We start from the raw sequence: 144,179 nt of genomic DNA, 5'->3' as shown, positions 1-144,179 counted from the left end.
AGGGATGGAAAACATGTGCTCCCCCCACCATATATTGCTAGGCCAGCTGGGCTTATGAGAGTTTTGAGTTCTATGCCCTATCGAAGGCCCCAAATTCCCCATTTTTGTTGTAGTATTCCGTTCCTAAATTACCAGCCAAATATTCCTGTATTCTGATGAAAGGTTTCAGAATTCAGACACTTAAACTCAACCCCAAACATATTTTTCCTTGGCAATGTCTCATTGATTGCTTCAGTAGCAGTGGATACCATTTCCCCCCTCAGTCAAGAGTGCTCAGGAACACAGACCAATTGCCCCAATCCTAAGCGTACTTTCATAAAACTAAGTTCTACAAAACCCAGAAAATGATGATGAAAGATCCCCCACCAATGCAAGATGACCAAAGCCAATAGTGTCAGGTATAAAATAGTTTATTTAAAATGAAAATGTATGTAAATTGTATGCATAGTTATCATAATAACAATAATATAAAAACAACCACCCCACACAAAGGTGGGTACAAGATGCTACAAGCTTCACATATCCATACCTAAAGAACAGGTACGTAGATTGGAATGGCTGTGTAGTTAAAACTGCTGCATGGCAGCAAAATAAAACTGTCTTGGTTTTAGGTATAGAGTCCATTTGCATCTCGCATACAAGTCACAGTTCTCTTGCCTTCTGGAAACTACACTGTCAAGAAGGAATGGGGCAAGGAATGTCCTGTGCATTTCATGTCACCATGTTCTTGCAGGCGCTGGGCGCGCTCTTATGATGCATGCTGCCGGTTCACCAAATTTCTCACTGCTAGCACCTGCTTGCTTTTTACCAGTGTTACACCCTCCTGTTTCTGAGGCACAACCTCCTCTTTTGTCAGGGGGGTGGCAGGTCTCTCCTCTTCCTTCTCCCTCTCCTCTTCCTCCTGCCTCTCCTCAGAGGCGAAAGGGCTGCAGACTGTCTCCACCAGGCCAATGACCACACCAAAGAACGTCAGCACGCTGCCCAGCATGTACAGCTTGACCATCTTCCCGTTGGGTTTCTGGCTGAGCATCTCTTTGGCAAAGGGAATCAGCTCCTGCATCGTCTCCATCGTTAGCTAAGGGAGTAGACACAGCGAGTCACAGAGACCTGCAGAGCAAAACGGAAAAGAGAAAGGACATCAGTTGCAGTTCAAAGGATGCCTCCCCCTCGCCAAAAAAATCCCACAAGCTGATCTGACTTTGAAGAAACCGACAGCATTTACAGAAGTGCAACTTACAATGGCCACATTATCTCTGCAATTGTAATTGCAATGCAGTTCAGATTATCTACCTGTCTCACTGCAGGACGCATGCACCAGGCTTACCAATGCAAAAAGCATGGGGGCTCGGAGAATCCCGCCCCCCAAGCAGCCCCACGCTGGCAAACCTTTAATTCGAGGAATTCAAATCGCGCTCTGCACAACCTCATCCCAAACTGGATCTAGGTGAACTGAGCCGCCAGCTATCGACCTATCTCAGCGCCTGTCGTTTAAAATCCTGGTTTTGCTTTCAGAAAACAGAAATCCGCCGTACTCACCAGAACCACAGAGCTGTCAATCTTTGCCTCGAGAGATCTCTTGTTTAAGCAACAGCGGTGCTTTTTCTCTCTGCTCTTTAGATCCGACCAGGCACTCGGCGCTGCTCAGCTGTTGCCTTTGCAAGCGCGCAGCCCGGGCCTTTATATTCCCCACGCTGGGCGAAGCCCCGCCCCTGGCCCCAGTCAGCTTGCAAGAGGTCGCCCAGGCAGGCGGAGGGCCAAGGGGGCTGTCCATGCGCCGAGCACGCCGCGAGCACACGGAGGGCTTAGGGGGCCGGACCCTCCCGGGACGCGCGAGCTGGCAAGGCGCAGGGTCGGGGTGGGCGCCAGCTGCCAGTGACCCGGGCAAGGAGACGGGAAGGGGGAGGCCCGTCTCCTGCGCCAGGAGAGAGGGGTGTAGTTGTGTGTCACGTAGCAAGCGGCGGGCCCTCAGACGGGATCTTTTCATTTATTTTTGCAAAGGTCGGGGGTGTGTGTGTTAGCCCATTTTGCGCAGCCAGGGAATAAGCAGGCGGAGACGTGCGCGGGTGCCAGTGTTAGGATGACCTTCACTCCCCCCACTCTAATAAAACAGTCTTGCGCTAAAGGGCATGAAGGCTTTGCAAGGAGGCTTAACCGGTGACTTGGCTTATATGCCTCTTCGTTTGCTTTGTTTCGTTCAGTTGAGTGATTGGGGTTATTAACCGGCCCCCAAGCGCAATGGTTTAAGAGCAGGTAACACACGCTGCGTCCAACAGCAACCAAGTGCCCCCCGGTTGTTGCTGGGCTGCACCTCCCATCAGCCCCAGTCAACGCACTGGGATAGTGGCTCCTCTAATGACTCCGGGGTAGCTTTGTGGATAGGCAAAGCTTTGAACCCTGGTTTTCCTGAGCCAAACTGAGTCTGCCGACTCTGCCATACCTTAGATACCCAGGTTCTATATACAGTGGTACCTCTGGTTGCATACTTAATTCGTTCCGGAGGTCCGTTCTTAACCTGAAACTGTTCTTAACCTGAAGCACTACTTTAGCTAATGGGGCCTCCTGGTGCTGCCACGCCGCTGCCGGCGCGCTATTTGTGTTCTCATCCTAAAGCAAAGTTCTTAACCCGAGGTACTATTTCTGCATTAGCGGAGTCTGTAACCTGAAGCGTATGTAACCTGAAGTGTATGTAACCCGTGGTACCACTGTATCATAGAATTGTAGAGTTTTAAGGCACCTATATATGGGTGGGTGTGTTTCTCTTGTACCCCACCTTTCACTCAAGGAGTTCCACTGCCCCCACTTTTTATCTTCACGTCAACCCCGTGAGATATGTTAGGCTGAGAGAGAGCAACTGGCTCAACTTCACCCAGTGAGCTTCATGGCTGAGCGGGGATTTGAACCTGTGTCTTCCTATGCCCCATCTGCACTATACAGTTATACCTTGGGTTACAGCCGCTTCAGGTTGTGTTTTTTCGGGTTGCAGACTGCCGAAACCCGGAAGTACTGGAACGGTCGCGGATGCGTAGAAGTGCTAAATCGCGCTTTGTGCATGCGCAGAAGTGCCGAATCGCAACCTGTGCGTGCACAGACGCAGGTTGGGAACATTGCGGGTTGGGAACGTGCATCCTGCACGGATCACGTTCACAACCCGAGTGTCCACTGCACATTTAAAGCAGTAGTATACCACTTTAAACAGTCATGGCTCCCACCCTGCAAGAATCTTGGGAACTGGAGTTTGTTAAGGATGCTGAGAGTGGTTAGGAGACCCCTATTTTCCTCACAGAGTTACAACACTTGAGTCGTTTCACAACCAGTCCCTGTACTCTGGGAACTGTAGGTCTCTGTGGGGAATAGGGGTCTCTTAACCACTCTCAGCACCCTTAATAAGCCACAGTTCCCAGGATTCTTGGGAGAGCGGTATAACATTGTCTTCTTTGTGTGGTGCAGATGGGACCAAAACTTGTCACACTAACCACTACGCCACATTGGTTGTATGTAGGTTCTTGATGTTAAGGCCCTTCAGAGTGGGGACCAGCCACCTCTGAGCAGATCCTTCCAGCCCCTTCCTCCAGTGCTTGACTCATATATATATATTTTTAAGGGGAAAGGCAAGCAACCCATGTTAGCATCGTTTCTGTTCTTGCCAGCTTTGAGAATGGTTTGGAGAAATTGCTCTTCTGGTACACAGGGCATGGTTTTCGGCCTTTTGGGATCTGTGTTCTATTTCTGTCCCTAAAGCCGCTGGGCACTCTTGCGTAAGCCTTTATGCCTCCCTCTCACCTCTCACCCACTAGCTGTGTTGTCTATTTGGATAATAAGGGGTTGCGAATGCATGCAGTCTGTTGCAAAAGTGTCTCTCATTGCAGCAGAGACCTTGTTGCTTTAGCCAGATAAGGAAGGGTTGAAAAAAGTGAATCAGGGAAGGGTAGAGCTTGGTTTAGGCTTTCCAAATGAAAGTGTGGAGGACGGCCGATATCATGGTTGTGCCCACAGCACCCAACTTCCATGCACTATATGCCTGAAAGGGTCGTCACATCAGCTGGCATGACCACATTTCATGTTTTTAGAAATATGCTGAGGTACACCAACTGGTGCCAGGTGCAACACAATATCTCTTTTTTGGTGTGTGGAGTTGTAGAATCAGGTGCAAAATAGTGTTTAGGTGATAAAACCATTTATTTATTGTACCCCATGAGCTATACACCGACATTTTCTGTATTTACAGGTACAAATCTACATCTGAGCTAATACAAATCAAGGTTTGAGCAGCAAAACGTCACCCACCTTTTGCATTTGTTAAAATGTTGGGAGTTAGAAACCCTTGCTGATCCACTGCAAGTCATCTAGCAATGTACCTACAGATCCCAATTTACCTTCTGCCCATTGTGGATGTCCAGTGTTCTCAAAGAGTTTAGACAGAATAGTGATTCACAAATGATTCCAGAAGTTGTTAACAGTTTGCAGTTTCACTTCTAAACTGAGATTAGGGGACTCAGGCTACAGTTTATGATCTGAGAATCCTACTTCTTCACCCCACATGTGTGGCAGCAGTTGGCTGGGCTTCCTCAGTGGTGGAAAAAAATCACTATTCTCATGTTCAGAAGCCATGTTTTATTATTCCACATATTCTAGGGATGAGCTCTGGCACTGAAAGCAAATTTTCCAGTGCCAAGGCATGGTGAGTTCTAATTCTGTTCAAGATAAACCTTGGGTGTTGTAGGACTGGTGGTTATGGTCTTTCCATACTGGAAAGTGATTAAAGGAAGGATCACTTCCATGTCAAGCAATTAAACCCATTTCCCCCCTGGGAATTGTAGCTATGTGAGGCAGTTAACTGCAGTTCTCAGAATTCTTTGGGAGATCCACATGCTTCAGATATGCTTTAAATGTACAGTGTGGATGTGCCCCATGATCCTATTGTACCACTTCCTGTTCCATCATTTTGTGTGGCCATAAGACCCACTGAGGAGCAAGTGTGAACACTCAGTGTATAAGAGGGAAAGATTTTGTATAGTGGCTGAAACACTTTAAGAAATCCAACATATTATTACAAGTCCAGACACCTTTTTTAGCCAATCCGTAGAATTGGGTTGCCTAACCATATTTCCATTTTATTGGTTTTTGCCAATATATATAATTGTAGAGTTGGAAGGGACCGCAAGGCTCATCTAGCGGCCTCGGTCCAGTATACCTGAAGGAGCGTCTCCACCCCCATCATTCTGCCCGGACGCTGAGGTCCAGCGCTGAGGGCCTTCTGGCGGTTCTCTCATTGCGAGAAGTAAGGTTACAGGGAACCAGGCAGAGGGCCTTCTCGGTAGTGGCGCCCGCCCTGTGGAACGCCCTTCTAGCAGATGTCAAAGCGATAAACAACTACCTGACATTCAGGAGACATCTTAAGGCAGCCCTGTTCAGGGAAGTTTTTAACATGTGATATTTTATTGTATTTTTGGTTTTTATGGAAGCCGCCCAGAGTGGCTGGGGAGGCCCAGCCAGATGGGCGGGGTATAAATAATAAATTATTATTATTACTAGTGCAACCCCTGGCAATGCAGAAATCGTTTGCCCAATGTGAGGCTCAGACCCACGACCCTGAGATTAAGAGACCCATGCAGCTGTGAAGTTTCAAACAATATTACTCTGCCTGATGTCCTCTCTTTCTTGCATCTCCTTTTCTTCATGTTTTAGAGAGATCTGACTGAAGTGTTTAGTTATTCCTTTTCTCCAGAAGCATTCTAAATTTTTTTGCTCCCAAGCAGATTGAGTTTGATCAGTTGGAGATGTAGAGGGAGATGTGTTTTAAATCCGAATACAGACATAGGTACAGACCCACATTTATAACATATCCCCTCCCGGCAAAACTACTATATCTGAAAAAGAGCACAGCAGTGAAACTATTAACAGGGATTTAAACTAAAATAATGCTACATGCGACTATTTCCTTTCCCCTTTCTACAAAACTTTCCTTATGCAATGGGCTTTCCCTTCTCTAATAAGGAAACTATGCAGAAACCAACTGTCCCCCAGCAGCGAGTCAGAACGACCGCTCCCCACATTAAATGGGGGGCACCCTTTGCATGGTCACACACAGCCCCCTGGACCCTATGAGGCACCATTAGCACAGGCTTGGCTTCGCCTTCCCCAGGTGGGATACCTGGAGGTCTCCGCCTACCTCAGCCAGTTGCCCAATTCTGCCTGGGGAGACATTGCCAAGGTAATCATGCCAGGTAGGGGGAGGGACCACCCTGCCCACACAATAGGGGGAGGATCTTACCTGGGAATCCTCAGTTGGCTCCAGAGCTTCTCCTGCCCTACCCACCCTCAGTTAAGACTTATTTTGCAGGTTAACCTTTTATTCACAGGTATGCTATGTCAGGGTCGCTGTTGAAGGGCCGGCAAGGAATTCTCCTGAATTGGCAGGTTAGCCTTTCCCATAGCAAAACGTCACAACTTTGGCGGTATCAGGCCTTGGGTGGAATCCTTTAGTCTATCTTCCCTAAATGGGGGTGGGCATGCAGCAGTGACCCACGCCCCCCTTCTCTTTGCGGTGGCGATTCCAGGGTTCCCCATTAAAGTTGTTTTGAGGGGAGGCTTTGGCCGTACGCCTAGAGGTTGTCATTGCTCTCCCCTGCGACGGCGGCGTAACAGGTGGGCTCTCTCTGCTTGAACATATGTTCTCCAGAGCCAGCCCATTCCCCCCACAAACTGGATAACCCTGATATTCCCCAGATCCCTGGCAGGGGACTGGGAAGGATAAATGCCCAATGCCTGAGCCAAGATCTACCCACACCTGAAACATAATAAAGTTGTGGCCAATTTTAATCCCATAGCACATTGTCTTGAGTTGTTTTTCCACATGGGGCTGCTCAGGGTTTGGGGGACTCTGCCTGTCCACGCAAATGGAAGGGATGCACATTCTGTGAAGATGATAGTGAATCTCTCCCTGCCACTTTCACACTTCTTCACCTCCATCTCCAAATGAGCATTGCATCAGCAACATAAAGCAGGTTACATAAACTTTGGTAATACATTCTCTAACCTCAAGCTGCTATTAACCCATTTCACATAAATAGTAAATACGTTCTATATTTTGAAAGGCTGTGTCTCTGGAGGATGGGACAGATGCACAATCAACTCCAGTGCTGACACAAAGCATTTTCTCACAATTTTTTTTCTCTGATGTGACTGTCAGCATTTGTTTTAAGGGTCAAACTGGGCAAGATGCAGTTAGCATTGTGTGGATGGCTTTAAAAAACTAAATAGCAAGTGTAGGAGGAAGCACTGAATCCCTTTGATCACTGTCTCAGATAGCCAATCCGCTTCTAACCCAAATGCAGCAGCTAGGTAAAAAGTGAGCACACTTCCCAGCATTCAATGTGCCCTGGTCTTGTGCTTGCCCTTTGCCCTCAACTGCTTGCACTGTTTTCAGTTGTGCTTATACACCCAGACATTTTTCCTGCGGTTGAGACAAGGATCTGATTTCAAAACAATATTTCCTTGCTAGCCTCACAGGACTTAGCTGGGCACTCTGCCTCTTATCAGTTTGAGTGCCCAGCAATGTGCTTGGGATGTCTAACTTTACTAATAGGGAGAGTGTTTCTACCTTGCTATTCTTAGACAGCAAAGCATTGGGGTACCTAAGGAACAGTCATATAGAGAAAAATCCTTTCTCCTTGAACAGACCTTCTTAAAGAATTAGCATGGGCTTTGCCACATCAGATGGGTTACATCTCTAAACCACCTGTCTGACACTAATTATATTGTCCTCAAACTTTCCCTACTTAATTTCCTATCCCTGGAAGTTATCTTCTGTGCTAATGCTCACTTTTCAGTCCACAAAGAGGAAAATATACTTTAAACATGTTAATCGACAGTAACCTTTGGTGCCAAATTGGAGCCTATCCCTGGAAGTTATCTTCTGTGCTAATGCTCACTTTTCAGTCCACAAAGAGGAAAATATACTTTAAACATGTTAATCGACAGTAACCTTTGGTGCCAAATTGGAGCCCAAGATAAGAGGTTGGTTTTTTTTTTTAATCAAGCAGTCAGACCAGAAAGCTGTTTACATGCTGCAGAATGTTTCAGCTCTGTCTGGGAACCAATGTAAGCAACCTGGAATTTAAAGCATTGATTGCAGCCTGTTCTACCTTAGGAGGAGTTCTCTGTTTCACACATTATCCGGCGGCAAGGGTAGGGAACCAAAGCCAGTCCTGGCCACCAGTTGCATGCATTGGAGGAGGAAGAGGAGTGTGGGGGGAGCACCCCACCCCCGGCAGTGCGATCCTGGCAGGGTGCCATCGCGGCTGCTCCCTGACCGTGTTGGGCGCCATGCCCCCGCAGGTGGTGCACCCCGCCTCAGGACGTGCACCCCGCCCCTGCGGGCAGCACACCCTGCCCCCAGGATGCGCTCCCACTACCGCCTGCTCTCTGCCCCCCGGTGCTGGAGCATGAAGCTCCGCCACTGTTTGCATGTATCTGTGTTGCACAGCTTGTAAAACATAAGATTTTTGCATCCGTATTCCAACTTTTTGCATGCACATTTTAAATACTTGAATGTGAGAAATAGCCATTGGTTTCACACCATTTCCATCCAAAGGTCCCAGGAATGGGGAACTGATTTGGATGGTCCACCCCTAGAGATTAATGGAATCTGGTAGATGCTCTGGGGAATTTCCGGATGCTCTGGGGAATTTCCCAGGAGACAGACCAGGTGCTCCATGTTTCAGTGTAAAATGGCTCCCAAGGGTTCTCTTTGTTGCTGCAGAGCCCACATTGCTGCTTGTTCTACTGATGAGCTGCAGACAGTGACACATGCTGGAGTGCAGGTAGTGGAAAACCGACTCTGAAGGTGTCTGGACACATGTTAGGTTACATATTTTTGTTTACCAATTGACAGTGAAAGCTTCAAAGGCACTTCAATGCCTTCGCTGGGTCATACCAAAAGTGGTGGGTGGGCCCCTGGAGCATAGCGCTTTGAGCATGAAGTCTCCCAGCTCCTTAGTGCATTGGATGTTCCCGAATTGTAACTCCGGTCAAGGCGTCCAATGCAGCATCTTCTCACATTTTATGTTATTGAGCTCAGTTTATGAGGCCTGATGACTATGATGACTATGATGACTATGTTGCGATAATGTGGCCAGCTTCCTTGACGCCCATCCACCCCGGCTGGTAATAGCCAGTTGGATGGCCAGGTTGGTTCAGGCAAATGCATCTCTATGTGATGAATTTGTGTCTTCTGCAACAAGAATTCAAAAACGTTCCTGTATAACCAGGCATTTGTGGGTGAGATGTTTTCAGTGTCCCTCCCTCTTAGTTTCAATGTATCTGCGTGGGTTCCCCTTTGTGACAAACAAAATCTGCTGCCTTGCTCTGCCTTATCCTAGGGCCAGCTTTGGAGCTGGTATAACACCCTTACTCTTCAGAAGACTTATTTTAAGAAAAACAGAAACATTTGGGGATCTGTTGACGTATTTCCTACATCTTATCTAGGTTGGTCCTCAAGTGTCTCATAGAATCTGAGTGACCATTTAGGCCCATTTCTGTATATACCTGCACATGAAATCCCTTCATGTTTAGGAGGCACCTGAGTACATGAGAGTTCCTGGTCATAGAATCATAGAATTGTAGAGTTGGAAGAGGCCCTGGTTGAGTCATGATGCTTTTTTTCTCTTCCAGTCAGACCCTTATATGGATTTTTAATATGGATAGTTAATAGGAATAAGCATTAAAGAGACACTTTGCATTGGTATCAAATACTGTACCAAATTCTAACCTAGCTAGATACAGCCAACCATTTGAGCCAGAGTTCAGGACATAACCTGAACAACTTGCAGGGTTCAGAGAACCATTTCTGCCAGGCTACTGCAATAACTGGTGGCTGGGCAGGGTTCTAACCTCCTCCTGTGTGTTTGTACCAACCATAGGGGTGTGCTTATCAGAGGATAAGGAGACTGATGGTGGCCAGATGGCTGCTATTGTAATTGCCCACAATGTCCCGGAATGACACAGCACCTCTTTGGAGCATTGTAGGCAGTTGCCGTGGCAACCACATGGCACTCAAGAACTGTGGAACAGAGAGTCAGAAGAATCTTTCTTTGCATCAGCCACTAGCCATAGCAATAAAATAAAATAAAATGTACTGAAGACAGAGGTGAAAACTTAACTATACACAAAATACATTCTGGAGATTTACATCAATAATTAAATAATAGATCTTATTCTAATTGCCACGGCTAATTTTTTTTTTTTGCATTTTTTGCTGCTTCTTCTGGCATACAATATCAGGCCTGCTGGAGAATGCTTGTAATGTTCCAGTGTGTACTATCGGACCCAATGAATGGATGCAATATTATTGTTCACTCGATATCATGCGCAAAATGATGAGGTCAACCAAACAACAGATTCTTTGGAAAACTTACCAGACTGGCCTCCAGTATCTATAACTGAGGTCAATAACCTTATTTCACAGTTAAAAAATAATAAAGCACCAGGCCTAGGGGATCACATCAGAAATACGCAAAAGGGAAAAGCGCCTCAAAGCACCAAGATTCTGACATGCTTTTTTCCCATATAAAAGGTGGCAATCACATACCATCAGCACCTGAAGTGTTTAAAGCTAAACCCCCAGCACAGTTATTGTATGGGGCTCAGATTTGGACAGGCGCTCACCTTGAATCTACAGAAACTGTTTAATCTAAAGCAATTTTTTTCTGTTCCATCCTGTGTTCCAAATGCTTCATTGCACTTGGAGGTTAATTTGTTGAATTACAGATTTGATGTAGGATATTTAATTATTGGCTTCAGCTAAATTTAAACTCCACTGGTCTACTACCCTTAGTATCGCAAGAGTTATGAGTGCGCTTGGTCTAAAGTTGTCAGCTGTGGAACAGGTGGCTGAAGGCTGTGGTGTCAGCAGCACAGTGCCCTTGGCACCTGCCTGTGGATTGCCACCTGCTGTAGCTCCAGCCCTGCTTTCTGCATTAATGTGCATAGCAGAAGACTTTGTGGTTTGTTGTAGGGTGCACATAAAACCCCGGCCCGATTCCTTGGATCTCATCATTGCCTAATATGCACCAAGCATACTTACAGGAACACCACATTGCAGGGGAAGTGAGTATCAAGTTGCCTTTCAGGGGAAAGTTGCCTGCCACCACTAATATTTCTTATTGAGCAAGTCTCAGGCTTCTTTGAAACACAGCCTGACCGCTGTGGGGATAAGATGCTGAAGAATTCAAGGGAACTCATACATAGAGTTTGTAGTCAGTTATTGGAAGTGATTTCTCTACACTCAGCCTGTTGAGTAATGCCCAGTCCTAGAAGTAACTTTTGTCAAAGCACACATGTCTGTGAGGAAGTGGGAACTCCTTTTGCTACGTGCAGTTTGGATGCACAGGGTATGAATGACTCAGAATTTAGCAATAATTGGGAGGGTGGCTTTAAGTCATGAGAAAGATAAGACACTGGTCTTACGAAGTTTACCATGTGAAATCCTTAAAACTGCCCTGTTTGCACAGTGAAAACCCTTCTTTGCTCAACTATTACATATCGTATTCACAGAGTAGTAAACGTGTGTTTTTCACACATAGTGATCTAAATGCACTTACTGTACTTTTCTCTCTGAAAATGCCTTTCTCATTAACAAAACTGTTCTCTCCATATCCCTCCAGACAGCTGTAGGTGCATTTGGTCTTGGCTCTGGCCTATCCACTGCCTCATGTGGCCCTTGGGTGTCCAAGTGTAGAGTCTGCTTTCAACACCAGTGATCAGAAAGAAACATAATATGAAAGTTAATTATCCAGTGGTGGGGAGGGTAGAAACCCAAAACCTCATGCAATACACTAGTGCAAGAAGCACAATGGATTCTGAATAGGGTTGCCAGGTCAGGAGCATCCCAGACCCTTAGGATCCCCCCCCCCCGTGATGTCGCAGGGTGGGCCCTGGAGATGGAAGTTAATTGGGAGAAGGGAGAAGAAAAGGGCAGACCCCTCAGAACATCTATGTTATAATTTGTCACCAGCTGTTGCTGGGCTGAAGCTTGCAAGCTACATGCACATTCGTCTTCTTTTTCTGCTTCAATACTTTATTATGACGTTAAAACAATCCAGTAAGAAATATGAAATAAAATAAAGAAAAAGAGAGAGGAAAGTACAAACCCTTGACCATAAAAAATCAAGGTTCACAGCCAGTACATCATAAAACAAGGTACATTCTCAAGAGACTGCACATTGAATTACATGTTACAACATAAACCAATCTGATACAGGAAGAGTACAAAGGGATTTCTGCCCAAGTAATTTGGGACTGAAGTGTTCAGTCATGAACACTCAGGTTGACAGACTGTGCTTTAGTAATGAACTGGACCCCCATCATCAAACTGCCGTGAAGCCCCCCTGAAGGACTGATGCATTACCCAGTTATTCCTATTTATCAAGGTTTAAGGGCTGCACCAATTTGGGTCAATTGCTCCCTAGATACTGTCTCACCAATTGGCATTTGCAAGATTACACCAGCATGCAGGAAAAGACTTGAAGAATAAGCGAGTTCCTCAGGCTTTGTTAACAGCTTGTAGAGCATGGAATCAGCTAGGAACCTCTCATGAATATTATTAGGTTTTTCTTTTCTTTTCTTGTAGAGCTAAAAAAAGTTGGAAGGCAAGGAAGCAATGGGGAGCGAGGCGTCACCAATGTGGCCCCCATGGGCACCCATGTGTCTGCAGATGCCTCCACAGGGTCCCCTATGAAAGAAGAGTTATTGAAAGAAGAGTTCTGTTGTATCCAATAGAATAGGTGGCAGTGTGGGCTTGGTGGTGGTACATGTGGGAGTGCCCACCATGGTTTTTTTGATAAATCTTGGTAGTGTTATTCAGATCTGTTGCTTTCTCATTCATTACTTCCAGTGATGATACCTTTATTCTCTTCCAGTAGACTTCCTCAATTGCAGTCCTGGTTGAGGGGCTGTAAATTGTTAAAGAAGGGCATCTGACAAAGGTCATTTCAAACATAGGTTGAACACAGGGCTGAATGAAGCTGAGATGACATATTAAACGTATTTATTTGGGAGCAAGTTCCATTGAATTCAGTGGGCCTTACATAGCATCACACTGTCATCATGCTGTTAAGTAGGGCAGGTGATTCTCAAGTGGGGGGTGACACACAAGAGGGACAGAAATGTGCTTGTTGAAACATTAAACAACCATGATAATGTATCCAGTGATTTATGCCTGTTGGAAAGGAGATCCCATTGATTTCCCCTTCTCTAGAAGTGGCTTACCTGGTGAGGTGGAGCATGCAGTGCATGCTTCCTGGCAGGTGAGTTGCTGCTGCTTACTGGGAATGACCAGGCAGTGGGTATGTTGCCGTGGCACAGGTGCACCAGTGGAAGTGCCAGATTGACTCCACTGGTGCACCAGTGCATCCTCTCTCTGCCCATCTTTTTCCCGGTAATTGACAGCCACACACCTGCCAGAAGCTAGTGTTGCGGCTCTGCCTCATTAGGCAAGCCACTTCTGCCTCTCTCTTAGCCTATGATATCAGAGCAAAGACTAATAAGGAAGCATTTGGATTCTTGATGCAGCCCACACTGTGGCTGATAGGTGTAGAGAATCTTCATTATTGCCCAGAAAGCCCAGTCCCATTTCTGGGTGTTTGCCTACTAGAGAAAAGGGTGAATGGAGTACTAAGAGATTTTGATTGTGTTGTAAGGCCCGATCATTCTTCTGATATATTGTATAGCTGTTCTTCTGTGTAAAAGACTTGTGAGCAGGACTCAAACAAGGTAGCGAGGTAAAAAGGAGGACAGAGGTCATGTACCATTTTTGTAGTTGAAGGGGCAATTGATTCACTCAAGTGCAAATCAAGAGCTCAAGGATAGCCAATTGAATGCAAAAAGCAATTGCAAAAGAAGTCTGAAAAATCCTGGGATAAAGGGGCAGAAGAAGTGAAATAACCACACGTTGGTGAGTGTGTGATGATCATGACTCATGAGCAGCAAGAAGCAGTGATACTGCAAAACAGCCACCCAACTAAACAAAAAACCCTAATGTGGATCAGGCACTGCTGAAATTCCCTCTCTTGCACAACTTTGTAAGGTACGTGACCTCTGTTCTCCTTTTCCCTGGGATGCTCAAAATCCAACTGAGTGTATCCCAAGCTTGGAAAACACAGCAGTAAATGTTCAATAAAACTGGAGTCCATTCTTGTCGCATTCACTCTTAGTTTTCAATCAGTCATAGTCGACTCTCTCATTAACTTTTGTAGCAAAGTCCTTCCCAACTTTACTATCTGCACTTCCATTTTATTGAATTGCCATTGTAGCTCTCTGAAAAGAAGAGCTACAATTTTTTGTTTGTTTTTTAGGGTGTTCTACCCAACTATTTGTGCTGAGGAGAACAGAAGTAGTGGAGGGAGAACCATAACCATTGCCACTAGTAGCCATCAGTAGCCCTCTCCCTCCATGAATTTGTCTAATCTTCTCTTGAAGTCATCCAAGTGGTGGTCTTCGACTGCATCCTGTGGCATCAAGTTCCATAGTTTGCGTGTGGAAAAGTGCTTTCTTTTTCTCCATTCTGAATCTCCCAATGTTCAGCTTCATTGGATTGCCTTGAATTTTAATATTATGAGAGAATCTGAGAAAATGAATGATGGTGTCATGCATATTATAAAAGGTTTCTGAGATTGAACAGCCAGTAAAAGATTGTGCCTCTGTGTTTTTCTTGAAGTCTGTTCCATTGTCTCTGGGTACATGCTTGAGTGCAGAAAGAAAAGAGAGTACAGTATATGAGTCTGAGAGGTTCAGGATCTCAGGATAATACTTGCCAGAAGAACATTGTGTTCTTCAATGCAGTGAACACCAAGTCACAAAAATAATCACCCGCACTGCTATCCTAAACATATTTGCATTGTTTGCAAACAGGCCTGTCGTAGTAAGGTCTGCTTCTGTGCTTAGTTGTTCTGGTGTGGTACAGCATTGCTGCAACCAACTAATGCCTGCCTTCATTCCCGCAGCTGGATCCTATGTAAGTTTACTTGGAAGTATTTCCCACTGAGTTCAGTGTATGTAAGATTGCTGCTTTACTTAGATAAACATCATTGTGAGGTTGCTGCAAGAAACAGTTAAGTAAATTTGGCTCACCAAGGGTGGCATATTTTCTCATCTTAAGAGCACAGATTAAGACAAGGTTCTCATCCCAGTTTTTGGCTGCAACCACAAGGGTGGTCATTGGGCTAATAATAATAATAATAATAATAATACACCACCCATCTGGTTGGGTTTCCCTAGCCGCTCTGGGTGGCTTCCAGCACATATGAAAACATAATAAACATCAAACATTCAAAACTTCCCTGGTACAGGGCTGCCTTTAGAATATGCGTACTAGCTGCAGATGCAGTCACAATGAAAAATATTATACAAGTCATCAAAACAAAATGATTCAGTGTTTGTGTTTAAAGTAGTTTATGATCAGGTTTGAGCAACTGTGGCTACAATGTTGGTGAGGTGGGCAAACTTCTTTTTGTTTGGGTGATTATATTTTTCATGTGGTCACAAGATACAGAAAACTCCCTTATACTGAGTCAGACAGTTCAGTGCATCTGGCTCAATATTTGTCCATTCAGCTAGCAGACGCTCCAGAGTTTCAGGAAGGGGTCTCCTAATCTGGAGAAGCCAGGAATTGAACCAGGTGCCTTCTGCATATCTTTCTAAAGAAGCTAGATGAAGGGTCAGCAACATACTGCCTTCCAGAAGTTGCCCCTCACAGTGGCCTCCCATCATCCCTGACCATCCCTGGAGTCCAAAGACATTTTCGCAGTGCAGATGAACAATTGGCTCACTCTTTGAGGACCACTTTTGATTTCAAACCACAGGATGAGGGAAGCAACATAACAAGCCAGTATTTTATCACTGGAAATAAACCATGGAAAAATCCACACCCTATTTAGCCTTCATATTTATCAGATGATATACTAGTCAAAACCTGGTTGTGTTGAGTACTCAGGTGGCTAAATAACACATTCAGTTTAGTGCTGGACCAGCGGTATAATGCAGGTGACTGCTGAATTTAGGGAGCTGCTCAATAGAAGGTCCTGCCTTCCCAGCTGCATCCTCTTTCTGATGTGCGCATGGGCTTGTTGTTTGGAAGAGGCTTGTCTCATTGCTGAGCACAAGTTCCCAGGACTGGGATAAATGGCACAGCTCCTTATCAGCCACCTTTGCGAACAAAGGCCCGTGGTGAGGAAAGTGTCCTTCCATAATCTTTATAGCTGCAATAGGACCTGGAGCTGCTCATGTCTGCAGACACATGAGCGGAGAGCGAGCACTTAGCTGGCTGCTGATCTGTTGTTTCATTAAGGATTTTGTGTTGTAAAGTTATATGGCCCAGCCAAGCTCCTTACTGATCTTTAGTGTTTGTAAACATTCCATAGTCTTTAGTGTAGTCCTGGTGACGTGGGGCATCCTGGTCAGGCCATCAGCCACCTTAAAGAGACATTGACAAGCATATGAGCCATGCCATGCCTTTGCTTACAGTTACAGTTACACCATGGTATTCAGTTCTCACCAGGAAGGTGTTTTTTAAGGCAGGCTCAGGGGCAGACATGGGTGGCGCTGTGGGTTAAACCACAGAGCCTAGGACTTGCCGATCAGAAGGTTGGCGGTTCGAATCCCCGCGACGGGGTGAGCTCCCGTTGCTCGGTCCCTGCTCCTGCCAACCTAGCAATTCAAAAGCACGTCAAAGTGCAAGTAGATAAATAGGTACCGCTCCGGTGGGAAGGTAAACGGCGTTTCCGTGTGCTGCTCTGGTTCGCCAGAAGCGGCTTAGCCATGCTGGCCACATGACCCGGAAGCTGTACGCTGGCTCCCTCGGCCAATAAAGCGAGATGAGCGCCACAACCCCAGAGTCGGTCACGACTGGACCTAACGGTCAGGGGTCCCTTTACCCTTTGCCTTTACAGGGGCAGAAGCCCTGTCAAGCAAGTGCAAGGTTACCTTCAGATGATTGGTTTGGGGTCCATCTATTCTAGAGGAATCCTTTCCCAGTTTGTGTCAGAGTCTGTAGTCAAATACCCAAGGCTCTGCAGGTGCTCATGCAGGAGGGAAGCTGTGGACAAAGGATTCCAATAGCAGAAGGATGGAGTGGGACAACCTAGGAGTATTGGTCAGGAATGTGGAAAGAATTGCAGTGAGCAGAAGTCCCAAAAAGCTGTTGTTTCTCTTGGCCAGATTGAAGTAGGAATTTCAGTAGGGAAAATTCCTCAAAAACAATTACCGTATTTATGGAGGCTGCAAAAGAATAGGGAACATGAAGGGCAGAATTTCCTATCTTGTCAGTGCAAGGATTTCTGTTTGTTCAGGAGGAGTTTCTCTTCTACCACTATGGATGCAACCTCCCCAAATCTGCTCCAAGAGGGATGGGGGAACCTCTAGAACAGCTTTGGGGGGATGTTCAGGGGGAGGATATCCCATTCTGCAGGCAGAAATCCTTGCGCTCTTAGTGCTACATTGGATACATCCTGAAATCAAGAATGCAGTGCTTTTTTTTGCCGAGCCTCAGAATATTTCCTTGTGGGATTTTCAAAGGGGAGAACCATGGCTCAGTGGCAGAACACACATTTTGCATGCAAAAGGTCCATTATTGGCATCTCCAAGTATAGCTGGGAGAGTCACCCATCTGAAATCCTGATGTGTCACTGCTGATCAGTGTAGACAATACTGGAGCCCTGTTCGCATCCTGAACACAACGTAAGCCACAATGGCACATCTGTGTGTGTGTGGGTCATGTTTTGCCGCTTCCGCACATGTGCATGGCGTCATTTTGAGCATCTGCGCATGCGTGAGCATCGAATCCTGGAAGTAATGCACTCTGTTACTTCCGGGTTGCCACGGAGCGCAACTCGAATGTGCACAACCCGAAGCACATTCAACCCGAGGTATGACTGTACTGAGCTGGATGGATCTCCCCAACCCCCCCATAACATTTTATTAATTTTTCAACAATAGCAAAAATACTGTAAAAGAAACAACAATAACAAATCAAAACAGTTTGACTTCCCCCTATTCCCTTTCTTGGTTTCATTGTATATCAACGTGCTGCATGCCCATTGTGAAATTTTAACCATTTGAATTACTTATTATCCATTCATAATAATCTTAAAGTAATCTTAAAACTCTGCTAATGTATTAACCTGTGTACATTGCTTCTGTATATATGCAATAAAGTCCTTCATTCTTGCTTAAATTCGTTGTTGTCTCTTCCTCTTAATTTCATTGTCAATTTTGCCATTTCAGCATATTCTGTTAATTTAACTTGCCAATCTTCTGTAGCTTGGGAACCTTTCTTTTTTCCAGTGTTGTGCTAATAATGTTCATATGGCTGTAGTTGCATACATAAACAAATTCTTTTGTGATCTTGGTAAATCCACTCCTCTAATTCATTATTTTTATAATGAATGATTTTAGAATGTTGTTTATGTTGTACTTTTGTACTGTTTTATTGTTGTTAGCCGCCCTGAGCCCGGCTTCGGCTGGGGAGGGCGGGATATAAATAAAATTTATTATTATTATTATTATTATTCTGGGTTTTTTTAACAAAGGTTATTTTAAACATCTTTTTCATTTCATTATAAATCATTCCCCAATATTTCTTAACAATTTTACAGTCTCACCACATATGAAAAATGTCCTTTCTGTTGCTTTACATTTCCAACACTTGCTTTCTTTAGTTTTGTACATTTTTGCTAATTTGACAGGAGTTAGATACCATCTGTACATCATTTTCATATAATTTTCTTTAATTGCCACAGATGCATGAATTTCATCTCATTCTTCCATAGTTTTCCCCATTCCCCCACCTGGATATTGTGTCCCACACCTTCTGCCCATTTAATCATGACTGATTTAACTGGTTCATCTTTCGTTTCCCATTCCAGCAACAGATTGTACATTTTCGATATTAGTTTCTTATCATTTTCTATTATTTCTCTCTAAAAGGTTGAAATTTCATATTGAAATCCCAACTTTTTATCATTTTTAAGTATTACGTTGAGCTGGATGGAGTAATGGTCCAACTCAGTATAAGGCAGCTTCCAGTGTCTTCAGATATGCTTGGTGCCATTTCTGTTCATCTTGTAAGATCACATTGTTGGGGGCACACATTGTGTCTAGCAGCTCTTTCAGCCAGACAGCAACACTTTCCAAATATTGCACAGTGTTATTTTTACCCTTGTCTATTTACAAGGCATAAGAGACCATTGCCACATCTCCCAGTTCCACATGGTTTCAGTATGGGCAAAGGTCAGCAGTATGTGGACTTTGGTTCCTGAAGGATAATGACTTGCTGGTTACTAGCATGGAACAGAGATTACATAACACAGGTGGCTGATGCTGCAGACAAAAAATGACTGCGTTCAGAGGAGACGGGAAAAGAAAAGGACTCTGGTTATTCTGATGGTTATTGTAGGGTTACCAGACATCCCCGGTTCCCGGGGACATTCCCTGGATTTGCAATCTGTGCCCAGACAAATTGTGTCCCAAGAAAGTCCCCAGATTTGCAAATCTGTCCCCAGGAAACGTGGCAGCGGCAGCCTCCGCAGCCCAGAGCCAGCCTGGTAGCGCAGTTGGCTGTGGATGGCTTCAGGAGCTGCTTGCTGCCACCGCCACTGCCAAGGGGGAACCAGGGACATGTGGCAGTACAGATCTCCTGCCCACTTCCCCCTTTGTTTTGACAGATTGGGGGAGGCTTGGGAGTCACTGGTGTGTGGCCATTGCCCAGGAGGGGCGCAGGGCGCGCAGTTTCTCTGCTGGGCAAGGTGCAAAGCCCTTCTTTCGCACCCTGTGAAACGTAAATGCACAGGTTTTTTTTTTAAAATTGGGCAACAGATGCCCACCTGTGACTCCCGAGTCTCCCCCGATCAGTCAAAACAAAGGGGGAGGGGGAGGATATTGGGGGAGGCTCGGGAGTCACGGGTGGGTGGCACGCTGTTGCCACTTTTTAAAAACTCTGTGCATTTATGTTTCACAGGGTGCAAATGAAGGGCTTTGCACCTTTATATAATATGCATGTGTGCTTGGGCCCAGGGTCTTTTACCTCACCATCCCTACTACTGACTCCCTGTTGCTACTCAGCTAAAAAAAAAAAAAAAAAAAAATTGTCCCTGGATTCATTGGAAAAAACCTGGTAATCATAGGTTATTGGGAGGGCGGACACTTAGTTCAGGGATTCTGTTTCAACCAGCCAGTGCATGCTGATGCCATTCTCCTGCAATTCTGAGGGTCTCTGCTTACCTGTTAGCTAGAATTTGAAATTCACCAGGTGCCAGGTTCATTTTGCACCTAGCTATCAGCCACTTGTGACCAAGTGAAGATGCCTGGGCACCAGCATGACGCCAAATGTCTTCACTATTTGGAGCTGCATACCTGGGGATCCTTGGATCCTGACTCTTTTCACACACTAGCAACACATCCTGTAGAATTCTATCTGTTATATTTTATTATCTGAACAATCAGAATGAATTTCAGGAACCCAAAGGTTGTATTGAAAAATACAATTTTCGAGCCATCTGACCCCAAAATGGCAACTAGGCCATTTGGGCAACTGTAACTCTGGTTTAAGGAGCCATTTGGCACCTAGCTTATATATCTGAGTTTTTAGCTGCATGTGGATCCTGTTAAATACCCAACCATGCTGACTGCTGCTTCCTTGCTCGCAATCAGCTCCTGCATGTCTTCTTACAGAAATTGAAGATATGGTTGCTTCGCAGCTGTTGACTTCCTTTCTCTAGAGATCTGAAAGAAGCTGAAAACTAGTGGGTGTGGGGGCACTTGCATGTATCTCAACCATCCTTTTTCTTCTGTTGCCCAGTTTTCATTTCTCTCTGAATTCTGTCATCTTGTTTCCAGTAAATGGAATGTAGTCATTGCAGTAGACATTTAAATTCAGCAATGTCAGCCTTGGCTGTCACTCTGACTGCAATATCGGTCAATAAGCCCAAACAGGAAACATTCCAGTCCTGTTTGCTTAGGGTAGGGGTTTTTTGTGTGTAAATGTATAGACAAGCTCAGAATGGTGTATCCGTCTAGTCAGATGGGACTTTAGCCGTGCAGCAATACATTGGTTGTCATGCAGAGTCCCATATTGCTAGACCATGGTCAGCTGATCTCCAGTAGGCGAGACTTGAGGTCAGTTGTCCAGTTAAGAAGTTCACATTTCCCCCCAATGCAGATAAGATGAAGTAGCAAGAGAATATTAAAAGAAAATTGGAACGCATGACAACTTGCAGAAGATCACTGCATATCCATTGTAAAAATGCGTTAAAAATTGGCCAAACCCACCCTCAAGAAAACAGCTATTTTCTGTTTTCTGTTTTTGTTTTTAATATTGATTGTGAATTGCATGGAAATTGCTGAAGGCTAAGGCACACATTTTACAAGCAAACAAACAAACAGTTCTACATTGTTGTAGCCCGGCTTCAGCTGGGGAGGGCGGGATATAAATAATATTTTTTATTATTATTATTATTATTATTATTATTATTATTATTATTACAAATGAATAAATCTCTATTGCTCAGTTCAGAAGTTTTGCTTCATGATTATCTCCACCAATAATCAAATAGTTCAGGCAGAGGAGCCAATGAAACACCTATGATTTCCTCAAGTAGAGATGCCGCCACAAGAGAAAAGGTGTGGGGTGCCCTTAGAGGTTCTCTGCCTTCTGCATAGAGAGACCTGCATAGAATTGGACTGTTAGCAGTTCAGTATATCTACAAAGAACCTGATCATACTGAAGTAGCAGTAGCAGTAGCAGTAGCAGTAGTTATTGTTATTATGATTATGATTATGATTATGAATATGATTTATTTATTTACTAAGTTGTAGAACTGTCTCTTCCCTCCTTACACAGCTTTAAGCGAATGCTGAAGATGAAGCCCCTTACCCTGGTTTTTGGCATTTAAGATGTACATTTTAAGGACCTGCCTTAGTCCTGTGATTGTAAGTTGTTTAAAACTCTTTTTAATGTTGTCTTTTTAATGTTGTGACCCACCTTGGGACCTTAAGGAGAAGGGTGGATTACTAACAACAACCACAACAACAACAACCACAACAACACTTTCCAAGATAGCATTTGCATCCCCTTATATCTTGTACTGAAGAGGCTATATAGATGTTTTGCTTCTAAATAACGATTTTAAAAATCATGTTATTATCTTAGGTACATTCGAAAGCACGTCAAGGTGTAAGTAGATAAATAGGTACCACTCTGGTGGGAAGGTAAACAGCGTTTCTGTGTGCTGCTCTGGTTCGCCAGAAGCGGCTTAGTCATGCTGGCCACATGATCTGGAAGCTGTACGCCGGCTCCCTTGGCCAATAAAGTGAGATGAGCACCACAACCCCAGAGTCGTCTGTGACTGGACCTAATGGTCAGGGGTCCCTTTACGTTTACATAAGGGATTCTCTTTTCTTTATGTTATATTAATCAACTGAAATTTTAAGCTGCACAAATACATTTTTTTAAAAAGAAACAACTCAAGCTTGCTGTGTATTATTTAACAGGCTTGTTCTGTGAATAATTGTATCAAAAGCTATGAACTTAAATAATATTGTTATGTAACTGTCTTTCTTGGTTGCTCCTTTGGGGAGGGGATTATTTCATATTCATCACCAACTGCTGGCTTTTATTACTGAAATCTGCATCCAGGGTCAGGAATATTTTTTTAAAAAACACACTACACTATTGAATTAGTCCCAGAACAATTTATTTTTGAGGAGGAGGGGAGGTTTGGCTCAATAACGCTTTCAAATTATTTCATGGGAAAGACTGTGGAGATGATGATGATGATGATGATGATTTTCTATACTACTTTATATTTTAAAGAAGAAAAAAAACTACAAGAAAACAACCCAGAATCAGTGTGAAGGAGATGAAGTGCAGAATGCACATTTAATGCAGCAAAGTTAACCCAAAAAGAAAATTGGCTATGCCTTTCAAAAGAAAACATTATTAAGGGAAGTAAAACATATAATGCACATTTAAAATAGCATAATTGGCAAGAGAATAGAAAATTATGATGTTGGCATCTGTATGTCTCAGGAGACAATGAAAGAGTGAACCTTCAGGGGCAAAGTCAAACCATTGGAGAGTTACAATGCCTGCTGTGACTGGAGAGACAGATAAGGGAGAGACATGTTTTATCACAGATGGGGCAGAAGAAGGCACTGGTTTTTGCAGAAGCATAGAGCATATCTGCTGCTGTTGCTGCCAATCCTGCCAAGAGTGGTTCATGGTGGGCAGCAGCGGTAGAAACTCAGGCTTGATGACCTGGATCTGTGCTAAGATACAGCCCAGATGGTCTCTGGCCTCTTCAGCAGCCTCAGCTTTTGTAGCTGGAGTCAGTCCCGACTCTTCCCTCCCAGGCCACGTGGGAAAAAGTCTGCAAAGCAGGGAGCAGGTCTTCCATAGCCAAGATGGTACAGAATAATGCTACATTCCAGCACAAACCTAGGATCTATCAAGACTGCTTGACACAGAGCTTTAAGTGATAATAGGAACCAAAGACAAGCCCTGCTGGACCAGGCTAAAGACCCATCTAATCTATCTTCCTTTTCTCACAGTGGCCATCCTGATGCCTGTGGGAAGCTCACAAGCAGGACTTGAGAGCCACAGCACACTCCCCCCGTGGGATTTCCATTAACGGGGGTTCAGGGCCATGCTGCCTTCCTTGTGTTGGGAAATGGCAGAAGGGAAGGAAGACAAAGTTGAGAATGAACTTTGACCTGCAGGTGAGTGTCTACTTAGTGCCACTGAACTGCAACAGATCATTTATAGCAAGTTGGCATTTTCATGTCAGCTTATCATCTTGTGAATCTCCTTAGCGTTTGATGGCTAATTCTCAAAACAGGAAGCAATAATTTAAAAGTACTGATTCATACCCAGTGTGATCAGAAACTTGATTTCTCTCAAGGTCTTTGTTCACATGCATTGGGTTATATTTGGAAAAGTGGATTGCTGCAGGGATAAATGGGTATGATTTGCTTTTCTTAGCTCCTCCAACAGAGTCCTTAAAAAAAAAAGAAGGCAAAACAGTTGCAAACACATGGATGACAATCTCATACTGCCCGGGTTCTGAGATCTTCTGGAGAGACCCTAGAGCATCCTATTAAATTGCAGCAGCTTAGCCTATGGGAGCTCAGCAAAGCCATGCCAAGTTTCTAGCCCATTTTGTGAATATGTATGAGATGGTGTTATGGGTTGATATGCAAGTCTGCTGTTTAGTTGCTGCTTCCGCCCTTCAGTTTCCTGTATGAATAGGTATTACAGGGAAGAGAGGCATTTTCTTATTTTGTACTGAGTTTTTGCAACTGGTGTTTGTAGATTAGATCTCTTTATTAAAATTCCTTTTCCACATGTACATCTGATATTCATGCACCAAGTTGAAAGAAAACAAGCTTCTCTCTCTCTCTCTCTCTCTCTCTCTCTCTCTCTCTCATTTTCTAACTGCTAATCTTTCCTGACAAGTTGAGAGCTGTTGACTGCAAGGTGGTTTGTTGAATCAAGATTCCACACTAAAAAATTTGGCGCCGCAGCATTAGTAATTGGAGTCTGAGCAAGCCCTACAAAAGCAGGCACACCCAGATTCTCTACCCACTTACCAGCATTCTTGCCACACCCAAGAGCAGGAGAAAACTCCCAACCAAGCCTTCAAATCTTGTAGCTTTAGGAGACAGTTCACCATCTTCCCTTTTTTTAAACCCTGGAGCTATAGATCTTGATTTTCATTGAAAATGGAGTTAGGTCAGGGTGACAAATCAATAAATGCTTGAGAAAGCACTCTGGTCCTGTACGTTTTGGAAATGAGAACAGAGAATGGTTCTTATGTGCTGTAAAATGTGGCTCAGATAAAATAATTCACAACAGCATCTGAGAGTAAAGCACCAGTGTTTGCTAGTTGCTGTAAATGTAGTGCTCGGGTTAGGAAATGGTCTCATATCAGGTCAGGCTCCTTGTTCATCTAGCTCAGGATTGTCAGCTCTGAGGGAAGGCAGCTCAGCTCTCCAGGCTGAGAGTCTTTTGCATGTTTAGACCCAGAGACCTCCCCCCTAAATAAATTCACACAAATTTTAGTTTTGGTTTTTGGCAGAATTTAGGCCACAACTTTATTGATTACAGAAGGTGAGTGGTTGCACAGGCTCTGGTTCGACTAGCTCCCTGCACCCTTGCAGGCAGCGCTGACCCAGGGCACCAGCATAGGTCAGCCAATGGTGAACACCTGTGTAGGCGAAAAGCTGGGAACAGACTATGTTCACCACCCAGATGCTCCCCTGGACTCAGGCATGGGCACAACCCCCTCTCGAGGGTTGACCAAACCAGTTGAGTCCCTGGATTCCTTTAATGGAATACCCTTCACATAGGGATGGCAAGAGCACTCTCCCATCCCTATCACCAGAACCAGTGCCTATCCACAACCTTACAAGTTGTGACGATTTGCTACACTGCAGGCAAAACCTAAATGGCAACAGCCAATCAGCCAAGTGGGGAAATTCCTGCTGTGCCCCTGCCCCAGCGACAGACGACACATGACGGCATAGCAAGGTCAGTCGCACAATGCCCTAAAATTAGGGAGAGGTAGGTGGGTGTTCTGAATGCATGAGCTGAAAGAGGAAGCTCTGGGTCACATGCATGGGTATATATGGGTCCCTCAATCCATTTAGACTGCACCCCATTGGCCAGATTGAACCCAACATCAAGGGACCTTCCAATCAGGTGTTGTGGCTAACCCATCCAACCCACCCACAACACAGGAGGTCTGTCTCCAGGTCTCACCACAACATGTGCCATCTTTTAGGGAGGACACGATCTGCCTCAGAGGTGGGAACATTTACTTTATTTCTTTTATTAGAACACCAAGATACACAAGCTAAAACTATATGCAAAAGACATCCACTTAGAATTAACAGGGTGCCTCTGAGCACATTCTGAGCCTAGAAATTTGTTTTCACTGCCAGACCTGAATTGAACTCACAGTCTGAATTGAACATACTACTTCTTTATATATCCCCAGAGAACTAGAGGGCTGTTTGATAAGCTATTTGAAGTTCTGTTCCTATCCATGTTCTATTCCAACTGCTCATATATGGGAGGCCCTGAACTTTTTTAGAGTAGAGATTGTGGTTGTTTGCTGGCTCTCCTCCTGTGCCCTTTTCTGTTCTGATGTGACACCCAGAAACCTAAGCAAGTACAGCTGTTTCCAGCACAAGATGGAGCAGTGGGAAAGGTTATCTTCCTATGCTTAGTTTTTGCATATCCAGCAGATGCTTAAAGGCAAAGGAGGAGCGGCAGTAAGAAGTCGTCAACCCTATTTGAAAGCAGAAAAATGAACTGAAATGCGGGGCTTTTCCAGACGCTGGCTTTTCAGAGGGTGGAGTGGGGAAAGGCCACACAGTCATCAGTAATCCCTCAGTTATCCTACCTGATGACCTAATAGGTGCAGCTGTAATGAGGAAATCAGAATATCCCAGCAATCGGACCACAGGGTGGCAGAGTGCAATGTTTTATAGGGAGAAGTCCCTGGTTTAATACCTGACACCTCACTGCATGTACAAATGCTCTAACTGGGTATAGGTACCTTCCTAGGTTCCACAAAATGTAAATGTAATTGTTACAAAACAGCTGACCAGTGGCGGAGCAAGCTGATTGGGCACCTGGGGTGGCACGTGTGCCCTGTGTCAGTGGGGGCAGGGTCAGCCACCCATGGGGTGAGCCGGGGCAGAATGCTCCAAGGGGGCCTCCAAGGAGTCTGCCTGTCTCCTCCCACTCAACAGCCTTACAGCTGAGGGGGAGGTGGTGGGCGGACCGTTTGGGGCAGCGTGGAGCCTGCAGGCGCCCAAGCCACTGTGTCACTCCCAGGAGAGACACTTGGCTTGGGCGTGCTGCAGACCCGCGGTGAGTGCCGCCCAGCATTTTGTCACCCCCCTCAGTGGTGACACCCGGGGTGGACTGCCCCCACCGCCCCCTTCCTCCGCCCCTGCAGCTGACCCCCTTTTTGCTCTAGAAAGCACAACTGCCCTCCACCCACCCAAAAATGCTTTTGGGTTATACAGTGCTATTTTTCTAGAAAAAGAGATGCCAGAACTCACCATATTTCTCCACAGGAGAAATAAATGCACGCTGGACACAATAGTACTATCTGACCAACTGAATATGCAATAAGAGGCAGAGTTTCTTTTTCAAAGAGTTGTGTGCCATTAGCCTGCGTAATTCAAATGAATAAGAAATGAAATTCAGTCTAATGAATACTGAGTAAGTCACCTAAAGAAATGCACCTTTTTTATTTTCACCATATCCATTGCTCTTTTCCTTGAATGAACTGGACATTTGAATGAGATTGCCAGAAAAAATGTGGCTATATATTTTATGAGCACTGTTCACATGAAATATTACTCCTAAATAAGTGAAATGTGACCCATCTCTCATTTTGGATCAAGAGTTACTTGACTCAGAGTAACCTTGTTGAGACCAAACTCCTGAGGACATAATTCCTTTTCATTTATTTCATTTTGGACCTTTCACTCAAAGGAAGAGCCTTGGATAGGGATGCACAAATCTGTCAGTTTTCTTTTCTTTCACTTTCTCATCTTTGCAGTCTTAGATTCAGTTTTCCACATTTCTGCCTCAGCTTGTGATTTTATTTTATTTTATTGAAAACGTCCCCCATCCTGAAAATTCACCAGCCTTTTTGTTCAAATTTCTCCCGTTTATACAAGCAGTTCCCCCTAATATAATGCATGTTATATATGGTTTTTCACTAATATGTGCAATTTATTGTACATATTCCCCTAACAGACACATTTTTGTATAATGCAGAACTGCATTTTGAGAAGTGTGACTTTAGAAGGAAAGCTCTGCATTCTGGAAAGTGTGAATTAATCCTAACTGCACCAAATTCCTCCATCTCTTGGGAGGTTTTAGAAAACCAATATTCTTTTGAAAAGATTTACTTTAGAGTTATGGATTCCCTTACTTATGGGTACAACAAAGCAAAACCAAACTGCTCTCTTCCTGCTGTTTTAAAAGTTACTGTGACATATTTTCTTGAATTTATGTCCTTTTCTTAGTGGATGAAAAAATCCATAGTTCACATCGGTGAATAAACATGTGCTCATTGTCTAGGAGGTATAATGAGTTATATTGTAAATGGGTGTGTCTGTCTGAAGAGATCATTGAATCACTCCTTGTATCATTATTACTACACCCACAACAGCTTACTTCCCCAGGTGAGGCGTGTTTAAAATCAGAGATTGAAAGCACAAGAGGCCAGGTGTGGGATTCATGTTGACCCCAGCGAGCAAGAGGAGGAAAAATCCCAGAGAAGAAGCAGGTATGTTTTACAGAGTGTGGGATTGGGAGCTGTACATTATCCCACTTGGCACAGCTTCTGTGGCACAACGGAATTCTGTATTTTAGTTGAGAAACTGCTATTGTGCTTCTAGCAGGCTGTCGATTCGTGATTGTGAGGATTTAGTTATAAAGCTTGCATTGTTTAGTCAAGTTTTGAATCAGTTATTCTAGGATGCTTGCAACATTTCCAGAAAGGTTAAGGGGGATTTTGCTATCCAGAATGAAGTAGACAAAAATAAAAATAAAATAAAATAAAGATAAATGCTGGGAACAATAGCACACGCTGCAGGTAAAAGTTGAGAAAGTAGCTTGCTTGCTGTGTCGATTGACATTTAAGAGTTATCTGTTTGCCATGTGTTTGTAGACTGATTTGTAAAAGAGAGCTTCAGAGGCAGCAAATTAGTCAGTCTCTGAAAAATAAGGTTCTCCAAAGTCCATGTGGAAATTTAGGAGGTTTTTTTGTTCCCCAGAGAGAATAGAATGAAAGAACTCAGCTGCAGTTGATTAGTGCTTCGGAGAGAGTCTTATCTTTTATGTATTCAAAGAGGTTTTATGCAAATGCAAATAGGCAAAAGGTGAACTGAGAAGAAGCTGTTATGTCCCTAAGCTAAAGAGGGCATCTTTGAAATAGGCACATTTTAGAATCAGTCTCTCACACGAGCAAGCTGGGCAGTGAATATTAGGCTATGCATAACTTTGGCCTAGTTTTGCATAGGGTGCACAGAAATGCAATGTGAGCCATATGAATTGCACTGTCAGTCTTATATTAGATGTATGTCAAAGTGCAACTGAATGCACAGTCAGCACTACAGAAAACTTTTATTACTGATCCTATTGTTCCATTTGCATCTTCAGCGTTAGGAATGAGCTGTGTCCCATAAATCATTGTTTCTGAATTTAAAGGGGGTTAATGCTGATACGTTCCCAGGCAGCTGACAGTTTTTCCATGACTGCATTTTCCCATTCACTGCCATGAAGAAGGCATTTGTGTTATATATATATGTGCTTGTCTGTCTGTCTGTCTGTCTATCAAGTGCTTTTTTCTGAAAAAATGTTTAGGGGTACTCTGATTTTCCTACTCATATTGAAATACTGCCCCTCAATGAGGCCAAACCCACAAGATGTTTAGGGATATGCCCCCCCCAAGCACTGTATCTATCTATCTCTATCTCTATCTCTCTATCTCTCTCTCTCTCTCTCTCTCTCTCTCTCTCTATCTCTATCTCTATCTCTATCTCTATCTCTCTCTATCTCTCTCTATCTCTCTCTATCTCTCTCTCTCTCTCTCTCTCTCTCTCTCTCTCTCTCTCTCTCTCTCTCTATCTCTCTCTCTATCTCTCTCTCTCTCTCTCTCTCTCTCTATCTCTCTCTCTCTCTCTCTCTCTCTCTCTCTCTCTCTCTCTCTTGCACAAAGCTGTCTCCACCACTGAAGGGACTAGATAGCGGTCTTGGCTAGAGGAGGCCTGTGTGACAATGTGCATTTTATCCCTTCCATCTGCTTCCTTCTGCATTGAGTTTGCACTTCTTTACATTGCAGAAGCAACCACAGTGAAATGGCATAATTGCAGACCAGTGGTGCAAAGCTGGTAATCAGAGATAAGTTAATGGGTTGAGGGATTGTCCTTTTCTGTGTCTTCATCTCTGCCACTGAATTTATGCTTTACATTCATTTCAGGTGAATTTTTAGTGTTGCGAAATCTCAGCATCATGTGGATATTTCTTTTCTTCCTGGGTAAGTGTTGGCATTCTAAGCATGCATCTACCGAAAAGAAAATGAAGTCTTTGAGATTTGTTTTTCGTGAACAGCACAGAGGTGAAATCAGTTGTCCAAGGTGGTTGGACATAATCTCTAACTGAAACTGGTTAAAAATTGTATGCATTCTACTAAAGACCACTCACAATAAGTACTTGGTGTTAAGATAGGGACAACCCCAACCTTGGTATGTGCCAAAATCAAAATATGCTACTGAGTAGTAGGCTGGGGCAGAAATTATAGATGTACTGCGGTAGCAGACTGTGTAGCAGGGCAGAGGCGCTTACCTGACCTCCTGGCAGGTGAGTCGCTGCTGCTTACCAGGAGGGGGACGCGGGTGGTGCTGTGGTCTAAACCACTGAGCCTCTTGGGCTTGCCGATCAGAAGGTCGGAGGTTCGATTCCCTGCAGCGAGGTGAGCTCCTGTTGCTCTGTCCCAGCTCCTGCCAACCTAGCAGTTTGAAAGCACGCCAGTGCAAGTAGATAAATAGGTACTGCTGCGGCGGGAAGGTAAACGGTGTTTCCGTGCGCTCTGGTTTCCACCACAGTGTTCTGTTGTGCCAGAAGCAGTTTAGTCATGCTGGCCACATGACCTGGGAAGCTGTCTGTGGACAAACACCAGCTCCCTCGGCCAGAAAGCTAGATGAGTGCCGCAACCCCATAGTTGCCTTTGACTTAACTGTCCAGGGGTCCTTTACCCTTTACCTTTTTTTACCAGGAGGGGGAAAGGGGCTGTGAGGTTACTGTGGTGAAAACACGCAAGAGAACACACAGTCTTAGCAGAGGGATAGCTCAGTTGGTAGAGCATGAGACTATTAATCTCAGGGCCATGGATTCAAGTGAAATATTCCTGCATTTCAGGAGTTGGACTAGATGAACCTGAGGGTCCCTTCCAATGCTACAATTCTATGAATCTATGAATGATCAGCATTTTACTTGTATCAGTTAAAAAGATCGGTGGATGTTTGACATAATAGCATAAATAGTGCTTTTGAGTATTTAAGGTTGATACATTATCTCAGTAATCCTTACAACAACCCTTTAAGGTGGTCAGTATTGAAGAGACCTGTACATATTGCAGATGAGGGGCAAATGTGCCCAGTCCTGTACATGTCTAATCAGAAGTAAGCCCTGTTTAGTCAACTGGGGCTTACTCCCAGGATGTGCGTCTGAGTGACCACCTTGATGCCATTGAGTCCACAGCAGGAAGTGAGATTTCACATAATTGCTTCTAATTTCTAGTTACCGGTAATTCACAACCATACTACACCAGCTGTTACGTTATCTCTGACGGCTTCTGGGAAACCAGCAGGTTTTACGTTGCTATGATGATTTTTTAATCTCCTTTTGTCTTTATTAACTGAAATTTGGTTCTTGTTTCATTCTAGCTTCACCACACCTCCTGGCTGCCCAGTCTACCTGCTCACACGGGGCTTGTTACCCACCTGTGCGAGACCTTCTGGTAGGAAGAATCCATCACTTGAAAGCCTCCTCTACCTGTGGACTTGTCCAACCGGAAACTTACTGCACTCCATATGGGGAAGTACGTATGGCATAAGTAGCTTTTATTCGCACAGGAAAGGTACATTGGCTGTCATTTCGTGTTCGTCACTGAACAGAAATTGCAGTATTTAAACACTAAGGGGCCTCCTCAACTTCCCAGAATATGCAATGCCTGGTTGCAGAGAAGTATCAGAATTTTAATCAGGCTTAAAGGCAAGGAGTAAAAACGTTAGATATTTCCCATAGGCTTCAGTTCTCCCCCATAACACATCTGACAGGGGCCAAGTTACATGTTGCAACAAGCAACATGTTCTGTATGTCTTTTCTGCTTTGATTGGTGCCCTTATTTGGTCAGTCCCTATGTGCCTCAGCATCAGGGGAAATTTAGGCTCCTCATGTTAACTGTATTCATATCTTTTTGTTTGTGTGTTTTGCCCTTGCTCATTGAATGTCAGAGACATTCAATTTTTACCTGTAGGAGTTTCTTGATTTAGGGCCTATGAGCACAAAGGTGATTTTTCGCAAAAATAATAATTACGTAATTTATATGCTGCACATTCCAAATAAATTTATGTTCTCAGGATACCCAACAGAGTTGTAATTTAAAAATAAATAAATAATGTGTGCAAACAGATTTAGCAAATGGAAACTAAAATGGTTCATTCAAGGAGATAGTATCAAGCAGGTCTGAGTTAAAGAATGCTTACATTAGCAGTTCTGGAAAGCCTGGGAAATTAGAAATGTTTTCCCATGGCACTTGAATGATAGCAGTGAGGTCTTTAGGTGGGCCTTCTTTGAATAGGGCATTATAATAGCACTCTCTCCGGTCGCCACAAACAAAAATTCAGATGGCAGGTGATGGTCTCATCAAGACATAGGATTTCTGCTAGGAAAAAAAATGGCAACCCTATCAGTATCTTTATTGATGCCTCGCTGCGTCAACTTCAGCAGTTAAAAGAGCTAATCCATTAAACATTGGTCAATTTACATCTATGTCTATCTATCTATCTATCTATCTATCTATCTATCTATCTATCTATCATCTATCTATCTATCTATCTATCTATCTATCTATCTATCTATCTATATCTATCTATCTATCTATCTATCACCTATCTATTTATCATCACCTATCTCTTCCCTTTTCCTAAGGTGGGTGGAGCTGGAGCTATAGGAGTCTTGGTGTCTCACTTTCTAAGCAGCCTGTTTCTGTTGGTTTCCTATTAATCTGCCACTGTGTGTGCATTCTTAAGAGTCCAACAGATCATCATGTATGGATCACACAGGGCTGGTTCACATGTGACAGCTATGCAGTGGGACATCGGAAGGCACCTTGAAATCATACAATGGCTCACAGTTAATGAGAACCCAAGCCTCTGTAAGTCTCTATATGTGCAGGGGCTACATGCATAATCTACTCCCTACCATTTTTATGGTGGGTGGGCTTCATAAAAAGGAACTAATTACATTGTTGTTTCTAGAAAAAAAGCCCCAGTTTTCATTAAATGCTAGGGTATGGTAGGGTAAAGCTTGTAAGTCTAAAGCTTGTTCCTGTGCCCCACGGCATGGATAAATTATGTACTAGGGCCCTGTGTAAACAAGGCCATGCATTTGTGGAGTCTTGCACCTTGAGAAAATCAGATGATCTCACCAAGGCTATAAAACCTTTACCTGTGTTTAGGGGCTGTCCATTGTATTCCCCTGCCACCACTGTTATTCCATGTCACCAGCTAACCCAATAATTCTCTTACCTTTTATTTTGATTAAGTGCCAAACAAGTGGACAAAATGTTATTGGTGGAAAATGAAACTGTGTTGATAGCAACTCTAGTTTTTTCTCTGAGCATGTATTGGCTCACAGGGATATATGGTTAAAAATGGATACAACAGGAAGGCAGAGTTATGAGGTGTTTCTAAGGAGGCCTGAATCAAATGTTGCGGTCATGGCCCATCTGTGGCTGAGAAGGCAAACTTGTTTTACCTTTGTGCATGAGAAGACTTTTTGTGCAGTAATACCCAGGTAGTTTACAAGGAATTTGATCACCACGGCGCAGCTGACCTGCATTTTAGCAGGTCAGTATTGCGCTCGGGGCCAGATGTAGGTTTGATGACGTCCTAAGCTACTGAAGATAATGGGGCCCTTTATATGTCCAGCTGTCCTTTGTCAACAACAAATTGTCGCTGTTTTTTGTGTTGAATACATGCTATATGGTACCCTATATATAGAAATGAGCAAACCAGTGATATTTTAGGGAGCAGGCTAGCAGGCGGAACCTATTAGTTACATCATAGGGGCCTATACAACACAAAACACTGTTGCTGTATGTAGGTTTTATTTTATTTGTTTTTTATCTTTGATTTTGGAAATGTGCATCCAGTTTTTTCCCCTTTAAATTTTTTTGGGGCCCCCAAGAGAGTGGGGCCCTACGCTATAGCTTGTTTAGTTTATATGTAAATCTGGCACTGATTGTGCTCACGTTCAGCACTAAAGATGACTCATAATAGGAACTGTCTGGATGTTACCTTCAAATTTGGTCTCCCAAACACACACACTTTTCTGTGCTCTCAGTGAAGAAAAGTACAGTGGTACCTCGGGTTACATATGCTTCAGGTTACAGATTCCGCTAACCCAGAAATAGTACCTTGGGTTAAGAACTTTGCTTCAGGATGAGAACAGAAACCATTAGCTAAAGTGGTGCTTGAGGTTAAGAACAGTTTCAGGTTAAGAACGGACCTCTGGAATGAATTAAGTACTTAACTCCAAGGTACGACTGTAGATCAATAGGAGAGAAGCCACTTTTTCCATGAAATGAAGAATTCCACCAGGTACATTTCCACTTTGCACGCAAAATGATGCCCCCTGGATTTGAGAGGACTGGGACATGGCAACCGTCTTCTGACTTGGCATGCACCAGCCACTTGCTCTGTATCAGCTCTGCAGTTTAATAGGTCAGTGCTGTGAAGACAAAGTGGCAACAGTTTCATCATCCATCTGCCCTTCCTCCTTGTTTTGGGCCCCAAGCTTCCTGGTGTACTGTTAATGAGGCTGTGTATCACGTTCCTTACTTTTGTGCCAAACGGTGGAAAAGTTTTAAAGTCCTTTTTTTTTTTGCAACCTCTGCACAGGGTATGGGAGGAGGGGCTGCATTAGCTTGCTTGCTTTCCTCACACTCTGCCCTGCTGGCCAATGTGCACTGTCTGAGTCTGGTGCCAATCAGAGAAGTGTCCCAAAGTGTGTGTTTTGTGTCCCAGAGTCTTTTGCAATCCTGGTAAGTTCTGTGCTGATGGAAACACTCCAATCCCGAGCCTCTCGTCTGCTGCCTTTGCTTTGGCTGTGATTCCCTCTAACCTTTATACTTTGTACCCCCACAGAGGCAGCCTCTCACCCAGGACTAGGCAAAGTGCAGCCTCCACTTCCACAATTGCAAATTATGCAAAAGGGGGCATTAATCCTGATCAGTGATTTGGAGGTGCTTGACCTCAGACTTGGCTTGCCAAGAGATAAATCTTGGGTCCTATTAGAATCCTACATTATTTTCCATCTCTTTCTCATTCTGGGTCAATAAAAATGTGTTGCCAAGGTTGCCACTGGCAAGGCTGCTATGCATTTAACAGCCATGGGACAGGCAGAGGTTTAACTGGTGATGTTTTTTCTAGCACACAGAGTCACGAGGAGGTGTTCTTCAGTTGAAATTCTGTCTGTTTTGCTCCTTAATTAAGGAAAAAACCCTTTTAACTGCACTTTTTAACAAAGGTTTTTAAAGCAGTTTCTAATCTTAGAGAGTAGTAAAAACCAGTCAAACATCCAGTTTAAACGGTAGCTGGCTATAACTTAAAGTGAATTTGTTTTTATTGTGTATTATGTGTTAAATTGTTGTGACTCATCCCAATGCAATAAGGAGTGGGATAAAAATCTCCCTTATTTTATCTTCACAACAATCCTGTGAGGTAGATTTTAGGCTGAGAAATACCGGCTGGCACAGGGGCATTCAGTGTGGATTGTGGCTGAACAGGGATTTGAACACAGGTCTCCTCAGTCTTCACTCAGCACTCTAACTACTTAGGGTTAGGGTTAGGGTTAAAGGGATGAGAGCCCTCCCAGAAAAAAGTGGCAGCTCTGGGGGCAGATTATCAAGCTGACTGAAATCATATAATTAACCTCCCTCTGGTACCTGCTGTAATGGTGCCTCTGTAATAGGCATGGTGCCTCTGACTGTCTTTCAAATAGTGGTGGGAGCATTAAAATATTACAGTATGATAGCATTTTGGATAGTTTCAGCGGCAGAGAGGGAAAACAGCTAAGAGGCTGGTTGAAATATTCCATTTTCAATCTTTATGTGAAGTGCCTTCCACAGTTCCAGTTTTTTATGGTGAGGCAGATAATCTTGGAGGCTTATACATGAACTCGCCAGTCTAACTTTCCTCAGCGTTTATTATATGAGAGGCCTTGGTTATTAAGACTGCTGTTTGCATTAGGTCAAGGACATCAGACTCTCTCACCATTATCTTGCCTGGCAGTGAGGGGGCTATTAATACACGATAATCACAAAGAGTGAGAAGATGCTTTTATCATCTGAGATATGGCAGGATAAGAGAACTATGTCCGTGTGTACACACACACACACACACACACACACGCACACGGTAAGCCAAGGAAAGTGTCAGGTACTGTCTGTGGGGCCTAACATACTTCAGTTACTGCCCAGGGATCGGCAAGGTTTATCTTGCCTGGGCTGGATCGGTCCTGCGGAGATCCCTATGTGTGCTGGATTGTATGTGTGTGTGTGTGCCCACGATTTCCGGCATCTGCACAGATGTGATTTCTGGCGCCGCGGAAGCGAGCCCCCATTCCGCCTTGCGCTGGTTTAGCGCAGCATGTGAGCGGGTGGCTCGGTTTGGGAGCAGCTTGTGGGCGGGTCAAATGACCTCTGTGGGCCGCTCTCAGCCCATGGACCTTAGGTTGCTGACCCCTAGTTACTGCCCTAAGCCTGCTTACTCAGAAAGCATGGAACTCAGTGGAACCTACTTCTGAGTAAACAGGCTGAGGACAAGATTATAAATCATAAAAAAGCAGGTGAGTTACGGCAAAAGAGTTACAGCAACTTTTCAAGACTGGTAGAGGGTGGTACTATACGTAGCTATTAAGCAACTATTCATACTTGTTCTTCTTCCTTGGCTTTTATCATAAGTCAGAATGGTATAGTGGTTAGATTGTTGGTCTAAGACTGGGAAGAGCTGGGTTTTGATCCCCACACAGCCATGAAGCTCAGTGGGTGACCCTAGGTCAGTCACTCTTTCTCAGCCTGACCCTTTTTGCTGGGTTATTGTGAAAAGAAAACATGAGAGGGGGGGCATGTGCACTGCCCTAAGATGCTTGAAGTAAGGGCAGAATCTAAAAAAAATGTAATGTCAGAGCTGGGTGAAAGCGACCTCAATTTCTCCAGACTCTCCAGAAGCCACAAATTTGTGGGTGTCAATTTTGCTGGATATTATCCAGAGATAACAAACATTTGAAACATTTTAAACACCCACTTTTATAACAAACAAACAAACAAACCTGTGTCTCATGAAACCTCATATAGGTTATTAATATTTCCATTTCATGACTACTGAACTGAGGCATGCAGATAGGGATATTCTGAAGGCCTTTTCAAGTTTCACTTGTTTTGTGGAAAAACATGGCTTCAACTGGCATACTCCAGATCACAGAATTGGGAGCTTCCAGTAACAGCAACAAACCTTTCCACTAGGGCATTCCTTGCTTGCATCACCTTTTTACAGGGATGTGCTGTAACCTGTACAGTTCAAATCCTTGCCGGCATTTCCTGGCCTTTCCATTTGTCATCTGTTAAGGCTGTTGGTCTTCTGCAGAAGCCCATAATCTTCATGTGTGTTTCTTTGCAGTGGTAAGGAGACAGCACTGTTCAGCCCAGCATTCACATAAGAATGGCTGGCTGGTGTGTTGTGGTTTCTCCAATCTGTTGCTTGAGCAGTCCCGTCCCCCCCCCCCAAGTTTCTTATGAAGAAGGGGGAGAAAAGGCTGAGTGAACAAGTCTCTGAGACGAGCGCTTGCACGTTTGCCAAATGAAATAGGAGTTAGGGTGATTGCTTCATCAGACTCAAGCAGCACCACTCTCTAGATTTTGATTGCAACTTGCTACTAATTCTTCAGATTCTGTCCAGTCAGGGAAAATACAGTGGTGCCTCACAAGACGAAAAGAATCCGTTCTGTGATTCTCTTCGTCTAGCAGTTTTTTCGCCTTGCGAAGCAAGCCCATTGACGGATTAGCGGATTAGCGCTATTAGCAGCTTTTAGTGGCTTATTGGCTTATCGCAGTGTTTCCCAACCGGTGTTCCGCGGCACACTACTGTGCCATGAGACATTGGCTGGTGTGCCGTGGGAGGGAGGCGGGCGAGTCTGGCGGTGAGAGGCGGCGGCGGCGAGGATCCGCGTCGAGCCGGGGGTGGCTCCGCGGTGGTGGTGCCGAGCGGCGGGGCAGCGCGTGCAAAAGGGAGGAGCGCGAGACTGCGGAGGAGGAGGAGGCCGGCATGTCCGGGCAGCAGCAGCAACAACAGCAGCAGCAGCTCCCGGCGACGGCTCCTCAAGCCCCGCCGCCGCCCCCTCCTCCGCCCGCTATCGCCGCCACCACAACAGCCGCCGCCGCCTCAGTTGCCGCCGTCCCTCAGTCCCTCGCTCTGCTGCCTCCTCCCACCCCCAAAGCTTGGAGGTTCCCCGGCAAGGGGGAGGGAAAAAACTTTCACTTTCGTGCGTCCCTCCCGGCGTGACGCTGCGCGCTGACGTCACGGGGCTGTAATGGTGGTGTGCCGCGAGATTTTTTCCCTTAAACAGGTGTGCCGTTGCCCAAAAAAGGTTGGGAAACACTGGCTTATCGGATCAGCTGATAAGCGGCTTAGCAGCTTAGAAAGGGGGGGGGGAGGAAAAACCCCCCGCAGGAACTCGCAAGACATTTTCGTCTTACGAAGCAAGCCCATAGGAGATTCGTTTTGCGAAGCACCTCCAAAAAAGAAAACTCTTTCGTCTAGCGAGTTTTCCATCTTGCGAGGCATTCGTCTTGCGGGGCACCACTGTACTAGGGTACACACCAAAAGGTGCTTTGGGCATTGGGTAGAATTTGCTGATTGGACTTACTGTGGTTGGATGTGGATGATGAGGGATTCATTGAGTGATTGATTATATATCTATGCTACTTTTCATTCAAATGAATCCCAAAGCAGCTTACGATAACATGACAGAACATAATAGAACATCCCAAATACAGCATAAATCTCATAGAACAATCAACAAATCATAGTAAAACAATCAGTCTATAAAACTATGTTAATAAAGCAACAACTAAAAAAATAAGCTAAATATGACAATTAAAGCGAAAGTCATGTTATACGATTAACAAATTGATACAGCAGTTAAAAACTGTAAAACAATATAAAAAAATAGCAACTGAAATATAAACTGAGCACTGCTTCAAAAGTCTGCTTAGCCATTAAACTCAGAGGGAGACCTTTGGCGAGTCACAAACTCAGTTTGTTTGTTCTCAGTTGTACTTGTTTCTGTACGGGGAAAATGTTATGCTACCCTAAGCTTCTTGGAAGGGTGATGGGGTATGAACGTGATAAATAAGCACAGGATTGACTTTTGAGTTGTAGTCAGAGAGATGAAAATAGGTGAAACTATTTGTGAGTGGGTGGGTGTGTCTCTTAAACATCACCAATAAAAGAGGAGAAAAGAGAAAACAGTTTTGCATAAAATTTGCCTGTGCTAATTGATATGTATAGATGTAAATTTAGAAATATTACTATAATTTAAATAGAATGAATCTCACCATAGTGGAGAGATTGTGATTGGGGATCTTTTCTGCATGTTCAGCCAGTTGCCCAGTACTGAAAGCTCAGCTGATGGTCAATTTCAATGCCCCTGCTCTCACTTCTTATGGTTCTTTATCTATACATTAAATTGGATTTGGATTGGACAGCTCTTACAAACAGAGGGCTGCCCTCTCTAAAAGAGGACACAGGGCCATCCTGAGCAGAACAGTTGTCTGAAGGAACTGAAAAACTGGTAACAACTTATGTGTATAAATGATAATATTAAGATAGGCTGGTTTTTCAAAAGACCTTCAGGCACTTAAGCTGTCCTGGTGCCCCTCCTGGCTGTGGTGGCACTGCTGTTCACCAGAACTGTGACAGAGCACATAGGTTGCCGGGGGGGGGGCACCAAGTTGGCAGCAGTGGCAGGTGCAAGTGTGCCAGAGAGTGGTCCCAGAGAGTGGCAGCACCACTGCAGCTGGAGGATGGGGCAGCGGTGATGCCTCACCTCATGCAGTGTGACTGAACCTAAGTTGATACTTTGCAGGGAATCAGGACTGCTACCTTTCTCCTTATTTAAGTCCCATCCTTTGCAGCTGTATGACTTATTTTACTTCAGATAATGCCATGCTACCTTTCAGGGCGAAGCCCTTCTGAGGTGCCTCACACACCTAGCAAAGTCTTTGGGCTAAGATATGGCTGTTTTTAAGCCTGATACCAAGCAAATTTACCTTTCAAAGTTCATACGGTGACTATATATGCATGCACTGTTACAGTACGTACTGTGTGAGTCATTCCACTCTGGCACATCGATTAGCGGTTTACATACACAAAGTGTGCACTGTTACTAATTTCCTGCTGCCCTCAAATGCTCCTGCCTCGTATATGTTTGTTTAAGGCATATGCTGTTAACTTGATTATTAGATCAGCTGGTAAATCTGACTTTTAATCAGGGGAAAGCAGCAAACTAAATGGTATAATGTTGATTTAAACAGCTTGATTTATACAGTCCATTGCTCTTGAAAGGACGGCGCTTGTGTCCTTGCACGGCATCTCTTAAAAATGTCAGCCTATAAATCGCATAACAGGGCCCTCATGGGATTGGTTCCAGGCGGAGCTGAAATCATTACGGCATGCAGAGTTAAGATCAATTCCAGCATTTTTAAAGGTACTTGAGTTAAGATTACAGGCTGTTTCCCCATTCTCTGTGCAACATATTGGGAACGGGCCAAGCTCATTCTTCTAATTTAAGTGAGGCCTTGTCAACATCACTGTGTTAGAGGCAGTATCTCTAAATAGGCATGCCAAAGCTGCAAAATAAGTTTTCCACAGGCACTGTGCATGAGTGATATGTTTCAAGGTGGGGCTGAGACGAGACTGTGTGGCTACAGGTATGTGTCAGGGAGTTTAATCTTTACGGTAGTGGAATAACCAAGAATGAATGGTGTATAGTTGGTGAACATGAGAATAGCTTGCTGGATCAGGCCAGTAGCCCATCTGGTCTAGCATCTTGTTCCCACAGGGGCCAACCAGTTGCCAATGGGGCACCTGCAAGCATGACATGAGTGCAACAGCATCCTGCCCACCTGTGATTCCCAGCTGCTCATATTCAGAGGCATGGCTCCTCTGACAGTGACAACATGGAACTAGATCTAGAACTAGAGGACAATAGGGAGCTTGTAGTCTTCCAGCTGTAGCTGGACTACATTTGTAGACCCCTACCACCCCTGGCCATTGGCTGTGCTCACTGGGGCTAAGGGGAGCTGGAGTCCCACAACACCTGGAAGGCCATAGGTTCCCCAAGGTTGGATCAGGGGGTCCCTCTGGACTGTTGTTTATTTGCAGGAGTAGTCTGCAACATGTCATTGAGAGAATGCAGCAGTGGTGGAGTGTTTAAGAGGTTCCTGTTAGAATGGTTCCTGTTCACTCACTACTTGGTTTTGCAGTTTTGGCTGACAGCAGGTGAACAAAGAAACATGGCTATACATTTTGCACAGCAATAACTGTTTCTCTCATGCTCCAGCCTAAGAACTCCAGCACCTCATGATATATTTGGCGGCGGGGGGGGGGGAGACTTCTGCCATTTGTCATGTTGAGCTTTTAGGAATGCATGCTTATCGCTGAAAGAATATTTCAAATTACTCAGCATCACTTTATAAGCACCCAGCTATATTCAGGGTTGAGCAGATATTGTAAATTCCTGGGGCTAGTATCAATTTCCTGGAAATCTTGTGTGTAATTTTCTCTCTTGCCTCTGTCCATTTCATACAGTGAGAACTGCTTTTGTTGTCACATGACATTTTTCCTACAGGGATATAATTTTCTGTTCAGCGAAAAGTATGTGTGCATGACAGTACACACGTTTTATAATAAACATGCATGCTGGGAAACTAGTTAGTACCTTGACCTTTTTTTTTTTTTAAAAAAAAAAGCAATGGTAGCTATTGGGAGGGAATTAATGGGATAATATAACATCATCTTTGACACCCTGGATGGCATTCTTGGCCAACACTCCCCTTTCTTCACAGAGATGCAAAGTATCTGAGAGCTCTATTTTTGGAGCTGTCTTGTATGATGCGACTTGATGCTATATTTTCACTGGATTTAGGCATATAAAAAGGGTATTGTGTAACCCAGCTTTAATGGATGTCCTTGCTCTGGGCTGAAATATAATTCCTCACAGTCCAGATCCTGCCAATTCTTGATAGATCTTTTCACTCTCTCTTTTTCCGAAAGTCTTAAGTAGCATCCCAGCTCCTCCCTGACACATTGAAGCCAACAGTGAACAGTTCCATTAATAGCACAAATGTAAGGCCATAGAAATCTTCAATTTGAGAAGCTGGTTATTGACAGGCTGGGATTGAGAGATAAGGCCAAATACGTGACCATGAAGTGCCCCAACCAAGCACCAAAGGTTTACACATGGGCTTTCTCATGCTAGAGGAAGCAGGATGGAAGGGTAGCTTTGCTGAGGTGTTGCAATTCCCCCTTTGGTTTAATATGCACCCACATGTTCCATTAACTGGAGAGACTATACATATATTTACTCACTAAGTCAACTTAATATTCTCTCCTTGAGGCGAATGACCTTCCTTCAGTTCCAAGGTCACTGGGATAAACAATGTGCAAGTTCATCTGAGGAAACAGGCCTCTGTGGAAGTGCACAATGTGGGTGGGGGTGAGTGTTTTTTGTAGCAGCTCAGCTATTTGCCTTGCATTATAATGCAAGTGATCTGCTACAGAGAGGCACATAATGCAAAAAGCACCCAAACAGTCACACATAAAACTGCTATAAGGAGCTTGTATGAACTTTGTACTTGGACTAAAGCTGCTTGTATTCATTCCTCCTCCTGCCTCTCTCCTCACTGCTTGACTGCATGTTTAATTAGGGTTTAATTGGGAAGAGCCCCAGTTTGGTTTGGGATTCAGCCAAATTGGGGGTACAGCCCTGCTTTTTTTCCCTGAGTATAGTTCTGCTGCTTCATGTCTGGCTTTCAGGAATTTCAGCTTTTCCTGAAATGTTCTTACCTTACTGGGTATTCCTTTGCCACATTTTTACACAGGACGTTTGTTTGTTCTTTAAAATATGCTTTCCTCTTGGCTGCCTATTTTGCAGTACCACAGCAATTGATTTGCCAGCTAGCCAGAAAAGAACAACAACAGCAACCCTGGCCTAGTCTGTCCCTCCTGGGCTTTTTGCTGGCATCTGATATATAGAAAATCAGCCCTGGAGTCTTTTCATAGCATGGAGCTAAATATTATCACAGGCTAAATTGCTACAGCTCAAATTGCTCTTAAAGGGACAGTGTAAAAACTGGTGAAACCCCACAGAGCTCTCTTTCACCCCCTGCCCAATTTGTTTACATCTCAGATGCTGGGGAGCATGGCTATATGCCCCGCAGAGCCCTCCTTTTGAAAGTTCCTCTATTTGAAGGGCTGTCCAATCCATGTCCACCTTTATAGAAAAAGAACCTGAATCCTGGTCAGACCAAAATGCTGGGGGTGAATGGGGTGGGGTGGGGGGCAAAATATGCAGCCATGCAACTTGCTCAGTGTTGAACTTGCTCTAAGACTATGTATCTTATGATGCAGTGTTATCTCAATGCAAAAGAAAAAATCAGGGGCCCAACATTCAGCTGGAAGACAAAGTAGTGAATTATGAGGGTGGAGCTGGATGAATTCCATGGATCTGTCCATGGTAATCCACTCCTTGCTGCAAGCATGATGATCTAACTGTCTTGATGGTTCTGACTCATCACCTCACAGACATTTATCTGCTCAGCTGGACATACAACCTAGAATTAAGGTACCTGCATGAACAAGAATACTTTTTCATAGTTTCCCCCCTTTTCAGAAGTGGACTCTATGCGTGGAATTTATAACCTTTGAAAACCAAGCCTTTTACATCACTTTCAGATCTTTAAAGCCTGGTTGTTGCCCCCCCCCCGCACTGCAAATTAGAGCTGTGATTTGCAACTGGGGAGGTTTGGGGCCTGGGGGAAGCCCTCCTTCTCCACGCCATTTCTGACTCCCATATCTCCCTTCCCCTGATTGCTTTCCCTTGAATTTAGGTTCAACACTCAAACCTGCCCTGAAAACATGGATCTAGAGTGGGTGTGGGGAACCTCACCCTGTGGGTGCTGCTGAACTACAACTCAACTGGGCATAAAACCTAGGGTCAAGGTACCTGCATGAGCATGAATACGTTTTCACCCTGGCCATGTTTGCTAGGGCTGATGGGTGTTGTAGGTCAGCAGCATCTGAAGGACCAAAGGTTCCTCGCTCCTAAAAGTAGGCTGGTAGGAGTGTTACTGCTAGGTCTATAAATTTGCATAGGAGAAACAAATGGCCTGGCATGAGGCTCAAGTGCACTGTGCAGTTCTTCTAATCATAGGTTAAATCTGAGATGGAGAACCTGCGGACCACAGCTCCTGTCATCCATGGCCACTGGCTGATAGGAGTTGGAGCCCAGTAACATCTAGAGGGTGCCAGGTGCCCCATCTCTGGGTTAGGCAAACACTTGGAGAGAAAATAGGCAATGTAAAGGACTGAATAGGCAATGAGTGAGATATTATAGTGCACCCTTCCCATGGAATCTCTTGGTTCCAACTGGTTACCAAAGGCAACAGAATGAAAGAAGTTGACAAATGTTCCCCATTCTTCCTTATCTCCTGGTGATAGGGAAGAGTAGAGGACATTGGTTCAGGAGATCTCCACCATTTTTCTCATGAGTAGGCCCTTGCTTCTCTGTTCCTGGCAAGGGGACTAGCCGGCAGCTTCATGTCCTCTCCTTCCTGGTCAGCTGCAAGAAAAACACAACTTTCTGTGGCCTCTGTGGTTAGGCTACTGAGCCCTCCACAGTTTGAGTTGTTTCACCTCCTTGATCCTCTTGCCCTCAATTCCTGTGTCCCATAACTTCAGTACAGTGGGAATACTGTTTCCTGAGCCTACCCTTCATATGCCTATATTCTTGATCATAGAGATTGTGCCCTGTTCATTTAGCCACAACCACACTTGACCCCGAATAAGTGGCGAGTAAGGGATTTGTGCATTTCTGTCAAATGTCAGCCTTCCCAATTGTGATGTGTCCATTATATCTGGCAGCCAAAGCGCTTGGTAGAGATCTTCCAAAGCAGGGTGACCTTCAGTTCAGCCAAAATAAAATCCATAGTTTTAGTTTCTGGGGCAGGGACCCTATCTTCCCAGAGGAACTTTGAGACACACACCTCCTCATGAAAGCTGCAGTTTCAACAATGGACAGAAAATACCCTCCAAAGCAGTGGAAAGGTTACTTGCTCAAGAAAGCAAACGTTCCATGCGTCTGCCCCCAGTGTTAATTTTAGCCTCTCCAAATATTGAAAAAGAGCACAATTTCGACACTGTGGTAGGTTGCCACATGAAATGATTATTTCAGGGTCCAAGTGTTTCAGTGTCTCGGCATGGAGGCATCCAAACTTGGTAGGCAACACATCTGGCATTAGCATGATCTTGATTTGAGGGAACGCAAGGTCCTGCTGGAATTCTAGCAAACTTTTTGCACAGTATATTGTGCTAAGCAAAAACAGGCAAGATTTTGAAGGGTTCCATCTTTCTGAGAGAGCCTGGGAGAAGGACAATCTCCCTTGGTGTTTCAGTACATACCTTATTCACGTTTCCTTGAGGGAAACTCATACAACAATGGCAGGAGCAGGGGTTTAAAACTGTAAGGAGGAACCAGTGATGGGAGCAATCTTCAGCTATTGTCCCGCTCCATTTCCTCCAGCCGGTCTGTGTTTCACCTGTGGCCAGGTGAAAGCTGCTGGCACCAGAGGACGAGATGAAGCATTGGAGGCTGTGCTGGATGGTACCTGCACATTTCTGAGCTCATTGCACATTGTGCTGGAATGCTGGAAACAGCATACAAAACCCTGGATCATCAAGACCACGTGCAAGCTAAGAGTTGCATCCCAGCATCCTCTGTGATATTATAGGACCAGAGTAAACAACATGGTGCCCTCCACACACTGTAGAGTCCAACTCCCATTAGCTATAGCCAGCATGGTCAGGGATGGTGGGATTTGTAGTGTGGCAGCATTTGGACAGTACTATGCTGGCTATCCTTGTTGTAGGGGGTGCTGGGGTATATCACCCCTAGCTAGCAAGGCCAGAGCTCAGGGATGATGGGAGTTGTAGTCCAACAACATCTGGGGACCCACAGGTTGAGAACAGCTGCTCTAGTGCATAGAATGTGGCAAAAAAATATGTTTATAGCAGATGTCCGTCTTTCCTTACAGGAAACTCCATAGTATTGCGGGACATGTCATGGGTATGGAGTTCAGAGGGAACTGGGGCAGCTTTGATAGTAAATTAAAACGGATTGGGTTAGATAAGAGTATGCTAGATGAAAGGTTCCTGTCCTAAATATGAACCTTGTAACAGGTATTGCTGAGCAATGATGAATGAGCTGAGGGTCCATTATATTGAACCTCTGCACCTGTGTAAAGGCCATAGACTTCTATAACTGCACCCTCCAGGTGTTTGCCTCTGCCTCCCCTCTAAAAAGTTCTTTTTAGAGGGGAGGCAGGGCCCACTGTGTGACCTTGGGCCAGTTTCAGTCCCTACCTCACAGGGTTGCTGTGCAGATGAAATGGGTGGAGAACTTTGAGCTCCATGGATGAAAGGTAGGATATAAAAATGTAATAATCAATAAATAGGCATCTGCTAAGTCACTAGATAGCCTGGTTGTTGTTGTTTTTTTAAAAAATTCTTTAAAGAGTCAGGACTTAACCGGATCTGTCATCTTTTAGTATTTGTTTGCCAAGTTGGGACTGAAGTCTCTCTAAGCCATCTGTGCACAAAACCATTAGGGGATATCCAGGCCCGGCCTGCTTCTTGAATTACTCACTCCAGCTGAGGGATGACATTTGCTCGGCTTGACTTTCCACCCAGTAACCTTTCACCGACTGAAGCTGCCTAACCTCTGCTTGACTCTTTTTTGGGGGAGAGGGTGTTAAAGGGTCTAGGTTCAAACTATCTTGAGATTTAGATAAAGGTTCCTTTGTTTGCCCAAATGAAACATCCCACCACAAAAGCCTGACCAACCGCTGCAAAGTTAGGTACTTGTGGCTAACCTTCTGCTGCATGGCAAATATTGTCACAGGGACATTTTTGGCGGTCTGAAGATTTCTCTGATTAAATTGAAGGTGCAAATTTAATCTTGTGTACCAAACAAAGGATATAAACTGGTGAGCCAGAATGTACTGTTCTCCTTTGTGTTTAGGGGGATCTGAAGTTGAGCAAATACTAAGTGTCCACATGTGAAACTAGGGTAAAGAATTCCATTTTCACCATAGTTGAACAGTGGGTGTTCACCCCTTGATCTGAAGCCCATTCTTTTTCTACTCTGTCACCCTTTAAACTAGGCAACTAGTAAAGTGGCTCTATAACTTCAAGGCATGTTCTGTTTTTTGTTTTAAAAAATCTGTTTCTTGACAAGCTTGACATTTCTTGACAAGCTGTCCAAATTTCAGAGTGTAGCAGTGGTTACAACCCATGTCTTTCTACCCTTTTGCTCATGCCCTTGGACCTCATTCTCCGCATCAGGGATAGGGAGCACGTGACTCCCCTGATGTTGCTGGACTACAATTCCCACATCCCTGACTATTGGCCATGCCACCTGGGGCTGATGGGAGTTGAAGTCTAACAACACCGTGAGAGTTGCAGACTCCCCATTCCGGCTTTACACTCTAGAGCAGCCTTTCTCAACCTGTGGGTCCCCAGATAATGTTGAACTACAACTCCCATCACCCCTAGCTAGCAAGGCCAGAGCTTAGGGATGATGAGAGTTGTAGTCCAACAACATCTGGGGACCCACAGATTGAGAACCGCTGCTCTAGAGTTTCCTTTATCTCTACTGTACAGTGGGCTATAGTATATTTTTGGCCAATAAGTAACAAACTTTAACCCCCAAAGCATCCCATGAAGAAGGATGTCAAATCTATCTGGCATAGCTTCAGCTCTTAGATCTACTTAGCATTGGTCTCCTGAATCTAGAGTTCCAGTAACGTAATCTCAGAGATATTGAACAACCCAAGAAGAAGGACATAGTGCCTAATTGGTATTGATTTTTATTTTATTTAAAACATTACTATACTGCCCTTTATCAGTCAGGCAAGGATGGTACGCAACAAGGCAAAACAGTTCCAGGAAACTCGGCTGGTTAAAATACAGTAAAAATACACCAAGTGCTAAGATCTATTAAACTACGCTCTGCTCTTCTTGAGGTTTGAGTGGCATCCTTACTTGGACTCTTGGGACACCTTTGTTATGTTCAGTTTTAAGCTTTTTTATATGGTTGTGTGCACTTCTCTCTCTGTGTGTATGTGGTCCTCAACCTTCTGTCTCCAAAGTTTGGTGAAATTTTGATTTTTATAATGGAAAAAAACTGAGAGAGAGACATTGTGCACACCTTTGTAAATCAAGAAAATCTTTAATAAAAATACATTAACAAAATAATGGATGTGAAAAGGAAAAGCTTCCACAGTGCAATAGCAGATTCCACGCTTTGCCTGCATGAAGTTCTAGGTTCAATCACTGACGTTCCCACATCAAAACAATATGGGGTATCAGGGCTAGGAAAAAACACTCCTGCTTTGCACCCTCGAGGGTCCTCAGCAGCAACAGGAGACACCACCATCACTAAGTTTATTAATTCAAATTCCCCACAAAAACCGAACGGCAGGTAAAAATGATAGAATACATGCAATTGGCAAAAATGACAGGGAGAGTTAGAGGATATTTGATGCAGAAGTTGAATAAAGAATGGATAGTATTTAAAGAGTACTTGAAAAATTGTTGTGATAACAAAAATCTCCAGGCAGACCTTGAGTGATTCTTGTAATATATTGGTGACAAATAATAGAACTTTTTGTAAAGAATTGAAAAAATAAAATAATAACAAGGCACTGTGGGTAAAATAAGAAAATAATAAACAGTACAATGAGAATAATTGGAAGTATATTTTATTTATTCCATCTTTTGTCTTCTTGTTTTCTCCTTTTTCTTCTTTTTTTTTTGTAAAGTATGTGTATGTAGGTTGTATGTTTTATATTATTGTGTATTGATGTGTAGGTTGATGTTGATTGTTCAATAAAGTTCTATTTAATTTTTTTTTAAAGTTTATTAATTCAAAGTGAACAGTTTCTTCCTTTCTGGATTATCCAAGGTGCACTGTATGGCCGTGCACCTGACTTCTGAATTTACTTAAATTGAAATAAAGGTTTTTATGTTTATATCCCACATATCTCATAGGAGCCCATCACACCCCATGTCTTCTATCCAGGCATTGGCCAGACACTGACCTGCTTAGCTTTAGCAAGGTGTTGGCCTCATGGAAATCCCTTTTCCTAGGCACCCTAATCTGATAGTCACCTTTTGTTCTTTTTTAGTGGCAAATGAAATGTTGCCGATGTGATTCCAGAAAGCCTCATGTATTCAACAGTCACCGGGTAGAAAATGTCCTCTCTTCTGCAGGAAGTACGCGCTGGTGGCAATCCAAGAATGGTAAGCCTCTGCCTTGCTTAGTGGGCCTTCAAGAAAACCAAACAAACAGTGTGGACGTGCTCTGAACAATGTCTTGGTTGGATAGCACAGAAGAGTAATGATAAGTTGAGTGGGGCAAGGGTTGTGTAGATTCAGCAAACAGGGCTTGGGTTTCAGTGGATTAAATGCAAAGGGGAAATGGATGACCTGACTAATGGGAAAATCCGTTTGCAATTTTGTTTTCACAACCTGCTATTCTAAAAACTGCTCTTTTCTGTCTCTTTAGATGAGAATCCTGTCTTTCTCCAACTAGATTTGGATAAAAAGTTCCAACTTGATAGCATCCTGATGGATTTCAGGGTATGTGGATAATAACTCTTACACTACAGTGGTACCTCAGGTTACATACGCTTCAGGTTACATACGCTTCAGATTACAGACTCTGCCAACCCAGAAATAGTGCCTCGGGTTAAGAACTTTGCTTCAGAATGAGAACAGAAATCGTGTGGCGGCGGCACAGCAGCAGTGGGAGGCCCCATTAGCTAAAGTGGTGCTTCAGGTTAAGAACAGTTTCAGGTTAAGAACGGACCTCTGGAATGAATTAAGTACGTAATCAGAGGTACCACTGTATTTACTGGGGGTATAAACTTGAATTCAGATGGCCTTTGGAAGCTTAGCTGAATATTATCAGGACTTCAGATACGTTACATGCACCAGTGGTTTTCAACCAGTGTGCCATGGCACTCTGGAGTGCCTTGAATGGTGGTCAGGGGTGCCGCGGGCAACACTGCCCTCATTCCTTCTTTCCTTCCCTCTCTCTTCTGATGCCCTCTTGCTTCTCTGCCTCCCAAAGGCTTGTGTAGCTGTTTGTTGCAGCAGACCTGGCTACAAGCTCTGCAGGCGAATGGTGCCTCTGGGGCTGGCCATGGGGTGCTGGTTGCCAGGAGCTGAGGCGGCATCAGAGTAAGCAAGCAAGTTGGGCAAGGGAGCCCAGCCAGCCAGTCCACCAGCCCTTGCTTTTGGGAATGGACAGACAAGTCCTATATGCCCCTGTGGGGCAGTGTGAGGAGGCACATCTCTTTCGGGCAGGGAGGGATGCAACTCAGAGACCAGGGGCGGCAGCAGAGGTGCCCAGAGGACTCCCAAGAAGAGGTTGGGGGAACACCTCACAAGGGGATGGTGTTCGAAAAAGGGTGAGAGGCTCCCAGCTCTACAGGTAAGGGGTGACATAACTGGGTTCCTGAGCCCCATACGGGCGCCACAGAAAGGATGTAGTTGACCAAGGAGCTGTGGATTCAAAATGGTTGAAAACCTCTGGCATACACTATTATTGATCTGTTGGCTTAGGCTGCATCCAATTCCGACTCATTGTTTGTTAACGTTTTCAAAAAGATACAAGGAAAGGAGGAAAAACCTACATTAAAGAAACTGCAGATTTTCAAGAAGAAAATCAATTGTTAAGTTCAGAATCAAGCACAACATTAAGCATTTTTGTTCCATGTACAATTGCACCAAGTATATTGTGATGTGTTAATTTTAATTTTATGGGGGAGGAAGCACAATAACACTGAGGGGCACTGGAAAGACCCTTATGTCAGGTCTGACTATTTGTCCATTGAGCCCATGTCATCTGTTTCTTTGGCAGAGATCTTCCCAGTCTTTTTATGTGAGTCTTTTTAACGAGAGATGTGAACTAGGGATTTCACTTGGGATGGTTTGCATGCTCTGCCTTGGAGAAATGGCCTGTTCCTTCAAAGTATATCTTCCTCTGTTTTGGCATGTCCAGTCCAGTCTGCTTTGATACCTCTTTTCCTCTGTCCCTCCAGAGTCCTCTGCCCACTGGCATGGTGATTGAGCACTCTACAGACTTTGGCAAATCCTGGAAGATTTATCAGTACTTGTCCACAGATTGTGCCACTTCGTTTCCACGGATCTCTAGAGGTCTCCCTCAGACCTGGAAGGATGTGCGTTGCCAGGACATCCAGACTCAAGCGCAGAACGGGGGGAAGGTATAGCAAATGTGATGCTTAATGGATTTCACCAGACTTAAGACTTCTAGGACCTAACTAGTTTGACAACAGCCATCCCCAGAGTGACTTTTCTGCACTGTGAAGGCACCTGCCTTCTACTCTTCCAGGTGCAGATCAACCAATGTCAGAGGGCCCAGCAAGCCCTTTTTGTGGAGAATTGGTAGCTCCTTCCAATGTAGCTGCTTTAGGGAACAGAAGGCTTCAGGTCTCTGGGGACAATTTATTAAGAGACATGCTGGAGCTCAGGAATCCACCCCCTGACTTGGAAAAACTGCCCTCTGGTGTGTGTGGGGAAGCTGTTGAGTAAATTAATGAGGTGATATTCTGTGTTAGAGATGCTTTCCCTCCAACAGCAGTTTCAATGAAAACGTTGGCGGGTGGGTGTGACAACCCACTTGCCAATCATCTGACATCATAACAACATCAGGTGATTGTCAGGTAGGTCTTCCCACGTACTTATCAAAGTTGGCCTGTAGGGCAGGGGACAGATCTGCCCGCCCTGGGGGCGGGGGAGGTTCCCCACCCCTGCTCTAAATCATGCAGGGAATCTTCCCAGACAAGGCTTCTCACTCCAGAAGTTATCACATAATTCAGCCTGGAGGAGCTGTACAACTTTGTTTAATGTGCAGTCCCACAAGTGCTTTGTTTCACTGCTGCTTTTCCATGTGAGTAATGCATGAAGAGAGCTTGTGTTATGGCTTTCTTTAAAAGGAAAAAAAAGTATTGTGGTTTAAATCTGTTTCATGGGATTTTAATTGTTGCTGCCACTTTTTGGCAAAGAGAGGGAGGGAGGGAGGGAGAAAGTATCACACAACCCTCTTTTGGTGGGTGAAGAGACTATAGTCTTCCTTGTAGCAGTAATTCAGTGCAAAATCGCCATTTTAGTGCTAATGTAAATAAGCATTTGTCTAACTGGGAAGTGCCGTTGATAGTTTTTAGAATGACAGGATAGAAAATCTCATGCTTTGACTGCCCTCTTTTTCTTCCTCCTCTGTTCTTCTAAGGTTGAGTTCAACCCCATTGGTCTTGCATCTGGGATGAGGACACCTCAAAGCCAAAAAATCATCAGTATGTACATATTATTTGTGTCTGCTGGGATGGGGTAGGGGAAGCTTTTGGGGGATTTCAGGGAGCAGAACCTGTTTAGGCACCCAAGTGGATGGTTTATAAAATCCAGTGCCTGAGCTCACTTTCCTGCTCCTCCTTCCACATCCCCTTTCCCTTGTTTGTCCTATTTTTTAGATCATCAGCCTGAGGGCAGGTCTTAGAAATGAGCTTTGTAAGCTGCTCTGGGAGCCTTTTAAGCTAAAGAGCAGGGTAAAAATTATTTAAATAAATTTGACTCCTTCATATACTAATGGGGTAAGTGATTTAAGGTTCCTGTGTCTTTTGTGCTGACCTTCATCTGACTCCAGCCCTGACAGCCTCACTCAGACTTTTGGTGTGCTCCTCAGTGCCAGCTGGCAAGTGGCGTGTGCTTTTTTAAGGTCCACCTGGCTGGGCAGGTTCCAGTGATGTTTGGTCCTGGGAGGCCCAGGCACTTGCCCAAGGATCACAGTTGCTGATGCTGGGCTCAGTTTGTTAAATGTGGTTATTGGGACCTAACAGTTACATTGTTTGGACTTCCATGTATTAAGAGGAAAACCACATCCAACGGAGTTTGCATCTCCCTTTCTCACTGGGTCCTTGTCCCAGGAGCTAAAGCCTTTAGGTCCCATCTCACTGTGTCTGTGTTTCTCTTCTTTGCTCTTTCTCTTGTCTCCAAAAGATCTGGGCCAATTCACCAACTTGAGAATCAACTTCACCCAGCTGTCGCGTCCTGTGCACCAGGGGTACCGCACGCCCAGTGCCTTCTATGCCTTGAACGAGATGCAGGTGAAAGGGAGCTGCTTCTGCCATGGACATGCAGACCGCTGTGCTGCCCTGGACGCTGCTTCTGCAGGACACAATGTTATGGTGAGGGTGAGGATGGGGAAAGGTTGCTGCAGATCTATGTATATCAGTTCTATTCTTCCCAGTTCTATTCTTAGATTCTCGCAGGCCTGCTCTGCAACCTTACCTCTCTCGACGGTTAAATTTGTCCTTATAGGTTTGTAGCGATACACCAGAAACCCTCTGTGCTTTTGGAAAGCAGATAGTGTTTCCTTGTATTATGCAGAGTGCAAGTGACCGAGATGATAAAGGTCTTGCCATCTTCTCTGCCTTAGCCACAAAAAGAAGGTATTTGGCATAGCACAAAGGCCAACCAGCTTGCTTCAAATTGCATTTCTGACTATCTTTAAAAGGTCAATGACCAGCTGCCCTTGGGCTTAGTAAGGCAGCTACTAGCTTCTTTCTAACTGGGCTTCTGGGGCTGCCCAGAGGGCTGAAAGGGAGGGCAGAACAGAGAGTGGTGTACGTGTTCTCCTTTGCACATCCTTCATTCTGTAGCTCATTTTCCCTCCTCATTGTAGACATCATAGCTCCTCATCATAGCTTTTGGAGAGGAGAATGGGCAGAAACAGAGAATGGGGATGGTGGAGAAAACCATTTTGTTCACATCTTGAGGCCAACCTATCCACCATTTCACGCTTCACACCAAATCACAGCAGAACGCAGCAACCGTTTGAAACGTGCACTTCTCTGAATGTCGCAAAGCTGTTTTCCAATCAAAAACCACCTGCAAAAAGGCACATGCGAGCAGAAAGTGTGCCTCAGACTTGGACATATTAGTGAAAATAATGTACCAAAGTGCATTATTATATTAAAGAAAATGCAAGCATGTGCATTATTAGACAAAATGAGGAGAAATGCACACAAATATGTGCTTTAATTTTTGTGTGGACTTGAAAGGAACATGCATTGTTGCAGAAATGAGGCAAACTGAACCTAAGACTGGGAAAAAGAAAGAGCAACTGAGACAGAATCACCCCTGCCTAGCAAAAAGGACTTGAGAAAGAAAATAATGCTCTGTCTCTGTGGTCCCTTCAGATGGGATATGGCTCCATTGGGGCACAGAGGAATGTGTGCAAAGGGCAGATGAGAGGGAGTTTTCTCTTACTTTTGTGCACAGGAGAGTGCAAATAATATTAGCCAAACAAAGTGACAGGCTTCTTGCAGGGGGGAGAGGGTGCCTCAGCACACCCCCACACCTCGATTTATAGGTGGTTTGCATCTAGATATAAAAGCAACATGGCTTCCTTTATTGTCTGGCCTGGAGCAGCTTGGACTGAACAGGAGTTTCCAGACAGGAACTTCAGAGTTAAGCCTGAACTGTGAGAGGCAGCACACACAAAGAAGAGGGATTACACAGTATGGTTTTTTAAAATGGCAGCCGTATTCACTCTGATAAGCTTTTCAGTCCTGGGAGTTGCAGGGATAATCAGTATGGTCTTTTCTTTTGCTTCTGATATAAAGTGCTCTGATTTGGCATGAATGCAGAATAATATGTCCCTCCCTGCAATCAGAAGAGACACAATGTGAGAATTCATAGCATACCGTAGAAGAGCAGGCTGATCTATGATACCCGCAAAGCAAAGCTTTCTTTGCATCTTCTAGGTGAATGGACAGTGTGTGTGCCAGCACAACACTGCTGGAACAAACTGCGAACAGTGTGCGGCTTTCTACAATGACCATCCATGGAGAGCTGCTGAAGATGGCAACCCCAACGAATGTCACAGTACGTATGCCTCTATCCAACTTCCTAGGGAAACAGACCACACTTTAACTGAGCAAAGCTGTCTTGGAAAGATAACTGGAGTTTATAAAATGCAGTGGAACCTTGGTTTTCAAACGTAATCCGTTCCAGAAGTCCGTTTGACTTCTGAAACATCTGAAAACCGAGGATCAAAGGGCTGTCGGCAAGTTCAACGGGGAAAATTGAGAAACACTTCTCAGAAGCCGTTCAACTTCCGAGCCGCGTTTGAAAACAGAAGCATTCACTTCCGGGTTTTCGATGTTTGGCTTCTGAAATGTTTGGCAGCTGAGACGTTCGAAAACTGAGGTTTGACTGTACATACTTTGTTCATTGTAGCCACTGGAAATATTGTGGTTTCTCCAATGCTTTTTTTTTATCGGGGGGGAGGGATGCAGGGGTGGACATACCCCTAAACATTTTGTGAATCTTTGTACTTTTGTCCATTAACTGTATTTAGTTTTCCCGATTTGAACTGTAAAATGGTGATTTTCTTGAGTCAAAATGAGAAAAAAAAAGTACTGGGTTTCTCATCAGTTATGGGATCTGCAGATTCCTAAAAGGGTGGAGGTGATCAGGGAAAGGGGAAGCTGAGGTAGGAAGTACAGGAAGGAGTGTTTAAAAGAATCTACTAGCAAACATTTTTAAAAAGGCTGAGGCAGATGAGAGGAGAGCTGTGATTTCCATTTGCAAAGAAGCTAACTGTTTCTTGTCAAACTTCCTCCATCAGTTTGGAGAAAACAGGCAAGTTTGGGGAAATTGCAGTGTGTGTATAGAACAGTGCTGCTGAATTGATGTTCCCTAAAGTCCTAAACCTTGCACTCTGGCTGTTTTGCATGTTCTGTGTGGACCCACAATGTGATATACCTTATGGATTTATACACTTGCTGTAGAACTAACTGAAGAGGGAGGCCCAAGCGCCACCCAGTGGTGAAGTTGAAAAGTATAGGCACTATTGTTTTCCTTGAACTTCGTTTCAGAAATGGCTTTGTCTCTTTTCTCCTAGGGTGCAACTGTAACGGTCATTCTAACAAATGTCATTTTGACCCAGCCGTGTACCAAGCCAGTGGGGGTGTGAGTGGGGGCGTTTGTGAAGACTGCCAGCACAATACGGCAGGGAGGAACTGTGAACATTGCAAGACCAAGTTTTTCCGTAATAAGCGTTTTGAACTTGATCACCCAGAAGCTTGTCTCCGTAAGTGGGTGCTTAAGCATTTTCTTCATGAGTTTTTGCATAATCTTTTTAAAAAGATAATATTTGAATATGTAGTCTGCCTTATTCCAATGGTAGAGAGAATTCCCCTGTAAGATTGGTGCTCAAAAGAAACATTTTCTGTATTTTAAGTTGAATCTGAAGTGTAGATACGCCTTCAGATTCTTCACGTCCTTCCTTGTGTCCCATCTTTGGAACTCACAATTCTTTTTCTGAGTCTCTATTTTGGTAACTGGAGGAGATGATGAGGCTTTCCTCTTGCTCCCCCCTGAACTAGAATCCTCAAGTTCCAAGTGCATTTTCCTATGCATTTAAAAGGGAGGAGCAGTAAAGCTGCCTTGCAGCTGACCAGAGAAAAATGAACGGGCTTGTTTTCTGAAATCTTTTGTGCCAATTTCAAGTGTGAGAGAGGAATCCTGAATGGGCAACCCTGTCTGCAAATGAAGAGTGGGAGAAAGAAATGATGAGGAACAAGGCAATGCTAAATCCCTACACAAAGCTCAGGTTTTGATGACACCTTTTTGCTTTGGCCTGTACCTTTAAAATTTGTTGATTCCATGTCTTCTCTTTTTAGCTTGTGAATGTGACCCAGACGGCACTGTTCCTAACTCCAGTTGTGACCCCCAGACGGGCCGCTGTGTCTGTAAGGACAACGTGCAAGGAGGCCGTTGTCATTTGTGCAAGCCTGGATTCACCCAGTTAACCAACTCTAACCCCCAAGGTTGCAGAGGTTAGTCAAATTTCAACCATGCCATGCTAGATGTGGGCATGGTGGAGATAGCCACCTCCTGCTGTTTATTAACAATCAAACATTTATTTCTTTGGGAGGGCCCTTTATACACTGTGATAGAGATAGATAAATATGTAGATTAAAGCTATCTAAACTAGTAGCGATCACTACATCCCATTACAATTCATTCCATACATGAAAACTGTACAGTGGGTGAAGAAATTCTTCCCTTGTGTTTGTTTGGAACCTATAGCCATTCTCATGTTTTGAGAGACAAGCATTTCTTTCTCCACTGTTCATAATTTTATAAAGCTCTCACATGACCCCTATTTAGTTACTTCAAAGGCCCCAAATAAGTCAAACACGTGTCTTCATGGGGGATCCACCCTCTTTGGTAATCCTTTCTCTGTAACTCAAGAGACCATAATATTGGTGAAGCTCTGCTTGTGCTGTTGCACTAGTATGAATGCAGCACATAAGCTGTGAGAAGATCAATTCAATGTGAGCAAAACCTGGACCATTTTCACACAGCCACCACCAGCAAGCCAGCAGTCAATCACACTGGGCAAGTTGAGTTAACTCTTTATTAGCAAAAAAAACAGGATCTGCACAGGGCTGTCAGGTCTAATGAGCATAGAAACTCATCTCTGGTAGGTCTTGCCACCTTGAAGCAGTTGCTGAAACTGCTGCCCAAGTCCCCTCCTTTCTGGGGTTTCCCCTAAGCAATCTGAGACTGCACCTGTGTGAAGCTATCTCCTGGTTCTGGGAGACCAGGGGTAGGGTGGGGGGTGGGGTGGAGATTGTTGCAGCAGGAGGGGGAGACACTCATGCCTCTTCACCAGCTGGAGTTGTCTCTCTCTCTTGGCCTCCCTGCTTTCCTGCTTTAGAGCCAGTGTGGTGTAGTGGTTAAGAGCGGTGGACTCATAATCTGGTGAACCGGGTTCGCGTCCCCGCTCCTTCACTTGCAGCTGCTGGGTGACCTTGGGCGAGTCACACTTCTTTGAAGTCTCTCAGCCCCACTCAACTCACAGAGTGTTTGTTGTGGGGGAGGAAGGGAAAGGAGAATGTTAGCCGCTTTGAGACTCCTTAGGGTAGTGATAAAGCGGGATATCAAATCCAAACTCCTCCTCCTCCTCTTCCCCTGATAAAGAACTTCTCTCTGCCACAGACTCTTCCTGCTCACTAAACCCTGTTACCTCTTCACCTTCCAACACCTCCTCCTCCCAGTCTTCTTCCTCTTCTCCCTCTAACCACTCATTGTTGTCCCACCACTAGTCCCCTGGCTCTAAGCCGCCTTCCCCTGGGGGTTCCCCAGCTGATTTCTCCCATCATTTCTCTGCATTCAACCAGTCCACAACAGCATACTATGTAAGGGCAATCTAGCCTTAAAAAAAATGTTTTTTTTAAAACAGAGCAGGTTGAAACATTCAAAACATAGCCCTAGGAAGATGGAAGAAGAGGGAAAGAGTTTTTCTTTCAATTTCACACAGATCTGAAGATCTTAACGCTTTTCCTCCAGGCAGGTCCCTTGTGGCATATGGTTTCAACTGAGGCTTGGCTTAGATAACCAATCTCACGTCTCTAGATCCACCTTCATTTATCCGTCGCAATCTCTTGGGCAGACCTTGCCTTGCTTTAGATTAAAATGAAATGTAGCCTCTGCAAGTGGCTATACTGATGGGTTTCAGCTGCCTCCCAGCAGGTGGCAGTAGCTGCTTTGCTAAGCTTGATCTTGGAGAACAGCCGCAGAACATGACAGCAATAGCTGGACAGAATCACCTTGGGGAAGGACCATAGCCTAGTGGCACAGCAAATGCCTTCCATGCAGAAGGTTCCAGGTTCAGTCCCCGGCATCTCCAGCTGGGAATGTTCTCTTCATGGAACCTTGGAGAGCTACTGCCAGTCAGTGTGTGAGGTGGACTAGTTTGCTGGCTCAATAGAAGGCAGTTTTGTACGTTCCTGCCATTATTCATTAGAAGCCTGACCTCCTGTGGTCAGCTGAGGGGGGGGAAGGGTCTGTGCTGAGGAAACAAATCTAAATTCATGGAACAATATCGGCTTGGATATGACTAGTATCTGGAGTGGTAATGGGCACTGTCTGTCATAGCCTCAGTTCAAAACTGTAATTGATTAGTGATGTTGCTAAAGAGTGCATCTCCTTAATTTGAAATGCAGACCTTGGTGTCTCATGATGCTCAGCTCCAGTCTGAGATGCATGCTTTGATAATTGCAATGTCTGTGGTGACATCAAGCATGAAGAGCAACCAGCCTTCATTCTTAATTTGATGCTAGATAGATTTAGTAAATTTCTATACCGCCCTTCATTTAAGGCTCACAGGGGGGTTTACAATATAATAGCCCAAAAAGGGATAACAAATGAAAACAATACCCCATCCGTCACACAGTTTTAAAAGCCATAGATTGTTTAATTAGCCAAAGGCCTGGGAGAAGAGGAATGTTTTCCCCTGGTGCCTAAAGATGTGTAAACTAAAGATGTGTAATGAAGGCACCAGGTGAGTCTCCCTGGGGAGAGCGTTCCTCAAGTGGGGAGCCAGCACCCGCCCACTGCTGCATCTGCAGATGTAAAGGAGAAGTAGAGCTGTGTGTTGACAGCATATTGCTGACAATGTACTCCAAAGCCCTGGGTGACCCCACCCAGCAGTTTCATGTAGAGGTTAAACAGCATGGGGGATAAAATTGAACCACGAGGAACCCCACATTGGAGGCTTCATAGTGTTGAAGAGCACTCCCTGAGCACCACTCTCTGGAAATGTCCATGCAAGTAGGATTGGAACCACCGCAAGTGGTGCTGCCCTCAACTCAGACATCTGCCCCAGATACAGTGGTCAATGGTATTGAAAGCCCGTGAGACATCAAGGACACATTGATGAGAGGTTGAGGACATGAGGATACATTTCCCCTGTCTCTCCCCCAACAGAGGTGGTCACGAAGGGTGGCCAAAGCAGTTTCTGTGCTAAAACCAGCCCTAAACATTGACTGAAATGGTCTAGAAAATCAGTTTCCTCCAACAGCACCAGGATCTGGTCTGCAGCCAGATGGGTGGGGATCACCGATACTTCCAGGGAGATCCTTTCCTTCTTCCAGATCAATGTGTTGCAGGAAGTCTATAGCAGGGCTGGGGACTGGAGGCGAATCTGCCCCCAACACCCCTCCCTATCTGGCCCTCTGGACGTTCCCCTTGCTTGGCTGGATGGAAGACAGAGAGGGGTATATAGAAAATAGCCTACTGTAGAAAGGTCACATTTGCATTCATTGGCCCACCTTCTTTTGTCCCTGGCTCCACCTGCGATTGGCATGACTTTCAAAACCTGGAGCCAGCACTGAAGATTTTAGAACAAGACTTTGCTACTGGCGGACTGAAGGGTTTCATCAGCTTTGATTTTATTTATTTATTTCTATATCACCCTGTACCCACAGCTTCACAGGAGACCTGATACCTCCTGCCCACACCCCAGGAGCATCCCCCAGTAGTTCCGACACAAATGCTGGCTCCTTTGTTTTCCAGATTGCGCCTGCAGCGTTTTAGGCAGCCGCCGCAACGTGCCATGCGACGACGAGACGGGCCGCTGTTCTTGCCTCCCCAATGTGGTGGGAGACAAGTGTGATGAATGCGCCACCAATCACTGGAAAATTGCAAGTGGGCAGGGCTGCCAGGCTTGCAACTGTGACCCTCAGCATTCACGCAGCCCTCAATGTAACCAGGTACTGCCCACGAAGCAGCAGTGCAGGAGCTTACAGCTCTAGAGGTGGGCGGGAAGAGGGAAATTCTGGGCCATTGCACTTTGTAGCACCACGATCAGGGCATTGTCTTCTTAGTCTTGCAGAGAGAGGGGGAAGCTGTTTTGCTCAGTAGCTAGGCTACCGTTGAGAGTACTTAGTACATTCGGTGGTATTGGGTGGTAATGCTTTCTGCAGATTTTACTAACTTAGGCTGTATATCTGGGCATGGGGGTTGCTGTTGCCTGTTTGAATTAGGGATGGAGGAAAAATTCATTTTAAAGCAAAGTGGCCTCATTTGCTGGTCCCTGATGGCTATGTGGATTAAAATGCAGCTGTCCATCAGATCACACATTTCTCTGGATTTTGCGAGGCAGTTTTTAAAAATGCACACGAAATTTATGTTTTATGGAAAAATGCACACAACAATGCATATTTGTAGGGGAGCATTAAAAAGCATACAGGACTGTGGCTGGTAACTGACTTTTACTCAGAGTAGATCCATTGAGATGAATAAGCCTAAGTTGGTCATGTCCACCAATTTCAATGGGCCTCCTCTGAGTAGGAATAGCATTCGTTGCAATCCCATGTATTTTAGGGGAAGGATGAGTACAACATGTGTACCATTTAAATGTAGTTTTTCTTTTGCATTAACCCCCCCAACACTGTAAAACTTAGAATGTAACAGACCTAAAACTGAACATAATGCTCAAATACATTTGAAACTAACCTGTAACGGAAATAGACTGATTTTTCCATTCCTACCATGAATGCTTTCTCATGAAAAACAAGCAGCTGAGGCCGAAGTTGGAGCTTTTCCTTGTAAATCCCTTCTGGAACTCAATTATTCTCCAGACCAACAGGCCTAACTCTACGTCAAAGAGATTTCCTCCCTGGCATCTTTCTCTCTTGTTTTGCAGTTTACAGGGCAGTGTCCATGCAGAGAAGGCTATGGGGGCCTGACATGCTCTGCTCCTGAAGTACGGGTTTGTCCGGACCAGTCTTATGGAGATGTCAGGACAGGATGTAGAGGTAAGGAATGCAGGTTGCACCCACCTATAAACCACTGGGTATTTAAATGGTTCTTGCCACCTTGCTGTTCCATCTAACTCAGGTCTGGAGGAGCCTGTGGCCCTCCCGATATGGTTGTAGTTCATCTCCCTCCTTCTCTAACAGCTGGCTGTTGGGGAGAAGAGTGAGCAGCCAGAGGGATGCACTGTGGAAATGTCAGCCTGTAACCAGCAAGTAAAGCCTGTGACTATTTTTGAGGGATCCAGACCCTTCTTGTTCTCTTTCAACAGCTTGCAACTGCAACTTCCAGGGCACAGAGGAAATGGGCTGTGACAAGCTGACAGGCAGATGTCTTTGCCGTCCCGGCTTTACTGGAGACCGCTGTGACCAGTGCCAGCGGGGCTACTGTGGCAACTACGACCACTGTGAGGCATGCAACCCTTGCTTTCAGGCCTATGATGATGAGTTCCATAGGTTTGGCTTGCGCCAGGCCACCTTGAAAAATTCCACCCAGCGGCTTCCGGTGGGGACAATGAGCTCCGGCTTCAGCACCCGCCTCTTAGAAGCAGAAGGAGAAGTGCAGCTCATCCAAGGGATCCTGGGAAACCCCCTCTTGACGGAGCAAGGGCTGGATCAGGTGGCCAACACCATTGCTACGATCAGGTGAACAGGAATTGCATTCTACTTACTGTCAGCAAGCAAGCATTGTCCAAAGCATGAAGATAACAATCTCTGATGCTTTGCTTTTAAGCAGTCTCTCTTCTACTTAATGGGTAGAGCATGAGATGCTTAATCTCAGGGTTGCAGGTTCAAGCCCCACCTTGCGCTAAAGATTCCTGCATTGCCGGGGACCTAGAGAGGGGCCCTAGTTCCTTGCCAATCCTTCCTTGGGTGCCTCCAGACTGCCACTGTTTTGTGAGAGGGATTCAAGTGCATATTGTAAATGGAGGTTTGTGAAGTTGGATTAAAGTGCTCTGTTGCTCTAGCGAGACAAATCCAACTCGAAAAAGAGTGGCTAGGAAAATGACAAGGAAATGTACTTAAAAATGTGGGTAAGACATATGAATGCCAGGCAACCAATCAGGATGAAGGCTCATTGTTACATTAAAAGGTAAAGGTAAAGGTACCCCTGCCCGTACGGGCCAGTCGTGACAGACTCTAGGGTTGTGCGGCCATCTCACTTAAGAGGCCGAGGGCCAGCGCTGTCCGGAGACACTTCCAGGTCACGTGGCCAGCGTGACAAAGCTGCATCTGGCGAGCCAGCGCAGCACACGGAAACGCCGTTTACCTTCCTGCCAGCAAGCGGTCCCTATTTATCTACTTGCACCCGAGGGTGCTTTCGAACTGCTAGGTTGGCAGGTGCTGGGACCGAGCAACGGGAGCGCACCCCGCTGCGGGGATTCGAACCGCTGACCTTTCGATCGGCAAGCCCTAGGTGCTGAGGCTTTTACCCACAGCGCCACCCGCGTCCCGCATTGTTACATTACTGCCCTGCAAACAAGATAGGAATGAATACTCAAGAAAGACCTCACATAGTCTAACCTCCGTGTAAACTTTGTGCAAACAAAGTGGAATGAATGTTCAATAAGCAGATCGTCTGCAGGAGCCCCTTGATTCACTGGCAGTCTATGAAGAAGTCAGTCTCTCATAGGGGCACAGAATACTAATGACATGCTTTCATTTGTTTCACAGTATAAAATCTGTGAAACACTGTGCACATTCAAGGTGGTATCCGGCTGCCCATTCAGTGATTATATGTTTGAATCAATTGTTTTAATTACTTCATCCACTTCAGTCCTTGTCTGTTAATTATTATAAACTGCCCTGTGATCCTCAGATGGAGGGTTGTATAGAAAATTAGCAAACAAATAATAGTATTAAATTAAAATTCTGTTCTGTCCCTTCCGTTACATTTGTTGTCCTACATTTGATACCAGTGGGTACTCGGCTGCTGATATATGAGTCAGAATCTTCAAGCTTTATTTCAAAGAAGTGCCACTGATTTCATGGGCGTATGTTGGCATGAAGGTTTTAAGGGCAGTAATCACTGGATGAAAGAAAGAGAATAATTACAAGATGTAGGCGGAACCAAAACCAACTATCCTGTTTTGTTTTGTTTTGTTTTGTTTTGTTAATTCCAGGCAGACCATTGAAGGTTTAAGACATGAAATACCTTTCAGGGATGAAGCATCCTCTTTATCCATAGAGATGGATAATCTTGATAGAAGCCTGATTCTGATCATCACTGAGTACCAAAACAAGAAGGCTCAGTTTGAAGCCAGCCGAAGCACAGATGTCTCAGGTATAATACCTGTGTTTCAACCACTACATTCATCAGTTCATACATAAGCGGCTGTATCTCCTACTGTAAATACGGACAATTATCTGATTAATGGGTGGCTTTGCCATATTGTGGATTTTGTGTCCTGCCTGAAAGAAATTGAAGAGGGATCTTCAACTTAAGTCAGGCTTTCACAATCTTTCCCACTTCTCATTTTTCCTCTTCCAACCCCCTCCCCTTTGCCTGTAAGAGTGGATCCAAGCACAGAAGCTTATATCAGAGACAACGTTGCACTCTCACAAAAGCACATTTCCTAGTGACCCTCAGAGGAAGCTTTGGTCATTTGCACACAGCACTTTTGTTTTCAGCTGCTTAAAAATGGCAACCTACTGTGGATGGAATATTTTTCTTCTTCTTCCCCCCTGTGTTAAAGGTGTTATGAAACTGGCCCCACAGCTCAGGGTGTGTAGCCTCATCCCGCTAGCATATCTAGAAAAACAGATTTTGCAGTGCTTCAAAGTAACTTAACAACTCTACATCAAAAAGAATGACTTTCAGTTTGTGAATTGACCCTGGGCTCCAGTCTCCGGCAGATCTGCAAGGCGTTTCTAATTATTCTTCTCACTCACATCACACAGTCTATAGTTCTTACCAGCAAAGTGCTGCTCTGAGGCTTTCCAGGCACACCCCAGTGGTATTAGTAGGCCATTTCAAGAAATGTATGTTTTAAGTTGTTTCTCTTCCTGCTTGGTGCTCTAATTAGAAGTGCGCAGAACATCCTCCCCTCCAGGGAATTATCGCCAGTCTGATTGAAACTTTTTTTTGCTTCCCTTGAAAATCACTGGATGTTTCCCTTGATTAGGAAGCTCCAAATTAGCGTCCGGATTTTGCTGTAGGTGAAGTGTGATGGCAACTCTGGATGTAATATATTTACTCTGGAAGGCTAAAGAGGACTTTCCAGCACTTTCTCAAACCTACATGTTCACTTACTGCAGTAGCTTCATTTTTGCCTCCTTTTCTGAACCTTTTCTGAACCCTGATGGAAGGAAGGAGGTGTGACAGACCACATCCCTCAGCTTGCTAAGTTCTGATGTGAATCTTGGAGCTGCAGGTGGCAGAGGCACATCTCTACTATAACATGTACAGTACAGCTTAGCTTTGTATAGTACATTTTCAAAAAACAAAACAAAACACTAATGCAAGAGAAAAACAGTCATTAAGCAGTTTCATGTGAATGGCGATTGGCAAGTGCTTTTCAGCTGGCGTCCTTGTGATTCACTGCTCTGGCAGATCCTCCTTCCTCCTTTTTTCAAGGTAGAACTCCATACCAGGAGGCCTTGGAAAGGAAAGCTGCATTGTGAGTCACTAAGCCATCTAAACATCATTTTTTCCTTTGTTTCCCTAGGAGCATTCAAGACACTCAGCTCTGCGCATCAGACATCTTCCAATGCCAGCTTGCGCATAGCTGGCTCTTCCAGGCTGCTGGCCCAGTCTGTGGAAAACAGGCAGAGTGCTGAGGAGCTAGAGAGTGATCTTGCAAGCCATGGGTCGGGACTGGAGGCTCTGCAGGCTGAAATGGCCTTCTCTCCAAACTTGACTCCTGCCATTAATAAGGTGAAGCCAGCAGTTAACCTCTGCCAAAGGTGCCGCTGCATAGCATCATTACTCAATTTGCCTCATAAATTGTTACCCAGTGAACACTGCTTCCTATTGTTCTGACTGCAGCCCAATAATGGCTGCAGACTAATGAGGCGGAAGGTTGTTTGGGGCCAAAGTCTGTTATTGTTATTGGGTTTTTTTATTCCTCTTTTCTGCAGTTCTGCTATTGCCATGGAGACTGATGGAGTCTCCAGTTTAAATGAAAAATCACCCATCTAATCTTGCTGCATTTCAGCGCAAGTGCTCTCAAATGAAATCTATGGGTGTGGAGGAGTTGGGGATATCAGGAATCTCAACTGCCTCTGGATCTCTTTCTCTCCTGTGAACCCTACAGTTGTTCGTAGTTGGTGTGGGGAGAGGATGTCTGCTTTCCTCCTGGAGTAAGGGTGAAGGACCTCCAACCCAAATACCCAAGGCAGCACCCATTGACTCTCTGTCCCTTGAGACACTTTCCAGGCCATGTTCCTTCACCAGCCAAGAACTGCGCCCCTTGAGTGCTTCGGCCTGGCCTGCCTTTTGCTTGCCAGGATGGAGGAATATGTAGATATAGTGTGTGTGTGTAGAAATCTCTGGATTTTGTAGACTTCCGGGGTTGACGCGATCTGGGAATGGCGGATTCCCTCCGAGCTCCGGAGGGAATCGGCTCAGCAGGGGACGGGTCTTTGCCGTGCCGGCGACACGGGGACCCTTAAAACCGCAGGCGCGGAATGCCTGCGGACTGAAGACTCGGCGGGTGCCTTAAGCGCCCCCCCTGATTCGCGAAGAGCCTTTTTAAAGGCTGCGGAGGGGATACGGGGGGTGGCGCGGCACTGAGAGTCCATCGCTACCTCTGCTGAGCGAAGCCGCGAGCCATGACCGGAGAGCGCTGACTTCCTTCCTTGAAATTCGGCTGAAAAAACAACCCGTGAGTAATTTGGACTTGGCTTTTAAGAAATTTATCCACTGAATTTGAGACGATCGGGGGATGTGCTAAAAGGAAGTCCGCACCCCCTACCTTGCAGACGATCTAGAGCAACGAAAAAAGAACTAAGCTGGAGTGCCTACCCTGTAAAGGGTGAGTTTTAAAAAAGACAGTAACTTCCAAGATTTGGAAATTTTGAGCAGGAGAGAGGAGTGTTGGATGTTTTATGTTCTGTTGTAAACAACCCCCCCTCCCGGGCCCGGGAGCGTCCTGCTTTGGAGCTGGTTTAAGAAGTGCAGAGTTTGACAGCTGTCAAAGCTGGCAAACGGACTGTTAATAGTGGAAAATTGCTACCTAAGTTACCTCTGGATTAAAAAGAGTTACAATTGATCTAAAATTGTTGGAAATAAAGAAACAATAACAAGACAGAGGACTGTTGGGGAAAAGAATACTAAGTAACCAGATTCCCTCTAGAGGGAATTCTGTGGAATTACAATGGCTGTGGATGGAAAGATACTGGGAGAAATCGAAAGGATGTTTTATTTGGTTGGAATCTTACAAGAGCAGACTACGGCTATGAGTAAACAATTGATGACCTTGACTTCTGAAACAAGTAGTCCTGCTGAATGTAAAGAGGACCTCAATGAGAAAGAATCCACAGCTGAACCAGAAATGATAATAAAAGCAGAGGAGAAGACAAAACAAGAAAGAGAAGAAGTGATGTGGGAAAATACTGAGCAGAAGCTGACGCCTGTGGAATACAAACAAGGAGATTATTGGAGTAAATCTACTATAAATCCACGAAAGATGCAGAAGACGAAAGTGGAGGCCCTGGGAATCTATGAAATTAAGGAATTTAAAATAAAGAAATATAATTGGGGCCTCCACATAGACTCTGACTTTGATTACCTTCAAGATTCATGCCTTGTGGAAACTCTTCAGCAGCTGTTTGCAAATATGGGAAGAGACTTTGGATTGAAGGTGAAAGAACTCTTTCGAGATGTGACGACTGGCATAAAGGGTTACCAACAAGACCGGCGGAGAGGGACTGAAAGAGACTGGAGGGCCTCGGACGTGAGGAACCCGGGCTAAGAACTGTTATTTTGGACATGCTTTGGGAAGGGACGCAAACCGGGGATGGGAGGGAGGGAAAAATTAAGTTCTAACAACACTCATGATTATGGGATTTGGTTAAAAAGATCATTATTCAAGACAAAATGGGAAATCGATGGAAGGGAATTGAGGTCCAACTTAGAAAAAATTAATTTTGTTTGCTTTTATAAAAGGACTAATATTAGGACAGGGAAATGCCAATTTGCTGACATAAATTTGGAAATGGGGATGCAAGAGAGGGGGTAGGGGGAAGTCAATGACCAGGGTTAGGAAATAATATCTTCGGGAAAGTATATATGTTTGTTGTTGTTTTCTTTTTTTTTCTTTGTTTATGTGTTTATTTGTTTTTTGTGTTTTTGTTTTTGTCTATATAAAATGTGAAAACCCAATAAAAATTTTATAAAAAAAAAAAATAGAAATCTCTGGATTTTGTGTGACTGGAATGTAGTAAGAAAAGGTAGGGCTTACAACAGTTGCCCTGTCCATTTGTGGCTCCGTGGGGCTGCAAATGGTTTCTTTTAGCTTGCTGCTGTGGCAGTGCTTTTAATCCCTTTCTGGGAAATTTTACTTAATATTTATGAGAATCCAAAGCATTATTTGTGTATGAAGTATTAAAGCAGAACAGCAATGTTCAGCTCTCTCTTTGGGGCTGCCCTTGAGGTTGACCTGGAAACTGCAGCTAGTGTAAGATGTGGAGGCTGCTCTGGTCACCTTTTGCTATCATGTTACCCCGCTGCTGGAAGAATTGCACTGGCTGTCAATTAGCTGCAGGAAATTGGATGGAATGGACTTAAGAATGAGCAGGTGCAAAACGTACACAGACTGGAAAAAAGTGACCCGCCCTCCTCCCTTCATGTATCATTGTGACTCCTTTTCCCCTTCCCCATCCCACCCCCACTGACTCCCAAGCAGTCCTTTGAGCTATCTGTGTGCCCCTCCCAGTGGGAAATGTCTTCTGGGTCATCTCCAACCAGCAGTGAGCTCTCTACATGTCAAGGGCCTTGGCCATCCCATAGAATCTTCTTCTTTGATTGCCTTTTATGTTGTCTCCATTTGGGCATCTAAAGCTGGGTGCTGTGCATCAGTGGATGTGCTGTACCATAAGTGCATGAAGATAGTAACTCCCTGAATCATTTTTGGGTTTTGTATTATTGAAACTTAACTGATTGTGTGGCTTCTATGTTTAGATTTGCAGTGGCATCAGGTCAGAGATTTGCAGCCCTGGAGAATGTCCTGGAGAAGTATGTCCACAGCAAAACACAACTGGATGTGGCCCTGGTCGGAGCTGTACTGGAGTGTTCTCACTTTCTGGAAGTTCCATCCAAACTGCCACGAAAACCTCTCAAGATATCCACAACTTAAATATCCGACTTCAGGAGACTACACAGATGGTGTGTGTGTGTGTGTTTGTAGAAAGGAAAAGGAGAGCTCCTACCTTTGCTTTCTTGGGAGACAAAGAGTGAAAGCTCTTTTGCAATTGCCAAGGAAAATGCATGACTTGTGCTGTGTGGCTTTTTGTGAACATGTGAACATGTTTGTCACGACACCCAACATCAAACAGCATTCCTTCAATTTTAAACTCTGCCCAGGTAACTTTTCAGTTTGGGAGATCCACCTGGCGAATATTGCTTTGTGAGGGTGCCCTGTCTGACAGGTACACTGCACAGGGCAGGGTGTCTTCCAGAAGTTGTTGGACTCAGGCTTTCATCAGCCCTAGCCAGCCTCGTTAACATTCAGGGATAATTGGAGTTGTCATTGAGAAGCACCTAGAAGGCACCAGGTTGGCCGTCTCTGCACCAGCACAACAGCTGAAAGTGAAACATCCAAGAAGCATCTTGCGTGTGTCCTCTTCCTGAACAAAAATATGGCGTGTGGAGCAAATGAGAACCTGCTTGTGAATGTGCATAATGCATGTTGTTGTGATGCCATAGTGGGATTGTGCAGAAACAAATATCTGTGTTCTGAGTGCCTGTTGGTTGTTGCAGAGAAGGCAATGGCACCATTCATTTTCTTCCTCAATGTCTACATTTTTCACTATAAAAACACATATTTTTTTTTGTTTCTGAAATACTAGGAAGCACCGGGTAATTAAGAAACAGGCAGATTGAAAGTATGGATGAATGACACTCTGGAACCAGTTTAGGATCTTAGAAACTGACTCTGCCTTGCATGTTGTTTGACATAGATCAGAGCTGCAGAAATAGCTGTTGGCCAAATTCAGACTAATGCCCAGAGCCTGGGAGACCAAATGACTTCAACTAGGGCCCAGATAGAGGGAGACATCCATCGCACCCAGCAGTTCATCTACCAGGTTCGCAACTTCCTGTCAGGTATGTCTATGCATGAAACTTCTGTCTTTGATTACTTGCCATTACATTATCTTTAAAATGGTCAGCTTTCTCATAAAACACACCTACATGAAGCAAATGATCAAGTGCTATTCATTGGACCAATTCATTTATTAAAAAGTTTCATGCTTACAGGAATATGAATAGTTCTAAAATGTATGCTAAGGCCAGATAGATAGCAGCTAGCTGTTGCTGGGAAAAGGAAAAAACATTAGATAGCAGGCAAGACTTCCTCCAAGCCCTTCAGAGACAAATACAGCAGATGAAAAGCATACAGCAAATTTGCCGCTATTCGAGGATGGCTGTTACAAAACCATTCTTCCTGCTTGTATTTTCCTTGCTCAATATCTTTTGTCGATTGTCTGTGTCTCCTGCCCGCTGGTACGGAAATAGAATCCATTGTGCATCATAGTGGTTACGCACAAAAGCTTTATCCAAATGGTTATGAGCTGGACTACTTCCCAAGTTATGCTTAAAACATGTGGGAGTTTACTTTTGAGTAAAGGGCATGTGGTAGAAAAGTTGTACTGGCAGTGCAGGAGTGCATTTAAGAGAAAGGATATGCCAGCCCAGGATCTAGTTGCAAAAGTTTGGTCAATGGGGGCCTTACCTTCAAAGATATCGGTGGCATTCTGACATTACAGTTTCACACAACTTCGGGCAAAGCAGGAGGGTTTGACTTGATGCGCTTTGAGGTTCCTACCAATTCTAGGATGCAAATGCTGACAGTAATTCAGTGAGGTAACTGTAGACAAAGAAGGGAGCCATGCATATTTTCCTAGGGAATCTGTTCCAGGGATCTGGGACCATCACAGAGAAGAGTCTATCCCTGGCTCTTCCTTCCCACCCACCCCTGTTCCCCAACAACACATAGGTGCTACTAACCAATCCCATGATAAGGAAGCTGATTTGGTACCATGGCTGATTTTTTTGTTTGGAGGTGAACATTTTCACATTTGAGCTCCTGGGTGTATGAGAGTATCTGGAATTTGTGACCTGCTAATTTGTATTGTTTTGCTAGAAGTTCCTCTCCTGTCATCTCTAATTGACTTAGTGGTTCTTCAGTTGCCCACCCCTGAAAAAAATAAATTCAGACATGGGTATCTGCCCAGCATCTTCTTCAGGGGAGACCAATGTGTAAAGAAGAAGAAGAAGAAATTAACCACTAGTCCTACTCAGACTAGGCTCACTGAAGTTAATAGGCATGACTAACTTGAGTTCATTAATTTAATTGGGTCTAATCTGATTAGGCCTTAGTTGAATTCCTCAGGCTACAAACCTATGCCAGCTAACTTCAATAGGACTTATTCCTGAGTGGATACATATGGGATTTCACTGTTAGGCTTTATCCCTTGGGACTCTTACTTTAGAGTAAGCTCTGCTGAATACAGTGGACTATATTTCTGAGTATTTAATCATCCAATCATCTTCTTGGGTGATTTCTTCCTTATGCATTTTAACACATTTGTTTTTAAATTGCAGGCATTATTTAGCGTGAAAATGTGCTCCTCAATCCTTTTTTTTTAAAGTCATGCATTATCATTAGTTAATATTATTTTGTTAGAAGCCTATATATAACAACTTGCCTATTTGAATAGCGCTCTCTCTAAATCCCCATCTCTTGCTTGAGACTTCTCCCTGAGCAGTGCATACTGACAAGCATGATGGCTGTGATTTGACAAGTATCTAGGGGAAAATACCGAGAGGGTGGGATACTTTGGTTGTGAGAATAAATCATGAAATGTTGAGACATCTCAGATGTGGCAGATGCAGAGAGTGATGGACCAGTTAACTCCTGCTGCTTTGAAAAATGTCTACATGTAGAGAGAATAAGAAGTGCTGCTGACAGCTAGGGTGGCCAGATTCAAAAGGGGAATGTCTACACAACTGGAATGTTAACTAAGAGCTCCTCCAGACAACCTGTTTATTTAGAATTCACCTGGATTTTCTTGCACAAAGCTTATGCAGAGGTTAGACTCTATGCAGTCTTTACTGAGCATTTGTTCTGATTTGCGTGTGAGATGGTTATACAACATTGAGAATTTGTCCTGTGTTTATCCTGATTTGCTTGTGGGGTGTTTTTATATCCTCCTGTTAATCGTTCATTCATCCCACCCTTTTCATTACATTTCCTTCACTTTCCAAACTGCAAAGAGGCTGATTCTTTTATAAAGTCGATTTGTTGCACTAGGGTGACAGAGTGTGTTAATCCAATTGGATTGTGTGAACTTAAATGTACAGTATGCATTTGAAACCCTCCCGCAAAATGGTGACAATTTGATGTCCATGCCTAGTTTCCCCCTTAACTGTTAGCTTCTGACGCTTCCTGAATTTCTTTTTAGCACCCTTATGTTCTCTCTTCAATCTGCTTGCTTGTTTTTTTGAACATTTCTGGCTTTGCTAATATAAGGAACCAGTGGGAACCTACAACACATTTTCCCCCTAGTGTATCACCCACATCCTAACAGGAATGCTCCTTGTCAGTGCTTTGTACAGTCTAGAACAGGAACCTTTTGAGTGTTGGTTGGAGGTGGCAAAGGACCTACTTTTTCTTTCCACCCTCCTCTCACTGTGTTATACAGTTGCAAAGGAGTCAGGATTGATAAAGAGCTTGGAGGAGTATAAAATAGGATGGAGAGGGTCATTTCCTAATGCTGAGCTCAAGGATACTATAAACAGTTTGACACACCCACACAGGCCAATTCTCATTCTCTCCCTCCATTTCCCAGCCCATCAACATCCCATGGCTTAACTGGCCTCAGTTATGCCTTTAATTCCTAGACTCACACAAGCCCTGTTCAGGAGAAAAAACCTTTGTGTGGTTCTAATAATCACAGGAGAATGGAGCCATGCTCATTAGCCATGCTCCTTGCATTGTGTCCCCACTGCTCTCCAGGTGTCACAACTAGAAGGTCTGAATCTCAGAGTCTGCTTTATGCCTTGGGGCTCCTTGTATGATTTCAAACCCTGATCACACAGAGCTTTAGCCTGTGTCACATGTTGTGGAGGTGACATGTTGTGGAGGCTCCCTTCTCCAGACCCCTTCCTCTTCATATGATGGAGGCACAACACCTGAATAGGGCTGTGGCCTGCCTGAATTCAGTTTCTTCAGATTGTTTTCTGAAATCCTGGGCGAATCCTGGATTTTACCATAGCCATGATTGGACAACAGTGTTTCCTTCCATCTCCAAGGAAAAAATAACAGTAAGGACAAGAGTTTCGAGTGAACATAGGTGAAGATGAGATGTGTGTGTCTTTGCACCAATATTTGTCCTGTAATTTTATTTGGAAGAGCAGCAGATCTGGCTTTCCCTAGCGACCCAGTGTTTGATTTGCTTCAAGGAAGCTTCTGGTTTGTTGAATAAGATATATACTCTCACTTGGCCTCGACTTGACTTTTTCCCACTCTTATCTTTGCAGATCCAGATACTGATGCTGCTACCATCCAGCAGGTCAGCGATTACGTCCTCTCCCTTCGCCTTCCCGCTGACACTGCCACAGTCCTCAGGAAAATGAATGAGATTCAGAGCCTGGCAGCTAAGCTGCAGTGCCCTGAGACATTCATTTCCCAAACGGCTGGGGATGTTGCTAAGGCCAGACAGCTTCAGCAGCAGGCAGAAGAAGCCAGGTAAAGAGGCCTTTAGTACTGTTGGATCATGTAAGGAGAGTGATGGAACCTGTTTGTAGATATTATTCAGAAGAAAGGTCCTGCCCTATAGCTAGTACAAGATTCTTTGCCTTCTTGAGGCTTCCCGGGGACGTGTGTGCAAAACCTCAAGTTTTTAAACCAATGCAAATAAGACACTATATATGTGATGTGGTTTCATTTAGCACCCACTGAGATCTGCTGGTAGAAGCATGCCAGCCACATCATTGAAGCATCACCCCACTCTATTGGTTGAATACAGGAACATTGCTCTCCTTTCTGGACAGACATTAACCTTGCATCCAATCCACCTACACTAGTGGCCAAAATTGTGGAAACCTGTTGGAAAAAGTGTATTTCCGAGGTTTGGTGGCTCTCATAACACCACTTTCTTTTAGAGTAATACCATAAAATTATATATCGATGGAAAGATAATTTAATGAAGAATGTAATGCAACAAAGTTTGTTCAATTTTCTGTATTCTATCAGAGGTTATATAGCCAAATAACCAAAAAAAAAAAAAAAAAAAGGTGGTGTTATGAGCCACCAGACCTCGAAATTACACTTTCCCCAAAAGGTTTCCACAATTTTGGCAACTAGTGTACTTGGGTTTAGTGCTTGCTGTAGCAGCATGGGGAGGTAGCTCCGAGTTCGTATTCTTCACTTAATTGTTGCTGTTGTTACTATGTGCACAATTTTTGTATTTGCACTGAATTATTTGTATAGGATTCCCCCCCTAAACTTTTCAATTACTTGGGTGGGGTCAGAGGCAGCTGAGTGAGGCACAGTGACTTGCTTCAGTGAAACTTATCCCCAGCCAGATCCAGTGAGTTAAAGATGGTCAGTCCCCACTTCCTCTTCCTTTTTGATGTCTCTTGGCAGCAGGGAGGCTATGCTGAGAGTATCCCTGCAAGTGTGGAAGGTTAGCATCTTGCAGAAACCTGTCCTTGGAATGGAGATGGGAGCCAAGGATTTCCTGGATGACAGATCATATATTGTAGCTGCTGTACATTACGTTATTAGCTCTCACCACGCTAGCATAAAGTGATGGGATCTTTTACGCAGGCAACATTTTTCACTAGCACTCACTTCAGTAACCACCTAAGATTCTGAATTAAAGTTTGCTGGCTTATCTTGCTTGAACGCAGCTCAAGGTTTTGTCCCTGCTGCATGCATACACACACACACACACACACACACACACACACACTACATCCAAAGCACCTCCAAGCATCATGGGAACTGTAGTTTACCTCTCACAGAGCCACACTTCCCAGCACTCTAAACAAACTACAGTTCCCAGGATCCTTTGAGAGTAAAATGTGCTTTAGATGTATGGTGTGGATGCAACCTTTATTTATAGATGCTTGTTGTAGTCCATCCTCTCTGTCACTTCCCACTTCTTACTGGCCCAGTCTGTCTGTTTTTCATGTAGCAATATGTGATGGGAATTCAGAGGGGTTCTTTTTAATAAATATATATTTAACGTTTTCCTAGGAATCGGGCCAATGCTATTGGGGCCAATGTGGAAGATGTGGTGGAGAATTTGAAGCAAGCAAACACAGCACTTCAGGAGGCCGAGGACACCATCAGTGGCTCTGGCTATTCCCTCCGGCTCATCCAAGACCGCCTTAATGAGGTGAGTGATACTTGAGTGTCTGGCTCTGAAGCCCCCAAATGAATGGCTTACTCTAAAGCAAGCCGGCAGGACTTGTGATCCTCCAGGGCCAAATACATCTTTATTGTTCTGTCGATGACTCATATTAAAAAAAGAAGAAGTTCTGTGAAGGTGGAACACGTACACACTCCCCGACAGAAACAATAAAGCACATTACCTATTTAAAGGCATAACATTATAAAGATTGATTTCAGGCTCAGAGCATCATAACTTCCCTTCCCTTGCACAGTCCAGGTAATGTCAACTATTCTAACCCTAAACAGTTAACATAAAAATCTTCAGTCCCATTTCAAGTCTGGATAAGCTAAGTGTCTTCATTATTTCCTGCGACATGGATTGCCAACTGGGAGGACATGGGCAGTTGTTGGCCGTCTTGCATTTTTTCGTGCAAGAGAATATATTTTTGTACACACATATTTTCCCCGGTTCTGGGGAATGCTCTGTTTTTATTAGACAACAACAGCATCGTGTGTGTGTGTGTGTGTGTGTGTGTGTGTGTGTGTGTGTGTACGTAATCAATATTGTGCAATTTCCACCATTGAGATTAGCAGGGCATGGGTGACTTCCTATGGCAAGCAGGAGGTTCTTGGGGGAGCAGGAGGCAGTAATCAGGAATGACTGGACGCCCTTCAGTTTTGTGTTCTGCCAGCCATTTTGTATTCTGCCACGTCCTAACAACCACCATTTTAGAACTAGCACCCATAGCAGTCTGAATATTTGAAGTGTGCCTGCTGGTCCAAAAAAAGTTGGTGATTTCCATAGATTCTTGAGTAGAACACAGTTTTTGCAATGAATATATTTTTTCAGGGACAAGAATTTTCATTGCTAAATGTTTCCTCTTTTGGGATGCTCAGATCCAGGCTGTCCTTAATCCAGCTGAGAAGCGTGTGCAGGACATCACTGGTCAGCTGGATGGTTTCACTGGGAGACTTGCCCAGCTACAGCTTAATGCAAAGCAGAACCTGTTTTTGGCTGCTGATGCTCAGCAAAAAGCAGGAGAAGCCAGTGAGCAAGCAAGGAGCACCCAGCAGGTATGGGAAATGGCAGCTTCCATACACTACAATGTTTCTTCCCCCCTTCATTTTAAAGCTGACACATTGTGATTCAAGGAAAACATATCACTGTGTTTCCTGTAGTTGTTTGCATGCTCCGGGGTGCAATATTAGTCAAGCAGCCCTGGCCAATACCTTTTGGGAGCTGCTTTGAATTCTGCTCCCAGTTTGGTGGTTATTCATGACGATGGCATGGTGCCTCACTATAATATAGTGTATCATACATACCTTCTCTCTTTTGCTTGTCTAGCTTTCCATGTTTGGTTCAATTATAGCCCTAAACAACAGACCACTGAGGAACTGATGGAATTCATAGAATTGGGTTGTTTAAAGAGCATTTTACATATCACATGCAGTTGTCAGCCTCAGCTCATCTTTTTTCATAATCCTTTGATCTAGTTATACAGGGGTATATTCAATGCACTTGTTCTACTAGTGCAAGGATTTGTGCTTGAGGAATGGAATTTCCCCCTTCCTCCTCTTTGCACCCTCTGCACCTTCCACAGATCTGCTCCAGAACATTGGGGAATATTGTAGTGGAGGTTGGGATATTGGAAATTCTATGGCATCCACATGATGGAGCCGTCAGATGTGTGACTTTAGCCTGTTCCCTCAATTTCTTCACAGAGATTTGAACAGGTGAGACAAAAATATGCAGAACTTAAGAGGAGGATGGGACAAGGATCAAACCTGGGAGAGCAAGGGGCTCGGATCCAGAATGCCCACAAGGAGGCCAGCACATTGTTCACAGAAGCCTTGAGTATGATGGCAAAAATGGGAGGTAAGGAGAGCATGACTTATAGCTGACCTCACAGTAATTTTCTCTGCCTTGCCTCACCACACAGGATTACGGATTTGTAAAGAACTAAAGGTTCTCTTTGGATTAATTTTATCTCTAGAATAAGTAGAATCCTACTAAAGTCAAAAGCAGTATTGAAGGTGTTTCATTTTGGGTACAAATCTGGAATGGGGAACCTTTGGCCCTTTGGATGTTTATGACATCCAACTTGCATTAGTCCTAGCTGGTGTGGCCAGTAATCGGGGTGATGGGAGTCTGCTGAAGACTATAAGGCCTTGTGAGCATGTTCTCCAAAATGGAAGCTGTGTGCATTTCTGGAGTAGCAAAATCTCTGCCAGTCCAGTTTCAGGGTTTTGTGGAAAGGTGAATAGACTGCAATAACCCCCATGTATCTCCGCTCTTTCTTTTGATGCTATGTCCCCTGAAGGGTGGGGTGGGGGTGTCATGTAAACACAGTGTCCTATAGAGCCACTCACAGGCTCGCATCTTAACAACTGGTTGCCAAGCCAAGTGCCAGATTTTTTCGATGCTTCATTTGAACACTTCAGTTTGAAGCTTTCAAACCTAATGACTTTGCTCGACACGCTTTGGGAAGCAGCCAGTGCGTAGACTAAATGCCTTGGCCCCTGTAGCAGGTGGAGCATGAGTAACTGGCTGGCTCAGAGCCAGGGATGTTGCTGGAAAGGGGAGTCGGTGTTGCTTCCATTGATAAAGCTGTGCCTCTAATGAATGGCTTTCATTGAAGGTGCCTCTCTGTGCCAGAGACTTGGCAGCTGGCTGCTGCCAGGCAGTTACTCCTGCTCAGAGTTTGCTAAATGCAGCAAGGAGTGTTGATATTACTAAATAGAGCAGCAGGCAATTTCCTATGCAGAACACGAAGAGCATATTTTACCAGTGTCTGCTGACGTCAATGCCAAAACTTGTTTGCCCCTAATCGGAAGGAACTGATTCAGGATGCTATGTGATAGAGCAGCAATTTTTTTAAAAAAATTGTGGTTCAGATCCTGCCACTGTTTTAGGCAGGCTCAGTGGGGGGTGTTAAGGATAGGCAGAAAATGTGGTCTGCAAGGCTCAAGGGTGTAGGCTCAAGCAAAAGTCAGCTGCTGAATTTGTCTACTAAAATAGATGTACTACTATCCAGAACTTGCAGGAATGCTTGCATCAAACTGTGGCAGCACTTAATTGATTTGTTGTGCTCAAGGTCCTTTTCCCATCCTTGGAACCTGTCTTCTGCTTTCTGCATGCATATGCCTTTCCTCCTCTTGGGACTGAAGCTTGTCCTTTGCATTAGGAAGTTTAAAAGTAATGCTGAATTTGTGCACAAAGAGCTGTGCATGCTTGGTAATGCAAGGGGGAGGGTAGGATGCAAGGAATCAGCCAGTGATCTCCAGAGATAAAGTGTGCCCTTGAGAGATTAACACACACTCTGCAACAGGGGGCATATTATATAACAGCTTAGTTTCACTCTGATCAGATGAATGAGAAACCCATGGCTGCTGCTGAGCAACAGCCTACACACACATATATAATGTTAAAGAACTGGAGATGAAACAAAAACATTTCTTTTCTGTGCATGTACCTGATTTCTTTTTCAACCCACAGCTATAGAAACAGAGCTTCAGGATAGCAACAGTGCATTTCTCCTTGAATCAGCCAAGCTGGCAGGCCTGGAAAAAAAGGTGGAAGCCATTCGCGATCATATCAGTCGTCGAGTTGAATATTACGCCACATGCACGGACTAGCACAACCCTTCCTGTCTCCTTTCAGATGCCTTTCCCCCTCTTTACAAATAAAACAACTTTATCAGGAGGAGAAGCTAGCTGTGAACCAAAAGAGCCCTAGCTTTTAAAAAAGTCAATGGGTTAATTTATTTGCCTTTCAAGGTCTTTTTTATACTTTACAATTACTGTTTTGAATTAAAACTTGCAGATGGTTCCTTTTTATGTAGAATGTGTACTTAATTTGCAACTTTTGCACTACAGAAACAAGGGGGACTGAAGCTGGATTTGGATTAGGGAAGAAACACAGTCATGAATAGTGATTGTGAGCAGCAATAATAATGACACTACTGTATCTTGGACTTTATATTACAAGGACATCTTGTCTTATTAGCCACCACCTGCTTTATTGACAGCATAACACTCTGCAGACAGCAGGAAGAAAATCTGCCCTTGGAGTTCAGAATGAGTTCCTCCAGAATGAATTAACAGACCGCTTCCTTTGCCATCAATAACCAGCAAACACTTAAAAACCAATCAGCTTTATTAAGCATGGTACATATTGTAGAATCACTGGCTTGGAAGCAGAACTTAGCATTCCTATTCTCTTGATGAGGCCATGTATGTCCCCTCTGCATCCATTGGAAGATGTACAAGGAATATGGAAGTTTTTGCCCACCTGCATCTGGAGGGCATCTCATTGGCTACCACAGCTGTAATGAAAGCTACACAAGCGAGCCAGCACAGAATGCATTCAGACTTGATCACCTTTTCCACATGGGCTCAGCACAAAAGAAGAACTCCTGGCAAGTGTTCTGTTATTCCACTGGACAGCTACAGGCTATAGATACAAAGCAAACATGCCCTCTACTTCCCGCCCCCGCATAAAAGATAGCTTTTTGCAAGGATGTAGATAAGTACACTGAAATGGCTAGCAAAAACCTGCCTTCCTTTCATAGAAATGTTTTCTTGTTGGTATTAATGACCCCTCTAACATTTCAAGTCAATTGCATCACAGAAGTCCTCAGGCCCAGTGCTTTCCCCCCCTAGAAAAATAGGTGCGGGTACTCACCATGAAGTTGTTACAGTAAGTGCCATACTTTTTAACAACAAAAAAGAGGTGCTGGTACTGGAGTACCCCCTGAAAAAAAGCACTGCTCAGGCCTATGAATGTGTAGCACTTAAATGAACGGCCACAGGCAACTGAGAACTCACTTCAGCCTGGCAGAGCTCAGACCAGGCTCCTCTTCTCTCTTCTTGCACAATTGATGTTTGATTTTGTGGCTTTGAAGAGATGAATCCAACAGCCCTTCTGAAAGAGATGAAACATAGTTTCCCACAGTTGTAACATAGTTCCCCACAATTCAGAAGTGCTACAGTTGTTTATCTTGTGGTTGGTGTTTTTAAAAGCTCTGGCCACTGAAACAGGGTGCTGAAATGGAGTATAGTGGTTCAGCAAAAACTACACAGTAATACCAGTGGATAAAACTAAGTGTTTGTCCTCCAAGAACCAAAACCGCTGCTGGATCTCAAACTGCTTTCCCACTTGGCAGAGATTATATACTTAGCATTAAGGATCTCTCAGAAGAAGGCACACTGGCCATAATCTAATATAGAGTTAAGCATGCTTTAGAGGGACGCGGGTGGCGCTGTGGGTTAAAGCCTCAGCGCCTAGGGCTTGCCGATCGAAAGGTCGGCGGTTCGAATCCCCGCGGCGGGGTGCGCTCCCGTCGCTCGGTCCCAGCGCCTGCCAACCTAGCAGTTCGAAAGCACCCCCGGGTGCAAGTAGATAAATAGGTACCGCTTACCAGCGGGAAGGTAAACGGCGTTCCGTGTGCTGCGCTGGCTCGCCAGATGCAGCTTTGTCACGCTGGCCACGTGACCCGGAAGTGTCTCCGGACAGTGCTGGCCCCCGGCCTATAGATGTGAGATGGGCGCACAAACCCCAGAGTCTGTCAAGACTGGCCCGTTCGGGCAGGGGTACCTTTACCTTTACCTTTAAGCATGCTTTAAGGTGTGGGGATCTTTTTCATCCCAAAGGGCACATTTCCTCATGGGGAACCTCTGGGAGCTGCATGCAAGCAGTGCAGGGGGCAGGCACCTTCATTCATTAGAAGTCAGAAGTTTCTCTACACCCATCTCTTTAACCACCATCCAGGCAACCCACAGGTATCATCACACTTCAAGGACACATTCCAGTCAGGAAAAAGCACTCAAGAGGCATTGACCACCATGAGTCAATGGTGAATTAGAAAGGCCTAGAAGGCCATACTCAGCCCCTGGGTCTGAGGTTCCCTGCTTTAAGCTTTTTGACACTAGTGGGTTCACACACCCCTAGCTATGAGTTGGACAGACTCTCATAGGGGAGCTTGACTTAAAGACTTATTTATCAGAGTGAGATTGGGGATATTTTCATTCAGGGGACATATATGATGTTATGGCAACTGGCTGATTATTCATATCCTAGAAATCTCTAAACATAGGGTCTCTTGGCACCTGACAATTTCTTATGAGACACATCAGCATAGTGGAAGTTTACACCCTCCAGCTAAGGAGAATGAGAAGCAACTGGGTGTGTGTGCACATGCCAGCAATTTGGAGCAGGTAGAGCGCAAGGGAGCAGAGCCTTTTTTCTGGGGATCTGATGTGGGATAGTGGACCTGATGGCTTGCTGAGGAGGTGCCTGCTGTTTCCTTTCATTTACTCCCTACTTGTATATTTGTAAACCAAATAAATGCTACAACAAGCACCCTAGGTCTCCAGTGGACTATAATGCAAATTAAACCAAAGAGTTTATAGTATGTGCCCAAAGAACTTTCTGCTGCTCATATAAGTGCATTTTCTAGTGCACTGCACCCTCCTGCCCTCCAAAGGCTGCCCAATGTAATCAAACTAGTCATGAAAGAATAGAGTGGGCCACAATTTGGGGGGGGGCTACATGCACTCCCCTCTCCAGTGCTTTGGTATACATGCACATTTAAGCCAACTTCTCTAGCTAAACAAAGACATTTTTCACTTAAGCAAGGACAGGAGAGAATGGAACTGGAACCAGATCATCAAGGTTTCACCTCTAGAAACGGCCCTGCAATACGTCTGGATCTAGACACACTTACCTGGTAAATGTATGAGAAAGACTCAAATGGCTGATTTTCCAATCACATCACCAAACAAACTCCAGTTTGCCCAGTGCCAAAATAGGAGTGGTTACTGGCTTTCACTGGAACAAGGACTTCTGAGTTGAAATGACTGAGATTTGGAAGAGAACATTGAAAACAAAACAAGAGTGAATTATATGTGTGGAAAACAGCGGCAGCATTGTTTAAAAATACTTACATATGAATTAGCTCATCTATAGGTCAGCAGCTTTATGGCTCAAGGATCTATTCACCAATAAAGTATGCAAGAAGTAAACTACTGCTTTCCCTCGGCATGATTTTGAAACTCACATCAGCATAAAATCCTTACAGCAGATTAAATGGTTAAGAATCAAGCTGACAGCCAGTTGGGGAAATAGTCTACTGCTTAACTTTCAACAATTTGGGAATCTTATCAGACACATTTCATACAAAACTGAGGCCCCGTAGAGAAGAAGAAGAAGAAGAAGAGTTTGGATTTGATATCCCGCCTTTCACTCCCCTTCAGGAGTCTCAAAGCGGCTAACATTCTCCTTTCCCTTCCTCCCCCACAACAAACACTCTGTGAGGTGAGTGGGGCTGAGAGACTTCAGAGAAGTGTGACTGGCCCAAGGTCACCCAGCAGCTGCATGTGGAGGAGCGGAGACGTGAACCCGGTTCCCCAGATTACGTGACTACCGCTCTTAACCACTACACCACACACAGTAATAACATACTGACAACCAAATTACAGATGTATCCAGCCTGTACAAGGGAGTTTTGATGAGGGCTGCAGTTCAGATGATGTCACACACCCATATGCTTCACTGCATATACATAAGTCACAGGTGCAGAAGTCTACCTCTGCTAATTACGGTAACTTCCCTTGCTAGATTTGGATATTTTTGGGTTGTATCCAATGTTAATCATAGTCAGAGTAGACCTAGTGAAATTAATAGACAAGGCTAATTTAGGTCAACTCATTTCAGTGGGTCTACTTCAAGGAAAACTTAGTTGGATAAAAACCTTTGCCTTAACATTTCAAAAGTAAGTGGATTAAAAAAAGCCTAATTTGAAAAATGAAGTACTTATAAGGCTGGGTTTGCATGCAAGACCATAAAGTACATTTGAACATCTCATGCACTGCTTGTTCTATGTGGGAGTGTTGTTAATCTGGGATAAAATATGGATAAATTTAATGTGAACATTCCTGTCATTATAGGCTTTATATCCACCTTATAGAGTAACCTGAGAACAAACTAATTTAAGCTTCTTAAAGCTGTCATACTTTTAGGAGTTACTGTGAATCTGATGGGTTTTCATGATTTGATGACACCAAATCGCAGCACTCTACTTTTTAAAGCCATCAGTGCATTCTGGTTTTGTCAACGAATAGCAAAGGGAATCATTTCCAGCATGGTTTCCTAACAAAAGCGAATATTTTTGTGGGGTTCTGTGTGTGAAAGCAAATTACTTCAAGCCTGATATTACACCCTCAGGAAATTTTCAAGGCAAGGGAAATTGCCTTTTCATATTTTCCTTTGAATTAGAATCCGTGAGTTTGCAATAAATCTCAAGATAAGCCAAAGAAGATAAAGCAAAAATGATTAGAGGTACAATTGTTGCTCTGTGGGAGCACATGCCAGCATCTCAATTGGGACCTGGTGGCAAAAATGCAAATGGACAAAGCAAGTCTCTCCCCTACTGTATCCAGCTGTCCTGAACTGGTTTGGCAATCACAACCCATCTACAGCATAATGGAAAGGTTCACACAATGTATCAAGGAAGGCCAAAATGGTTGAGCACATTTAGCACAGAGGTATAATGCATACTGAATGCACACTGGATGTTCAAAACCTGACCCCACCCCCCTAAAACCCTACTGGGCAGAATTCCCCACAATGTGCAGGCTTTGGACTTTATTAAAGATCTCAAAAAGTCTCTCCAAGGTTCACATGGATTAGGCAAATGCTGCCACCAGCAAAGCTGGCCATTAGAAAGAATAGGGGGGAAACTGTTGCAGTGGTCTTTCTGTGACATTTCTTTTTGTACAGTTGGCTTTAATATAGTGTTCATTTTTATATTTGCATTGTGCGTTGCATTGGGTGGCCTTGTAGTGCAAGAGCTAAGCATTTGAAAAATGAATAAAAGAAGCATCTCTCTCAAACAGCTTGCCCACAGTAGACATAAGAGTGGAGGAAAGCTCTACATTCCCATATCCCCCCCTTTTTTTGGCTTAACATTTTCCCTCCCATTGGAAACAATGGAGGGCAGGAAGTGGAGGGAGAGATGTAGTCACATTCAGGAGCATAACTAAATTATTCCCCAGATAGAGGATGCATCAGAGAACTAAAGCAGTTCAGGAGCCTTTGGGTCCAAGCCCCTTCCTGGCATGTCCTTTGTGGCCATGCTGAGATTGGAGCTCTGGTGTTTGGAGGAGCCAGTAGTGAAAAAGGGAGGATCTAACATGAAATCTCCTTCTCCTGTGTTTGAGGTCTCCAAAACTGAGTAAGTTAAAGGTAAAGGGACCCCTGACCATTGGGTCCAGTCGTGGCCGACTGGGGTTGCGGGGCTCATCTCGCTTTATTGGCCGAGGGAGCCAGCGTACAGCTTCCGGGTCACGTGGCCAGCATGACTAAGCCACTTCTGGTGAACCAGAGCAGTGCATGGAAACGCCGTTTACCTTCCCGCTGGAGTGGTACCTATTTATCTACTTGCACTTTGACGTGTGATGTGCTTTTGAACTGCTAGGTTGGCAGGAGCAGGAACCGAGCAATGGGAGCTCACCCTGTCACGGGGATTCGAACCGCATCCTTCTGATTGGCAAGTCCTAGGCTCTGTGGTTTAACCACAGTGCCACCCGTGTCCCCTGAGTAAGTTAGACCTGATCTATTCCATGACCCCTGGCATGCCCTCACAGGAACCATAAGATTGCGCCCTCCTCACTGACAATTAGGGCCTCCTGTTCAACAATTCCATGTGGTGGAATGGACACTTACTGGGGTTTGGCACCTCTTTTGAGGAGCACTGACTCTGAGCAAAAAGCCGTCTTCACTTTCTCATGTGTTCCACATGCTGTGTTGCAGCTAAATGAAGGTCCATTTGGAGAGCTCTGGTGGTCTTCTGTGGCTGTGCTGGAAGTGACAGGGAGGGGTGTGGTAGGTGGGTGATCCACACACTTGCTGTCTGCCATCTTGCTTTGCTGATTAGAAAGCTCCAAAGTGTTCTGGCATGATAGCACAGGCACCAGCATCTTGGCCTCTTGATTTGGTTCTTCGTGGCTGGCAACTGATGGAGTATTGGGTCTTGATGCATTTTGCACTTCTATGAGCGGGAGACTGCTTTTGGTTTTGGTATCTGGGTGGTGGCAGTTCATATGGAGCTTCTTCATGTGGTGTACGACAGCTGCAGCATTGAAGGCTTGCTAGCAAAGAAGAAGATAGCAAGTTTTGTACGAGTGCCTACCAGACTACTGAACATTAAGTCTGTTCAGATGCTACTTTGCTCTTGGAATTCTTTCTGGAGTGACATTGGAAGCAGACATCAGGTTCCTGCTCTCCCCGCTCCATTCCCTCAAGTAAAGGCAGAAGTAACAAGAAAACCAGGAGATCCCATGTTTATTTGAATATGGCACCTTTGCCAACCCAATGCCCTCCATATCTCTGGGCTACAGTAATTGCCATCAGTGCCAGCTAACAAAAACTGGATATGGGGTTTGCCTCTCATGTTTATCGCAAAAGTGCTCAAAGGTTTGTAATGACTAAATGTTTTATCAACTGTGTTAAATAGAACAAATAAATAAAAGGCAAAGGTTACAAACCACTTTGCACAAGGGCAATGCAATCCTATGCAGACATGCTCAGAAGTGAAAAGTGCATTTTGGATACCAATCTAAAACTGGTATATAGAGCAGCTGCCATAAAGGCCTAACACAGGGGAAAGTTAAACTCCTAAAATGAATGTCAGTCCTTTATTTCTCTGGTATGACAATTCTGCCATTAATGAGGGACATTGTACAACATGGCAGGGCCAAATCCATATTAAGTCTTCTGGTATGCCAATACTAATGCTTAGGGGAGTTCCAGGAGGAGTGTCTTAGCTGGGAAATCTTTCTTTGGGGTATTTATTCATTGCTAGACACCGAACTGAATGTCCTTGGGTATCGTAATATGCTTGGATAGCAGCACCAAGCAACTTACCTTCCACTTGCTCTTAGCAAAATTTTTCTGGATCTGTGCACTGACAGATGGATATATGTCACGGTGGAGAGCTGTGTTTCCATTAATCCTGCAGACAGAGGGAGAGGAATAACAGGCAGAAAGGCAGATGGTGTTTGTGAGGCATTTTACATTCTTGCAACAGTTAGCTAATACCTTTGTATGTTCAACCAGTGGTAATTAAACCCAAAAGGGAAAAGGCAATAGAGCACAATATAAACAAATTCTTCAATGTTTGAGCATGGTCAGAGGAGGATGTCCCCTCCCCCTCCCTGGCTGTCCTCACAGTGAACATCCATGCCAAATGGTAGATCTAATTCAAGGTGACCCACCTTTTCATACCAAATGGGCCACAAGAGTACTTTGTCATGGAAGCCACGGCCCTTGTTGCACTGGGGGGTGGGGGGAAGCGAGCCCAAAATTTGACATGCCCTCACCCCAGCCCTTGAACTGCCTTCCTGAAGCTGGTTAAGTGAGGCGCTGGGCTTTGGGAAGGAGGCACGAAGCTCAGCCAGGGTCCAAGAGCCCTTCTACCTTTCCCCCAAAGCTGGAAAACCACTAACTAGGCTTTGGGAAGAAGGACTCTATGACCCTGTCAGAGCCCTCACACCTTCTTCCCAAAGCCCAGGACCCCCCCTTACCAGGCTTTGGGAAGGCAGCATGAGGGCTGGGCTGGGGGCATCAAATGTTGCTGAGGAAATGCCCTGAGGGCCACAAGTGACCCTTGAGTCACACACTGGACTACCCTGATCTAACTTATAGGAACTAGAGCAGAGAATGACTGGGGCTGCTTCAATGAAACTGTACAATCTGTGGATCTTCTGAACTATAGAATCATAAGATCATATAATTCTTTTTCAGTTTTTGACAAACAAACATTGAACAATATTTTTGGAGGTTGCAAGCAGTTACTCGGGGAGGTGCAACCAACATACCTTATTTTGTGTGTACATGCCCCTCTCAAAGGACTTGGTTTGAGCAGGAAGCCACTCAAATGATCATTATATTCCCTTGAATTATTGTTTCATTTGTTTTTTCATCCTTTTATATTCCTGTTTTATTGGTTTTAGGTTGCATTCTTGTGTAAATTATATTGGCCACTTTAAACGTTGTATACTGATTAGAGGTTTTTGAAATATTAAGCTGTTTGTAAATGTTTTTAAACAAACAAAACTGCTCTTTATATTGTTTGGTACACAGGGCTGATGGAGTAATTCTTAGCTTTTTGAAGGGTCTACTTGCTTTAATGGTCATCCTGGGGAGAACTTAGAACACATCGCAAGCCTGTCTGCCCCTGTGAGGCTCAGCTCAATTGCTCCCTTGCTTGAGAAGGCTCACCATAACAACCTCAACAATCTACACTAAAAGCTAACACCAGTTTTATACTATTTTAATTGCCAGAATCCTCAGAACTGAAGTTTAGTAAGGCGATAAGAATCCTCTCCAGTTCTCACTTTACAGCACATACTGTACTACAATTCCCAAGGTACAGCATGTACATTCTTAACAAAGAAAAACAATTCCCTATTCATATTTTCCTGCCTGCAGGTTCCGGCAAACTGAGATCTCATAGAAGGTAATTTTGTCTTATGAGCCATGACCACTACAATTTCTCTACGATACAGAGTTGCATGCTTTTATTCTACTAGCAGCACTGATCTTACCAGGGGTGCCTGAGGGCTTTCTCGCAGGTAAACCTCTCATTCGGATCCTTCTCAAGTAAGTGACAGATGAAATCCTTGGCTGTTTGGAAGGAATGAGGAGAGGCAGGGTTCAGCACAAAGCAGGAAAGCAAAACAATGCACCACAGAGCTCATTGTTTCAGGGTTCACCACATGTTTCATGGTTCATTTGGTTTGTAACCAAATATATGGCCTGTGTTGGATGGAATGCTAATTTAGTTGACAAATTCCTTACACGTGTAAAATATTTTCTGTGAATGTCTGTGAAGCTCCCTTATATCCAGTGCTTTTTTCTAAAAAAATGTTTAGGGGTACTCTCATTTTGACTCAAGAAAATCACCATTTTATAGTTCAAATCGGGAAAAATAAATACAGTAAATGGACAAAAGTAGAAAGATTCACAGAATGTTTAGGGGTATGCATCCCCCTGAGTTCCCTCAGAAAAATAGCACTGCTTATATCGATCAAACCACAGTACAATGCTGGTTTGCTTTCATAGAATCATAGAGTTGGAATAGACTGCAAGGGCCATCGAGTCCAACCCCCTGCCAAGCAGGAAACACCATCAGAGCACTCCTGACATATGTTTGTCAAGCCTCTGCTTAAAGACTGCCAAAGTAGGAGACTCCACCACACTCCTTGGCAGCAAATTCCACTGTCGAACAGCTCTTACTGTCAGGAAGTTCTTCCTAATGTTTAGTGGAATCTTCTTTCTTGTAGTTTGGATCCATTGCTCCGTGTCCGCTTCTCTGGAGCAGCAGAAAACAACCTTTGTTCCTCCTCTATGTGACATCCTTTTATATACAGTGGTACCCCGCAAGACGAATGCCTCGCAAGACGGAAAACCCGCAAGACGAAAGGGTTTTCTGTTTTGGAGGCGCTTCGCAAGACGAATTTCCCTATGGGCTTGCATCGCAAGACGAAAGCCCATAGGGAAATGCTGGCGGTCGGGAGCAAAGACTTTCACCCACAGCCGGCCTTCAGAAGAGGACCTCTTCTGAAGCCCGGCGGGGGGCAAAAGTCTTTGCTCCCCCCCGCCTGCCTTCCCCCCCCGCCTGCCCCGGGCGATCTTAAAATGCTGGCGGGCGGGATCGAAGCGTTCGCTGCCGACCCCCAGCATTTTAAAATCTCCAAGGGAAGTCTCTGTCCCGGGGAGATTTTAAAATGCTGGGGGTCGGGAGCGAAGCGCTGCCAACCCCCAGCATTTTAAAATCTCCCCATGTCCCGGGAAGGTTTTAAAATGCTGGGGGTCGGGAGCGAAGCGCTGCCGACCCCCAGCATTTTAAAACGCTGTTCCGGAGGGGGGGCGGGGACACCTGCCCCAGCCGCCCCACTTCGGAAAGCTGTTCCGAAGTGGGGCGGGGGGGGGGGCGGAGACACCTGCCCCAGCCGCCCCACTTCGGAAAGCTGTTCCGAAGTGGGGCGGGGGGGCGGGGACACCTGCCCCAGCCGCCCCACTTCGGAAAGCTGTTCTGAAGTGGGGCGGGGGGCGGGAACACCTTCTGAAGGCGGGCAGGGGGCGAAAGTCTTTGTCCCCCCTGCCTGCCTTCCCAGGGGCTTTTAAATCGCCCCGGACAGCGGAGAAGTCCTCCGCTGTCCGGGGCGATTTTAAAATGCCGCCCGCCAGCATTTTAAGATTGCCCCGGACAGCGGAGAATTCCTCCGCTGTCCCAGGGTTTTTTAAAATTCTGGGGGTGGGAAGAAAAGCCCTTGCCCCCCCAGCCTTCAGAAGAGGTCCGGGGACAGACTGTCCCCGGACCTGGTCTGAAGGCGGTTTCCCTAGGAACGCATTAATTGATTTTCAATGCATTCCTATGGGAAACCGTGCATCGCAAGACGAAAAAACCGCAAGACGAAGAGACTTGCGGAACGAATTAATTTCGTCTTGCGAGGCACCACTGTATTTGAACATGGCTATCATATCACCCCTTAATCTCCTCTTCTCCAGGCTAAACATGCCCAGCTCCCTTAGCCGTTCCTCATAAGGCATCGTTTCCAGGCCTTTGACCATTTTGGTTGCCCTCCTCTGGACACGTTCCAGTTTGTCAGTGTCCTTCTTGAACTGTGGTGCCCAGAACTGGACACAGTACTCCAGGTGAGGTCTGACCAGAGCAGAATACAGTGGCACTATTACTTCCCTTGATCTAGATGCTATACTCCTATTGATGCAGCCCAGAATTCCATTGGCTTTTTTAGCTGCCGCGTCACACTGTTGGCTCATGTCAAGTTTGTGGTCAACCAAGACTCCTAGATCCTTTTCACATGTACTGCTCTCAAGCCAGGTGTCACCCATCTTGTATTTGTGCCTCTCATTTTTTTTTGCCCAAGTGCAATACTTTACATTTCTCCCTGTTAAAGTTCATCTTGTTTGTTTTTGCCCAGTTCTCTAATCTGTCAAGGTCATTTTGAAGTGTGATCCTGTCCTCTGGGGTGTTAGCCACCCCTCCCAGTTTGGTGTCATCTGCAAATTTGATCAGGATGCCGTTGAGTCCATCATCCAAGTTGTTGATAAAGATGTTGAATAAGACCGGGCCCAAGACAGAACCCTGTGGCACCCCACTAGTCACTCTTCTATGACAACTCGCTTTGGAACCTTTCCAGGCCATTTCTGAGCCCTGTTTCCGGAGGTCCTTCTAACTGGAGATAGCAGGGGTTGAATGTGGGACATTTGACTTATGAAACACTGAACTATGGTCCTTCCACTAAATTACAGGTTATAGCAGCCAAAATGCATATATTCTTGGGGAACTATTCTATAGGCAGGCCTCCTGAGGAACTGCTGAACTCCATATCCTGGAATTGTGACCAGCTGTATCCTGACGAAATATTTTTTATTAAAGTCTTCTTCCTAGCCTACTGTTTTTGAATTTGATTAACATAGGAGTGTATTTGATCTGGTGTGCCAGATCAAAAACTGGCCACTTCTCCTATGTGGCATCATATACCAATGTCAGGTGGATTGGAGCCCGCCAGAAGACGACAGGCCTTGCATTTGGTACTGAATTTAAAAAGCATCAAGTGCATACCCCATTGCAAAGGAACAACTGGAAGCACAACCTAAACCATGTGCTCCCAATTGTTCCTCAGCAGTAGGTCTTGTTTTTGACGTTGTTTGGCTACATCCAAGCCCTGCTTCTTGACTCCCAGTGGGGCTTGCATTCAGCAACAAATTTAGATGGCATCAAATGCAAGCTCTGTTGCACAGGTGTTGTCCCAATAATTTGTTGGCAGCTATGACTTTATCTGTTCTGCACCTGTTGTCACACGATGCCAAGTGAGTGACAAGTGGAGGGGGCTGTCCAAAAATGGCTGCATAGGCCAAGCTGGCTAGCCTGGAGAGCCTAAATTTGCCCATGAGCTAGATGTTCCCATCACTGATCTAGAACAAGAGCCCTGAAAATGTTGAACTACAATTCTCATCCATCCCCACCCCAACTATTGGCCATGTTGGCTGATAGGAGTTGGAATTTAACATCTGGAGGGCAGCAGGTCCATCCCAGAATATCATAGGCTGAACTCTTGGCCAGCTGAAGTCAATGAAGCTTTGAGACCAAAATGTCTCTGCAAAATTGCCCAGTATTTCATTAAATAACTCTATGTTTCCTGGCCACAGTAACACTGAAAACCCATTGGTAAACAGGTCAGAAATTGAAAAAGGATCATCTTATTTATCCAATAATATTTGGAATTCTCAGTCTGAATTTAAGACAATAGATCAGTTTCACCTAATAAATGTAGCAGAACATTAGTAGCAGCTGATGCATTCCAAACTGTGTTAGATTTTAGAAATGGAGATTTACCCAGTTTACTAAGAGATAAGAACTCCAGGGTCTACAGGATTAGATATTATGAAATATACGAGTATCGATCATAAGCAGATTCCTAAGGGTGGAATGTACCTGATTCAGAGATATCATCCCAAAATGGAGACTCAAATTCATAGTATCCTTCTCTGATCTTCTCAAACAGTTTGGACTCTGTCTCTTCATAGAAAGGAGGGTATCCACACAGGCTAAAGGGGATTGGAAAAAGGAGAAAGGCCACCTGGATTAGATGCTGCTACTGTACATATGGCTGACCTTAAATTCAAGGAGGGATGGGTGATGAAGAAGAACAGAGGCCTGTGCTGGCGACACAAAAGCTTCATTTCGTGAACTGATTGTCAGGAGCCCTTACCTTACCCCTTTATAGCAGGTGTGTTTTCACTGGAGGGGGGGGGCTCCAGAGAAGAATCAAAGTCAGATTTTTATGAAAAAATATAAGCAATCATTGAAAAGATTAGAAGGGAAGATACATTGTCATGTGGCGCCACTGGGAGCTTTCCTTCCATTATGTATGGCAGGTATGCCTCCAGCCATGGAGGAAGAGCATAGCAATTATGGCTAGGGGTTTAGTCTTCTTTTTCTTTGGTTATGGAAGCGGTTGCCTGCTCTTTTTTGTCTGTGCTTTATTTATTTAGGGTATGAGCATATTGCCTTTTTTGGGGGGGTGTTGTTGGGGGAGTTCTGAGCATTGCCCATTTTTCTTCTGTGAAACGTATATTTTGTGGTGCACATCACCATTTATTTGGGCCCTCCTGGACCCAAAAGGTTGGGGATCCCTGGTTTACAGCATTTTAGCTTGTAAGCTTCTCAGCCAAGGTCAAGCACAGTCATGATGGAAGAGAGCAGAGGAAAAGTAAAGGCAGAACAGAAGAATTCTAGGCCAGGGCTTTTTCAGTGATGGCTCCGACCTGGTGGAATGCTCTGTCCCACGAGACTTCGGACCTGCAGGACTTGATCTCCTTCTGCAGGGCCTGTAAGACAGAGCTATTCCACCTGGCCTTCAGTTTGAATTAGTCTGATCCTCTATTCCCTTTTCCCTTTCCTCTTTTATGAAGAAACCCTTTCTGGGGCCCCACATTTAAATTCTTCCCTGGTCTCCTTGCTGGCCCTAGTAGGACCAACTTGGCCAGTTAGCCCTGGCGATCATTTGATGTCTACTGACTGGGGTCCCCCCCCCAAAAAAAATGACCAATGAATTTTAGAATTTTATTATATTGATGCTGCATTTTATATTGTCTTTTATGCTATTTTATGCTGTTTTAAAGTCGTATTTTAATCAATGTTTTATATATGCTGTTAGCAGCCCTGAGCCCGGTTTTGAAAGCAGGAAGGGTGGGGTATAATTTTTTTTAAAAAAATTATTTATTTCCTCAGTTTTTAAAGAGACCAATATCCAAAGATGATGGTGCCATTTTATTGTTTTAGTGTTTTAAATTATAAAACTGCCTTGAATGCATTGAATGCACACAGTAAGAAAGAAAGCAGATTTTTAAAAACCCATAATAAGGATGGAAAACCTGTGTTTATAATGTTGGCTTGTAAATGTTGGTTTGTAATGTTGGCTGTATATCTGTTTATGGTGAGTATTAGAGCACACTAGGCTACTGAACAGAGTATTTTAAAATGGGAAGTGGGTTGATTCTTCTTTTCATTCAGGTCATCAATAAATCACAGATGCTTGCTTCTGCTTTTTTCTCTGTCTCTATCAGCCAAGCCTGCACGCAAGAAAACATCTTGTGGGCTAAAAACTGTGGTGGACATTTGCAAACTTATTGGGGTCAAGACTATTGGGGAATGACACTTACAGGATGTAGGTAATGACTCCGATGGACCAGCAATCCACAGCTTTGCTATATGGCTTTTGTTCTAGTACCTCTGGAGCTGCAGAAAATGAAAAGGAAAGCCGGGTTAGCAATAAAATGAGCAATTTGAAAGCAAACATTCCTCTAATCAGCACAAAAATCCCTTTCAATGATGCAGAGTAGAATGGAAAAATCCAACACCTGAAGCAGGTGATGATGCAAGTTGGAAAGTCTGAGGAGGAAATTATAGTCCATCTGTAACACATCTTAAATTATGTGTAGAATATAGGGCAGCCTTGAATCCCCTGAAATTACATTTGGCTCAGGAGTGAGACAGTAACTTTAAGCAGTGTATCTCCAAGCTGCCTACGGAATAAGGCTGCAGTTCTATGCATGTTAAGTCGAAACAAAATTCCGCTGAAATCAATAATCCTCTTCATTCATGAACTAAACACATGGAGCTGGGTTACCTATGCTCAGCATCTAGGCACTGGGTATGTCTGAAAGAGAGTCTTCAAGACTGTTACAATTTTGTGGGTGGGATTCACTGGTATACTGGCAAATTTAAGACTGTAATTGGAGCTCCTGTGCAGTTCCATTTCTTTCTTTCTTTCTTTCTTTCCTCGTTCTTTTCTCTTTTCATTTCTTTTATTTTAAATTGACTTTTTACAGTAAGAAAAGCAACAGGATAATGTAGTGGAAAGTATGGAATGAAATTCCATTGATGCAACATTAAATAACCCCTCTACCAGCAAACCAGAATTAATGTCCAATAAGCAGCTGATGTTGTAGAACCGCCCACAAACTTTGTGCAAACAGATCAGGACGAATGTTCAATAAACAGAACGTTCAATTTCGAAGCGACTCTAGTATATAAAACTGTAGAAAAGAAGACTCAATGTGGCTGATCTTCCAAAGGGTTCCCAGTCACACAGAGAATGCCCTCAAGGCTTCAAACATGCTGTTATATGTATGGGGCTGTGGGGGCCAGACACATGGGACCACTCCATGCATTCAGATAACATACACACAGGAGCAATGGGTTGGAGATTAAGATGTTGCGTATGCATCAATACATTCTAATTTCAAGATCCAGTCACCAACCTGCAAGTTGAGATAGCAATTTTCATTTTAAATAACTGCCACACACAAAGGAGAAGGAAGTAATATAAAAGTGGTTAGGCACTCAATATCATATTTATGTTCACCACACTCAAATAGATAATTCTGCTGGCAGGAAGTGAATATACTGTTGTCATGCATGATGACTTCAGTGATTGAGAGCAAACATACTTGCTTACCGACATATCCTGGAGTCCCACACGCTGTCGACATGATGCCATTCTGCTCCATTTTAGACAAACCAAAGTCTGTGATCATGATTTTGGAGTCCTCCTCGGGAGTTAGGTAGAGCAGATTTTCAGGCTAGGGATAAAGGTTGAGAGTAGAAAGTAAAGTAAGATGTCTAAAGAAAGGGTTTCTTCCGTGGTTGCTCCCAAGTTCTGGAACTCCTTGTTAATGGAAACCTGTCTAGTCTCTGCTTATCTTCTGCAGGCAAAGACATTATTATTCAAAAAGACGTTTAGCCTTGTTAGATGACAGTATGGCAAATGACTGTAAATATGCAATTTGGGGCTTGGGACTGTTATTTTATTTAAAAAAACCACCCTACCTGCTTTTGTGTTTTAATTTGTTAGCTGCCTTGAGCATCATTTGGTGATGTTGAAGCAAAAATACTGTAGTAAGGATTATATATGAATGACACTGCTAGTCAATGTAGACAAAAAGTATCTCAAGGAATTTACCTTCAGATCTCGGTGGACTATCCCATTCTCATGAAGATAATGCACAGCTCCCAGGACTTGCTGAATTACAATGCTTGCATCCTTTTCAGTGTAAACACCTCGTTCTAAAATACGGTCAAATAATTCTCCTCCAGACACACTGTGGAGGAAGATAATTAGACAAATCATAAAACTGCTCTTACTGAACTGCATGAATATGTCTGATCACATATTCAGGCTGTTCCGTTCAAATTCTACTTTCAAGTTCAGCACACAGTGCCACTGAATAGCTTGGAAGCAAAATCAGTGGGGTAGCAAAGGAGTTTTGGACCTGACTGGCACTTCTTCAGGAAAATTCAGGGAAGCAAGATTCAACATTTAGATGTGCTGCATAAGAAAAGGAGAAGCAACATATCTAAATGGTGAACATCTGGTCACATCCACACTGTATTTTTAAAGCACATCTCCACAAAGAACAGACTGCAATGGTGCTGGGAATTGTAGCTCTGTGAGGGTAAACTACAGTTCCCATGATTCTTTGGGGGGGACATGCCTAAAATGTTTTGAGTCACTAAATATCTATTTCTACTATGCAATTGCTTCCGCTTCCTTCTCAGAGTTCCCATTTTTGTTGCATTTTTCACTGATCAGCCTATGATGAAGAAACTTGAAAATGCAGCTAGATAATGGAAGTTCTGCCTCCCATTTCCTGGGTCTTGATAGGGTTTGTAAATAAAAACCTAGTCAGTAGTAATCAAAACTGGATGTACTAACATACTGAACCTAAACCATGCATTTTCCTGCCATGTTTTCTTTGAAGAACAAGGATCAGTTTTCATTTAATCCTTTCAGTGCTTGAAATCCCCCATCCCCAACCCTTTCCTCTGTAGTTTTGTTGGAAGCTGCACAGACTGGCTGGTGCAACCCAGTCATACAGGCAAGAAAATAGTAACAACAACAACCAACTTTGCTCACAAATCTCTTTCGAGTCTTCTGTGAAGCAATCTGATTTACTAGTACTTAATTGTCACAAAGTACCTTCATTAGAAGAATCAACCTTTAATCCAGCAAGGCTTTCGGAACCTGATTGCTGACACACTAACCTATTTTCTTTAATGGTCACAGTATGAAATCAAATCAGAAATCTCTCTTTTAATCCCTCAGGGTTGCATCCAAGCAAATCACTCCATTCGCACGAAGACTTCTGCTTGCAGAACAAAAGTTGCCTCTCCCTCTACTCTCCCCCTGCCCCACAAAATCTACTCCAGAACAAATTTGGGGGAACTGCAGGGGAAGGAGTGGGAGGGAAAATTCCATTGTGCAAATGGAAGTACTTTTCTTAATTGGATGACTTCGTTGGCTACAATCTTTAGTTGCCTTTTTAAAAAAATGGGGATGAGGTAGAGTCTGAAGATTTTCTTTAGAATTCAACTGCCCACTATGGATGGGTCACTTGTATTGAAGAAGACACTCCCCACAGCCCATTGACCAAAACACTTCAAGTGGAATAAATGTGAAAAGTGGCCTGCACATGGATATTAATGTCACTGGGATCAATCTCTTTAAAGCTGAATAGTTTTTAAAAAGTGCTCTTCTCCCTTCTGTTCCAGATCCCTCCCTCAATCCCACCTACAATTTTCCTTTTCCTGCTCTAAATATCTCCTTATCAAGCTGTTATTAATGGAGGGGGAAGAAGTGGACTTATGGGTGGGTTTATGAAAATGAGGCTCACAATTGTACCATCTGCAATTCTGGGATATTGTATGGATTTCATTGCAAAGATGTGTATGATAGACCTCAGTCATGTTGTCACTTCATAGCCAGAAGCTACTGAAGCAGTGTGCAATAAGAGAAAATAGAAGACTCAAAATAGAAAAATGGTAAAACCATTTCTACAGCTGCCCAACTAATATTCCATAAATTGACTGTCAGACTTCAGAGAAAGCCTTAAACAAAATGTGGTAAGATGCAGCTCTTACAGCACAACAACTCACTGACATTTCTCTACTTACAGTTGCATGACCAGATAATAGTGGGTCGTACTCTCATAAATGTCCTCCAGAGTCACTATGTTGTCATGCTTTATTCTGCAACCAAAGATAGAAATGTTTCACAACATAGCAAGTGTCAGAAAATGTCAAACTAAAAGCAATTCCTCTCTTGTGCAACACTTATTCTTTTCAGAATGAAGCACCATTACTTCGAGGTACTTATTTCGATCTACACAGGAAAGTGGGAAGCATCCTTTTCCCCCTAAGCACTGTGAGTCTCTTCTGTTCAAGGAACAACAACAAAAAATTGTTTGAAATTCTAAGAGCAAGAGAAATTTTCTTCCCAGCTATAACCAAAACCCCCTCAGTACGTTCTTAAGGAGAAGAGTTTATCTGTTTAGAAAGCACACAGTTTCTGAAGCCTGTTTTGCTATGTACACTCAGTCTTTGGGAAGCATACCCCCATTCTTATTTATTACCTAATTTATATACTGCTTCTTAGGGCAGAATTGCCCTTTCAAGTATACAATATAATAATCACAATCACAAAAAATAATGGGTTGCATCAAATGATTGCATAACTGGCCTTCACTACCCTCTCCTGTGCCCCATAACCCTTCCACATGCCCTCAGAATCGACTTTGGAAGGTTGGAGGAACCACCAGAATAAAGGAGGAATGCTGAGGAAGGAGAGGATGGAGAAATTCCACTTGCAAACACTAGATTCCACCCAATAAAAATAATCATTCAAATAAAAACCTCCTTGCACTTATCTCATTAATGATGCAACTAAAGGTTGAATTCCCCAGAAACAGCTCTTATATTTCCCTCCCTTCCTCTCTAAGTTTTACCACACCTTCTTAATAGTGTAAATATTTATTTGAGGGATCAGAATGAAGGTTGAGATAACCCACCTTTTTGTTGCAATTATTGGATGAACAATTGGAATGAGTGGCATGAAAGAAATAACTATCTCCCATTGATTGACTATGCTATATAATAATTCAAGGAACACTGCCTCTGAACATAGAGTTTTTATTTAGCTATCATGGTCCATCACCCTCATTTGCAAAAGACCATCAGGAAGTCCATTCTGCATAATGATAAAACCAGGTCTTTAGTGTGGTGGCGCATGCTCTTTGGAACATATCTGGTGCTTTCTTGCCTTATAGCTGGATGTTGAAAATTTTTCTCTTTCAAAAAGCCTTCAAAGTGGATCCTACCCTCTACCCCAGTTGATATCTGCATGCATGCAAAATTACTTTCTTATACCCTTCCTGTAGGGCTGGGCTTTCATAAATGATATTGTTTTGTATGTGGTTTGAATTGTATTGCAAAATCACTCTGAGATGCTAAATTATTCCATTTATGAATCACAACAAGTCTATGGTGTTTCTAAGCCCTCACAAAAGCTTGTCACCCACTTTGAAAAGCCATGCCACTAAGCTAACATGTGCCATCTAAAGGCTGATTTAAATTTTAGCTGTTATATTCTGTTGGTTCCTGGATTGCAACATGGCAAGAACAAATCAGAAAACATATCTAAAGCATTTCTTTCTTTAGTGCATTAAATCAAATATGAAACTTCGCTGTTTCAGCTATGACTTCTTCTGTCCCTCACGGGACATGTTTTTTGTTGATGCCCTTTGGTGCTTCATATATACATATCTAGTAGCCTTTTTGCGAGGCTCTGGAAACAGCACCTGGCTTTGTTTTGGTGTCCCAACTATACTTACTTCTTCAGCACAGCTATTTCATTATCTAGGCTGCTGTCCCGGATAACAGGTGACTTTTTAATGCATTTCAAGGCATAAAGCTTGCCAGTCGTTCGGTGCTTCACCAGGAAAACTTCTGAAAAAGCACCTCTGTGAGGAAAGCAAAGATTGAAAGGTAGGCAAATCGATTTCAGAGACATGGTTTAACTTCTATCACAGAACACATGCAGAAAACACTTTCACATTAATAGCCAGCAAGGAAAATGGTAATAAATCAACACTCCTTTCATATGCAGATGGCATTAGTAATTAGACCTGGGGGGTTGGCTGCAAACTCAAGTATATTAATTGCATAAATACACAGTGGGATTTGAAGTTCTCCACCGAGTGATTGCATAGGAAATGTAGAGAAAACAGCAGTGTAGAGTGATGGTATTTATGAGGGCTGAAATATAACAGCTGCAAAGATTAAACAAAAAACTTCTTGATAATGTATCATTGCAATGTATAAACCTAGAATGAAGACTCGGATTGATATGTTTGAAGATGGCATCAACATGGCAGCTTTCAATGAGGGGGGAAGGAGGGGTTGGAGGCATATCTAGAATCACAGAATTGTAGAATTGGAAGGGACGGTGAGAGTCATCTAGTCCAACTCCCTGCAATGAAGGAATCTTTTGCCCAGCGTGGGGCTCAAACCCACCACCCTGAGATTAAGAGTCTTATGCTCTACTGACTGAACTACCAAGGCAAATCTAATACACATCCAACCGCTGGTGTCTTGGCCCTTTGATTTCCCTTGCTATTTTCTACTCCATTGATTCAGAAAGTGACTATAGGACTAGAATGGGATGGGCTTCAGGTTGATTCCAGCACATCACACTTTTGGTCAGGCATTTCAGTACAGCACACATCCATTGTTGTAGGTAAAGGCTTGGGAAATGGTAGGAACTGTTTTTCTCTGGACATCCTTGCATTAGTGGTCAGGCTGTGCTGAGGGAATAATGATAGAATCTGCATGCTCATTGGCAGAAGGGTTCCTCAAATTCAAGGGTTCCCCAAATTCAAGGGCAGCTTTACTACACAGAGGCTGCGATGGCATAATTCAAGAGATGCCCTCTCTCTCTCGCCTCCTGCCCCCTGCAACACTAGAAGCATCACACCCATCTAGTCTCTCTTGCACGTCTTCTGACATGGCCAGCTCTGCAAAGAAGCTCAGAATAAAATACCCTATGATCTTTGGATGAAGGGCAACATCTACACTTAATAAATGAATAAACGCAGGGAAATCAACAGTAATAAATATGTCAGGAGAGGCCACAGATTTGCATAAAATTAGCTCATGTCAGATGCAAGAGTTGGCGCCCCGGGACAGAGCCCAGGTTGAAAACTCCTTGTCATGGCTGGAGTAGCTGTAGGATGATGCAGTTTGCATTTCTGCTTGTGTTATTTTATATTGTGTATGCCAGGCTGCTCACCTATATGGATCATGCATCAGCAGGTTCATCAAAATCCTGCAGTCAAACAATGGGTGGGAAATGACCAGTTATTTCAGCCAAAGCAGAAACTTTCTTTTTTGGCCTCTGACCTTAGTTGTCCAGTTCTTGATCAGCCTACTAGCGAGGCTTAATTAAGACCTGATAAATGAACACCCACTGCAGCTCTCAGGTCTATGGCAGGAAGTGTATTTTTAACTTTTTTAAAGCTTGCAATCTTATTAAAGGCTTTTTTGCAGGCAGCTAAACACATGGGCAGCCGAGATAGTGCTGTCTATTTTACAGGTCAGTCGTGATGAATTATCACCACCTGAGCAGCCCTTGCAGCTAGTAATGGCTACTCTACTGACATCTCCACAGGAGCTTCACACTTCTGAAGCAAGATTCTTCCAGAGCTGTCCTTCAGCCATGAGGAAATGCATTCCACAATCCGCATGGTGCATTTATGGGGAAGGGATCCCTAATGTTCTCTGGGAGACAAAGTCAGCGTCTTCTCCAAAGCATTTTTAATGTTGCATCGCTGGCTAACTTTTTGCAATGTTTGTGGTTTCTCTTCCCCCATTCACAGACCTTAGTGTCATTTTCAAAGAGAAACATAATTCAAAGCCATCTGGATTAAAAATGTCATATTCTTTATCCTTCAGCTTCATTTTCCATTCAGTACGCCCACCTGCCTGTTTACCTCATCTTGATGCTGCATCGATGCAAAAGTAAATTGAAGTTTAAATAAGCTAGAGACTTAAAAAAAAAAACCCTGAACATTTTTTGGTATGTTTGCAGTACCTTCTTTGTAGTCCCTCTGTCTCTTCCTGCAAGCAAATACACACACTTTCTCATACATACACACTTAACATTGCTTTTTCGACCAAACAGATCCTATATATAGGCCCTTTTATGAGACATCTTGAACTCCTCAGGTTCAAACCACTAAACTTTTTTATTCTGCTCTTTGGCCAAAAGGGCCCTGGAGGAGATACATAAGAGCAATAAGAATAATATCATTAACCAGGTTATGTAAAAAGGTCGTTATAGGGACAGTCTCCTTCTTAGTGTTCTTCCACCAACAGTGGAATCTGTGAGTCTTAGCCAGTGAAGGAGCAGCAGTTAAAGACGATGTATGCCTTGTTGTCTTCTTCATCTTGTAAGCATCCCATGACACAACAGTAACTCAACCACTGGTGGAGAGAGGCTAATTTCTTTGATTTCTAGGCTTACATGACATCACAGCAGTTCAGCCAATGGCTTGGGAGGTCTTAGAATGTGCAGCCTATTCTTACTTCCTTTTTAGTGATCACACTGGTTAGTGATGGTGGTGTGCAGGGACACCACAAAGCACAGCAGATTCTTATCCACTCTCTCTTGCTCCTCAACAAGAGCTCTCTTTAAGCCATCTCCATGGATATGATCTTCAGAGAAACCCTGTAGTTTCTTTCAGCAGTGCTTAATCTGCTGGGCTTGTGGGTTGTAGTCAGATGGGCTGATAGAGACAGAGGGTCTATCTGGGAAATATCTGCATGGGGCAACTTGCATTTAGTATTCCTTGCAGGTATTTCTGTTGCCAATTCGGCTGTCCCAGAAATACCAGTGGATGGCTGAAACTGTGACTAGCACTGGCATATGGATGTTGTGCATCACAACAACAACAACAAAAAGGTATAGGGAAAGAAGATAGGATGTATACTCATTATTGATTCGCTTCTTTGGCTAAACTGTTCTTCATGGAAATCAGGATGGAACACATGCCAGTTCCTAGATGATGCTTGCCCTCAACAACCCATAATTTGCACAGCACAGCTGAACCTTCCTCAAGCGTAAACAGTACTTTGGGGATGGGGGTGGCATAATGTCTGCTACCAATACTACTGTTAAGAATTGTGCAGAATAAGCCATATTCATTCCTGTTTCCTTTGGGTATTTGAAGGCAAGGGCAGACAAAATGATATCCCCACAATTAGCAATTGCACCAAGTCATAAGCATGCTACCCCATGCAATCTAAATCAAGACTATAGAGGCCTTTAACCTTTAACCTTTTACCACCTTCTAGGGGTTGCACCCAATACTCAGTAGAACCATTGAAATTAAAGAACACAATGAACTTGGGACCCATTGGTCATAGTGGGTTTACTCTGAGTAAAACTTCGTTGGATACAACCCTGTGATCCCAATTGGCCACCTTGTGCCTCATATTTGCATTGGAACGAAAGTTCATAGTCACACCAAGGGAAGTTTTCTCCCAATGCAAATAGTAGGTATGGGGGCTCTGATCTAGATCAGGACTGCATCTGTGGCAAAGGCCCCCTAAGAGCCCCATAGGCCAGATGACTGATCCACCACACCCACTACCAACTTTTTTTAATGCTATGTATTTAATGGCTAATTCTGAGAACGTTGTCTAATCCATGTTGATCCTCAGCATGGCCTGTGCTCAGCTCACCATGCCTGGTTTCTTTTTCTTTTTTTATGAGGTCTGGAAAATTAATGTGCTGCTTTTTTAAAGAGAACAGAAGCCTACTAACTTAGGATCACAAATGAAGAACCAGCAAGTTCCACGGTTTCACAGCGCACCTACACACATGTGGCGTGTGAACAGCTCGGAATCGTGGCGTTTTGATGAGATTCTGGGTGCTCTTGTCTCCATCTTGCACTTTATTTTATTCTCTTACCTGCCCTTTTCAGTAACGCTTCCCCACCGAAACGCCCACTGCATCGGGGAAGGAGTCAGAATTTCTAGCAGCATCTTTCCTCGTAACTGAAGACAGTAGGAAATCAGCAGCCCACAGCTCAGATGCTCCGGCATCTGTTCTATCTTTCATTTCTAAACAGTTTAAGATAATTACAGCCCCACATTTAGACTACTTGAATCAACAAGCTGGCGCAGAGGAAACAAAAGCTTTCTCTCGCCTCCTTCTGTATTGCACTGCAGGGTACTGGCTCTGGATAACTGATCTCATCCCTGGGGTGACTAACCATCGATGCATCACCAGCTTAGAACATGTGTTCATGAAAGCATAAGTGAAAAAGGCAGGCTATACACCCAATATATTTTAAAAGCATTTAAAAGAACAGACCTCTGTATATTCTTGTAAAACCAAAGCTCCAGTTCCATCACTATTCAAAGTCAGGTAAATTTGTCAGTTTCAAATCCTTGAAATAGGGTTTTGCTTTTCTCTCTCTAGCAAATGAAGCTTTCATTTAGCCGTATCAATTATATTTCAGTTTTGCTCACAATTCTTGTATCATTTTCCATTATAGGCCTACACTGCCACTGGCTGTTTATAGCTTTGTTATAAAGTGGAAGGGAGGCTTGGTACTTTGCACAGGGGCTGTTTATTTTGGCATTTCCTTCGCCTCTTGCACTTCAATTGCCTGTTGCAGCAATGTACAAGCCGCAATTGACTTCCGTAACAGGAGAGTTACAAGCCGATTTCTGATTAGCCAGAAATAACAATCAGCTTTTAGATATAAAACAACCTATCTGGCCCTCCAGGTGTTGCTGAACTACAGCCCTCAGCAGGCATGGCAAATGACTTGGGATGATGGGAGTTGTAGTTTCAGCAGCATGTGGAGGGCCCCATACCTGACCTGCAGTAACATAACTCATTGCCAACACGTGAAACTTGACTTCTTTGCATGGTTACGGGTTGGTATTAGAAGCGAGCAGGACTTTTATGCCTTTAACAGCTAGGGGACAGAAATATATTGAACGGAATAAGCCTTTTGGAACTACAAATATGGGGCAAGCTTCACCTGTTGCATACCCATCAAGTGCCCCAGAAAAAAGGGACATCATTTTTTTTTTCTTGCGAAAGGACAGTGGCCAAAGTGGCCACCACAGTCTTTTGCAATTTCAAGCTGAACTTTTTTGGGGCATGGAGCTGCTCCCAAAAGTGCCTTTTGGGGACTGTGATCTTGCACAGGTCACGTGACTAACACAGGAGTGTGGACCTGGAAGATGGTGTCCCAGATTTGGGCCACATTGTGTTGGAAGGTATGCTGTTCATATTTTCTCTGTTGGATATCTTGATGTGGAGGTAATGCTCCGCTTTGCGAAGGCAAACCTCGCACCTGACATGCAACAGTATGTCAAGGAGCGTTGCACCTGCTTTCCCTGACCTTTTGCCTTCTTGGATAGAAAACAGGGTTTTTCGCCTGTTTGTCCTCTCACAGATTTATTTACTAGACATAACACTTGGCTGGAGCATGACCAGGGACACAGACGTAATCAAGTATCGGGGAACATTTTAGGGAAACACCTGCTGACACGTGTATTTGCTAATGCTGGAAATGTGCTTAGATGGAAATACGTTAAGTTCAGGGTTGTTTCACTACTGTTTCCAATTGTTGACTTCTGCTAATAAAAGGAGCCTCTATAGAGCTAGCCAGCAGCTTGCTTGGAGCATGATTGCCAGCGTGCTTCTTCACAGCTCACCTGCATCCAATCTCCTGTCGTCTCCATTATTCCTACATCATACTACTTCACTTGTCATAGAATCATAGAATCATAGAGTTGGAAGAGACCACAAGGGCCATCGAGTCCAACCCCCTGCCAAGCAGGAAACACCATCAAAGCACTCCTGACATATGGTTGTCAAGCCTCTGCTTAAAGACCTCCAAAGTAGGAGACTCCACCACACTCCTTGGCAGCAAATTCCACTGTCAAACAGCTCTTACTGTCAGGAAGTTCTTCCTAATGTTTAGGTGGAATCTTCTTTCTTGTAGTTTGGATCCATTGCTCCGTGTCCGCTTCTCTGGAGCAGCAGAAAACAACCTTTCTCCCTCCTCTATATGACATCCTTTTATATATTTGAACATGGCTATCATATCGCCCCTTAACCTCCTCTTCTCCAGGCTAAACATGCCCAGCTCCCTTAGCCGTTCCTCATAAGGCATCGTTTCCAGGCCTTTGACCATTTTGGTTGCCCTCCTCTGGACACGTTCCAGTTTGTCAGTGTCCTTCTTGAACTGTGGTGCCCAGAACTGGACACAGTACTCCAGGTGAGGTCTGACCAGAGCAGAATACAGTGGCACTATTACTTCCCTTGATCTTGTGACCCTGATGTATTTGAGGTTGCTCCCCCCAACCAGCAAGAGAATCTACAACATCGCATGTGACATAAAGCATATGCAACTTTTATGCAAACTTGCATCTTCTTTCGTAAGTGCCACAGAGGGCCCAGTCTACATACAGGATACCCAACCCTGCCTAGACCTTGTTTCTACATAAGTATTTCAAAACAACAAATACTTTTCAAGCAGTTGATAGCTTTTAAGATTAAAGTGCCTCTTGTTCATTTTAGGATACATCCAAATGCAAATTTTGCTCACGGGGAAAATCAGCAGTTCAGTAATTTGTCCTGGTCGAGATGCAAGTAAAAGTTGAAATACAAAGGTTTTTATAAGGGCTGGGGCTTTCTAAAGGCAATTTGGGACATTGTTGAGACACCTAAAAAAAAAAGGAAGCCTGTTGGGAAAATGCAAATTGACACAGTGGCAGTGAGTAAAGTGTTTTTAAAAATCCATTATGAACAAAATGAATCTTGGTAGGCAGGGATAATTGCGAAGACAAGCAGACCCCTCACGGGCTTGAGGGAGGAGAAAAATGACACTTGTGGCACAATATTGGAGTCACTTAAATGCCATGGCAGAATTAAAGAGGATGCAATGTGTGAAGGAGAAATCTTTTGACCACTCAGCCATGTAATCATAATCAAGAGGCTGTGGCAGCTGAAATTGGGGCACAGGTCCTTATGAAACTCACTGATTGTGTTTGTCAAACAGAATGGAAAAGTGGGGGGGGGAGAGAAAGGGGGAAAGCAAGTAAAATGACTCCGTAAACACTCAGCTGGAATGAAGCAGGCAGTAAGAAATGACGACTGCAAGCTGTACAAAAGATTTCTACTGCATCTTATAACTTAACTAGACATCACACGGGGAGGGGGGAACCTGTGGCCCTCCGGACTCCTCCTCCTCTCATCTGTGACCATTGGCCATGCTGGCTGAGGCTGCTGGGAGCTAGGGCTGTGCTGTATTTATACTGGTATAGTTGCTGTCTGATCCACATGGTTTTCAGAAGGAATTTGTAGCTGACTGTCTGCCTCTTGGGTCATGTTTGTTGTTATCAGAGAGTGAGAGTGGGGCTTCCTTTCCACGCTAATGGTGGGTTGTGTTCAAATTGAGGGAAGGCCAATGGCCATAATGACACCCATTATACACTCTTATGTTTCTCCATGGAACTCTCCTTAGGGCACCCCCTTTCCTCAGCCATACTCTCTCCTCCCATACTCTCTCCCCACACCAGCCTTCCTTCTTTTGTAATATACAGTTACTGACTCGCACTTGTGTGCATGAAAGGGTTAATCTGAACCCTGATCTTAAATTAGAGTGGGTGTGGCTTAGCAGATTATCAGCAGCCTCTGCCCCCCCTTTCTTTTCCCCTTTCATGGTTCCTGAAACAAGCAAGAAGCCATGCAGCCATGGCTCCCTGCAGGTGAACTGATCTCTCCAAAAGGAGATTTAACAGCCTGCGCTCTAAGATTGCATGATGCTTTTTGGAAGTAAACTATGCACTTTTCTTTTAAGTCATTTGGAACCCTTTTCACCTTCATTTTACTGCTGACCAATGGGGACTTGTTTGCTGCAACTTCTGGAAACTTGTTGAGCAAAACATTCACTTATTTGCAAAGCTCGGTGTCTGATTTATCCTAGCCTAAGTTTTTTGTGGGATGCAGGTGGCGCTGTGCTGTAAACCACTGAGCCTTGGGCTTGCCAATCGGAAGGTTGGTGGTTCGAATCCCCGCGACGTGGTGAGCTCCTGTTGTTCAGTCCCAGCTCCTGCCAACCTAGCAGTTCAAAAGCACGTCAAAGTGCAAGTAGATAAATAGGTACCGCTCCGGCGGGAAGGTAAACGGCGTTTCCGTGCGCTGCTCTGGTTTCGCCAGAAGTGGCTTAACCATGCTGGCCACATGACCCGGAAAAACTATATGCGGACAAATATTGGCTCCCTCAGCCAGTAAAGTGAGATGAGCACCGCAACCCCAGAGTTGTTCACAACTGGACTTAACTGTTAGGGGTTCTTTACCTTTTTAAAGTTATTTGTGGGGAACATTTGCTTGAAGGTGGATGAGAGCAGATGGAAATCTAACCAAGTTTTAATGTACTTGGAGCAATTGCAATTGTACTAACTCTGCTACAAGAAAGATCTCTTCCAAACCCCTCTGTCTCCAACAGTTTGGCATTCTCCTTGAGTGTTTTTTCCTCTTTGAAAAGTGTCTATGAGCTCTGACAATGACTCTTGCTTGTGTGGAATGAGGCTAGAGTGGGGCATGTTAATTGCAGAAACTTGCCTACTATAGGTAAAGGGTAAAGGGACCCCTGACCATTAGGTCCAGTCGTGGCCGACTCTGGGGTTGTGGCACTCATCTCGCTTTATTGGCCGAGGGAGCCGGCATACAGCTTCCGGGTCACATGGCCAGCATGACTAAGCTGCTTCTGGTGAACCAGAGCAGCGCACGGAAACGCCGTTTACCTTCCCGCCGGAGCGGTACCTAATTATCTACTTGCACTTTGATGTGCTTTCGAACTGCTAGGTGGGCAGGAGCAGGGACCGAGCAACGGGAGCTCATCCCGTCGCGGGGATTCGAACTGCTGACCTTCTGATCGGCAAGTCCTAGGCTCTGTGGTGTAACCCACAGCACCACAATGTACTATTTTATTAGTTACAATCATTGCTCTACTAAGTTTTGCCTCTGGTTCTGGATGTGGTCCTCAGAAGATTACCCATAAGAGAATGGGGGCTGAAAAGCATTTCCCACCCCTGCTGTACTGTGTGAAGTTATCTTTTCTGAAAATTCTTTCACAGTGGGGTGAGCATTCTTATTAATTATATTGTGCCAACTGATTTGTTTTTAACCGGTTTCATTGTTACTGTTGTTGTTTACCTCAGGTACCTTCAACCTTCTCCGACCCAGTACTCACTTTTAACCCAAACATGCATTTAGAGACCCATTTCTTAATATTTTACCCTGTATTTGCATAGCGGTAGTGCTCCTGTTGCAACCCATCTTGGATCAGGCCATGACCTAACAGTGGTCTACCTCCAGTTGGGTGCTTACTTGCACCTTGAGAGGACTGTGCATAAGTGCTTTTAAAGATAAATAAAAAGAATAATGAACACTTACGATCCAAGTGCTTCCATGAAAATGAATGTTTTTCTGATGTTGCTGGTTTGTTTTTTCCAGGAACTGCCCTCCTCCTCTTGTTGGCAGCCCATTTTCTCCAGAGTTGAAGCTGAGAGTTCTGACAGGAAATCAAAATGGTGTCAGAGAAGTAAAAACTGCTACAGGGATTAAAACAAAACAAAACCTAGTTGCTGCTTTTGCAGCTGGAACACAGTTACTAATTCTAACCCTCCGATACATTCTCATCTTTGTGTGGCAGGTCTATTTCATTTTCCAATAGGCTCTGGTATAGCCTGTGGCCCATTTCTGTAATTCAGTCCCCTTCTCTGCTCTGTAGCCTTTCTTCAAACCACATGCCTGAGGAAGACTAAACTATTAGAAATTATGTGAACCCACGAAGGACTCTGTACTATCATGTGATGAAGTCTAGCCTAATTTGGGCAATGTTGATTGGGCTGCTTCTCACATCAGTGGTACTCCAAGGCAGGGATGGGCAAAAAGTAGATCCGAATCTACTGGTAGATCCCCTGGCGAGTCTGGGCAGATTGGCAAAGGTTTCTGACTTCTGTTTAACAATAGCAATAACCCTTTCTTTCTCTCTGTTGAAATTAAGAAAATGTGGGTGGGGGTGGAAGCCAAATAGGAGGGAATCTTTGTGCGAAACTGCTGAGTGTTCAGTTCTGGTAATGAATACAAGTTCCTGGGCCTAACACCTAGGCTGTGTACACATTACCACTTACTCCAGATCTAGCTCATCCTACCCCTGGTGTCTGAAGCCAACTGAATTTAAGTGACATTAGCTACAACCTATAAGTATCCCATAGCTGCTGGAGAAAAACTCCTATTTGATTCATTTCCCTTCAAACCAGCTTCTATCCAATTTATAAAAAAAGAAAGAAAAACGGAAGCCATGCTTAAGCTGAGATGTATACATTTCAGGCAGCTGTAGTACATGTGCAGATGTTATTGTTTAGTCGTGTCCAACTCTTCGTGACCCCATGGACCAGAGCACGCCAGGCACATGTGCAGATAGCTTCAGTGAATTAGAGTTTAGTATGGGGAAACAAAACAGGTAATACACATCAGATGAAGACATTTCTGGCTCCTCTCTGGTGCAAACAGCAACATATAATAGTAATGAAATGCATTGGGGATGGGGTAGGGCAGGAAGCAACCTCTCTTAAGTTTCAATTCACAGAGCCTGTTTAAATAGCCTCTTTGTGTCCCACCTGCATCACTATGGCTCAAACCTAGCTGATGGATCTTGGGGATCTAGTAAACAAAAGACATCCAGTAGATTCCACAAGCCTCAAGCATGCCCACCTCTGTTTTAAGGTATCGTGCTTCACAGCCATTGAACTTAATGTGTAGGAATACTAAGTCATTCTTCTTGAGCAGGAGACTCCCCCTTTTTTAATGGCTGGTCTCCCATATCCACTATAACATTAGACTGGTTATGGTAAAATTGACCTTCACAAATTTTGTAAACCAGCAGTCTTCAGCATTTCTCAACCCAGGATTCCTGCAAGATGGGACTTGCTTTTGTTAATTTTAACCAGACACAAAGGGAAGAAAAATACATTTTGCTAATGCATGAGGTGAATTATCATGGCAACACCTAGTTATGGTGAATAACTACTTGTAGCTATCACACACCAATATTTTAAACCAGGAATTGGTAGGTAGCTGTGGCATTAAGACCCACCGGCCACAGCAAGGTACAAAATGTAAATTTAGGAAGAGACAGTTTTCCTCTACCACATACATTATTTGCTGGGGTGTTTTGCAAGTCTATGGACTCAGCTACATTAGCAAAAGGAAAAAGAAAAAGAAAAAAGCCTATTTTTTAGAGAAAGCATTTTGCTGTTGCTACTGATTGTTAAAACATTTGAAAGTTAAAGCTTGCCAATCTACCATTGTGCCCATCACAATCAAGATAAACAAAATGATTGTCTCTGAAGTTTAGTAGTGCAGTAGGTCCATCCGTTACTGAATTCAACAATGGTGTTTTGCTCTTGCGGTACCCTCTTCTGCTGTTGTCTTCAGACTGAAAGAAGGCATCACACACTCAGGCTGTGCTCTGGTAAGTTTTGACTAAAATAAACCCAAGCAGGGGTTTCAGCACAACTTTGAAAGCTAAAGTTTTAAAGAGAGAGCTGATTCTTAGCCGAGTTGAGAGCCTACAATTCTTACTGAAGACGCACATCCTTTAAGAAATGAGCCACTAAAAACGTACATGTGAAACACAAGCATAATTTCTATTAATGGCTGAGTCCTATTATTCACTGTGATAGACAAGGTTGGATTCTCATTGCAAAAGATATTAAACCTGTTCATTGTTTATACGCAGAGAGCAGGACATGTTACAATTACCATACTGAATCAATTTTGGAAATAATCACATGGAAACTGTTCCCTTTCAATCCCATCACAATGCACCGTAATGATTATGCTTGCTATTTCTATTAGGGTGGCTGCCTGCACATCTTCATTTTAAATGGAAAGCTTTGGGATATTAGATGCTAACACAGTAGTTTAGATGCTAATGATGGTAGTTTATAGTTGCTCTTAGAGATGTAGGAACTCATTCTGACTACGCTCATTTAGTTTAATAGCCTACCAATGGAATTCAGAGCAAGCACACAGAAAACCAGACAAGTTCTACAGCCACGAGAATGAATGCCCCTGTCAATTATTCCAAGATACGAATTAGTGGAAACAAACCTTAACTTGACAGAGTTAACACTTTCCATTCAAAGCAGGAATTAAAGAAAGATACTGGCCATGAATGCTCCCAAATGCTTAGTTTATTAAGTTAGCGAAAAATTACTATATGGCCCAATTGATCAAAAAGGTCCAGAATGTATCAAATCCTTAGAATATGAATGGGAAACACATATCTAGATGTTGTTGGACATCAACTCCCATCAACTCCCTGAACATTGGCTGCACCAGCTGGGCCTATGAGAGTTGGTATCCAACGACGTCTTGAAGGCCACAGGCTCCCCCATCCCTGAAGTAGAACTCACAAGACAATATTACTTTGGCATGAAGCTGGGGCAGGACATAAAACCCTAGAAAGACATTTACTCTTCATGAGAACCCTTGCCAGGATTTGGATAACAGTATTTTCCTTAACCAATTCCTTGGATAATGAGTGCGGGTGCATCTATTTTTTTTAATGGCAAACAATACTATTTTGAAAGATCAGTAGGGTAGCCAGGTGAAAATAAGGCAGCGCTCCTGCACGTTTAATAGTTGTGCCTTCTTTTGCCCTTACCCACCTGAGTGAGTAGCAAGGAAGGTGGCTGTGCCTCCACTAGAAACCTCCTTAGACAGCACCTATTTTAAGAACTATGTCCTTGGGTGGTCATTGCCAAGCTGGTGGCCTCCAGATGTCTTGGGACTGCAATCCCCATCAGCCCCAACCAGAACATACTGGCTGGGGCTGATGGGATTTGTAGTCTAAGACATCTGGAGGTGACTGCGTTGGCCAAGGCTGCTTTAGAGTATCCTGCACTGATATCTAGAAACTGACATCACTGCACCAATATCTGAAAAAACCCAAAACATAATTGTTTGCTGATCAATAAAAACTGGGGGGTTTCTGTATCATCTGGGTTTACAATATACCTACTTATGTGGGAATTCTGCACATTGAGATGCAAACAGATGCTCCTTCTTACAGCCTAGTTCTATAAAGCATTGATTAATTAGAATTCCCCTCTTTCTCAAAAAGAGCTCAGAGCAGCATATGTGGCCCCATTATTTTTTCTTTTAATCTTTACAACGACCCTGTGAGGCTACAAGAGAATGACAAGCCCATGGTCATCCATGGAATTTCATAGCTCAGTAGATAACTGAATCCAGGCCTTCTCACCAATCTATCCACCACATTGAGTCAAGTACCCAGTAGCACTTTATATGATGAACAGAAAATGTAAATGTACCAAGAAAATATTATACCTTTGCTTAAGAAGTTAGTCCTTCAAAACAGATTTCTGGGAGCACTATTAAGCGCAGGCACTTGAGAATTCTCTTTCTCTCTTTTTCATGAACCAAAGACTAGGAATTGATGCTAAGAACAATATTGCCTCAAGGACTAAAGCACACTCCATTTCTCACTTTTCAGAATCAAGGAGGGAGAGCCTCCAGGCCCATGGCTGAATTTGCCGGTGTCCTAATTGAATCTTTTGTTAAAAGGAACGTTCTGAACAGGGAGAAATAGCTATAGCTAAAGAAGCCAAAAGTTCACTTCTTGTGACAGGTAGTTAAGATTTTCAATTCCTACTGAAACTGTATTTGCCACCTTTAATTAATGGGGTGACATGATTTTCCAGTGCCCCAGCATTGGGTTTCAAAGGTTAATTCAGGTGTACTGAAAGAGAAATTGACTCAGCTGCTAAAGAATGACAGCTTCAGTCTACAAACTCCTTAAAGGCCAAAATGTGAGTTGGCCTTTATCCACTTGCAAGTGTGCATGTTCCCCTGTGAGCTGTTAACTTGCAAGTCTCGGTAAAAGATGGCTTTCTGTGGCTGTTATCTGCATGCTGATGGACAGATTCAAAAGGGAAATCTTTATTGTCAATACTTGCAGCCGTCTAGTTTTATTTGGCATTGTCCTTGACCTACCTAACAATCTGCACAAGAAACACCACAAATTGTAATACTGCATGGCTGAGTCACACAGTCACTGGAAAGTTTGCCGTCACTGAAATTTGAGGCAATTCAGATATTTGAAACCTGGATTTTAAAGACACAATCCTACTCAGAGAAAATCCTCCTCACCCTGAAAACAGGGCCACATCACAGAACTGTATTGCAAAAGTCAGTGTTCACCTAATCAAAAGAACTTTGACAGGATCAAATGAATGTGGAGGGTAAATGTCATCCGATGGTTCATTCCTCAAATAGTTTAATCAGTACTGAGCCAAAGAGCCACTCTGAATGCAATACTGTATTTTGTTCTTATTTGTTGGCTCTTGGGCAAGATTGAATTGGTTCAGCACTTCTTTAGAATAATATAACTTGTTGGTTCAATGCACAAATATAAAACTTGAATCTGGCACTGTCAACATTGTACATTAACAAATTAAAATGCAGTGCCTGCACAATGAACAGTGTTATTTTCCAGAAAGTTCTGGCAATTCTTTCTGGGCTGGCCAAAATAGACCTGATTGACAGGTGCATAAGAATGAGATAGCAGAATGAACCACCTGAAGTGATGAACTGGGTTGTACCACCTGAGACTCCAGGTGAAGGGGTATCATGTCTGAAGCCTCTCTCATATCAAACCCAAGCCACAAAAATAACACTTCTTGCTAGTAACAAAAAAACAAACCCCTTAGCACACAAGGTTAAAAAACTTTAGTCCCGTCTGTTCCTTGCATACAAGTTTCTTAATTGTATTGAACTTATAACTTTACTGAAGCAAAGTGTATGTTCTTCTACTGAGGTACAGAACCACCTCATATTCACTTAACTCCCATTAAACTCAAACTATACCTCCAAGTCAACGTGCATAGAATTGCAATGTAAGACTGCAAACTCTTCTCAAACAGATATGCATGTCTTTTTTATTATTGCTATCCTCATGAAACATCAGGAAAGACTGGCTAATATTTATCAGGAGACATGTAATCCACAATGAAGACTGGGTGAAACTAATTTTTAAAACTGACTTTCTGAAAATTGTTTAAACAACTCTGAGGAAAACAACAGCAGAAAACTTTCAGCGATCATGTCAGTGCTCAAAGCAGTATATTCAAAACAAACAAAGTCACGACAAGTTTTTTAATCATTAGAATGTTGCTTTCAAGAGATTGAACTATTAGATTTCTTATCAGTACCCAACCTTTTTTAGGTGGGCAGCTGATGAGTCATAAAATGACAAAGTCTAAATTTCCCCTCTCTCTACTTTAGACAAGACTTCTGAAGCACAAGAATAGAAGCATGAAAATAGAATCTGCCGCACCTGAAGTTTCATTCTTGTATATAACACCTTTTCCAGATAATGTGATGATTTTGTCCTTGCTCCAGAAATGGGACAGGGAACCATGAAGTTTGCTCCTCTCAGGCCATTCAGTTGAGGAGCCTGACTGTTCAGCAGACAGCATAAATCAAACATACAGCTGAGCTGTTCCAGTCAGCATGCTTCACCTTGTGATCAGTGAATTCACATGGACACCATGTGAAAGCTAAGCTTCCAAAAGATAGCTTGAATAAGCCACTGAAATGAACTGCAGTGACATGAGGAATCAAGAAGCCCCTGTCATCAGCAAGCAAACAGGGAAGCTGTGAACCAAGCTGATGGTGCCTTGAACAGTTAGGAAGGTCCACACGATGCCTCATTCTCCTTATGGATATTACAAATGCGTAATGAACATGTGATGGAATGCGATAGGGTTGCCATATGTCTGGAATTTCCTGGACATAGCCAGTATTCGGCCATTGCAAACAGTACCCGGGCGGAAAAATCACTGAAATGTCTGGGGAAATCTGGATGTATGCTTTTGGCACCCCCCAATAGTTCAGCCTCAGCGCCTAGGGCTTGCCGATCGAAAGGTCGGCGGTTCGAATCCCCGCGGCGGGGTGCGCTCCCGCTGCTCGGTCCCAGCGCCTGCCCACCTAGCAGTTCGAAAGCACCCCCGGGGGCAAGTAGATAAATAGGTACCGCTTACCAGCGGGAAGGTAAACGGCGTTCCGTGTGCGGCTCTGGCTCGCCAGAGCAGCGTTGTCACGCTGGCCACGTGACCCGGAAGTGTCTGCGGACAGCGCTGGCCCCCGGCCAATAGATGTGAGATGGGCGCACAAACCCCAGAGTCTGTCAAGACTGGCCCGTTCGGGCAGGGGTACCTTTACCTTTAATAGTTCAGAAACATTTTTTCCTTCTCTGAGATTTTGCAAAAGAAGCTGAATAACTTTGGGCAAAAATAACTTTTGTGTCCGGATTTTATTTTTTGAAATAGGGCAACCCTAGAATGTGATAGCAGATCACATTGGAGAATCTCATTTTCCATTCCATCAACAATTTCTGTTGTCAACCATTTTGCAAGTATGTGCTACATTCATTAATGGTGCTTGGGCACCATCAAGTCTCTCTGGCAGTTGGAGGCCACCCCCCACTTTTTAAAGGAGCTTAATGTACAGTAGTATGATAGAGCCTTTGGGTGGAATTCAACATGGCACTATTATGAGTATTCGGTTAGTGTAAGCATTTCTGCTTGCCAGATGGAACAATATCCCTTCTGCATGCTGTCCTGGGGCTTCTTTGGAGCCTCCAGAGCAGATTTGGAGGGTGCATATAAAGAGAAAAGATGTGGGAGTCCTGTTGCACTAGCAGGAGTTTTTGCCCGGGCTTTAGCTTCCACACTGGGTGTGCATGCACAAAGCCAAAGATTGAAGGACATGATGTGGAATGATACCTCTGTCACACTATATTCAACTCTGGGGATGGGGACTTCATGCAGATGTTCAAACGGTCCACTGAACATACAGTGAGGTGGGAGAACAGTCTTCACACTTTCAATTCAATCTACAGATTGCATGTATAGAGTTGAACCTGCATAGAGCTTCACCTGCACAATAGGAACTCTGGTAAAGCGGTGTTCTCTAATTGAATAGAGAATGTCCTACACACAAACTGTACACACATATGCTCTAAGCAAACGTTCAACTGAAGAAATGTAGAGTGGGGGCCCATCCTCACAATCCCTCTTATGTGTTCACTTTACACAGTTTGAACATCTTCATCAGTTGTAGGGGGGATCCCAAAGCTAAAATATAAAGTCGTTAACTGAACAGATGCCCCCTTTGCACCTAAATTCTACCACTTCCCCTTCTTTTCCTGATGTTTGCCCTCCTTAGGCTACCCATCTGTTGGGTAACATAAAAACAGAAGAACCAGATTTTAAAGTGTTGATTTCTCTTTGCTCAACCTCCTGAGGTTAGTGTGTGTAGGCTTTTCAAATAACCTAATGAAACATTTCCAGTATGCAGAAATTTAAGAGAAAATACATGCATACCAATGTCTTAAAAGTCTAGTGGTGCAATCTCTGTAACTCTCAACTTACCCTGTTGCAGATTTCTCTAGCGTTTACATAGTTTTGGAATTTCTAGTTGTGTTACGGTAATTTAGGAGTTCTTTCCTGAGATTTGCTTTGCAACCAGATGCCATGCATGTTTGCTTTTAGAAGTAAACCTCATTGAGTTCATTGGGGCTTACTCTTGTGTATGGTATAAGTGTACATAACTAATTCTTCTAGGAGCCAAATCCCATGGCACTCAGTGGAGCTCCCTCCATAATAAATAATAATAATAATGATGATGATAATAATAATAATAATAATAATAATAATAATAATAATAATAATAATTGCAAGACGCCAGGCAGTCCCATACTTTTTTTTAAAGAGAAGGGCTGGAGGCTAGTTCAAATTGAAACCCATTCTTCAAACTTCTGTGATTATGGAAATAGTAAATGATGGGCTCACAGCTTTTGTTTACTTGTGATGTCAAGGCAACTTTGCACAGCTACAAGTACGAGTACCCATAGTTGTGAATATTCCCTCTACCTGCTCAATGCTTCCACTAAATTGCTCTAAAACCAGCCTAAATCTTAAAGACTACTGATATATACTACTGGAAAGGGGGAGTCAGAAGCTCAAAAGCACAACATAAATTATCCTCTTCTGTCACAAAAAGAAAGATGAATGGAAAGAAAAACATGAGAGAAGGGAAGAGGAAAGACTTTCAATACATTGCTGATGAGACCTGTAAGTCAGAGGAAGAATAGACGCATACTATGTATGTCATACATCTTGTAAAATCAAATGCTTGTATAGCACAGGAGTGTCTACCCTTGATTTACAATGTATAAAGTTTGCTCTATAAAACAAGACAACTGCTCCCTGGAGAGCCTTAAGCAGGTAAAATGCATCACACATTTTCATATATTTTTGCCACCCAACAATAAGAACATGCAGAGTTGCTGAATTGCTCTCTTCTGTAGCTTAACCAATAGATCTATTTGCTTTGCAGACAGAAAGAAGTTGCATTATTTAAGTCTAAGGGGAGTATTACCTCCCCCCCAACCCCAACCCCCATATAAATATAAGCTAGACTTGTTTTCTTCTCTTTGATCCACAGAATGATGTGCCATCCATTACAATCTAAGAACAAGTGTTACGACCTTCATATGAAAAAAATGTGCTTGGTTTTTATATATTACAGTACTGGCAGATCCGTTTGGGTCTGCTGCCTAATAATATATTAGAAAAACTGCAGGAACATTGCTTGAGAGACAAAGTTAAGATTCAAAGGAAGGCAAAGCCATGCCTCTTAACCTCAGCCCGTATAACCAAAGAGAGAGAGAGATGATGCATGTAATCAGAACTATTTGACAATATAATTCAGCTCATTTCCTGCGTCGTTCAAATCAAGCTCTTCTAGCAGTCATAATCATTGTTAAGAGAACAGGACAAGAAGGGGAAACTTAATATAGCCTTGCTAATTGCATGTTTGAAGACGACGATGAGCTATGCAGCAACACCACTGATGCCAAAGGAATACATTAGGCTGACGGTAATGGAATGGCATTCAAAATCTCTCTCACTATTAATTTTCATATAAACACAAATGTTTGCAAAGTATATCCCCTGCACCCCATGCTTAAGTTCTCCCAGAATAAAAGTATCAGGTAAAGTATGACACCAAGCAACAAAATCTGCAAAGCTGTATGGTCATGATGAAGACACACAGAGGCAAATCTAGCTTGGTAATAGCCTGGCCAAAATGCCCCCCAGTACTTTGGACAAAACAGGTGCAAGACAGAAATGGTTGTCAAGTAAATAGAATCAGCTTACCCCTCAAGACCAAAAAGGAAGCAACTTCTCTTCTCTGACTCGGCTGCTCTGCTCTTACAGGTCTGCAGGGATTAAAGGCAGGCACTGTGCTAACAATAAAGTGAGATTAAAGGGGAGGGAAGCAGGAGGCTCCTTTCATGAGATAGTAGCTAGGCAGCTCTTAAAGGGGAGTGAATGAGCACCAGAATGCACTTTCTCTGCGAGTGCCTCTAAAACAGCAATGAAAGTGGTCTTTTACATTTCCAGAATACCTGTCATCAGCACACTCCAAGCTACATAGCAACAGTCATTAATTTATATTTCTGCATGCCAGTAGCAATTGGTTTAGCTGGTCCCTAGAATGGCACATTGTCAAAAGAAGCTCATTACCTTTTAAGAGTCCTCTTATTTTTACCACCTGATTGTGAGGAACTGGTTGCTGTCAGGCAGCTGAAGTAGCACCAGATGCTTAGCAGGTGGGGAAGAGCCAATACTGCTCTGCTAAATTTGCTAGAGCACCTCTGGAGTCTGCTTTTTGCAGAGCTGCTCTGCACATGGTCAGAGGCTGCTTGAAGTGCCAAGGTGGAAGGGTTGTTTATGTTCCAAGGTCAGATGGCTCAGATTAAGAGGGGGGAAATCAGGTCCCAGCACAAAGACACCAAGATTATAGAGCTGAGCCATAAGAAAGATTTTCATAACAGAAAAGGAATGTGGACACCTCCGTGAAGTCCACCCCAGTTTTACACACACAGCAAACCTATGCAATTCAAACTAAAAGGTGCTACAAACAGCTGCAAGATATAAGTTTGGAAACAGTGACCAGATAATTGTAGCAGCAAATATCTTGGCCTGGCTGCACAAGCTGCCATTGAGTTTCCCCACCCAATTCAAAATTCTGGTTTTGACATATAAAACCTTCAATGGCTCAGGACCACACCTCAAGGACCACCTCTCTCCATATGAACTGACATGATGGTCTTCAGTGCGTGCCTCCTCCATGACAGCTCTGCAGAATAGCAACACGAGAATGGGCCATTTCTGCAGTGGCTCCCTGTTTGTGGAATGTTCTCACCAGGGAAGCTTGCCTGGTGCCATCATCATATATTTATAGACACCAGGCAAAAACATTCCTCTCCCCCCAGGCCTTTGGCTAATCAAACCATCTATGGCCTTTTAACAGGGGTGGGTGTATTGTTTTCGTTACTACATTATGCATATATACATTGTGAATTGCCCTGTGATCCTCAGATGAAGGGTGGTATAGAAATTGAATAAATAATAACAACCACCGCACAAGCACAATACTGAATTTCTAGCCGAGGGGTCGGCAAATTTTTTGTGGCTTGGGCGGGTTCACGGTCCTGCAGACGCCATGGTGGGCCAGAGTGTGTGTGCGTACATGTGCAAACACTATTTCTGGTGCGGAGGAGGCATGTGCAGCTTCCCATTAGCTGCAGGAGCTTCTGCGGCAGGGGTCACCAAGTGGGTGGGTTTTTCCCCCCATTGGCCAGTTAAACAACCCCCATGGGCTGCTTGTGGCCCATGGGCCTTAGGTTGCCAACCCCTGTTCTAGCCCTTTGAAGTCTGGCATGCTAACTGCAGATGCAAAAGGGTGCCAGTAGGTGTTAGCTAGTGGTGAAGGAATTGCACTTGGAACATGCTCAAAGGCACCATGTGGTCATTTTTCAGCTAAATTGTACTCAAGAGTCAACCCACTGAAATTAATAAACAGGCTTAAGTTAGGTCCATAGATTTCCATAATTCTGTGGGTTAAACTACTGAGCCTAGGGCTTGCCGATCCGAAGGTCGGCAGTTCGAATCCCCGCGACGGGGTGAGCTCCCGTTGCTCGGTCCCTGCTCCTGCCAACCTAGCAGTTCAAAAGCATGTCAAAGTGCAAGTAGATAAATAGGTATTGCTCTGGCGGGAAGGTAAACGGCGTTTCCGTGCGCTGCTCTGGTTCGCCAGAAGCGGCTCAGTCATGCTGGCCACATGACCTGGAAGCTGTACACCAGCTCCCTTGGCCAATAAAGCGAGATGAGTACCACAACCCCAGAGTTGGTCACGACTGGACCTAATGGTCAGGGGTCCCTTTACCTTTAACTTTACTCTGATTAGAACTTGGTTGAATACCTCCTTTTGTTATTGCTCCACATGTGTCAGACCTATATTCTAGTATTTAAAATCCTGCATTACTGCAAGACAGTGATAACACGAACAGAGAGCATCTGTTTTCTTTCTTTCTCGGCACAAGCCAGCATGCTAAAGAGTTTCATGAAAAGAACTTGCTTGTGCATCTCACTTCATCTTCATGATGCCTATGGGGTTTTGCCATAAATGTGACTTTTTAAAAAAGACACAGCTGACTGGATTCCACTTAAACACAAGTGGAATTGCCCACATAAATTTCATTTTGCCGCTTAATACATTATACCTATGTCTCAGAGCTATAATGAAGATAGATAGTTTTTGGAATTTAAATTATATGATGTGTCCGCCTACCACTTAGCTTTCTCAATGTATGGAGAAATGTTGCCCTCTAGAGGAAGTTACAGAGTAGACTTCAAGGAGTCTATGCCTGCACACCACTTCTCTGATAAGGATTCTACCTAAGGTTAGAATAATAGAATAATAGAATCATAAGAGCTGGAAGGGACCCCCAAGGTCATCTAGTCCAAGCCCCAGCAATGCAGGAAATCTCAACACACAGTCTCCCATCCAGTTTCAATCTATACTGGATCCTGCTTAGCTTTGCAAATGAGCTAGTAGTCTTATTGCTGCACCAATGATAATTGCTCCTTCAAGCGCATCCTGAACAGTTAGAGAATTTCTACCTGGAAAGTATTTGACAAAATGGTCTACCCAGCTTCACCATCCATGCATTTTTGAGTGCAACTGTCAGATTCCAGTTTCAATTTCATCATCATCATTATCATCTTCATCATCATTGCTAAATTATAACTCACCATCCCCGCGCCCTTAATGGTTACCTTACAAAAATTAAAGCAAACATGGGTAAAACTCAGAAAGCAAAAAGAAAAAAGAAAACAAAAGATAATAGTTTTTAAATAACAAAACTATAATGAAATTAAAATAATGCAAAACCCTCAAAACATATTAAAATACAGATAGCAAAAACAGTAAACACAGCACTATTTAAAAAACCCTTTCCTTAAAAGTAGTCAGATCCCAAAGGCCTCTGGGAATAAAGTTGTTAGCTGGTGCCAGGAGGTCAGTTAAGCACCACCATTTCACCCCACCAGTTGCTCCCGATTTCTGTTATATTTGTATTTAACTTTTCCTGCTTCAGTATAGGTTGCCTCCCAAGTATACAGCATTAGGGGGAAACAATAATGTATTAATCTTTCCCAGGTTTTGCTGATTGTAGCTTCTGGAGGGTGCTCTCAATCAGGGAAATGTCACAAGGGGAAGGCTTAACTCTCAATTTATTGGCATAGGTTTTATAGGGCATTTGGTAAGGTAAGGCTGCGTCCCAAACCCCTGGCCTACCTGGCAGCAAGTCAGTATGTCAAGTTCAAAGTCCAGGGGTCAATCCACACAAGTCCAAAGGTCAGGAAACACAGTCCGGGGTCAATCCAAGTAAGCCACGTCTGAAGTCCAGCAGTCAGGATACAGTCCATAGTCAAACCCAAAGCAAAGTTCTGCAGAAGTCCAGGAGCATCCTAGCCCAAGGTCCATCAACATGGGTAGTTGAGCAGACCAAGCACCTCACTGTGCTTCCTTTGTGTACTTTGCATGCTGATTGCAGCATCTGGGCTTGATGAGGCAGGTGACCCTCACCTGCTCCAAGCCTACTCCACCTGAGGAATCACACCTCTCCTCCCAGAGCTAGTGAGTCACACCTGGGCTGGGCTGTGGGCCCTTGCTTGCCTCAGCTTTCTAGAGGGCCTAAATCCCCCTAAATCTGGCACTGCTGTTGGCATGGACAATTTACTGCTTTGTATGTGCGTAACGCAAGATGCAAAGCTGGGTGAAGGATATTTCATCCTCCAAACCCTGTTTCTAGATTAATTAGACTAGAGCTCAACCTCCTGTGGATGGGTTTAATTTTCATCTTCTAAATGTGTTGAATTTTGTAGTTCTGGTTACTTAGGAATGTTGGAAGCTGTCTTACAGGAAACAGGTCAGAACATTTATTTTGTTGTGGTCCATCTAGCCCAGTATTGTCTAATACTGGCCCTCCATCTGTTTTAGGACTACAACTCCCATCATCTCTAGCTAACAGGACCAGTGGTCAGGGATGATGGGAATTGTAGTCCCAAAATTGTTGTCCCAAAACAGCTGGAGGGCCAAGTTTTGGGCATGCTCCCCTTTTGTGGTTTCCAGCAACTGCTATTCAGAAGCATTACTGCTTCCAGCTGTGAGGACAGAGCACGGCTAGTGTGGCGTAGTGGTTAAGAGCGGTAGTCTTGTAATCTGGGAAACCGGGTTCGCGTCTCCGCTCCTCCACCTGCAGCTGCTGGGTGACCCTGGGCCAGTCACACTTCTTTGAAGTCTCTCAGCCTCACTCACCTCACAGAGTGTTTGTTGTGGGGGAGGAAGGGAAAGGAGAATGTTAGCCACTTTGAGACTCCTTAGGGTAGTGATAAAGCGGGATATCAAATCCAAACTACTACTACTAATACAGTACTCTTCTTCTTCTTCTTCTTCTTCTTCTTCTTCTTCTTCTTCTTCTTCTTCTTCTTCTTCTTGGCTAGTAGCTGTGGATAGCTTTATCCAGGGCCAGTCCATCCATGAGGAAAGGTGAGGTGACATCGGGTGGCAGGATCCACAGAGGCCATAGATCCCAGATCTTTAGTCTTCCCTTGTTTCCAATTTAGATCTTCACTCACTCTTTTTCCCCTGGCAGGGGTGCCATTTTGTGGTTTTGCCCGGGTGCCAAATAAGGCCCTGGCCTTATCCTCCATGAATTTGTCCAATCCTTTTTTAAAAAAAACAATCAAGGTTGGTGGCCATCACTGCTTCCTGTGGCAGTGAGTTCCATAGCTTAACTATGTCCTGAGTGAAGAAGTCTCTTCTTCTAGCTGTCCTGAATCTTCCAACATTGAGCTTCACTGGATGTTTTAGTGTTTAGGGAGACAAACATTTTTGCTCTCTACTTTCTTCATGCCATGCATAATTTTATGAACTTCTATCATGTGACCTCAACTATTTTGAATAGTATTGGTTTTCTGCAAAAGACCCTTTGCATCACTGGCTGTCTAATCACACCCAGCAACCCAGATATACTGGGGTGGGGGTTGAACCTAGAATTTCCTGCATGCAAATTCTGTGCGCTGCCACCGAGCTACCCTCATCTCTAGAGTTTGCGAACTTCTGGTTCAGCTTTACTTCTGCCTTACATCTATGCAGTCTCTTTATTCTCCCCCCCCCCACCTAATAAAATCTCCTGACTGTACCCATTTCACATGCTAATAATTGCTAATAGAGCTGAAGGGTTTATTAATCCAATTACTACACCCACATTTAAACACTGGCTTCCTGTCAACACAGGGAGCGCTAGAAATGTGATTTTCTGGGTTTTATTTTTTATTACTCTCATTCATCAACCATATTGAAAAAGACTTTTGCAAAGTGTGATGGTGTAATTTTTTAAAAGCCCCACAGTTGACTAGTTTTCCAATCCTGAGAATACTGAATTGTTTTTAATTAGGCTGATAATTAGCTGAAAACCTCCTCATAACTTTGTATTTATGATGACTATGATAATTGTCTCATAAAGAAAGCTCACAGGGATTTGAAGTTTCCTGAAAACCAATATGAATTTGTTATAACGAAAATATAAAAGGGCCACGAGCTGTTAGCAAAAAGAGGTATTGTTGGCAATAGCTCAATACTGCTCCACCACCATTGAGCAGTTGTTTAGTTAGATAATTTTGGATTTAATGATCTCAGACCAGGTATGGGGATCTTTATCTCTCCTGACCTTCGGGCCCCTTTGACAGGTGGGCAGGGCTACCCACTCTTTGCCAGAGCTGTAGTGTATGGGGGTGCCAGAGATCTTTTGGACCAAGTTTTGTGATGTCAATGGTATAGGCCTTGGTTTCCTCCTTTAATATGGACACAATAATGTTGTAGCCTTGAGCATCACAGTGTTTCAAGTGGCTTAAAACTCCACAGTTACAGGGCACTGTTGGCTATAAGGAGTTGTGGCTTGAAAAATGAGTGGATTCCGATTCCACAAAAACAGGAGATTTTCTTCGTAATGTAACAACATAATGCATGTTACACTTCTTCCAAATGACATCTTTGACCATTGGTTTCTATGGCAACAATTCACTTGTACTTGGCCAACTCTTTAGTTATACAAAGACCCATTCTCCCGACACAAGGGAATCTGCAAGGCTATCTTCAACACAACAACAAGAACAACAAGAACAACAACTGCTTTGACCATGTTTTGCAGCCCTCCTATTTTTGGAAACTTAAATCTTACAGCTATAAAGTAACAGGACTGGTTGGTAGATGCATTTTTATTTTTTTAAAAAAGGGGGCTTCTAAATGCAAGTGTAATGAACAGTGCAAAAACAACAAATACTTCTTGCCATGTGTGTATGTGTGAGGAAGAACTTGCAGATAGGCTCAGGCTAGTCAGCATTCTTTCAGCTACAGCTGCCGCCCCCCTCCCATCTGCAGTATGAGTACAGTAATAATATTGAACAATAAATCCAAAGTAGTAAATTTATGTCCTAAACTCCTGGTCCTCCTGCTAATGCGACAACTGCACCTGCTTTTCCTTGTCAGGGTTTCCCCCCCCCATCAATGTAACATGGCAAATATGGAAACAAAGTTGTTTAAACGAACTTCTTCCTCTTCTTCTTCTTCTTCTTCTTCTTCTTCTTCTTCTTCTTCTTCTTCCACCCATCTGACTGGGTTGCCCCAGCCACTCTGGGCTGCTCCCAACAGAATATTTTAAACATCAAACATTGAAAACTTCCCTAAACAGGGCTGACTTCAGATGTCTTCTAAAAGTGAGATAGTTGTTTATTTCCTTGACATCTGATGGACGGGCATTCCAGAAGTCAAGCACGTGCATAGCAGATCAAAACTCCATCTTTCTATTTTACTTCCCACTATTGACTCCGTAGGCGTTTGGCATGTGGAAAACAACAGTGGCATTTCAAATCCAGTCAAGTATATTCAGTTACGCATTATTTCTCTTGATCCCATTTCAGCCCTAAGCATACATTAAGCACATGTGAGGGCAAGACCCCAAGCATCGCAGGAGACATTGTCTTCCCAGTTATTGGATGGCAAGATTCTGCTTTGTCCTTCTCACAAAGCAATCTCATGCAGCATTTAGAGGTGAACTGGGCAGCAATCTGAAAAGCAGCCCTACTGTGTGAAGCTAGCAAGAAGAGGAACGACTGCCCTCACAACAATAACAAAAGAAGGTGGGTGGCTTCGGATCCTAAAGAGAGCCTGATAATTTTCTTTCAATTGCCATTCTGAAATGGGGAGCAAATACTGATTAGTCATTTTGCTGGGTTTCTGAAGACAACCCATCAATCTCTCTCATTCCTGCCCCCTCTCTGTAACCTCTCCCACACTTAATGTAAATATTATGCTTTGCTTTCTCACTTGAATGTAGGGTGGTGGGCGGTATCCTGCAGAAAACATTAGTTTTCTGATAGATGTTGTTGATTGGACTACCAGGGAGACATGAGTTTCTGGTTGCGCTGTGAGGTTGCTGCACGGATGGGGATGTGGGGGCGGAACACAAAGGATGGATAAATCACATCAGAAGAAAGTGAGTTCTTTTGAAGCTGAACATTGATTTCACTCTGGGAGGGATCAAATGACCACTTACCACATGGTAATGACTTGAAAACTCCCTGTGTGGCAACTGTAGGCATATAAAGAGTTGGCCATCTGTAGTCAAGCATTGCTGTAAAGATTCAGAAAGCTAGGAAAGTGTGTGTGTGTGTGTGTGTGTGTGTGTGTGCAAACAGTCTTTTATAAAGGTTAGAATCTTAAGATTATTAGCTCCTCACACAGGTAGAGCTACTTCTTCAAAAGTGTGGCATAGGTATGTGCAGTTGCACCCCTCTCTACCCTCCATTCAGAAAAGCGGGAGGCATTATCAAAATTCTTGACAAAAACACTCAAGGAGGGTAAGATGAAGGGTCAGTTAGGGGTGTGATCCATAGCTATCAACTGTCCCTTATTTGGCGGGAAAGTCCCTTATCCCAGCGCCGTGTCCCGCTGCTGTTCCTTATTGATGATGTCCCTTAAATTTCCTGGGTTTCAAAGGAAGCAGCTCCTCTCCCTCCCTCCCTGCTGGACAGGGAGGAGGGAGGCTCCAACTGTGTTGCTTGGCTGCATTGCTCACCCAATAAGGAGTCTAAGAACAACTGGGGGGGGGGTGGAGCTTGCATGCCTTGTGCCGATCAAATCGGCCGCATTGCCTGGGGACTCGCCTTTGCTCAGCACTTCCCAGCGGAGAGGTGATGGTGGTTTTCCTTGCTGCATCCCCTTTGCCGGGTTGCTGCGCTGTGGGAGCCACCGCTTGAGGCTTCATTTGGCTGCTGGCTGGGCTTTCTGCCTTTGGCTTGGAGGGGCTCAGAAGTTGAACATACCTGTGCTCGCAAAATTCCTTATTTTGGCTGCTGATCCCTTATTTTCGAGGCTGCTGGTCCCTTATTTTCAAATCTGTAAGTTGACAGCTATGGTGTGATCTGGGGACTCTGGAAGAAATGTGTGGTGTGGGAAGAGCCGCAAAGCCCAGACAAGAGAGTCTTGGAGAGTCACATTTATCATAAGCTTCCCCACCCCTTCTCTAAGTGAAGTCAATATTGCCTCCTGGCTACTTGGAGATAGCCTAAGGGATCTGTTCCCTCATCTCTGGTGGAGTTGTGATCCTCATGCCACTGTGGAGTCTGTGCATTGTGGATCATAGTGGCTTCTCTCCTGGCTGTCCTCATCTGCTAGCTGTCAGAACATGCCGGGGGGGGCAGACACATGCAGCCCCCAGAATGAGACAGACCTCTCTGGGCATCTTCCTGATGAAGCACAGCCCAGGACATTCACAAATCAGTCCCAGTGTGCACCAGCGACACATATCTAAATACTATGTGCACACTCACTCAGCAGAGTATAGCAGAAATGAAGTGGAGCTTTGGTGTGTGCATTCTAAGTATTTATTAAGCAATATATACAGGACAAAGCAACCATGACGTCCTCTCACTTCTCCTCTGAGAGAAAGAGAGAAAGAAAACAGTACAAAAGTACAGTACAGCGAAAGAGATAAGACTGGCTTCCATTCTCACACTTTCCAAGCCTGGAAAGTAAACACTGACATGTGATGTAACAATCACACATCCAGCAACGGAGGAGTGAAATGCTAACACCAGTATCTTTGCTCCTGGCTACCCTCTCTTCCTGCTATGGTCAGGGCCCGCCTGCCCATGAAGCAGACTGAAACAGCCACCTCAGACAGCAGCATCTTGTGAAGCAGTGCTCCCGTGAGCATCCTGACTGCCCCTGCTGCCTCTGTGGTATTGCAGCTATGGGGACTGTGACTTCCGGCGAGATCTCAGGAGATCTTGGGTAACTCTTGTGAGATCTCACCACAAGCTGCCAACACGTGACCCTGGTAAGCAAGGCTTTGATTGGGGGTGGCACTCTCCCATTTCATCTTAGGTGATGAAATGGGATGGGTTGTCCCTGGTGATGGTCATGGATTATGTAGCACCAAAGGCAATAGCAGGATGTCAATGGTCCTGAACACATCCAGCCTGGCCAATATTTACATCCAATTCCGAACACACAACTCCCACCCTCCAGACATGGCCACGCTATTTTCAGCCTTTTAGAAGGGGTTACTTTCCATGAAAATAACTTACAGAATGGGCACGTTCAACAGCTGTGCTCACGCAGGCCTTTTATAGTTATTTATTATAGTTAATTAATTAATATACCGCTTAATGCCAAGATAGACCTCTAAGCAGTTTTCATAGTATGAAAAACTCATTACACAGAGATTAAAATATAAACCTCTGTAATTAATGTACATGATAAATCCTATTAAGATATAGGCATAATTAAAATATGCAATAAAATGGTCCCATTGAAACAACATCAAAGAAAACAGGAGGCTCAGGTTGAGAGATCAAGGGAATGTTTGTGTGACCAGGTGCATCTTCAAAAGCCATCAGAATACCAACATGGACAATATAGTTTTACATTTCAGCAGGAAGTGTGCTGTAACACACCAGAACTACTAGTGAAAAGCCTCATCCATCTATGTATTGCCACAAGCTAATAACTACCAGGCTGTGGCAAGACTAATGGGGTTCTACTTGTTGATCTTAACCTGGCCCAGAGTGGTTCTTACAGAAGAAAACAACAGATGACTTTAAGTAGTCTATCTTTTCCCACATGACAAACATGTACTTTCATTGCTCCTCTCTGCCTTGAAGGAAATGCACTCCCCAGCCCCATGTACTAGAATGACATCATCATCATTAGTTTTTCCAAGGATCACAGGGTTTACAATATAAAAACACAAAAAGACATACCATAGTAACAAACAAAATCAACTACACCTCTTGCAAACACGCACAGTTTGAATGGTAATAGATTGTATAATTAGCCAAATACATGGAAGAAGAGGAATGTTTTCATCTGGTGTCAGAGGAGCCTCCTTGGGAAGAGTATTCCACAAGCGGAAGCCACAAAGAAAGGCCCGTTCTTGTGTTGCTCCACCTCTTGTGGACGAGGCACACAAAGAAGGGCCTCAGGTGTCATCAGAAGACTGGAGTAAATTTACGGACTATTTGAAAAGTAATTGTGATGGACAGATTATGCTAGTAAGTTTGCAAGAAGTTTTGTAAGGTGAATTATTTGAAATATTGAAAAAAGATAATGAGGAGAATTATTAGTTAAGGATAATTAAAGGTAATACAGGGGTCAGCAAACCTTTTTAGCAGGGGCCGGTCCACTGTCCCTCAGACCTTGTGGGGGGGCCGGACTATATTTTGGAAAAAAACACCGAATGAATTCCTATGCCCCACAAATAACCCAGAGATGCATTTTAAATAAAAGGACACTTTCTACTCATGTAAAAACACACTGTGTTATGTACTGAGTTGAATAGGATCCTGAATGAAGCAGTCTGATTGGTCCTAGAACAATAGGATCCTGAATGCAGCAGTCTGATTTGTCTGCAGGAGCCACCCAATCCAGCTCCAGGTGGAAGTGAATCCGCAACCTGATTGGCCTACAGGAGAATCCCAGAATTAGCCAATCATGTGGGGCCCATTGTGTAAATAATGTATATAAAACAGACAGTTTTGGGGGAACTTCCATTCCTTGCTACTATGAGCTGAATAAAGAGCATGAAATTCACACTCAACTTCAAGTATATTTCACACTGATTCCCGGGCCGTCCACGGGCTGGATTTAGAAGGCAATTGGGCTGGATCTGCCCCCCCGGGCTTTAGTTTTACTACCCATGTGCTACATGTATCACTTAGTTTACCAATGACAGCACCACAGGGAAGCCAGTGCCACTACTGTCTGAAAAGCAACTTGTATCCTGCCTACAAAACAAACCTTACTGCAGCATCTAAAACTGCAGGTAGGAAGGCATAGCCTGGGCGCCACAATTTTGGATATGAGAAGCAAACACAAAATGTTGTGAAGACAGTTGCAAACAGTGGCGTAGCGTGGGTTGTCAGCACCCGGGGCAAGGCAAGTAATTTGTGCCCCCTAACCCGTGGATTTGCGCCCCCTAACCCTAACTCCCAGATGTTGCACCCGGTGCGGCCGGCCCCCCCTGCACCCCCCACGCTACGCCACTGGTTGCAAACCTTTTCCTAAGGCTTGGGTCTGGAGTTCCTGTGAAATTCTCCCCTGCAGCACTTTACAGCCTCAAAGGGTTGAGGACCCATCCAAACAGTGTGAGAACTGGCACGGTGAGCTGCAGAAGGAGGAAGAAAAACAAAAAAATCCACTTCCCTGTTTTCTACTGACTGGATCAAAATGGAAGAAACTGGGAATGGAAGGAGCCTTTCCATTTAAGGAAGGGATATTTATGATCCAAGCCATAAAATATTACTGGATTAAAAAAAAAGCCATTAAATTGTATAAATCAAAGCCACAAAAAACAAGTTTGTGTGTGTGCGCGCAGAGAGAGAGAGAGAGAGAGAGAGAGAGAAGGCCACCAATAGTACATGCACCTTACCACAGAACTACAGAATGTGTTGATGTAGCCACTTCTTTGAGGCTATAGCATGGGTGGGCAACACTGAGGCCTGGTTTGCTGAATGGGCCACTCCAAGCTTATCTGGCCCTCAAAACTCTCCTTGGACCACATTCCTCTTCCAGTTTGCTTTGCACTCTTGACAAAAGCTTGTGTCTTTTTAAAGTGTGTTAATGTTTCTCGCTTGCCTGGAATGGCAATGGTCAGAGGTGTGTATGTACGCAGAAACCTCTGCCCTGGCATGTCACTCTGCCAAGTTTTGCCTCTGGCCCTGCCCATGAAATAATGTGGCCCTCAGGTTGAAAAAGGGGGACATGCAGCAAAGGATTAGTTTGTTTTGTGCTTTGGCCTATCTAGGGTGTCTGTGGACTTGCCCTCACCCGGTGAGGTTTCAAACAGATGTTATCATCTTATGCGCACAAATAGGAACAGAATGAATTATATCAGCTTATGTTGGCTTCCCTTGGATTTTCAAGATACACCTTTAAAAAATTAACTTTAAAAAATAACACAATTTACCAGCAGAGGGCAGTGGACTATAAGCAATAAAGTGATGGGGACAAAAAAAAAAAGCCTGTACAGTATTTTACAGAACCAAACTAGATATTTAGAAGCAGTGCTTATAAGAATTTTAGGATGCTGGCAGTATGATTTTGATTTTTTGACTGGATTATATTTTTTTGAGTGAACTGCATTGAATCATCTTGTAGAGGTGTATTTTTTTAATTTTTAATTTGTTTTCTGATATTAGAGGCTTTTTCCCACTGGCAAAATTTACTTAGAAGAGAATGCTAAACTTGGTTTGCAATCACTGGAGGTGCAATTCTCAGCAGGCATAGTGGAACAGTTTGTTAGATTCCAGCTCAAAAAATACTCTGTGAATTTAAGAGCACAGGAAAAGGAAGAACCATAGGTACATGGCAGAACACATGTAAAAGGTCCTTGGTATCTCCAGATAAGACTGGTAGAGACCCTTTCCTGAAACCCTGAAGAGTTGCTGTGAATTGATCCTAATATGCACATTTTCCCCCCTTATGTGAGTTTGCCTATTATTCCATTTTTTAATGTGCAATTTACTCTAGTATATGCATTTTTGTGCAGATTAGTTGGCTGGAGAACCGCATTTTGAAATTCAGAGAAGTTCTGCAACTTTTTATATCAGAAATGTTCTAGGGATGGTGGGTTGTCATGCATTTGTTGCATTACAATGCACAAGTGGCCCTCCTGGCAGCAAAGATGTGATAACATTGGGGAAACATTGCAGAACAACGAATAAAGCTAAATTATTTGTGGATGGTCCAGTATAAATCCAGCACATGGCACACCTTTCCCTAGGTGGGATGAAGGGGGAAAATATTATCTGAGGAGCTGCAGTAAATCAGGAAGTTTTCCCTAGCACTTGGAAACCAATGGTTACTTTAGGCTTCTCCAGATAACCTGTTTATTGTCATTCATCGTTTCCCGAAGATTACATAGTGGTAATGTCTGCTCATCATTGAGCATTTGTTTGTGTGGAGGTCATTTGTCTTCCTGTCAATTAGTCATTATCCCACACCTTTCTCACTCACCATCACTTTCTTCATTGTAAAAAAAGAAAGGAAAAAAGTCTGTGTTTTTGTTAAAGTGGATTTGTTGCCCCAGAGGGTTTTTAATCTACTTTAATAATGCAAACCTAAATTTCTGGCATAAGATCGGATTCCTCCTGCAGTGGTTCTTTAAGAATTCCTGGGAGGAATGCCAGCTCTTTGATAAGGTATATCTTCTCAACAAACAGCCAGATAAAAGGCAATGATGGGAGACCATGGGAAGGCTGAGTCCTCATAGGTTTCCTTGAGTCCCATATGGTATGAAATGACTTTTGCAATGAAGGGAGATAAGTACGCTTGGCAGCTGTCCTGGAGCCATAACTAACTGAGTATAAAAATAACAAAGACGGAGAAGAATTAGGGGACATTGGGAAGGAGGTGGGAAGGGGAACCAAACTATCTAGGAGTGGAACAATCCAGGCTGATGCAGACCAGGAATGAACAGACTAGAATCAAACACTAAGGTTTAGAAGTGGATAACTCTTGAGGGTTTACCACGAGTTTGAGGCTGCTTGAGTCCAACATTTCTGGGCATTGTTCACGTGATCTTTCCCTCATCCAGAACCCATCTCTTTCCCTGTAAATTCAGATTTACCCAACCCTGGGAGAATCTGAAGAGCAGAGCAAAATTCAAACCCAATTCACTTCTGCCCAGCTGCCAATCTCTGTTGTCTGAATTTATTCAGTTAAGGTGGCACTAGGCAATCTTAAGGAAGTAGTGGGAGTGTAATCCAGAGTTTGTGTTTGTTCACAGAGTGGAAGGAAAAGGAGGACCTTCTCTATCCTTGCCCACTTTCAGCCACTTACTGAAGACTGCCGAAGGGACTCATATAATAATATTAGCAGGGGATGGGGAAAAGCATGGCTTTGTTTTTGATAGAGGAAGGAAGTTTGTGAGGCCATCTTAATATTTGCCAGTGCATTGGACCTCAGAATGCCCACAGGAAGCAGTGGTTTTCTTAGGACTTAAAGGAGCAACATCCAATTGGCTGTTTTGCAAAACTATGGACTGAACTGTGCATTGAACTTGGAATCCTGCCCTTGGGTGAGCCTGCCCACACAGGTTAGATCACCTGAGGGAGGCACTTCCCAGAGAGGAAGACATATCTGTAGTTCAAGTAGGATATAAATTTACTCACCTTAGGTAATTGGTGCAAAGGTGTGTGTGGTCCTAATCTTGATGGGGAGCAGTGGACGTTCAAGTCCCTATAATGTGTTTACTAACACCCTCCCATCAGATGTCAAGGAGACAAGTACCTATACAACCTTTAGAAGGCATCTGAAGGCAGACCTGTTTAGGGAAGTTTTTAATGTTTAATGTTTTGTTATATTTTTGTATATGCTGGAAGCCGCCCAGAGTGGCTGGGTGTCAAGGCTCTGCCCAGGCTTCAGGAAGGCTATTCCTCCCCCAGTTGCAGCAAGAGCAGAGAAAACAAGGTAGATTCCTTTTTAATGAGTTTTATTCAATCCTAACAGCGAGAGACAAAAGAACGCAATAAGCCTTAACAATGGCATTGCTCCAAACTGGGGCTCCACCCCCTCTTCCTTCCTAGCAACAGCACTTTCCCTTATGGTGGCGACCCATGATCAGTTGCCATTGATTACGTTGTTCCTGCACCCTTAACGAACACTGAGTTCTGGGGGAAGGGGGATCAGAAATACTTTCCAGTGGCAACATGTCAACTGGTTCCAATTCCACATTTTCATCCCCGCCCCTTTTTCTAACACTTGTCAACTCTTCTGTTCACCTGTCTCTGAGTTATGACTTCCTTCACATTCCTCAAAGCCCTGCTGTAATTCAATACTGCATTCCTCTCCTTCTGCAGCGTCAGGGGGAGGGGGGGTTGATCTCCACCATTCCTCTCCCTCCCCCTCGTTCTCTTCTGTCCAGTCCCTGACACTGGGGCAACTCAGTTAGATGGGTGGGGTACAATTATTATTTATTTATTTTATTTATTATTATTATTATTATTATTATTATTATTATTATTATTATTATTACCACCAGTGTTTGGCAGGGCCTCTTTCCTCAGGTATGGAACATCTTCCAGCAGGACTCTTGAATAAATTGGATTAGGATGTGCCTTGGATGTCTTAATTAGGTTAAACCCCTCGCAGAGAGGAAGGCATTTGGAATTTCTGGAGGTCTCACACTACTTCTCACAACTAGTGAGAGTCAATCCTATTGATTAAGATAAATAGAGGGTGGCGCTGTGGGTTGAACCACAGAACCTAGGGCTTGTTGATCAGAAGGTTGGCAGTTTGAATCACCTCGACGGGGTGAGCTCCCATTGCTCGGTCCCTGCTCCTGCCAACCTAGCAGTTCGAAAGAATGAAGTGCAAGTACCTTCCAGCAGGAAGGTAAATGGTGTTTCCGTGTGCTGCTCTGGTTCGCCAGAAGTGGCTTAGTTATGCTGGCCACATGACACGTAAGCTGTACGCTGGCTCCCTCGGCCAGTAAAACGAGATGAGCGCCACAATCCCAGAGTCGTTCGTGACTGGACCTAATGGTCAGGGGTCCCTTTACCTTTACCTAAGAACACATTACAACTTTCTTGTCTTGTATGCCCAGGTTTTTGTCTTGCATACTTTCCCAGACAACCTAGAGACAACATTGACTCGAAGACACTCAGTGCATACTTGTATAGACAGCAAGGCTGTGTTCCTTCACAGCAGACAAGATGAAATAGAAGGGTAACTATTGTCTGGTAGGAATGGCCAAACAAACTCAGATGCTCCAGTGCTTAGCTAAGACTATTTACTGCTACAAAGTGTATTGGAAATCCAGGGCAAAATTTAGAATGATGCTATTCATCTTCTTATTCTAGCTTATCTCTTGGCCAAGTTCACCTGAGATGATGATAACAACTGCCTGGAAGCGATGTGTAGATTACTGACTCACAGCGCTGCAAAGCTACTGTGAAGTGCTTAAAGTAGGCAGAGAAGGCAAAAAAGCAGCTTGATGTGAAAGTCCTACTGCTGCTGTTATATATATATATAAAGCAATAAGACACAGCTGTTGTACTGAACAGAAAGGGGCAAGGGAAGTTGCTTGTAAATGTAGCAGAAGATGAATGTGAAGAATTGCAGTTACATGGACTTCAGTGTTGGGGGTGAGGATGGACAAGGCATGGGTCAGGATTGGGGAACATGAGAGCCTCCAGGTGTTGGATTCCAAGGCCCATCAGTGCTGGCCAGGATGGTCATTGGTTAGGGATAATGGGACTCCAACAACACCTGGCAGGCCTAGACATGCCAACAGAGCTCATTAGATCCCAGCCACAGATCAGATAGGCTTCACTTTAGCCTCCTATGTCTGCCTCCCAAGCAAAAAACAAGAGAGATTTATATATATATTATTTTCAACCAAAATGCAATTTATTGGAATATACAATAAATAGTATTGTGGCTCTACAAAGGCTGTGTGTGTGTGTTAGAGAGTGCTTCAACAGATGCATGGCAAAATAGGTTCTAGTAGATAAAAGCTGTTAACACAATAAATAAAATTAAAATTTAAGGCATCACAAAAATCTTTACCTTTTTTTTTTTTGCTATAAAGCACTCCCCTGGATTGGTTTTGTTAGATAATGTTGACAAACTTTGGGAAAAGAATAAACCCCACACAATGATTATTGTGTAATAGAATTCTAGAATTGACCCAGGAGCTATCCAGGTCCATTTCTGCCCCCAAACATGGCATGATCCTATGCTGTCGTTTGGGGCTTCATCCCTAAACAGTAGGAATTTCAGGGTCAAATGTCAGCCACAATGGCACCATGCATTTAAAGGACTGTGGTATTACTTTAAACAACCTTGGCTTTCTCCAAAGCATTCTGGGAGCTTGAGGTTATTATGGCTGCTGAGAGTTGTTAGGAGACCCCTACTCCCCTCATGGAGATATGGTTCCCAGAATTCCCTGTGAAGAGGGCTTGGTAGAGAAACAGGCAGTAGTACAGAACAGTCCTAAAACTCCTAACATCTCTCTCTGACAACTGGTATCAAACTTCTGTTAATCATCTCCCCTTGCACACCCTCTTCCAGGGAAATGTTAGTTTCAGTGCCCTACCCTGCAAGACAGTGTGATTCCAACTGCCCAGTTTGTGATTTTATTATTATTCTTTTGGGTAACTTGTCCTCAGCTTAAAAAGTAGAAATAATAATAACATCAAAGCCTATCTGAATTGTTGCAGACTGTTCATTTGTATTCTGTTCCCATTTAATGCTAACATGTTGTTGTTGTTGTCATTGTTGTTACTTTCTCTCAACACCCCATAAACAAATCAGAACAAATGCTCAGTAAAGGGCAGGCAGAGTCTAAGTTTTGTGCAAGCAAAACACTCTCAAGCAGCCAGTTGTGTATGTTGATGGGGAGTTGTATAATTTGCAACTGATAACATGATGGATTAGCTCATGACATTTGGGAAACCATATTCCATATTATTATTACAATTAGGACTGCGTGGATGAAGTATCATATTATCTCAAACACAAAATGCTTGCCCCAAACAGAAAGGCAACTTGAGAGGATGCATGGATCTGGTTTTGCAGGAAGGCCCAGGAAAATTCCTTCCTTCCTTCTTTCTCCCATTGCTTGATCCTTATGGAGGCGATAACACTGGATTATATCTGTAAGGAGGGTCACATAGGCCTTATCCTAGAAAAGTTGCTTGGAGGGGGTTGTGAGACCTAATGGGCTGGCTAGCCCCTAGACTCCCACAATAGCTGTGTATTGGATGTATATCAGATGCACACACAGAGAGCACCACGGGACTCTGGCCCATTCAGGAAGAACTCTAGACACATACATTGGTATGTGCCTAGAACACCTTTCAACATGTGTCAGAAGCAGGTGTTGGGGGAGCATGGTTGCCACCATAACAGTGGCTAGCCCTCACGGCCCTGCTGCTCCCTCTATGTGTGGGGAGGATCTTATGAGCTCCCCACACATATGCATTTAAGACCGAGACTTTTTAATGCGCCCATTTGTTTGACCCCGACAGTTCTTAGACATGTCTGCATTTGGTAGCTCTCTCTTTCCAGGAATGTTCCCAATAGCACACTTCAGGCCTGCCTGAATCTTTCTGTTGGTTAGGATAATCAACATGGGACTTATAGCTGAGTAGCAGGAGTCAAAAAACATGCGGGCATCTGCGAACCTCAGGGAGACTGGGGCTACACAAAGGTTGACCATCCAGAAGACACTGTCCAGTCCAAAGCTGAGAAGGTACATGGCCAGCAGGCCCATGACTGATTTTGCTGCTCGGATCTCTGAATGCTTCAACTGTAGCATGGGCAGGCGGCTCATCAGTTTCCCATGCTGCCAAAAAACAAAGAGGAGGTATCCACTCGAGAGGCTCATCAACCCCAGGAAGAAAATGTCTCGAGTGACAAATACCACTCCATTTCCAAAGTACAAGAGTTGGTTAGGGAACACCACGCAGCAGAAGTCATACACTACCGTGATCTCTTCCTCGGTGCAGTTGGTACCGGTGCGAGGCAGGGAGTAAAGCAAACGGGTACAGCAGACCAGGAGGTTGAAGCACCAAAGGGAAATCATGATGGAAGGGAGTTTTGCAAGGATGCTGTGCCTTAGCCGCAAGCATCTGAGAGGACATGGAGCAATGAGGAGGCACTGGAAGCAGCCCAGCATGGAAGTTAAAAAGATGCTCATGGCTCTGCTCACACAATAGATGTAGAGGGTGATGCCACAGGTCAAATTATCATGCATGGTGTGGATGCCAAATGCTTGCAAGGTGAGTGGGACACCTCTGGTCAGGATCACCAGGAGGTTGGCCAGTGCAAGTTTGCCCAGGATGATTTCACTGGGTGTGAAGTTTTGCCGGCAGGTGGCTTTGAGGAAGGCATAGAGGATGGCTAGATTTCCTGGAATCCCTATCATGTCGAGAGAAATGAAACCAAGCATGTTTACAACGAACCAGACTTGCATCGCGGCTGCGTAACCCTGCTGGCAGGAAGGTTGCTCGCTCTGTGTATTCTACAAGACAAAAGTGTTGAAAAGTAGCAGAGAATTGGTTCCAACCCCCCCCCCCAGTCAACAAAGCCATATATGAATTAAGTTCCTTTCTTGTTGATAGAAAAAAAAAAACACACAAACCACTCAGGTACTTATTTAGGAGTGCATTCATGCAAGCCCTTCTGCATGCAAAATTATTGCACGCTGGAAAACTGAAAAGTTGCTTAAGATGCTGAATTCTAGGATAGGGGAAAGGTTATTCTGCAAGCAGACATTCCTGCTTGAAAAAGTGAGAGGCCTTTCAGAGGCAGCATGGTGTAGTAATCAGAATGTTGGCCTAGAACCAGCAAGAACCTCCACTCAGGCATTGCTAAGTGTCCCTTATGACATCCGTTTGGCAACCACAATGAATGGGGCCTTTAGCACCTAGATTTGTATATTAGGCAGACATCCTCATGTGTTTCATTTTGGAGACCAGATTTATCTTCTTCTGATCTTTGCATTTTATTTTTTTAATTTTACGTTGAATTCTTGTGCACCTTTCTGAGAAGATTCCTCCCTTCCCTGTCACTTGATTTAGCAGTACAGTGGTACCTCGGGTTAAGTACTTAATTCGTTCCGGAGGTCCGTTCTTAACCTGAAACTGTTCTTAACCTGAAGCACCACTTTAGCTAATGGGGCCTCCCGCTGCCGCCGCACAATTTCTGTTCTCATCCTGAAGCAAAGTTCTTAACCTGAGGTACTATTTCTGGGTTAGCGGAGTCTGTAACCTGAAGCATCTGTAACTTGAAGCGTCTGTAACCCTTGGTACCACTGTATCCAAGCTGTGCCCACCCTGTGGAATGTCCTCCTGTCAGATGTCAAAGAGATAAACAATCATATGACTTTTCGTAGACATCTGAAGGCAGCCCTGTTTTGGGAAGCTTTAATGTTTCATGTTTTGTTGGGTTCCTTTGTATTTTGTTGGAAACATTCCAGAGTGGCTGGGGCAACTCAGTCAGATGTATGGGATACAAGAAACAGATTGTTATTAATAATGATTATTATTATTTTTATTATCAGTAATGATATAATAATAATAATAATAATAATAATAATAATAATAATAATAATAGAATCTCACTGAGTGAGCTTGGGCCAGTCATTAACTTTTCTAACTTCCTGAATCAATGTCAGGATAAAACAGGAGAAGCATTTATATCTCCCTAAACTCCCGAGAGTAAGAGTGTGATTAACAATGCCATAAATAAAATAACAAACAAGCATTCAGGCCTTAATTTCAAGTGATATATATCGCAATCATGTCTTTGGAGGCATTTGTTCCAACCTTTCTGTACTGTTAAAAACTGGTGATTTCTTTCTAGCCTGTATCAGCCCCCTTTCCACCCGTTTGAGTTTGTTATGGCTTTAATATGCTAGATTAAAATGTTTCTGCCTCTGTAGGATGTTATAGACTCGGTGTGATGGAATTACTTTGTAGTCTTTTTCCTTGCATAAATGACATAAGCTTTCCACTCATGTCCCTAGATGTGTTCTTCTCAGTTACACTGCCAAATTCTGACAAGGGTATCTGCACAGGAGACGGCTTTCATTTCATGCTGGCTGATAACCATTTCTGTTTGACATCTACTTGGCAGCCTTTCAAAGACAGTTTGGTGATACGGTTGCAGCCAATGCTAAAAATGTGTGAAAGTAGGTGGGTAATTAGATCTTATAAGAACTGAAAACTTTAATGATTATGTCTGGAATACAGTTTGGATCAAAGTGGATGGAGATGTCTATAGAAATGAAAAAAGAAAAGGGGGTGGCGGGGAAAGGAGCTGGAACAAATAGAAAGGGGGGGGGGGAGAATCTTGCCATAACTTCAGGGAAAACAAAGCCATGCTTTTGTTTCATATTTTCAAAGGGATGCGAAAATTGTATACAAGTCCCTAGACTGCCCTAAATCAAGGGTGTGCACAAAACAAATGTTGTTGTCACAGGTTTGCTTATGCTTCTATGGCTATCAGCATCCATTGTGAAAGGCAACAGGGCACCTAAAAGGGAGCAATTGTATGCATTGGTTAATTTCCAAATTTAGGATGGTATCCAACTAAATAGTTGCACAAGCAGAAGAACTTCAACTTGTGCAATGGGACTTTCCCCCACTTCTCTTGCCTGTGCATGTCCTGCACCCTCCCTGAATCTGCTTTCGATGAGGGGAAACCCCAGAACATTTAAGGGGCATGCAAGGGAATGAGAGGGGGGAAATATCATGGCTCAAGTAAAAATTGTTCTGCTCATGCAAGGATTTGCTTGGTGCTACTTTGGAAACAACCTAGAGAGGTTACTGACGACTTTCTGTTGGATCCACCTTGCAATACCAAGACATACATTGATTATTTATGCACTTGGGGAAAATGCTCTAACTTCTATAGAACTATAGAAACAGGAAACATAGAATGCGTACATTTTTTAAATAAACAAGATTTTTGTAGTGCAAGAGAATCCCATGCCAGTTCTATGGGCTGGACCTAAAATGTTGACTAAGAAAGTCCTGTTCCTATGCAATATATTGTGTGTATGTGTGTGTATACATCCACTCACATACTAGTGAACATAGCAATAGCTGGAAGATGTAAATTGGTTGTGCTAAATGGAAAGACAAACTATATTACTCAGACTAATATCTGACTACATCGGTGTCCAGAAAAGACTTAAAATAGTATTTATGGAGTTTAAGATACTGAAGCTGCCTGCAGATAATCTCATTATGGAACTAGCTAATTAATGGAAAGATGACCCATAAACCAGTAAGTGAAAACTGCTTGGATTTTTGCTCACTAAAGTAAGCAGCAGCAAAATAGCTTAAATCCGGCTTGGAAAACTGTTTTAACGGAAATGGATTGCTTTTACAATGCAATCCTTTATGTGTCTAATACTCTGAGGTGCACGTGTATAGGACTGTAGCCACAAAGCATCTTTCAGCCTTGAAGTTCAAAGATCATTTACATCAATCCCCACCAATTTGTTAGTCTCTAACATGAAATTCAATAATGGATCAGCACCAAAATACCTGTAGCAACAGCTGGGGATAAGTTGTCTTCCTGTTGTTATTTCTAAGCTCCCACGCTGGAAACTGAAGCAGGTAAATTTGCCATTGTGATGCAGCTGGGAGGGAAAACGCTATTGCTTGGAAGGGCAGAAGGAAAAATAATGTGTCTCACAAGTACACTGGAAAGAAGCAACCCACAATGGGATCTGCTAAAACAAGCCAACAAACATCTCTTCCCCTCTGAAATAATGGAAGACAATGGTATAAACCAGAAATAGCCAAGCTTTTGACATTCAGCTTCTTATGCAAGATGTCTCGAGAGGAAACCAAGTCCGAGTTTTTCCAATGCAAATCCTCACTTTCCCATGCTACTGTTGTCAGCCTCTCAGAAGCCACAGCAGTAGCACAGCAGATACCAGCCCACACTAATTAATGAGGAGCTGGGCAGGCACAGCAGGTGCACAGCCACTTCACCAGGCTCCTTACAGGGTTGCAAGATTGAAGGCTGCAAGTCCTGCCTGCTCCCTATCTATCCCTCCCACCCCATAGTTCTTCATTGCCTTTCCTGCTGCTTGCTGAAATGAGAAGCAGGTTTGATGTTCAAAAGAACCAGAGGCCAGCCCCTGAACTCTGGGTGCAAGAAGCTAAAAGGAATCGGAAAAAGTGGGCAGCTGTTAACCACTGGACCTGGTAGGTCCAGGGCAAGGAAGTCACTGGTTGGCTCCATTTTCTTCCACGTCCGCTCCACTTGAAAAGATACGGTGGACACTTAAGCAGTAGTCGTATGCACAGTAGTGCAATCGCTTGGCATCTAACAGAGCTTTTCACTTTACCACAGGGAAGAAAAACAGGTGTCCCCCTACTTATGTGAGGGTTACATTCCAGGCCCCTGCGTGCCTAAGTGAAATGGCATAAAGTGGGGAGCACCCTCTAAAAAGCTCCTTAATGTCCATTCTGGCCCCATCTCCAGCTCTCTTTCTGTACAACTGTCTCTGCAACTAGAGCTCTGGGGCTGGCAGAAGGTTGGCGGATGAGCAGAAAAGCGGCCGCTGCTGCTGCACTGCCCCACATGTCAGCTGCTAGGCAGGGAGGCAAAGCAGCTTAAACAAAGCTCTGCTGCACCTCAGGTTTCTTTGAGACTTCCTTCGCCCTCACTGACATCCTCTTTGGGATCTGGGGAGGGTCTCCTCACTAGCCACGAGGACTCTCCAGCTCTATCCTGACATTTCCTAGCATGATTCTATTTATTTATTTATTTCCTGGTGCTACATGTATACGTGGTCTCATGTGAGTAGAGGGCAGGGGATGCCTGTATGCTACCTTGAGCTCCTGAAATAAAGGTGGGATAAGACTGAAATGAACAATTAAAAGGAGCCATGCTTAGTTCAGCTTCTGCCAGGAAACAGAGGTTGCAATCTTCCAACTCTAGTTACTATACTGTCACCTACTTTTCCACAACCCACCTTCCAGTCCAACACCAGTGTCCTTTGAAATGACCTGCCTGTAGCATTTGAGGGGGAAATGCAACTTAAAAAAAAAAACAAGTAGAGAGAAGACTTTTACAGCGGTTTCATTCTAAACGGATATGCAAGGTGCAATTTCCCAGTTATTGTCTTGTTCTTTGTTCTACAGCAGAAAAAGCACAGCAGAACCTCCTGCCCCTGGATATGAGGCCCGTGGAACCTTAATTACTTGGTTCTGGTAAGCAGAAAAACTGAGCTGAATGTTCTACTGACATGAAGACCCATGGTAATAAAGTCCTTGTCTTCTTCTCTGTATGATCACATAGCAAATAGTACTGTTTAATTTGCAAGTAGCTGGTTTTGTGAGTTGCTGGTTTTGTTTTGTTTTGTTTTAATCTGCAGCTCCTTTACCTAATTTCACTATACAGTGGTTTATTTTGCTAGAGCAATGAACGACTAAAAGTAACTTTAGGCAGTTAACTTTACCAAGAGATTTTCATGTTCATTTTAACCTTAGCCAATTAGTTTCCATGGGCTGACAATCATTAATTAAAAACTGCCAAGGGATCATGTAATTGGCTCCTAATAAACACATGCTGCTAATTCAGCTACTTGATGCATTTATTTACAGCTTAATTGGGTATCAAAGTCTCCAATCCTCTGTCCCCTTACATGGAAGTAAATCAATTGACCTCAAAGGTACTTACTTTTGATCAGGCATGTATAGGTTTTTAATATAAGTAGGAATGGGTGAATCTATCAATTCCAGTTTTCTCAGTTTCTTGCTTTTCCAATCTAAACAAGAAATCCCCCCACTTTTACATACTAAGTTTGCAACTTTATTCATGTTTGATGGGAATGTCCCCATGTTAAAAACATTTGGAATAGAGCATTCTCTATTGTATCTACAATTACAAGGCAACCTCTTTCTCCAAATCTTGCCTTAGCCCTCCTATCTTTGGGCTCACCCCTGCACAACAGTAGGTTTCTTACTGACCGCAGCATGATTAGCGATATCTCAGCATTGAAAGAACCAGACTGAAATACCCCTGAGCATATGAGAAAATAATATCTGGGATACAGCAATGTCTGTGCATCTCACCAGACGCAGAAGGGCAACTGAAGGCATAATGAAAAGAAGTACCTGTCAAGAAACGGGGACCCCTTGCTTTAACTATGTTAATG

At 43.9% G+C, this 144,179-nt stretch overlaps 4 protein-coding genes across 6 annotated transcripts; 1 reads left to right on the top strand and 3 right to left on the bottom strand.

Annotated features, from left to right (window-relative positions):
* Positions 1-394: 394 nt before the first annotated feature.
* G0S2 (G0/G1 switch 2) lies at positions 395-1,687 on the bottom strand. Its single transcript, XM_082227191.1, has 2 exons — positions 1,537-1,687; positions 395-1,107 (listed from the first exon to the last, which is right to left on the bottom strand). The coding sequence occupies exon 2, from the start codon at positions 1,067-1,069 to the stop codon at positions 749-751; it is 321 nt and encodes a 106-aa protein (XP_082083317.1). The 5' UTR covers positions 1,070-1,107; positions 1,537-1,687; the 3' UTR covers positions 395-748.
* Positions 1,688-28,221: 26,534 nt separating this feature from the next.
* LAMB3 (laminin subunit beta 3) lies at positions 28,222-79,294 on the top strand. The gene is made up of 23 exons (XM_082228286.1): positions 28,222-28,361; positions 30,057-30,113; positions 31,522-31,676; positions 49,386-49,500; positions 49,766-49,839; positions 51,306-51,488; positions 52,514-52,577; positions 53,278-53,465; positions 55,047-55,167; positions 56,189-56,377; positions 56,970-57,125; positions 60,652-60,848; positions 61,784-61,895; positions 62,165-62,537; positions 64,016-64,176; positions 65,561-65,769; positions 69,016-69,219; positions 70,014-70,158; positions 73,597-73,804; positions 75,320-75,461; positions 76,355-76,531; positions 77,180-77,333; positions 78,954-79,294. Exons 1-23 carry the CDS (start codon positions 28,313-28,315, stop codon positions 79,091-79,093), a joined length of 3,573 nt encoding a protein of 1,190 aa, XP_082084412.1. The 5' UTR covers positions 28,222-28,312; the 3' UTR covers positions 79,094-79,294.
* Positions 79,295-79,595: 301 nt separating this feature from the next.
* Positions 79,596-119,044, bottom strand: CAMK1G (calcium/calmodulin dependent protein kinase IG). 3 transcript variants are annotated; one of them, XM_082228356.1, is made up of 13 exons: positions 118,735-119,044; positions 108,872-108,989; positions 99,219-99,347; positions 97,504-97,578; positions 95,513-95,651; positions 95,009-95,132; positions 93,711-93,786; positions 91,981-92,093; positions 88,064-88,142; positions 86,382-86,469; positions 85,182-85,606; positions 82,183-82,315; positions 79,596-80,381 (listed from the first exon to the last, which is right to left on the bottom strand). In XM_082228356.1, the coding sequence occupies exons 2-12, from the start codon at positions 108,961-108,963 to the stop codon at positions 82,225-82,227; spliced, it is 1,431 nt and encodes a 476-aa protein (XP_082084482.1). In that variant the 5' UTR covers positions 108,964-108,989; positions 118,735-119,044; the 3' UTR covers positions 79,596-80,381; positions 82,183-82,224. The 3 variants fall into 3 exon arrangements, with proteins under 3 accessions (XP_082084482.1, XP_082084480.1, XP_082084481.1); XM_082228354.1 differs by lacking the exon at positions 118,735-119,044 and adding an exon at positions 114,846-115,149; XM_082228355.1 differs by lacking the exon at positions 118,735-119,044 and adding an exon at positions 103,358-103,509 and having other exon boundaries at positions 108,872-108,978.
* An 18,433-nt stretch (positions 119,045-137,477) lies between these two features.
* LOC309534726 (olfactory receptor class A-like protein 1) lies at positions 137,478-138,470 on the bottom strand (the record flags this gene model as incomplete). The annotated part of the gene is made up of 1 exon (XM_082227035.1): positions 137,478-138,470. One exon carries the CDS (start codon positions 138,468-138,470, stop codon positions 137,478-137,480), a length of 993 nt encoding a protein of 330 aa, XP_082083161.1.
* Between the last annotated feature and the right edge of the window lie 5,709 nt (positions 138,471-144,179).

This window comes from Podarcis vaucheri, assembly GCF_965113315.1.
Source record: "Podarcis vaucheri genome assembly, chromosome: 6".
Lineage (NCBI taxonomy): Eukaryota > Metazoa > Chordata > Lepidosauria > Squamata > Lacertidae > Podarcis > Podarcis vaucheri.
Note: the sequence above shows the minus strand (reverse complement) of the source record. Positions and strands in the feature narration are given on the sequence as shown.

Coding starts and splice junctions, on each gene's coding strand:
- G0S2 (XM_082227191.1), bottom strand. CDS start 1,069: ATGGAGACGATGCAGGAGCTGATTCCCTTTGCCAAAGAGATGCTCAGC.
- LAMB3 (XM_082228286.1), top strand. CDS start 28,313: ATGTTGACCCCAGCGAGCAAGAGGAGGAAAAATCCCAGAGAAGAAGCA. Junction 30,114..31,521: donor GATATTTCTTTTCTTCCTGG/GTAAGTGTTGGC, acceptor GTTTCATTCTAG/CTTCACCACACCTCCTGGCT. Junction 51,489..52,513: donor AAGCGCAGAACGGGGGGAAG/GTATAGCAAATG, acceptor TGTTCTTCTAAG/GTTGAGTTCAACCCCATTGG.
- CAMK1G (XM_082228354.1), bottom strand. CDS start 114,987: ATGCTGTCTGCTGAACAGTCAGGCTCCTCAACTGAATGGCCTGAGAGG. Junction 108,990..114,845: donor ATACAAGAATGAAACTTCAG/GTGCGGCAGATT, acceptor ATTTCCTGTCAG/AACTCTCAGCTTCAACTCTG. Junction 93,787..95,008: donor TGGGACTCCAGGATATGTCG/GTAAGCAAGTAT, acceptor CATTTTCTGCAG/CTCCAGAGGTACTAGAACAA.